Genomic DNA, 143,577 nt, shown 5'->3' on the forward strand with positions numbered 1-143,577 from the left:
ACTCTCCCATTCCCCTAGCCCACCCTCAACCGTTGCCTCCTGGGTCCCAGGAGAATGCGAATCTACAGACTTCCCAGACCTGAGGGGCTAGAGGCCGAAACATCGTCCGCAGCTGTTGGGTTAGTCATGGGAAATGACCACTAGGGGGCGCGCTGTGTCAATAAATGCTCAGCCAGGGCCGGTGTCTGCGAGCTCCGTGGCCGGGCATCCTGGCAATCAGGTTCTGGGGGTCCTGGACCTTGACAGAGAACCTGGTCTGGCCCCACAACCTGCCTGGGATCTCGCTACGCTTCCCCGTCGCACCAGGCTCTGATGGGGTAGAGAGAGCCAGGGACCTAGTCCCCCACCTTCCCGAAGGAACGGGGTACCCGCTGTCTCCAGCAGCCCAGCCAGCACCAAGAATCTCAGTTCTCCGAGAGCGGCTGACCTTGGCCGCCGGATCTTCGGATTTGTGAGGGTCACAGTGCACCACACCATCGCTCCCTGCACCGGGTGGCCCTGCCGCAGTGTCCACGCCTCGTCCTTCTGCTCGGCCCCGCCCTGCTTTCGCCAAGCCAATCCTGAAAGGTTGACTCTGGGCCAGGAACGGAGCTGCAGTCCCTGAGCGCCCTGGTTCCAGGCGCCTCCCAGGTCAACAATCCTTCGAATAAATTCTACTGTCTTCAAGGTGACTAGTAGAGTCTCTGATGTTCACAATCAAAACCTCAGACCACCCAGCAATCCCCCTTCTAGGGATTGCTAAGGACCTCCTAGGGACCACTGGGTGTATCTGCCTCAGTAAGTTCAGTGTTATTTACAAGCAAAAGATTCGAAACAATGTAAATGTCCAACAATAAGAGATTGGTTAAGTAAATTATGTCAAATCCACAAAACACTACTGGGCAACCAGTAAAAGTCATGTTGGGACGTGGTGATCTTGAGCTAAATTCAAGGTCAAGGCTAAAAAGCAAAACCCAATGAATTATTTAGTCAGATCTCAATTTTTTTCTAGTAGATATCCATCTTCAGGTTATGAAATTATGAAAAAATTTTATTTTTTTCTCTATTCTGTGTTTTCCAAATTTCCTATAAGCAGTATATATTATTTTTATAATCAGAAAAAAATGTTATCTTAATGTTGATTTCTAAGCACTTGTTTGTCACTGGAAAACAGTGAATTGATAAGCAAAATTTATCCCCAATATCATTTTTTAACACTGAAAGTTTCTGTTTTTTAAAAAAGTTGAGTTCACTATTAATGCAACAGAGACTTTTAAGAATTACCAGCCTGACCAACATAGCGAAACGCTGTCTCTACCAAAAAATACAAAAATTAGCCGGGCATGGTGGCAGCTACCTATAATCCCAGCTACTCAGGAGGCTGAGGCAGGAAAATGGCTTGAACCTCAGAGGCAGAGGTTGCAGTGAGCCAAGATCACACCACTGCTCTCCAGCCTGGGCAACAGAGTGAGACTCTGTCAAAAAGGAAAAAAATAAAAAATAAAAAAAAGAATTAACTGAATTGCTTTTGAAGTCATCACCCTTGAATCCAGAAAATCTGTTGTTAAAAGTTGATTAATTTTGTTTGTTTACTTACTTCTGAAAGCATTTCTTTGAACTTGGTTGGTGGGAGTCTAATCCTGTTAACCTTTGGAGTTCTTTAACAGTCAATTTCCAGCCACTTTCTGGATCAGAGCAGTTACAGTCTATGAGATGAGAGAAACCCGGTTTTCCAGCCAAGTGACTTCCATAGGATTCTGCAGTGCATAGAAATATCCAACATTCCTCTTCCTCAAAGATAAGAGAAACAGCTGGGGCCTATTTCGCTCAGCCCCTCCAGAGGTTATTTGGGATATTTAGGAAATCTGTGTATGCCCCAACACTTAGGGAGACTTCACAAAACTTTGCAATGTGGTCTTGTAGCCTAGGGCATAGAAAGCACAGTTATCTTATAATATTCCTGTATAACGGTTGCCAAGGGGATTTTAATATTGTTACGCAGGAAGCTGTGCTGAACAAGAGTCTTTTGTTTTCAGATCAGACTCTGGGCAGGAAGTGAATCTTCACAGGGAAGGAATCAACAAAACTCTGCCTTTGGCTTTTGCTGGCTGAGCAGGGAAAGGCCTGTAGACACAGGGCGTTGGGCAGGAGCTAGAACAGCCCTCCCTAGAGCACTACATAAAGCAGCCAATATTTTGCAAAGCATAGGGAAGAGTGAAAGTCATCCAGGGCATTTGCAGACACAGCCCTGAAGCAAAACACCAGCATGTACTGGGCAGGGCTTGGGAGATAAGACAGGACATCTGAAGCTAAACATGGTGAGTCCATTTCCTGGGCTTTCTGGAGCTATGCAGGGTGATAGGCTCATCCTAGCTTGCCCAGGACTCTCGTCGTTTTAGTATTAAAAGTCCTGTGTCCTGGAAACTCGTCAGTCCCTGGCCAGGTGGTTCAGAGTCAGCAGTCCTGGATGAGTCAGTGCTCTCCTACAAGCAGAGTTATGTTTCTTAACCTCCCTGAGTCACAATCTTCTCATTTGTAAATAAAATAGGGTAATATACTGCCTACTCTAAGTTTTTGTGAAAGTCAAAAGAAATAAATCTTGGAAAGGTAATAGAACCAAATTTGGCACATAGTAATTATTCAATGTTAACAGGAAGGAAGGAAGGGAAGGAGGAAGAAAATGTTAAAAGATCGTTTTTTAAGGTAAAAATCATAACTCTTTACTCATATAAAATGAATATGTATCAAAGATTTTATTTAACTCGTTAGTTTAGGATAGAACCTGTCCAATGTTACAACCCACTGAAAGGAGTATTCAGAGAATCCCACAATAAAGCCAATAAGGAATGCTGAAATCAACTTACATACAGAAATAAAACTGGTCTATCCACAGGGTAAAGATAGACTGCATTCCATTGGACATAATCATTTTTACTCCCATGGGCAAGAATAATTTGCATTAATCTAAGTTTTCTTCAACTTACAGAGTTGTAAAATAGCTCAAAGACGATGAAAGGCAATAACCTAGAAAAGTGTACCGGACAAAAAAACCCAGTAATATATATATATATATTTTTTGCCTATTTGAAAGTCTTTCATAATCTTTCCTAACAGAAGAAAAGAAAGAAGGAAGGGAGGGAGGGAGGGAGGGAATGAGGGAGGGAAAGAAGTGTGGGTCTGATAGGGTTTGGATATGGTTTGGCTCTGTGTCCCCACCCAAATCTCATATTGAATTGTAATTCCCAGTGTTGGGGGAGAGACCTGGTAGGAGGCAATTGGGTCATGGAGGTGGATTTCCCCCTTGCTATTCTCATGACAGTGAGGGAGTTCTCAGGAGATCTGGTTGTTTAAATGTGTGTAGCACTTCCCCCTTCACTCTTGCTCTCCCACTCTGCCATGTGAAGAAGGTGCTTGCTTCCACTTCGCCCTTCCGCCATGATTGTAAGCTTCCTGAGGCCTCCCCAGCCATGCTTCCTGCACAGCCTGAGGAACTGTGAGTCAATTAAACCTCTTTTCTTCAGAAATTACCCAGTATCAAGTAGTTATTTATAGCAGTGTGAGAACGGACTAATACAGGGTCTTTAGTGAGAAGTTTATACCAGAACTAAATGAATCGTATGTACGGTGGCTTTATGTAAGAAAGGCTAAATGGCTAAATGCAGCAGGGTGTATTCCTTATCCACTGCTATGTAACAAATTTCACAGCTTAGAAAAACATGCATTTATCACCTCATAGTTTCTGTGGGCTGGGCGTCCAGGAATGATGTTGCTGGGTTCTCTGCTTCAGGATCCCCTCTGAAAGCTACAATCAAAGTGTCATCCACAAAATCTTATCTCAAGCCTTGACTAGAGAAGGACCCACTTCCAAGATCACATAGTTGAATGAATTCAGTCCTTGCAGCCCGTTGAACTGAGGGCCTCCCCAACATGCTCACCTGCTTCATCAAAGTCTGCGAGAGAGAGAGTCCACTAGCAAGAGGACATTGCAGTCTTATCTAATGCAATCACTGAAGTGACATCCTGTCACCTTGGTCACCTTTTCTATTCTATTCATTATAAATGAGTCCCAAGTCCTGCCACACTCAAGTGGAGGGGATTACACAGGGCTGGAGTACCAGAGGTGGGGATAATTCGGTGTCATCTTAGAGTTCTTCCATCACACAGGAATTCTCAGCTCACCAAATCTGGGATTCCGCATCTGGCTATTCCTGAAGCTGAAGGCCTGGCATATTTTTGAGTGTCCATTTGGATCAGCTAATAAACCCAGGGTCTGTCTACTGGCTGGAGGAGTAAGAACTATAAGGCTAATTGAAATGAATCTACTTAAAATAGTGACCTGATTTTTCTAATAATTACTGGAAGGTAAGGGTTGATTGAGACTTTAAAATAAAACCAAAAATTATTCTAAATTTTTCATATTTTATATAATAAAGTTTTGATTTTTACTGCAACCATTTTCTAACTCTTAAAATAAAGGATAATTCAAGTGTTGATATTTTCCCAACATAAATATACAGGAACATAATATAGCTTACTTGTATTTTATCTTTGATTTACACAAAGAGAATTTTTATACAAATATTCCAGGCTCATTAGTTTTCCCAAAGGCTTCTCATAATCCTTTGATATTTAAATCATTCCCTCTTTCAAGTCATTTTTTATCTACCTTGTCAATACTCTTTTTGTTAATTTGCCCAACTCATCTGGATCTTCCTTTGTCACTGGCTCTGTAAATTTGAGTATTTCTCCAATAATGTTCCTGTCAACTTTATGAAATCCTTTGTCTTTTGCAAGATTTAAAAATTCCCTTTATAATAAGCATTCTACAGTAAGTGAAGACTCACTAGCAAATATATGAGTGATGGATCAAGAGAGACAAACTGTTAAAAATTGAGAGATGCAACTTTTAAAAATGAAATTCTTAGTTACAATCTAACAAAATAAGTACAGGACCTGTATGCTGAAAACTACAAAACACTAATGAAGGAATCAAAGAAGGTGTAAAGAAATGGAGAGGTATACCATGTTCATGAATTGGAAGTCTCAGAATTATTAAAATGTAAATTCTATCCAAATTAATCTATAGATCCAACCCAATCACAATCAAAATCCTAACTGGCTATATAAATTGACAAGCTGATTCCAACATTCATATAAAAATCCAAAGAATGTAGAAGAGCTTTGAGAAGAGGAGAAAAAAGTTAAAGGATTCACATTATCTGATTCCAAGACTTCTTATAAAGCTACAGTCATCGAGTCAGTATGGTACCGATAAAAGGAGAGACACATTCTATGTATCTATCTGTCTATATATCTATGTGGAATATAATAAAGAGTTCAGAAATAGATCCACAAATAAGATCAATTGAATTTTGACAAAGATGAAAAAATAATTCAATGGAGAAAAGACAGAATTTTCAATAAACAATGCTGAAACAATTAGACATCCATATGCAGGAAAAAAAAATGTTTGACCTGTATGTTCATTTTATACAAAAAATTAATTCAAAAAGAATCACAGACCTAAATGTAAAATATAAAAACTTTTAAACTTTTAAAATAAAATATAGGTAAAATCTTCATGACCTACAGTTAGGCAGAGTTCTTGGAGATGACATCAAGAATTTAATTCATGAAAAGAAACAATTTATAAGTCAGATTTCATTAAAACTAGAAACTTTTGCTCTAAAAAGAGCAAAATTAAAATTATAAGAATAAAAAGAAAAGCCATGGACTGTCATATACCTGACAAAAGATATACAGATTATAGCAAGTACTCTCAAACTCAACAGTAAGAAAATAAGCAACCCAAGTTAAAAATGGGCAAAATGCTTGAACAGACACTTCACTAAAGAAGATATATGGATGTCAAATAAGCATAAATAAAGAAGATATATGGATGGCAAATAAGCATAAGATTCTCAGCATCATTACTCATTAGGGAAATGCACATTGAAACCACAATGACATGCCACTACATACCTACTAGAATGGGGAAAAAACTGACAATACCAAGTGCAGAGCCACTGGAGCACTCATACATTGCTAATGGGAATGCAAAATGGTAAAACCACTTTACAAAACAGTTTGGCAGTTTCTTATAAAGTTATAACACCAAAACCAGAAACAACAAAATGTCCCTCAACTGGTGAGGGGTGCTATGGTCTGAATGTTTCTATCCTTCCAAAATTTGTATGTTGAAACCTAATCCCCAGTGCATGGGTATTTGGAAGTGGGGAGTTTGGGGTGGGATTAAATTATGAAGGCAGACTGCTCATGAATGGGGTCAGTGCCTGATATGGTTTGAATATGTGACCCTTCCAAATCTCATGTTGAAATACAGTCTCCAGTGTTGGAAGTGGGGCCTGGTGTGAGGTATTTGGATCATGGAGGTGGATCCCTCATTAATGGCTTGGCACATCCCCTTGGTGATAAGTGAGCTCTCACTCTGAGTTCATGTGAGATCTGGTTGTTTAAAAGTATGTGGCATTCCCCCACACACACTTTTGCCATGTGATGTGCCTTCTCCTGCTTTATCTTCCACCATGAGTAAAAGCTTCCTGAGGCCTTCCCAGAAGTTGAGCAGATGCCAGCACTATGCTTCCTCTACAGTCTGCAGAATTATGAGCCAATAAAACCTCTTTTCTTTATAAATCACTCAATCTCAAGTATTTCTTTATAGCAATGCAACAATGGACAAAGGCCGAGCACGGTGGCTCATGCCTGTAATCCCAGCAGTTTGGGAGGTGGGTGGATCACTTGAGGCCAGGAGTTCGAGACCAGCCTGGCCAACTTGGTGTTGGGAGGTGGGTGGATCACTTGAGGCCAGGAGTTCGAGACCAGCCTGGCCAACATGGTAAGACCCTATCTCTACTAAAAATAGAAAAATAAGCCAGGCATGGTGCTGCGCGCCTGTAACCCCAGCTACTCAGTAGGCTGAGGTAGGAGAATTGCTTGAACCCGGGAAGCAGAGGTTGCAGTGAGCCGAGATCACACCACTGCACTCTAGCCTGGGTGACAGAGTGAGACTCTGTCTCAAACAAAAAAAAAAGAATGGACTAACACAGTGTCCTGACAAAAGAGGCCCCAGAAGATCCCCATCCACCATGTCAGATATAGCTAGAAGGTGCTGTCTTTGAACCAATAAGTGGACCCTCACCAGACACTCAATCTACCAAATATGCTGATGCCTTTATCTTAGATTTGCCAGCCCCTGGAACTGAGATAAATACATTTCTGTTGTTTATAAACCACACAGTTTATGGCATTTTGTTATATAGCCCAAATGGACTAAGAAAAGTGGATAAACCAGCTCTGGCACAGCCATACAATGAAACATTATCAAGCAGTAAAAAGGAAAGAAACACTGATACATGCAACAACTTGGGTGAATCTCAAAGGCATTATGCCATTTGAAAGAAGTTAAACTCAAAAGACTACATACTGTGTGATCCCATTTATACAATATTCTGCAAAGGCAAAACTGTAGCAACAGAGAACATATCAAGGTTTCCAACAGTTGGGGAGAAGGGAGGATTGGACTAACAAAGAGAAGCTGCATTAGAGAGACTTTTAGAGTGATGGAACTGCTGAATATCTTAATTGTGGTAGTGGTTACACAAGTCCATGCATTTGTCAAAATCATAAATCTGTACTCCAAAAAAAAGAATGTTACCATATGTAAATTAAAAGTAAACTTTTGAAAGTCATCAACAAAATTTGAAAATAATAAAAAAATTTGATCAGGGTCTGTCTCATTGTATAAGGGATCAATTTATTGGTCACTTTATTGATGTACAAGGATCAAGTGCACTCTGTTACTTATTCATTTATTCTTTTTATTATCTGTTTTTTTTTTTTTTTTTTTTGAGACAGAGTCTCACTCCATCACCCAGGCTGGAGTGCAGCAGCATGATCTTGGCTCATTGCAGCCTCCACCTCCCAGGTTCAAGGGATTCTCGTGCCTCAGCCTTCTGAGTAGCTGGAATCACAGGCATGCACCACCATGCCTGGCTAATTTTTATATTTTTAGTAAAGACGGGGTTTCACCGTGTTTGGCCAGGCTAGTCTCGAACTCCTGTCCTCAAGTGATCCACCCGCCTTGGTCTCCCAAAGTGCTGGGATTACAGGCCTGAGCCACCACACCTGGTCTCATTCATTGTTTCTAAAATACCTGTTGAACAATGTACTAATGAAATTCCCTTGATTCTGTTCTTAACAGCTCTAGAAGCCCTCTCCTTCTCTACGATTCCAACCTTAGTTTGAGCATTCGCTCTACTCTGGTATTCCCACAACTTTTCAATTGGTTTTATTATTTCTAGCCTCAATCCCCCTACCCCCAGGCCTTTTCCTGAAGCTACTGAAATGATTTTTCTAAAGCATAAATAAGATCTTACTCTCCCTTGCTTAAAACTCAACAGAACTTTTCATATCTTCAGTGGCTCTCCACTGACAATCGATGGAACCCAAACTCTTTAGCCTGGTACCCAAGGCCCTACATGATATAGCTTCTCCTTGACTTCTTAATCTCTTTATTGTTGTAGCCACCCTCATGCCATACATTCTAGTCAGACTGAGTTATTAGCCTTTACTCAGACATACGGTAGAGTGTGTTATTGGTCAAAATATTTGCTGCCCTTCTCTGTGGGAGGATTTGTATCCCTGATGCACTGACGTCAAGCTTGGTCATGTGACTCATCCTGTCAAATAAAATGTAAGTGGAAGAGACTCATGCCACCCCAGAGCAGAAACTTTAAGAACCAATGTATGGTTCTACTATGTCTCTTCTCTCTGCCACCAGCAATGAGCATATAACATGAGCTAAAAATAAACCTTCATTGTCATAAGCTACCAATATTTGGGGTTTGTTTGTCACCACAACATAACTTGGCCTAAACTGACTAAAACACTCTTAGGTTGAAAGCACCCCAATTATTCACTTTGTAGTCTCTGTGCATAGTATAGACACTTAAATGCATAACTGGCATTCACTACATACTTGTTAAATAAATGAATACAATGAGTGAGTGAATAAACAAGTAACCAATGAATGAACAAGTGATCTGGGCCTTTGCACATGCTATTCTCCCTGTAAAGAGTGGCCATCCCTGCTTCTTCACTTGCCCGACTCATCCTCAAGTCAAACCTCAAAGATCTCCTCTAAGAAGACTTCCCTGCCCATCTGTCTTAGGCCTTTTGTGCTGCTATAACAAAACATAGACTGGGTAACTTATAAACAACAGAAATGTATTCCTCATAGTTCTGGAGGCTGAGAAGTCCAAGATCAAGGCACAGCATTCAGCGTCTGGTGAGGGCCTCCTTGCTGCATCCTCACATGGCAGAAAACAAAAATGCAAAAAGGGCCTAAGCTGGTTCCTTCCAGTCCTTTAATAAAGCACTAATTCATTCATGAGGGCGGAGCTCTTTTGGGTTAATCACTTTCCAAAAGACCTACCTCTTAATGCCACAACAATGGGGATTAAGTTCCAACAAATGAATTTGGGGAGACATTTAGACCATAGTACCATCCTCCCTCCTCTGCAAGGCATCCATGTATAGTTCTGCTCTTGTAATAATTGTCTGTCTCCCTGCTCTGACTTTGAGACCCTAAGGCAGAGCTAGGTTGGCCTCACCTTAATGGCTCCTATGCCCAGCACAGTGCCTGGCCCAGAGCAAGTGGATGGATGAATGAACGAAGGAGTGAGACAGTGGGGAGTTTGCAGCTCTTCCAAGTAGCCATAGGCCCTCTCCTCTCCAGGCCTTTGCAAATGCTCTTCCCTCTTCCTGGAGCACCAGTCCCGTCCCTACTTGCCTGCCTAACCCTTCTAAATCCTTTAGCACCACCTGCCCCATCCACTGCCCATCCTTGTCACAACTAAGTCACTCCTTCTCCCTGTTACCACAAACTTAACATATCCCTCCAACAGAGCCCTTGTCACGTGGTTGAGATCCTCTGTGGTCTGTCTCTCTCTGAGCACCCTGAGGGCACGGATTGCATCTGATTCATCCTATGTCCGCATACCTAACAACAACAAAATCATGATAGCAAAAACAAAAACAATAATAATAAATAACAACCAACTAGGGCTTGTTGCAGTCAAATTAATGATGAATTAATATTTGAATGAATTAATGAATTAATTTGAATTGGTTCTCACCTCTTCTTCCATTGTCCCTCAGAAAGGCCCTGGCTTATTGGAGGATGACTTTCTGAATGTGATGGAACTCAGCTGATGGACCTTTTTTACCACAGCTGACTTCTCTCCCAGTCCCTTGCACTTGTCTCTAACCTCATGGGCCACATGACCCCATAAGTGCATGCAACAGGGCTGTAAGACTCAGCAAACAGACCCCCTTCCCAAATCCACTTCCCATGTCCCCCAGCAGGCCGGCCAGAGATGTCTCAGAGCACATGACTCCAAGGAATTGTGTACACCAGGCCTAACTGGCTTGGTGCCTCCTCTAACCTCCAACCAAAGGAGATGACTGGGAGAGGGAGGAATGGAGAAAGGTAGGCAGTGAAGGAGGAGCAAGAAGGAGTCTGCAGCTATCCTGAGGTCAACATGCATGGCTAATTGCATAATCAACTGCAGATGGGAGCCAGAACTCTGACAGTGAGATGAACACCCAAGGTCAAGACACACTAACCACCTCCTCACCATGCATTCCTCTCTAACTGACTCTTGCTCTGGAAAATCCCAAGGGAAGAAAGGAGAATGAGAGGAGGAAAGAAAAAGAAGCACTCATTCCAAGCCCATCCTACAGGAAGGCCTCCAGGAACTTCAATCATCCAAAAGCCAACCAGGAGCTAGAAACAGAAAGCTTCTGCGGAACTGATCACAACTCATCAGAGGCCGTGAGAGCAAGGAAAGAATCAGGAACTGCCACAAATTGGAAGAATCTGAGGAAACACAACAGCTACGAGCAATGTGGGATCCTGAATCAGATCCTGAAACAGAAAAAGAACACTAGAGAGAAACTGGTGAAATTTGCATAAGGTACAATAATAGCATGTACTAGTGTTAATTTCCTGGTTTTGACCATTGTGCTGTGGTTCCGTAAGTTGTGAACATTAGGGGAAGCTGGGTGAAGGGTATGCATGAACTTTCTAAATTATTTTTTTTTTTTTTTTTTTTTTTGAGACGGAGTCTCGCTCTGTCGCCCAGGCTGGAGTGCAGTGGCACGATCTCGGCTCACTGCAAGCTCCGCCTCCCGGGTTCACGCCATTCTCCTGCCTCAGCCTCTCCGAGTAGCTGGGACTACAGGTGCCCGCCACCACGCCCGGCTAATTTTTTTTTGTATTTTTACTAGAGACGGGGTTTCACCGTGGTCTCGATCTCCTGACCTCGTGATCCGCCCGCCTCGGCCTCCCAAAGTGCTGGGATTACAAGCGTGAGCCACTGCGCCCGGCCACTTTCTAAATTATTTTTATAATTTTTCTGTAAGTCTAAAATTATCTTAAAAGTGTGTTTTATTTTGTCTTTTAAAGGACTTCCAGGCAGCCAGCAACATCCTGGTAAGAATGAAGTCATGCCCACCAAACCTGGTTTTGCTGAATTGGCCATGAATGTGGCTTATTTATTTAGCAATCATGGATATTGTTCTCTCTAGAAAACTTCAGTTCTTCTGTGAAGCTTGGATATCTCAAACGGAAGGAGGAGGAGAGCTGGAAGTGACAGGAGGAGAGAAAAGATTAATGCATGCAGGTTGGAGCCATTTAGCACAAGGGTAGACAGGCCTACACACCTGAAGGACCTCTAGAGGCAGCCTCCTGTTCCAGCGCAATCACTGGTATCTTTATGATCCAGCTCCATTTTTGCAGCAAATGTTTCTGGAGCCCTGAACCACACATCAAGCTAGGGACACAGTATTGAAGTCCACAGTCCTTTGGAGGGCAGGACTCAGTTTCTGCCCTCCAAAGGCTCACAAACAGGGAGGCAAGTATGCACAAACACAAAAGAAAATCATATGTGATTTCCATCATCTTGAAATGTGAGGTCTGCTATGGGACCTCAGATGAGGAAGCTACTCATTCAAACTGCAGGGAGTCAAGGTCAGAAAAGCCTCCAGAGAAGGGGTTATGGGCATTAGAGGTGCTAGAGCCCAGGAGTTGAGGTGGAAAGTGGCTAGAATAGAACCTAGAGACTGGGCAGGAACTAGATCAGAAAGGACCTTGACTATCTTGCTACAAGGCCACGTGGACTTGATTCTGCAGCAATAGAAAGTCCCTAAAGCGTTCTAGCAAGGGTGTGGCTTGATTTAAGGAAGCTCGGAGGCTGCAGTGTGGAGAGGTATCTTTTTTTCAAGAGTCCGAATTGAAGAGAGGTTATAGTGAGGCCAGTCTGTGCCCTGCTTTCGGGTGTGGAATGTACATTGTGTAACAGTGAAAATGAACACAGCAATAATCCAAGCAGAGAGGCTGAGAAAACAACTTCTTCCCCACAGAACCTAATTCATGAGACTCCACTGCCCATCACGCCACCCTGCCTTTCCCCGTGTGCAAAAGCTCAGCTGCTCCAGGCCAGGAGGGTTGCTTGTTCACGTGCTAGACCACCTTAAGGTGACACGATTAATGTTCTCCTTGGAATGACTTCCCCATAGCATTTCAGGTCCATCATGGCCAGCTCAAAATGAATAGCAGAGAGACTCAGCCTCCTGGTGCCTGCCTAAGAGAAGCAGACACAGGGGAAGTAGAGCCCCCTCCCCGCAGCCATCACATTGGGTTCAGGGATTCCCTGTTCCTCTGAGTGTTGTGGATGTGTGCAGGTGACATGGAGACATTCTTGAGTTCCCAAGAGTCACCAGGAACTCTGGGAGAGAGCACCAGGACAGAAAAGAGAGGCAGGAGCTGGGCAGGTGGCTCACGCCTGTAATCCCAGCACTTTGGGAGGCTGAGGTGGGTGGATCACTTAAGGCCAGGAATTTGAGAGCACCCTGGCCAACATAGTGAAATACTAAAAATACAAAAATTAGCCAGGTATAGTGCTGTGCTCCTGTAATCCCAACTACCCAGGAGGCTGAGGCAGGAGAATGGCTTGAATGCGGGAGGTGGAGTTGCAGTGAGCCCAGATCACGCCACTGCACTCCAGGATTCCAGCATAGCCGACAGAGCAAGACTCTGTCTGGAAAAGAGAGGGAAGGGAAGGGGAAGGAGGAGGGGAGGGAAGGGAAGGGGAAGGGAGGAGGGAGGGGAAGGAAAGGAAGAGAGGGAAGAGGGAAGAGAGGGAGGGAAGGAAGAGGGAGGAAGGGAGGGGAAGGGAAGAGAAGGAAGGAAGGAGGGAGGAGGGAGAAAGGAAGAGAGGGGGAGGAAGGCGAGGGGAGGAGGAGGGAGGAAGGAAGGGAAGAGAGGGAGGAAGGAAAGAAAGAAGAGGGAAGGAAGGAGAGGAGGAAGAGGGGAAGGAGGGGGGAGGAAGGAAGGGAAGGGAGGGGGAAGGAGAAGGGGAGGGGAGGGGAGGGGGAGGAGGAGGGGAGGGGAGGGAAGGTGAGGGGCGTATGGAGGGGAGGGGAGGGAAGGTGAGGGGGGTATGGAGGGGAGGGGAGGGAAGATGAGGGGAAGGGAGGGAGGGAGGGAGGAAGGAAGGGAAGAGGGAGGGAGGAAGAAAGGGAGGGGAGGGAAGGTGAGGGAGGGAGGGTGGGAGGCAGGCATGGTTCAAAGTCCCCAGTTACACTGCACTGGCCACTTTAGCAGCAGGGACCGCAGGCTGGAGATGCTGTCAAGAAGACCCAGGTCCCAGGAAATGCATGAGGGTGTCCTCGTCTGCTGGAATGACATTCTGGAAGGACAAATGATTTGTTCCAGAACACACAGCAAGTAAATGGCAGAAGGGGGATTTGAACTCAGGTCTTCAAATCCTCTAGACCCAGAGCCCAAGCCAGTCCAGAACATCTCCGTGCTTTCTGGAACTTAAAGGAGGCAGAGGCCTCACATGGCCCCCTGCGTTCCCTCCCTATCCCCCTGCTGCCCAGTGCTTCACAAGAGTATTGGGTATCTACTAGGGGCCAGGCCAGTCACTACCCCTCCTGAACCATGGCCTTTTCCCCTTTGTCCTCTGAAATGAACTGTGGAACTGTCTCTCACACACATAGGTTTTCTACAAATGCTTTTTGCACCATTTTTGTTTATTTATACACCATTTTCTTCCAAAAATGCATACATAGTATAATGTTTTATTTAACAAGTGAGTAAACAGAGGCAAAGGAGACATACATTCGTCTCCATTTTTTTTTTAATCAGGGAGTGATTCAAGCAATAGTTTAAAATAAACAAAAAGAATAAAAACTGTTTTTGGAAGAAATGAAACTATTTTTGTTACTAAGCCTGGAAAGAAAGTTCTCCCATAGACTGAATAAATATTAGTTCCTTTCCCTTTGCCCCTTCTGCCTGGAACCCCAAATTCCTCCTCCATCTTCAAGCTTCACTCTTGCCTCGGCTGGGCAAATGCATAAAGATAAGACACTCTTTTTAGAAAAGTATAACATACATACATTACAATGCACAGAAGTGTACTGTTCTGTCAATTTTCACAAATAAAATACACCTGCGTACCCAGCACCCAGATCAAGAAACAGCATTACCAGCAAGTCCCCCACTTCTAGTCACTACCTTGCCCCAAAGGTAAATACTGCTTGAGCTCCAATACCATGGATCTGCTTTTCCTGCTCTGGAACTTTATATAAATGGAATCATACAGCATTTGGCTTCTGTAGCTCAACCCTGTGTTTGTAAGTTATTCATATGTTTGCTTGTAGTTGTAAATGTGTTCACTTTCATTGCTGTGGAATGTTCTCATCCTGTGACTGTACCACAATTTACTCTCCAGTGGATGTTCAGGTTCATTCATTCTTGGTCAGGAAAATAAAGATGATCACAGGTTGCACGTGGGTATTTTTATCTGCATTAACTCTTGTTAATAATTCATGTAAGTGCTTGAGTTCAGGAGATGCCAACACTATTTTTCTAAACTTTTAAATTAGACTCAAATGCAACATCCAAAAACTGTCAGTCTGGCAGCTGACATTATTCTGAACACTGAAATCTATTTTTGTAACCAAAGATGTCTTAGTCCTGTGGCCAGGGGAGCAACAAACAAATAGAAAAGGCATAAGAAATGTTTTTTCTTTGCTCTTGTACAAATAGACATTCAACATGTGTGGGCAACATTTATTGAGACGTTATTGTGTGTCAGGAACTGTACTAAACACTTTGCATGTATTATTACATTCGATCCTGACAACAAGCCCCTGAAATAGCTTTACTTGAATTACTCTCATTTTTCAAGCTCTGTCTGTGTCATCCCGTCTTTCTCATCCTCAGGACTTACTGTAGGATCCAGTATAACCAGGCACTCAATAAATGCTTATTAAATAGAGCAATGAATGAATAACAGCAGCTACCATTTATTGAGCCCTTAGTATATACAAGGCACTGTGCCAAATGTTTACATCAGTTATCCTGTTTAATCTTACCTGTGAGGACATAGGGAACACCTTCAGGGTTTTTGCCAGGCTCATGAGTTCCACCTTCTCTGAGAACGATGAATGCACACGAAAACAAACTGCCATATTTGTGCTACATGATCCCACCCTTTGGTCCCAGTTGATTGGACCAGGGGTGCAGTTCCACCAATTAGATTCTTTCTTGGGAATTTGGACTTGTGGTTGAAAGATGGCCAGTTAGTCCTGCCTGTGGCTAGAATTGAGGAGCTGTAAACTCATTCTCAAGCTGCAGTGAGGGCTTTTTTACAAAATAATGGAAAAAGAAGGTCTGCAGGGAGAAAAAAAATAAGTGATTAAGCAGAGAGGCACAGAGACAAGAGGCAGAGTCTCACCTAGGTTCCTGTCTGTTTCTCTGGTTCTCACTCCAAGGCCTCAGAAAGCCCAGACGTGAGTTCTAGTAAATTCTCCAGGTTTTGTTAAAATGGCCCAAGTTGGTTCCTACTAGCTACTACCAAAAAATAAAAATCTAAGCCAGGGACAGTGGCTCACACCTATAATCCCAGCAACTTGGGAGGCTGAGGCAGGAGGATTGCTTGAGACAAGGAGTTCAAGACCAGACAAGGAGTTCAAGACATCGCAAGACCCTGTCTCTAAAAAATAAATAAATCTAAACGAAGATAGATCAATATTATTTTTCCCATTCCACAGATGAAAAAATGGAGGCTCTGAAGAAGTAAAGTGACTTGCCCAAGGTCACACATTCAGTGTGGCAGAGCAAAGACTTGAGCCCAAGCTCACCCAACTCTCTGCAGCCTGAGCAGCCTCCCCTTCCACACACCAGTGTTCCTTGGGACATCTGTCCAAGCCAACGGGACATCTGTCTTTCTCTGCCACCCCCCCAACCCCGCCGCTAGCTTTTTGAGGGCTTGGATCATATCTGACTCACTGTAGCAGCTCCACCTAATCTATACACCATCAGGTGTCACTTGCAAACCACCAGGGTGGAGATTTCACAGGGTTAGAAGAAATATTATGGCATGACTGATGGGAAATTAATGGGTTTTGGTGGCTGCAAATTGTAGAGGCAGAAAAGTGGAGCATGGAACTGAGACACTCCGTGGTGACCTTGACAGAGAAGCCAGTGAGAAATTGATTAAAGTATGTGGCAATGGACTTCAGATCCTAGATCAGAAGAGGGACAACTATAGACTAAAGCCCTTGGTGGGAGTACTGCATGTCACTGAAAATGGAGAGCCCCGGAACCTTCCTCATGCCCACAGTCTCAGCCCAGCTGTCCTGACTTCGGCCCTGGCAAAGGAAGTGGTTTTGGGTCCAGGCCAAATGTGGGGGCCTGGGCTGACCCAAGAGGCTGGACCCAGAGAATCCTAAGTCCTCACTCTGCAGAGGCTGGACCATTTGATCCCCCCTGCACCCACATACCCCAACTCATCTTCTATGCAGCAGAGAGATCTTTCTAAAACAACAATCTGACCATGCCACCCCTCTTAAAGCCCTTATATGGCTCCCAAGGCCTTCACCCTATCATTCAAGGCCTTTATGACCCACCTTTCCTGTCTTTCCTCATAACACACCATTCATTCACACTCAACTTTGTTCCCAATGTTCCGAGTTACCTGTGTCCCTGGAATCACCTTGGTCTCTCGACACCTATTCCATCATTGTACACATAAGCTATTCCCTCTCCTGGAACATCTCACTCACTGCATCCCATTCATCTGATGAAATCTTGACTGAACTTTAAGCTCAACTCAAGAAGCACACCCTCAAAGAGGCCTTTTCTGACCTCCACAGATTGGGTTAAATGTTCTTTCTTTGAGCACACATCTGGCACAGAAAATATATTGTTCTGGGATCATTTGTTTATACATCTGCTTCTTTTAACACATTGTCAGCTCCTAGAGGGCAGGGACCTTGTTTTCCATATCCTTTTTTTTTTTTTCACCAGTTCATAGCAGAGTTCTTGGCCTATAGTGAGCATCAGTAAGTATACATGGGACATATGGGTGGATAGATGCAGATGGGGTAAGTGGATGGGTGATGGGAGTTTGAATGGATAGATGAGGAGTGGATGAATGGGAGGAAGAATAAATGCATGTGTAGGAGGATGGGGAGGTGGTTAGATGAGAGGAAGGAAGGAAGGAAGGAAGGAAGGAAGGAAGGAAGGAAGGAAGGAAGGATTGAAAGATGGGAACAGGCCTAGGTGGATAAGTGAGAGGACAGAAGGATGAATGGGTGGATAAATGGATAGATCATAGGAGGATGGAGAAAGATAAGTGGACCCATAGGAGGACAGATGAGTGGATGGATACGTGGGTGGATGGATGGATCAGTCCTGCCTAGGCTTAGGGTTCAGTCCTTAGATTGTCTTTGTGACCTGGACTTCTCTCAGAGTTCTGCTGCCTGCCGATGACTCCTGAAATTGAACATGTGTATAATCAAACTCATATTCTCCTTTCTCACATTTGATTCCCTTCTAGCGTTCTGTTCCTTGGTGACTGGCAACACCACCCACCTGGCTGCACCAGGTTGGCCTAACTTGTTTGGGGCAGGTTTAGGTGGAAATCTGGGTTCTGCTTCTAATTAGCTATGTGCCCTTGAACAAGTTACTTCAGTGCCATAAACCTCACTGCTGCATGTGAAATATAAAGAAAATAGGCTGGGCGCGGTGGCTCACGCTTGTAATCCCAGCACTTTGGGAGGCCGAGGCGGGCAGATCACGAGGTCAGGAGATCGAGACCACGGTGAAACCCCATCTCTACTAAAAATATAAAAAATTAGCCGGGCGTGGTGGTGGGCGCCTGTAATCCCAGCTACTCGGAGAGGTTAAGGCAGGAGAATGGCATGAACCCGGGAGACGGAGCTTGCAGTGAGCTGAGATCGCGCCACTGTACTCCAGCACTCCAGCCTGGGTGACACAGTGAGACTCCATCTCAAAAAAAAAAAAAAGAAAAAGAAAAAGAAAAAAAAGAAATATAAAGAAAATATTACCCACCTTGTCAGGATGTTGGGAGGATGGAATTAAATGCTGCATGTAGCATAACACATTGTCAGGCCTCTCTAAGGAGATGTCAGGACTGGGCTGAGGGCAGGAGCAGAAAGTTCTATACCCAGTCCCTGCTCAGCGCTCAGCCACTTACCCTGAAATAAGCTCTAACCTGAATACAGATCTTCAAGAATCCCCAGAAATAAGTTTCCCCAGAAAGGCCCCTGGAGGTAGGAGAGGAGAGGCTGTCTTTTATACTTCAGCTCCTGGAGACCTAGCCCAGGGTCCTAAAAGAGAGGCTTCCCTCCTAAGGGAAGACAGAAGGGGCAGCCTGGCTGTGTTAAGCCATTCTTACATTGCTATAAAGGAATATATGAGACTGGGTAATATGTAAGGGGGTAAAGCAAAGACATTTCAAAGAAGGAAGGATGGTAGGGAGGTGCGAGCTGATCAGGCCCAAGAGACCCTTCCAACATCTCCATGCCATGGGCTCTGTTTGGGATGAATGACATCATGGATCCTGTTCTTTGCAAACAGAAAAGACGTTTTTTGGGATTCCCTGTGAGCGGCTGGGGTAACATGAAGCACACTCTAGGGCAAGCCCCAAAGCCCAGCACTTGGGGACTCTCTGGGCATCTCACTGTCCTGAGATCTCACTTCCTGATTTCCCTCAGACTCCTCCCTCCAGCATCCCTACCTATCCCTCGGCCAAGCAAACACTTAACACCACTGTGCCTCCCTAGTACCCAATAGATGCCCCTTCTGCAAATCTGACCCTACATGGAAGAAAGCCTCAAAACTATGACATACCTAGAGACATAAAGGATAGTTGTGGGCATGCACAAGCCTCCCCATGAAGATGCCCGTTGCAGTGTTGTTTAGAAGTATGAAAAATGGAAACAAACTAAATGCTCAGAAATAGGAGATCGGTTAAAAAAATATGTGCAATACAACCATCTGATCCCATGCTAGGTAGCCACTAAAAGTGTGACATAGGAGAGGAGATATCAGTCAGCAAGCTCACTCCAGTTAAGGACACTTGTAGAGTTACACAAGTAAAAAGAAAAGAAAACAGGAAACCTCAATATTCACAATGACTGCTTTTTCTTTTCTTCTTTCTCCTTTTGGTGTTTTCCAAGTGCGCCACACTAATATATATTTGTGGATGGATACATAGACACACAGAGATTGGTAGGCACGCCGTCATAAGCCAGCTCCCTGAAGCTACACCCAACACCACTGGAAAACAGTCCTGGTTCCAGTCTGAGGAACAAGCCAGATTTGCCAGGCCAGTGATGCACAAATAGGGGAGTGGAAGGGAATTAACTCTTTAGGGCTAGGACCTTCCACAAGGACTCACTCAAAGTGTGCCACACACACCTACGCCCGGCCCCCCACTCTTACAACACACACACACACATACACACACACACACACACACAGTCTTGCCAAAGGGGGCAGCTTACAGGCAAAATCACTCAACAACTAGAATATCCATCCTGGAAGGGTCAGCAGGTGTCCTCAGAGAGATCAAGGTTATACCGTGGGCACAGCCCTAGCTTGGGAGTTGTAGAGCCTCCAATCCTACCTCTTTGACCCTAGCCTATCCCCTCCTTTCTCTGATCCTTCATTTGTTCATTCATAAAATAAATGCATGAGGTTGGACAAAGGGTCTCTCAGGTCCCCTTCCTCGGTTCTCTGAGAATTGTTTCCCTTTATTGTAGCCTCATCCCTTACTCAGAGCTGATGTCCCCATGACAGCCCCAGTCTGCAGGAGGGCGGGGAGTTGGTGGGGGGGGGGGGGGGCGGTAAGCAGTGCAGGGAGCAGAGCCCAGAATGAACAGTTACCAGAGGAGGCTGGGAGATGTCCTTAGGCACCCAAGCCCTAGACCACGCAGCTTCCCCTGCCTGGCCCCAGGGAAGCCCAAGACGTGATGACTGGCAGGACTGGGGTGGAGTGAGGTTTGTTTTCTCTACTGGAGCCTGCTCTGCCCCATCCTCCCTGCAAGGCCAGTCCCTGGCCAACTTTCCCTTCCACACCATCCCCAAGGCTTCACTGCTTCCCCAAGGTTTAGCATCAACATGTTCAGCCCTTTGTCACCATGCTTTATTTTTGAGAACCACTTTCCGGCCAGGGACAAGCCTCTGGGTTTTGAAACAAACCCAGCTTTTGACTCCCCTTGCCTCCCAAGCCCCAGTTTCCTCATCAACAGCAGTGGTTCAGAGAGCGTTGACAACAACACATTTCATCAATTCCTGCAGCAAATTCACTGAGTGCCCACTCTGTGCAGACCCCTGCAGCCCTACCCAGACGCTGCCCTCTTGGCGCTCCCAGGCGAGTGGCGGAGGTTAAATAACTCCTCCACGCTGGCGAGCACCCCAATACAGTAGGGGTGACAATCATTGGGAGTGCAATCATTGGGAGTAGGGGTGCAATCATTGGGAGCAATATCCTAATGAGAACAGGGAGGCCTGAGAGATGGGCTGGGATTCGTCCAAGGACCCAAAGCAGGGTGGGGACAGAGCAGGTCCTGGAAGCCTGGAACCCCGGCCTGAGCCAGGCATCCCCTCGGGGCCGGCTTCCACCCGCCAGGGCTGAGCTCTAAGCCCTGAGGTTTGGGCAGCGGGGAACGGGGGCACAGGGAGGGTGACGGGGTGAAGGAAACAGGCCTGCTGGTGGCTCCAAAGGAAGGTTTGGGCCAGGCCTAGCTGGAATCACAAAACTCACCTGCCAGCAACCGCGAGCGGGAAGCCCTGCCAGGCTCGCCTGCCCCTTCCAGAGGCCCAGCCACGCTGGGTCCCCCTCTCCATCCCGCCCTTTGCTCTTTGCCCGCGACAGGGGTCCCCTGCTCAAATGCCCAGCCTAGCCTCGGTCCAACCTGTCTGGCTGTCCTTCCCTGACACCTCGTTTATCTACCCTTCTCTGCACGTGTCAGTGGTTCCTCGCTCCCGTCCGTGTGTCATTCCCTACACAAGCCTGTGTGTCCTCTTCACACGTCTGACTGGAGCGTCGGCCTCCCGCATTTCCCGGCCTCCTCGCCGCCCTGCCCCGCCTGCTGCTGTGTGGGTGTCGGGCTGGCTGTGCGCAAAGGGGCGCGGCTCGGCCCTCCCCCGCACCCGCGCCCCCCATATCGGAGTGACCCGGGCCGCGGCGCCGCGGTGCTGAGGCCCGGGAGCCGCGCCGCCGCCGAGGGGGGCCGGAGCTGGTGACGGTGGCGTGGGCGGCGGCGCGGGGACGACGGGCGGCCGGGCGGGGCTGCAGCAGGGCAGGGCCAGGGCCAGGGCCGGGGCCGGGGCCTGGGAAGCCGCCGCCGCTGCTGCTGCCTCGGCCCGGGATCGCGGACGGCGGGTCGGCCCGGCTCGCCCGGCTCGCCCGGCCCCGCCCCTGCGCGCCCAGCAGGCCGAAGCGTAGCGGCGCGCCCCCCGAGACGCCCGAGCCCGAGCCCGAGCGCAGTGGCCTCCGAGCGGGAACCGGACTGGGAGCCGGAGCCGGAGCGGGAACCCGAGCTGGAGCCGAAGCTGGAGCCGGCACTGCAGCGCACGGAGCGGAGCGCTGCAGCAAAGCCGAGTAAGGGGCGTGGGGCCGGGCGGCGCGGGGGAGGGGCGGGCGGGGGGTCCTGGCCCCCTTCCCCCGCGCTCTGCGGCGGTACCGGCGAACGACACACCCGGGGGCGCGCCGCGCGGAGCCTCGGTGCGCGGGGCGGGCGGATGCGCGGTCTGGAACGGAACCGCAGCGCACTCGGAACGGAGTGGGATCCCAGGTCTCCCCCGGACCCTCGACCCTGGGCTGGCCACCGGGATCTGCGCGAACCGAGGCTGACCCTGATCGCGCCCTCGGACCTCGGGGAAGGGGAGGTATCCAGGGTTTCTGCCTGACTCGAGTCCCCGACGAGCATCCACCCCGTTTGGGGAACCCAAGACAGCCTCCCCAGCTCCTCGCCCTCGGTTTTGGGGACCCCTGAACAACTCAACCAAGAAGGGAAAACTAGGGCTCACTCTCGGCCGGGGTGGGAGAGGAAAGGGGCTGGGGCTTCGCGAAGTTTGGAGTTTGAACCTACCCCCACCCCTTTGAGCTAGGAAGTTTGACCCTTCGACGAGCAGGTCGCCTGGGGTATGCCCCTGTCTCCGTGCCTCTGTCTCAGCACTGAGCGTGGGAGAGAGAGCGCGCCCTCCGCACCTTCTCCCCGTTTGGGGCAGACTTTCCCTTGCGCTGTCAGAGGGACACGAGGCTGAGTACGAAGCGAAGCGGCAGCTCAGGCTGGCTGCACAGCGCTGAGTGGCACCGCCACCCCCCACCCGGGGGCAGGGCCCACCCCACCCCAGCCCCGGCTGACTCTCGCTGCCCTTCCTCTCTCCCTATCGGGCTTCGCTGTCTGGAGGCTGGAGAGCGGTGAGGACCAGGGGCTGCCCTCTCCATCTCGGGCGGGTGCCGGCGTGGGTGGCCGGCGCAGGCTGGGAAAGGGAGGGCACAAGTAACTGGTGTGAGAGGCAGGGGTTCAGGGATCCTTAGTCTTGAGCCACGATTTCCGATGGGCACCTGCCGAGAGCATGCCGCTCTGGACTCACTCCTCAAACATCATAACTGCTCTGCCAGAACAAGAGACTTCACCACCCTGTGCCTCAGTTTCCTCATCTGGAAGTAAGCAGGAGTCTGTTGTGAGCGGGATGTTTAAGGGCTTTGGAACCAGAAGGTGGGCTTGGCTGACTTCCTGGCTGTACAACCTTAAGCAAGACACGAATCTCTCTGAGCCTCAGTTTCCCCATCTGGAATATGGGGAAGGTGAATTGGGAGGATTAAATGAGATGATGCTGTGGGGGTATGTAGCCTGGTGCCTGGCACGCAGCCAGTGGTCAATTGTGGTGGGCTGCAGGTGTCATGAGGTGTCCAGCACCAGTAGATGCTGAGATTGAGTGCCTCTGAATCTGAAGTGATGCTCCCAGCCCCCTCCAAGGAGGCCTTTGAATTCCCCAAGCTGTTGACATTTAATTGCAAAGCAAAACTTTCTCCTTAGGGCCCATCCTTTCTCAGACACTCCCTTCTCCAAGGCTCTCTACCGCCCTCCCCTGCTACCTCCCATCTCTCTCCATGGTGAAAAGGCTGCATCTGACTGTAAGGTGCACCCTTTTCCTCCTTGCCCTTGGCTGGTGTCTGCTGCCCCAGAGAGGGGCACCCGCCCATTGCTCGAGCTCTGTACAAGGGAACTGAACACCTCCTTCCACTCCCGGGTGTAGGATTGCTTTCCCTGAGGAGCCATCAGGCTGTCAGGTGGCTTGGACACACGGATGGTGACAGTTCAGACAGGCAACAAGAAGCACCAGGGAGACAGCCTAAAGGTCTGAGGCTTGATTCCTCGCAGACTGTGATGTATTCGTCCAGGCGACTGGGCCACGAGGCACCAGAAATGAAGGATGTCGGGGAGGAAATGGAGCCAGTGATTGACTGAGAGGTTCAAACTTCAGAGCAGGGTGTCCCCAGGAAGGGATTTGCTCCAGTCTGTGTGGCTGGGACCTCAGACCCAGAGCAGAGCAGGGCATAGGCCCCGGGGATAGGGGAGGATGCTGGGATCCTGGAGGTGGCAAGGAGCGGGTAGGCGGGCAGGAGTGATGGGAAGAAAGCAGTATCCAGTTCACACCCATGTTGGTCCCTGGCCACCTGTGGCCCAGCTGCCCAGAACAGGGATGGGGGAGGAATCTCAGATGAGGAAACATGTCCACATGGTGCCAGGGTACACCTGGTGAGACAGACAGGATGAGCTGCCACCTGGGGACTCCTACACGGAATCTCCCTCTCTCCTCTTCTTCCTCTGTATCTTCCCCCTCCCCTTCCCCATTCACCCCCTAGGGGACACATCGCTGTGTCTTCCAAAATCCTCACTCCTCATCTTCCCAAAGGAGTTAATCAGGAACTAATTAGGCTCGAGTCTCCTGCTTCACTCAGGATTTGGAACACAGCCAGCGGGGAACGTGACGGGGATGCAGGCATTACTGTCAGGCTTTAGGAATAATAAGCCGGACACCTTCAGAGGACCATTGTCTGAAGCCCTTGCCCTGGAAGTACTCAGAGGATAGGGTGAGAGGCATCTGCTGTCAGTCTCCTAAAGGGAGAAACTGAGGCCAGGAGGGCTTCTGCAGTCCATTAGCAAGCAGGCACAAACAAGAGTCACAGCTGAGAGCAGTTTTTTGGAGCTGGACCGCCTGGGTTTATAGCATGTGGTTCTGGGCAGGTGACTTATCTATCAAAGCCTCAGTTCCCTCTTGAAAATGGGAATAAACGTTACACACCTCCCAGAATAGTGTGAGGATGAAGAAATCATATACAGACAGCACACAGCCATGTCCAGTGGACCTCTACCAGTGGCCTGCGGTGTCGACATTGTGCACATGCATTGCACACACGCCATTTCCTAAACGTATGCATTTTCTCTTTGAATTCTGATAACCAGCTCTCTGATTTAGGAACTATACCTGTCCCCATTTTATTGATGAGAACACTGAGGCTTAAAAAGTTTAAGGACTATCTAATTCTGTCAGGTATAGAATAATTAAAACATCACTGTGACTCATCCTAATTGTATGAGTTTGTAAAACTGATAATTACCACATTGTAATTTAGATGACATGTAATCAGTTATTAGAATGATTCTTTCATGTACATCTTCAATCATTTTATGTCTGAGAACTGAAAAAGAATATGTTAATTGTCCACAGGCTATAGAATTTTTAGGCACCTTCGTATTTTGTTTTCCTGTTTGAACAGTAATCAAACTGATTTAAAAGAACAGTTCCCTGTTCATTACCTATCCTTCTCTCCATTTTTCTCTAGAGCACTTATTACCCCCAACATCTGTATATCTTATTCATTTGTCTACTGTATGCCCACACCAGTGTAACGTGAGCCCTGCAAGAACAAGGACTTCTGACTGTTTTCTTCACTATATTCTCAGAGCCTAGACTAGTACCCAGCACTTATTGTGCCTTCCAAAATTATAAAGTGTTTTACAAACATATGGTCTATTATCGTTATTATTTTTGCCAAGTGCATAGATTGATTGAAAATAAAATGTTAATAGCAGAAAGCATTCCCCTAAATATTTGGCAAATAGGACTTGCTCAAGTGCCAAGGATAATTTGATAAAGGTTAAAAACAATGGATATTATTTTTCTAATATTATAATAAAGCTTATCAGTGAGTTCAATGACAAGTAAATTTAAAAATTTTTTTTCAATAACAAATGACATGTTCAAAGGCAATTAGATTAGCCTTAATCTAAGGCATGGTGGCACATGCCTGTAGTCTCAGCTGCTCCAGAGGCTGAGGCAGGATCTCTTGAGCCCAGAAGTTCAAGACCAGCCTAGGCAACCCTGGCTCTTGACAACAAACAAACAAAAACCCCACAACTTCTAATGAATTAACGATCACTGACTTATTCACTTAATTGCTTTTCATTTTGTTAGCACAAAATGTTTTTCAGATTGTTATTAAAGTTATACATGTTCATTGTAAGAAATAAATTGTAAAATCATTAAAAACGTAAAAAGCATAAAAATCCTCCTTAATCCTACCATCACCCAGAGAGCACAATGACTGTGAACACATTAGTGTTCTATCTGTGTTCTGTCCTTTCTAATCTTTTGCTATGTATTAATATATTCCCTAGTTTTTTTTTTCTTTTACAAAATAAGGATCATGGTATATGCACAATTCTACAACCTGTTGTGTGTGTGTGTGTGTTTTAAAAAATAACAGGGTTTTCCCCCTCTTAACATTATACTGAAAGTCTTTTTTACCTTTTTTTTCTTTTTTTCCCCAGAAAGTCATCTTTAGACTGGACTGAAAGTCTTTATGTTATTAAATTTTTTGTTTGTTTGTTTGTTTGAGACAGAGCTTCACTCTGTCCCAGGCTGGAGTGCAGTGACATGATCTCGGCTCACTGCAACTTCCACCTCCTGGGTTTAAGTGATTCTCCTGCCTCAGTCTCCTGAGTAGCTGGGATTACAGGCTCGCACCACCATGCCCAGCTAATTTTTGAATGTTTTGTAAAGACAAATTTTCATCGTTGTCACACCACTGCACTCCAGCCTGGGCGACAGAGTGAGCCTTTTTCTGAAAAAACAAACAAACAAAGAAGGCCTCCTCAGTTTGAAGGCTGTCAAACACCTGGATCCCTTTTCTAGTATCAAGACCAAGTTACCTGTTTGCAAACCTCGGTGCCTCCTGCCCACCTCTTTGCCACTGGCTTCTCATTACTTTTCTCCCCCACTCCTAAATTCATTGATTCCTTTATTCAATCATATGACAAACATGAGTGTATCCACACTGGCCAAGGTATGTTATCTATTAGGGAAGTTACTAGCTGGGTTTCACCTCACATGAAGACCTTCCTGGGACAGGAGAAAGGTGTTGCCTGCTGCCTGAGCACCCCCAACTGCAGCTTCACAAGTGAGCCCCTGCCTTGGTGAGGCAGATGCAATCCTTTCAAGATCAGTGCAACTGACCGAAGTCCCTGGGATTTCTGACTTCCTTCTGGCTCTAGACAATCACATGCACACCCACAGATCCATGAAACCCCTGTGAGATGGCATCATGCATTCACTCAGCAGTCACGGGGGCACTTCCTATGTGCCAGGCACCTTGCTGAGTGCCAGGGACACAGTGATTGTCTCAGCTGTCAAGACCTGGAGTCACCATCTCTCCCATCTCCACCATCTGCCGGTCACCCAGGCAGACAGGGAATCACCTTACACTCCTCCTTCTTCCTCACCCTCTCTATCAGATCCATCTGTCCCTAAAACCCACCAAGGGTGTTCCCGCCCAGGGTCTTTTGCCCTCTCTGCTACCTCTACCCAGAATCCTCTCTCCCCAGGTATCTGCCCACCTAGCTTGCTTCCTACAGTCTTTGCTTACCTGCACCCTCTCATCAAGGCTTTCTGCAGCCACTGTATCTAACCATCTAACAGTGCAATTCCCACCTGCACACACTGCCTCTGTTTTTCCTGTACTGTTAGCTTGCAGACTCCACCATTACCATTGCATCTCCAGTCCTAGTCAGAAAGGGATGGTCAAAGTGTGGCTCGCCAGTCTGTCCCCAGCACCTAAAACCTGCTGCACCAGGGACTTTCTTTCTTTCTTTCTTTCTTTCTTTCTTTCTTTCTTTCTTTCTTTCTTTCTCTCTCTCTTTCTTTCCTTTTTCTTTCTTTCTTTCTTTTCTGTTGCCTAGGCTGGAGTGCAGTAGTGCAATCTCGGCTCACTGCAACCTCCACCACCCAGGTTCAAGTGATTCTCCTGCCTCAGCTTCCTGAGTAGCTGGGACTACAGGCGCACACCACCACACTCAGCTAATTTTTTTGTATTTTTAGTAGAGATAGGATTTCACCATGTTGGCCAGGCTGGTCTCAAACTCCTAACTCCAAGTAATCCGCCCTCTTTGGCCTCTCAAAGTGCTGGGATTACAGGCGTGAGCCACTGCACTCAGCCGAGACTTTCAATAAACACTTGAACCAGTGATGGCAGCCTCTGCCCCTCCTCTGCAGTCACCATTGCCTTTGTTTAGGCCCCATCACCTCTGGCCACAGCCTCCCATGCTCCCCGCCTCCTGTTTCCCTCACCTGGCACCCTCTCCACCTTCCTAAAGAGAGAATAGCTGAGCAAGCCAATATCCTGCTTCAAATCCTCCTAGGAACCCTCTTGGGGCACGGGCTCACCATCTCATCAGGCCCCTTATTCTTCTGAGTCTCAGTGTTGTCATCTGTGAATTGGGGATTTGTTTTGAGGCTCCAGTAAGCTGACAGCATGTGGCAGCAACTGAGCAGAGGCTGTGTAAACAGGTGGCCATCCTGTGGCCTCTTTCACAAGGCCAGGCCACCCCCACAGCCCATCTCTGTCTGCCGCCCATGGTGCGAGGCTGGCCGCTCCTGGGGCCTTCCCGCTCTGTAAGCCTCTGCCACGAGGATCCCCTGACACTGGCACGTCAGCAGACCCAGGCTCTCTCAACTTAGCCACACGCTCCCCTGCCCAATTCTGAGTGTCACAGCAGAGCTCAGAGTGGAGATATTCCAGGAGCAGGGATGTGAAGGGTAGTGGGAATGACGTGGACTTGCCACACACCATTCAGCCACTTCAAAGCCTGGAGTGCCACCCACCCGCCCTCGAGTTCCCAGCCAGACAATCCAGTCAGAGATGAGTCACCGGCAGGAGCGAGCCTCGCATGCTGGGCTCAAAGAGAGGCGGGCAGGGGGAGAGGTGACCACGCTTGGCCTAGCAGCTGGGGTAGGCCTGCCCCCGACTCCGACCCCGACCCCTGGGAAAGGAACCACAGTCCCAGCCCATCTGTGCCCCTCATGGCTGTCTCCTCACAGCAACTTCAGTCACATGCGTGTGGGACACCAGGATGGGCACTTGCTTACCTGGAGCCGCCACACCCAGCTCCTTTGTCTTGACCCCGAGAAAGCTCTACCCTAGCAGAGGGTCTGATGCCACCAGGGAGTGGTTTTCTTCTGGGTCCTCAGACAGAAATCCTGGAGTGGGGGAAGGGAGAAGGAAACAGGCAGCCAGGTTGAAACTCCAGCTCCTATTTTAGGACCCCCCAAAGCCCCTCCATGTGTCTTCCAAGGGTTTTGTGGGACACTGCGTAGGTGCTTGGGAAATGAATCAGTGGATGCAAGCCTGGGGTGCTAGGAGGTTGCAGCAGGAGCCTGTGTTTAAAGTGCTGATGGCATTGCAGGAGGCAGGGAGTGGCAGCCCGGGTTACTGTTGGCATCGTGGTCACCAACCGTGACAAGATGCCTGGGAAGCATCTCAACTTTTTGCATAGAGCTCCTCCTCTTCAGCAAGCCAAGCATCTTTGAAAGGCAGCCTCCACCCCTCAGTCGTGCACTTGCATCAGGCTGAGGTTGGCTTGCTCTAGTGTTTCCATGCACTTTTGAACTTCCCCTCAGTTCCCAGCCCTGAGCTAGTTTGCAGAGGCCACGCTGACCCTCCATGCCCTGGAGGAGCTACTGGTCTAGAATAATTTAGATCCAGAGTTGTCCTGGAAGGGCATCCAGGTGTGACAGAAACACAGCCAGAGTGATCATTCTGTCTCCAGCAGTTAAGGAGGACCTCACTGAAAAGGTGTCTTGATCTGGGTATTGACAGCTACATAGGAGTTTGCCAAGTGGAAGGAAAGGCATGCTAGGGAGAGGGAACAGCCCAGAAGGATGATCAGCCCAGTGTGTCTAGGAAGCAGGCCAGCTAGAGCATCAGGGCAGCCGGTCTCTGGGGGTGGCCCTGGCAGTAAGTGAGAGGCACTGGGGGTGACAGAGTCCCTCTGCACACAGCTCTTCCTCCATCTCTTCTCTGTGACCTTGGATGGGTGATTTCCCTGAGCCTGTTCTCTCATCTGCACAATGGAAATGATGTCCCCCACCTCAAAGGTCTGTTGCAATGCCATTGGTGACATTAGGCACATGCAGGTATTTGGTGAAAGTGAGCCACAGCTGGAGGCCCCAGTGCCCGGAAGCCTTCCTCGTAGGGAAATGCAGCCAAACCGCACTGGGAAATAACTGGTTTGTTTTTGTTTTTGTTTTTGTTTTTTGAGATAAAGTCTCACTCTGTCACCCAGGCTGGAGTGCAGTGGCCCCATCTCAGCTCACTGCAACCTCCACCTCCCGGATTCAAGCAATTCTCCTGCCTCGGCCTCCCAAGTAGCTGGGATTACAGGCACCCGCCACCACACCTGGCTAATTTTTTGTATTTTTAGTAGAGACGGGGTTTCACTGTGTTAGCCAGGATGGTCTCGATCTCCTGACCTCATGATCCGCCCGCCTCGGCCTCTCAAAGTGCTGGGATTACAAGCATGAGCCACCACGCCCAGCCAAAATAACTAGTTTTTCTATTTAACATGAATCAGAGAACTGTCTTTGGAGAGTCTGTTCTCAAAAGTCTAATCCTTCAGTGCTAATACCAGCTCTGCCACTTCTTGGCAGTGTTTTGCCTCTCTGAGCCTTGGTGTCCTCACATTCTTCTTAGCCCCTCCCAAGCAGGGATGACAAGCCTCAATTTGCTTTAGGGATGAGGGATATGTACCCCCTCATGACCCCTGCAGGGGCAAAGTCTTTTCCCATTGGCTTTAGGGCTGCCAGCTTTGCGCTGCAAAAGCCCACAGGGCTTGGCACTCATGATCTCTGCTCACCAATGCCCACAGATGCAGTTTCGCTTCTGCAAGGCAAGTGACCACACTCCCTAGAAATAAGAACCTTATCTCTCTCCTGTTCCTACAGCCTCATAGCCTCATGTCCCTTGGAGGACATGAACCAATTCAGATCTTCAGCAACATGGGAGAATGGGCTACTTTTTTTTTTTTTTTGAGACGGAGTCTCGCTCTGTCACCCAGGCTGGAGTGCAGTGGCACAATCTCGGCTCACTGCAATCTCCACCTTCCAAGTTGACGCCATTCTCCTGCCTCAGCCTCCTGAGTAGCTGGGACTACAGGCGCCTGCCACCATGCCCAGCTAATTTTTTGTATTTTTTTTTTTTTTTTTTAGTAGAGACGGGGTTTCACCGTGTTAGCCAGGATGGTCTCGATCGCCTGACCTCATGATCCGCCCGCCTCGGCCTCCCAAAGTGCTGGGATTACAGGCATGAGCCACTGCACCCAGCCCCTTTTTTTTTTTAAAGAGAGGGTCTCACTCTGTCACCCAAGCTGGAGTGCAGTGGTGTGAACATGGCCCACTGCAGCCTTGACCTCCTGGACACAAGCGATCCTCCCACCACAGCCTCCCAAAATGCTGGGATTACAGGTGTGAGCCGTCGCACCCAGCCATGAGTCACCTTTTTTAAATGTTTTCCCCATTGCAAATTGGAGTCAAAGTGACCTGGCCCTCCCTCACTGCTCTAGACATCCACTTGTTCAAGTTCATACTGGGGGGCAGGGAGAGAGGGAAAGAAGCATTTTCATTCTGTAGGCCTTTGTTTCTGAATCGGTAATTTAATATACAGATGCCTTCTAAAGAATTGTGCTGGCTGACAGTGTGGGCTCTGGAGGCAAACTGATCTGGACTCAAGTCTCAGCCAGTAGTTAGAAGCTGTGTGGCCTTGGGCAAGCTGCATAACCACTCTGAGCCTCAATTTCCTGGTTTATAAAATGAGGATGAAAAGAACACCCTCCTCTTATTTATGTTGGGGTAATAATAATAATAATATGGTTTGGGCTAGGTGTCAATGAACACCCTTCAAAACCCAGCTGTGAGAGCTTGAACTAGCCCCTCACCTCTCCAGGTCTCAGTGTTCCCAGCCCTGATAGCTCCAAGTGGCTCATGATGCCATGGTCTGTTGAAGTTGTCCGAGGCAGTGGGATCTCACATTTTCATCATGAGACAGAAGAACTCTGGGATCCTAATTGCCACTCAAAGATCCACCCAAGAGAGATATCTCCTCCCCACCACCCCCCACCACTGGGACCCCAACACACACTTGCCCTACCCCTGTGTCCCTCTCCCCATTCTACAGCCCAGAGGTCCCCCAGCCCCTTGCCCAGACTGGGCACGTGCTCTCAAAGAAGTCACCATCCTCTCCCGCAGAGGTTGACAGCTCAGGATATATGAGCACCCAGCCTACAGGGGCTGTGGGTGCAGCATGGGCCCCCCAACACCTGCCTGTTTGTGTCTCCGCAGGTGAGTGGAGGGGCCTTCCCTGCGAGGAGTCAGAGCTGTGCCCGTGGGCAGGCTGGCTCCGCTGTTCTGCTCCAAGGATTACATGTCCTTCAAACGTCCCTGCCCCTGTAAGTTTCCTCCCCGCATCCTTCCGCCGCTGGGGGCCAGGCAAGGGCAGAGCTTGGAGTCGAGCTGCAGAGACCTGCTTGAGGTGTTTGCCAAAGAACTGCGGGGGTCCAACCAGAGGCTAATGTGGCATGCTGGGTGGGGAGAGGGCAACACGGAAGACCCCTGACGTCTGCAAGATGCTCCCTGAGAACTGAAAATCGCACTTTGGCCCATTCTTCTGTATCAGCCCTTCCCAAAGTGTGGATCGGAGTTCCTCTGAGGGATGTTAATGGGATGACACACACCCACACACAAATAAAAGACTCCATGGCCAAGTAAGTGGGAAAAATGCTGGGGGAGTCACGTTAAGAAAATTTTGCTCCTGCAGGACTTTCCTGAGCTTTTAATATTGTGATGTGTGGCCAGCATGGTGGCTCACACCTGTAATCCCAGCCGTTTGGGAAGCCGAGGCAGATGGATCACCTGAGGTCAGGAGTTCGAGACCAGCCTGGCCAACATGGTGAAACCCCGTCTCTACTAAAAATACAAAAATTAGCTGGGCATGGTGGTGGGCGCCTGTAATCCCAGCTACTCAGTAAGCTGAGGCAGGAGAATCGCTTGAACCCAGGAGGCGGAGGTTGCAGTGCACTGAGATCACACCATTGCACTCCAGCCTTGGCGACAGAGCGAAACTCTCTCTCAGAAAAAAAATAATAATAATTTGGTGATATGTGTTGTGAGGCTCCCGTAGGTAAGAGAAAACCCACTGCTCCTCTCAAACATTAACCACAAGGAATGTTTCATGGGATTGGTGTTCCCCAGAACACACTTCTTGGGGTTTACTCTCCTAAGGAAACCCATCCCGAGCATCCCCACCATGAAGTTCCTCATTCGTGGAAGCCGGTAGATGATCTTGCCCCTCAACAGTCTTCTCAAGGCTCCCTGAGGCCCCTGAGTCCAAATGATGGACTCAGCCAGGGGTACCCCTGATGCCCCCTCGACTTCTCCCCTAGTCTCCACCCGCTGGACTCATGCCACCACCCTTGCCCCAGGGCCCCTTTCACTTCTCCCATAGCAGCCACCTGCTGTCTTCCATGATGTCCCCTGAGCCCCCCCAAACCACCACCACTTGCTATAATTTGGGGAGACATGCAGAACTGCCCCGTCCCTTCTCTTTGATAAGTCAGGACTGTGAGTCTGTGAAATCAGGGACCCTAACCTCAGACGGGGACCCTTTCCCCTCTCCCCTGCTCACTCTGGGTAATGCCTCCCCCATTCGCCATTGTATGTTCCAATCTGTGCTATTGTTTACGTGGATCATGGGGTGGGGGCCTCTCTTCCAAAAAGTCGAAGCCCTGATTGTTAAATCATTTGGATATCAAGGGACAGCTGCAGTGGGAGATAAGGGACACTGGCATGTCCCACCTGGGTGAGATCATCACCAGACATGCCAGGGGGATGAGCTGGCTATGGGGTTCACTGTTCAAAGAGTGGTGTCCAGAGGGTGGCGGAGCTCGGCCTGGCTGCTCTGGGTACCCGAGGAGGGGTAGTGATGGATAGTACAGGCTCAACAAATTGTTGTTGCTGTTGTCACTGTTGCTGTGGTATGATCAGGAAAGGAAAGCCCGAGTCCCAGGCCAGGAGAGGAGGCTGCTATTCAGGGCACCCCAGAGCCCAGGGACACCTGCCCTGCAGAGCGCTGGGAATGGTCACATTCTTGGCGCTATCTTCTGACCAGGCAGGAGCAGCCCGGCATGGAGAAGCCTGGGAAAAGTCAAGGCTGGGGACGCTGAGTGCGGAGGGCTTTCCAGAACCTTTTGGGGTGAACCCCAGGCCGTCAGAAGCTGGGTCCATCTCACTAACAGAGGCCATCCCTGCAGGGCAGCCCTCTGCATATCCACCTCCTGAGGACTCCAGGGTGTGGTCACTGACATTTGAGGCCATTTAGAAGCGGCTCCTGCACATCTCTGAATTTCCCCCTTCCCCAAAGACCCAATACCTGGCATGCAGTAAGCACTCAATGTTTGTTGAGTGAATAAACACATAATTATACACCCTGGAGGAGAAGCTAGAGGCCACAGGTCAGGGAGAAGCTGAAGGCCCTGATCCTGCCACCAGATCCCTCCATGACTTTGACCCAGACACATCTCTGAGACTAAGGGGTCCACCAAGCCCAGTGGATTCCAGGAGCTCAGGACTGCTGTGAGGCTCCATGGAGGCTCTGTCATCGTCTCTGCCAAATTCTTCTCACATTGTCCAGTCTGAACTTGTCCAAGAAGCACCTGCTGTCCCCTTCCAGCACCCGCAGTCAGCTTCAGTCTGGCTCCAGTCTGGCTTGTGCACCCGTACCCTAACATCCCATCGACTTCTGTGTAGTTAAAACCATTCTATGGTTTCCATTTCTCAGCTGCGTCTCACCCTGTTCCATTTCTCAGCTGCGTCTCACCCTGTTGGGTACTACTTTTTTTTTTTTTTTTTTTTTGAGATGGAGTTTCACTCTGCCACCCAGGCTGCAGTGCAGTGGCATGATCTCACCTCACTGCAGGCTCCGCCTCCCAGGTTCAAGCAATTCTCCTGACTCAGCCTTCCGAGTATCTGGGACTACAGGCACCCACCACCACACCTGGCTAAGTTTTTTGTGTTTTTAATAGAGATAGGGTTTCATCATTTGACCAGGCTCGTCTCGAACTCCTGACTTCAGGTGATCTGCCTGCGTTGGCCTCCCAAAGAGCTGGGATTACAGGCGTGAGCCACAGTGCCTGGCTCCTGTTGGGTGCTTCTGTTTGTGATGACTTCTCCTGCTTTGGGTTCCCTGACTCAGAGTCCTCCCTGTGTCCTCCAGCCAGCCTCTCAGACCATCTGACCTTCCATTCGTGGTCTCCTTTGGCAGTGGTGGAGGAGCAGGGATTCTCCCTGCCCCTGCCCTGGGATGCTGGGCCCCCGGGGCTCCAGTGCAGCCCCCACCCTTCTCGCTGTGCATGCCCCAGACCTTCTCACCCTCACTGCTATCAGCTGCAGCCTCTAGGCCGGTAGCTTCCAACAGTCTCTCCCACCCTAGTTTCTTCCTGGGCTTTCTATTCCTTCTTCCTCCTGCTGTCTGTCTGCCTTGGGCAGCCCCCACCCCTAACCTGAGATTCAACCTGACCCAAACTGAACTCTTTGTCTTCCCCTCTAGGCCAGCTTTGCTTGATTTTGCTGTATTGGTTTGGGGCGCTCAAGCCAAAAATCTGGAAATGAACCTCAGTTCCCCTCCCATCATACATCCATCACTGCCAGCTGCCCAAGGTGGCCCTTGGGGTTCTGAATTGGCTCAACAGATCATCATTCTGACCTGGCTCCCATCTCGGCCCCCTCTTCAGATCCACTCTAGAAATTGCTCATTCATTAAGTCTCTTCTGCTTGTTCACTTGTTCATGCCGCCGGTGGACGGTGAACATCCAGGAAGCAGGGGCCATGCCTGCTGGGTTCCCGGTTCGCCCGCAGCACCGTGCTCAGTGCCTGGCACATAGGAGGTGCTCAGTGTTTATTGAGCAACTGAACAAGCGAATGAGTCGAGATGAAGCAGATGCTTTGTGGACAGCCTCCATGGCTCACAGACCAGAGGCCCTTACCCAGGTTCTGAGAGGGATGCTGGACCCCGAGCGCTCCAGACCCCCCAAAACAGACATAGGAACACTCAGGAAAGAAACCCAGAAATCCCAGGAGGGCACTCACATGGACACACACCCCTGTTTTTAATTCCTCATTCCAGGTCTGGAGCTGTTGTGCATTTAGAAACATACAGAATTGCTTTAACTTCCTTAGCCCCCAGAATGAGCTTGCCAGGTACATATGAAGATACTGAAGCCCCCACAAAATGGGAAAGTTAGAGTAGGAGCCCCAGCCCGTTCCCATTTGGGGATTTCCACCCCTACTCCCTGCCAGCTTAGAAGAGTAGCCAGAAAAGTCTGCAGAAGGTAAAACAAGCCCAAACGTTTCCCAAACAAGACCCTGCCCCTAGGAGTCAGCGCACGTGAGGTCTGGAGAGAGTGAACAGCTATGCCCACCAAGTGCAGGGTGGCAAGGTGAGTGGCACCAGCCCACCTGTAACCCAGGTCTGCCAGCTTCCATGGCTGCAGGCCCTGGGGGAGCAGGCTTGTCCATCAGCCCCTCAGGAGTCCAGCAGGCATTAATCGGCCAGGCTGGGCTGACCCCTCCTAGGCACTGCTCACACCCCAATTTCCCCACCCCTCAATGCCATCTTACTTTCAGGCATTTCAGCTCATCCCTGCCCCTCACGGAGATAGCACCGGCGGCTCTTATTGACTCCCTCCTTTCAATTCGGCAGATGAGAAGACCAAGGCAGAGAGAGGAGGCAAAAACAAGAAAGGGGGAGGCAGTCAAACCCTGACCCAGGGCAGCCCAGAGGGATTTTGGCCAAGTGGTTGCAAGAGGGAGATCAGTTTCTCTGCCTGCAAATACCAGGCCTGTGAGCCATTTCCCAGCCTTCAGAGGACCTGCCTCAAGCATTGAGTGAGTAGGAGAACCAGCCTGGCTCTTCAGGAAGGCTGGAGGTGGAGGAGCGTTCTCTATCAGGCCCCAGCTGGGAAAGGTGGCCCAGGACTCCCCCAGGATGCAGGCTCCAAGAACAGATGCTTCACAACCTCTTTCTGCCACCAGCTGATGGCAGCTCGGTGGAGCTCCCTGAAAGATGGGGCAGCCCGCCTCCCTCTGGCCTTTGGGAACAGATCTAAGGAAGGAAGGGTTTGGGGGCCCCAGAAGAGACTGAGTCTGTAGCAAAGCAGGAAGAAGAAGGGTGGAAGGTAGCATCTGATCATCCACAGAGAAGTCAAGTGGGGCTTGTCTCTGCTGGGCTCATGGTGGCTGCCTGCAGGCTGGCAGGAATCGCAGCCAGGCAGGGCCTCTGGGTGGGCATGGGTCTCCCTCAGAGACGGTATGATATACAGTGTGTGGGTTCCAGTGCAACCTGGCCCTGCTTCTTATCAGCTGGAGCAAACAGCCTAATTTCTAAAAACCTCAATTTGCTCATCTATAAAATGGGAATAACAATAGCACCCTTTTGGTTTGGTGCTCGAAATTGACATGCTACACGGAGAGTCTAGCTTGGTGCCTGGCACTGAGAAGATGCTCAAGAAATTTGAAAGTCTTCTCCTTTTGGCTACCTTCTCCCTACACAGGTCTGTATTGAGGGAGAGGGGGAAATAGAGAGAGATGGGGACTCTTGGAGATGAATTTGGGGTTCAGACCAGATGTTGCTGTTTTTTGCTCTGTTCATTGTGACAGTTATCTCTGCAGAGACCTAGCTACCAATAGAAGAAAGGACTTGAGGGCAAGGAGAGCAAACGATGGCACACACCGCAAAATTTACCACTTCTGTGCCCAGAGCAGACATCACTAATCAATTGTAGCCCTCTTTCCCACTGAGCCAGAACACATGCAGACACTGCCCAATGATCTCTAGCCTGTGAAATGAAACCATTATCCATCCTTTGCTGAAGTGTGACTTTGGAGTGAGCAAGGGGATGGAGGGAGTGACTTCAGCCAGTGCTCTGTCTCTGAGGGTTACTGTGAGGATCAAATAAGATATCACAGGTGAAGGATTTACAAGGCCTTATGATCATTTCTTTATGTGGCCTCCTTGCTTCCTTGAAGAAGTCCTGCAAGGGAGGGGTGAGTGTGCCCATTCCACACATGAGGAAGCTGAGGCTCAAGGAGATGAAGAAATTAGTCTAGATGGCACAGCTAGAAAATGGTGGGGTCAGGGCTACACCCCAAGTGAGTTTGTCCAGGGCTCAATCTTAGCCAAACCACAGCTGGAAAAAGAACAAGGGTGGAGCCGAATCTACTCCTTCATTGCCACAACAGGGGTGAGGAATCCACTCTGCCACAGGACTTAATGGCCCCTGAACATCCTAGCTGCCCCTCCTCACAGTTCTCTGGTCTAGCACAGAGTCTGACCCTAGTGAGTACTCGGCATTTGATAGCTCATCTTAATTTTATTGCTAGCTCATCTTAATTTTTTTTTAATACAAACTGTTGCTCTGTCACCCAGGCTGGAGTGCAGTGGCACAATCTCAGCTCACTGCAACCTCTGCCTCCCCAGTTCAAGTGATTCTCCTGCCTCAGCCTCCCAAGCAGTTGGGATTACAGGTGCCCATCACCACCCCCGGCTAATTTTTTGTATTTTTAGTAGAGATGGGGTTTCACCATGTTGACCAGGCTGGTCTTGAACTCCTGGCCTCAAGTGATCCACCTGCCTCGGCCTCCCAAAGTGCTGGGATCACAGGCATGAGCCACCACACCCAGCCCGCTTAATTTTCAATGCACAATCATATCATATTCAGGTCTCTGGTAAGAGGGCATTCAACCTGGCTGGAGCACTAAATGCAGTCTTAATAGCCCCAACTGTTGCAGAGCACTCTATCTGGCAAAGTGCTGGCATTTCACTGTCCCCTGGTGGTGAGCTCACTGTCCCTGGTGGCAGCCCTGCCTGATAGCAGCTGGGTGGCTCTTCCCCTGTGTCCACCATGCCCCGAGGAAGGGCTTCCTGAGCCCTTCCCCAGAGCTCCCTTTGTTCTCTGAACTTAGATTTTCCCCAATCTGATCCTTCCCTTTCCTCATAGAGAGGTCTCAAGCCCCTCCTTCCTGACCTCCCTCCAGGACAAAGGGCAAGTGAGGGCTGCAGGCCAGAGGAACATCAGCCTCCATGGCTTGTAGAGGGGCTTTGAGGCTGCAGGTGGAGCCAGCCAATCACAGGTGGCTGGAGGCAGGTCCCCTCGGTGGTCCCTGCTGGTCACAGTGCAGGGGGAGAATGGAGGGGAGGAAGACAGAGAGAGTGGGTGGCAAAGACCTAACCCATCTGTGAAATTTGCAATTGTTGGCAGATCTTTCTGGGAACTGGGGCTTGAGGACACTGACTTGATCTGTGTCTTTCTCGCCAACAGCCCAAAAGAGGGTAACTGGAGCTGTGTTTTGGAGCACACAGACCTGAGTTTGAATCTTGCTTACATCATTTGTGTACTACCTGACCTCCCTGAGCCTCAGTTCCCCCAGGTGTAAAATGGGGGTATCCTGGTGCTGTGAGAGTTACCATGAGGATTACCTGCCATGAGCGGGAGGTGGGGGGCTTGAGCTAATATGTGCCAAATGCCCGGCACTGTGGCGGGAGCATTGCTGCCCTCCAGTTCAAGCTGGCCATGGGTTCCACAAGCCAGAAGGAAGCCTGAGGCTTGGTTATCTGCAGCACCGCTCCATCACGGTTCCTGTTGTAAACTGTGGACAGTCATCCCTGATATCAGGCATCCTCTTCCATTCATTTATTCATTCGTTCAACAAATATTTATTGAGTGCTACATGCTGAAACCTTTCTGGGTGCCAGGGTTACAGCCTTGAACAAAGCAAAGTCCCAGCTCTTATGGTGCCGACATAGCCAGAAGAGACAGACACAAACAGAAAAATGAACATCTAATATGTCAAATTGGGGGAGGAGCTACAAAGACAAAAAAAGCAGAGTGAGGTGGCCGGGCGCGGTGGCTCATGCCTGTAATCCCAGCACTTTTGGAGGCCGAGGCGGGCAGATCACAAGGTCAGGAGATCGAGACCATCCTGGCTAACATGATGAAACCCTGTCTCTACTAAAAATACAAAAAATTAGCCGGGCGCTGTGGCGGGTGCCTGTAGTCCCAGCTACTCAGGAGGCTGAGACAAGAGAATGGCGTGAACCCAGGAGGCGGAGCTTGCAATGAGCCGAGATCACGCCACTGCACTCCAGCCTGGGCAACAGAGTGAAACTCCGTCTCAAAAAAAAAAAAAAAAAAAAAGAGGTGATGGGTCAGGGCATAGGCTCGCCAAGAAGGTAACACCAGAACAGAAGTTGCTAGAAGGAAGAGAGGGAGCCACACAGGTGTCCAGAGGAAGAGGGTCCAGGCAGAGGATTCTGAATCAGGAGCAGGTTTGGCTTGATCCATCAACAGCGCGAAGGCCAGGGTGCCTGAAGAGGAGGAGAGGAAAGGTACCAGAGGCAGTAGGGACCAGATGATATAGGGCCTTCGAAGCCATGGGAGGACTTTGGCATCTAATCAAGTAGTCATTGGAGGGGTTTGAGCTGAGAAGGGACTTGATCATCCTGGTTATAGAAGAGGCTAGAGGAGGATCCAGTTGGAAGCAAGTAGACCAGTTAGGAGGTTAAGACAGTGGTCCAGGCTGGGTGGCTCATGCTTGTAATCCCAGCACTTTGGGAGGCTGAGGAGGATGGATCACCTGAGGTCAGGAGTTCAAGACCAGCCTGGCCAACATAGTGAAACCAGTTCAAGACCAGCCTGGCCAACATAGTGAAACCCTGTCTCTACTAAAAATACAAAAATTAGCCAGGTGTGGTGGGGCACGCCTGTAATCCCAGCTACTCGGGAGGCTGAGGCAGGAGAATCGCTTGAACCCGGGAGGCAGAGGCTGCAGTGAGCCAAGATCATGCCACTGATCTCTCCAGCCTGGGTGACAGAGTGAGACTCTGTCTAAAAAAAAAGAAAAAAAGGGACAGTGGTCTAGGTGATGATAATGGTACCTTGGACCAGGAGGTTCATAGTGGAAGTGTCAATATGGGATCAGATTTGAAGGGGAAACTGTTAGGATTTGCAAATTCATTGGATTTGGGGTGGATGAGAAGGAAGGGGTCAAAAAGGACAGCGTTTGGGGCTTGAAACACGAAGGACTGAGCTGCCGTTTGCTGAGATGGGGAATATTATGGGCAGGTTTGGTGGGGGACTGTGAGTCAAGATGCAGAGTTTTGACATGTTTTGTCTGAGACCCTTTGCAGGCGTTGGAGTGGAGATACAGGGCAGACAGTTGGGTACATGAATGTGGAGTTCAGAGAAGAGTCTGGAGCTGGGGATGTAAATTTGAGGACTGTCAGTGTGTGAATGCCTCTCAGTGCTGTGAAGTGGGATGAGATCACCCAGAGAGCAAGTGTGGGAATGTGGGGAAGGGAAGGGTCAAAAGACTGAGCCTTGGGCTGGTGAAGGGCAAAATGATTTCTCTATCTAGAAGTCTTGCCAAGGAAAGCATGATCCCCTGGGGTCGTCACCCATGGCACCCCAAAGCCAAGTACACTGGGGGAGGGATTTTCCTACTAACACGAATGAGTAAGGACATTTCTGTTTCTCTGCCAAGGGCTACCCTAAATTAGCCACCCTGATGCTCAGCTCTGCATCTGGACCTGTGCCCAGGTGATTGGGAAAGCCTGGTTGTCCTCTGCAGGCATCACTGCAGAAGCATGCAGCCTGTATGCTTCCAAGACAAGAGAGAGGAACCCAGCCAGGTGCGGTGGCTCACACCTGTAGTCTCAGCACTTTGGGAGGTCAAGGCAGGAGGATCACTTGAGCTCAAGAGTTTGAGATCAGCCTTGGCAGCATACCAAGACCCTATCTCTACAAAAAATTTAAAGATTAGCTGAGCATGGTGGCACATGCCTGTAGACCCAGCTACCCAGGAGGCTGAGGTAAGAGGATGACTTGAGCCCAGGAGTTCGAGGGTGCCTTCATACCTGGGTGGCACTTGTGTCCCCTAGGAATGGGCCTAAGGAAGAGGATTGGAGGTGAATGTGGCCTCATGCAGTAACAACAGCAAGAGCTAAGAGACCCAGGTTTGAAAACCGCTGGAGCAAACGTATTTCAATCTTTTGAGCCTTTGTTATTTCACCTGTAAAATGGGATCATTAGACCTAGTTTCCAATGTGACTATGAGGGTTTGGTGAACACAGGGGTGCTCAGTGAGCATGTGTTCTTTTCTTTCTTTTTCAGAGTGTTTATCCTACAGTGACTGTTGCAGAACTAACTCAGTCTTCCCTGCAAGATTCTCCCCAGACTGCCCAGGGAGAGAACACATCTTCTCTCTCCCTTCCCTACCAGCCCCAGGTTGGTGTTGAGAGGCAGCTTGGCAAGGCGGCCCACCTGCATTTGCCAGGTTCCAGCAGGGGCCAGCCAGGTGCCAGCCTTGTGCCTGACCCCATCACGAGCACCTGATGGGGTAACTCAGGCAGATAGATTCTCCCTACCTCACAGGTTGGTTGCAAGAGGTCATCTGCCAAGCCTGTGAGTCTTACCCTGGGGCTCTACCCTAACTGTCTCACCCTACAGATGTGGAAACTTAGTCCAGAAAGGAATGGGACCAGGTCACACAGTATGTTAGTGGCTGAAACTTCAACCTCCCATCCTGAGTCCACGTAAGGTGCTCTTTCTACATAAATGTGGAAAATGCCCCAGGAGGGAGCCTGCTGTTCTGTTCTCAGTGAAGATGCAGAGGAGAAGCCCTCTTTGGAAAGTAAAAGTGTGACCCAAGGCACATCTTTAAAAAGACAAATGTCACAACCCAGTTCCCACCTGCCACTTAGGAGGCAGTGGACAGTCAGACCAGCAAAACTTTCCCCTCCTGCCTGTTGCAATCCCTCCCCTGTAGGCCCCAAGACACCAGGAGAATCTCTGAACATCTACAGCAAGAACTGAGAATTGCTTTCCTAGAGAGATGCTCTAGGGTTTTTTTGTTTGTTTGTTCGTTTTTTGTTGTTGTTGTTGTTAGTAGAAATACCAGCTCACAAGAGCCAATAGCTAAATAAACAGGAGTTTCATGAGCCAGTTGCTAAACCACTGGTAACTGGAAATTCACCACAGTGAGTGTTTACACTGTGGAAAATGACAAATGGTACAAATCAGGGATTTTTTTTTTCTTTCTTCCTTTCTTTTTCTTTTTTTCCTGAAAGCTGGTTTGCCAGCATACCACTAAATATAGCATACATACAGAAAGGTGCACCAACCATCAGTGCAAGCTCAAGGAATGTTCACAAACTGAACACACTCATATCAAAAAACACGGCTGGGCGCGGTGGCTCATGCCTGTAATCCCAGCACTTTGGGAGGCCGAGGCAGGCAGATCACCTGAGGTCAGGAGTTCGAGACCAGCCTGGCCAACATGGCAAAACCCCTCTCTACTAAAAAATACAAAAATTAGCGGGGTGTGGTGGCAGGTGCCTGTAGTCCCAGCTACTTGGGAGGCTGAGGCAGGAGAATCTCTTGAACCCAGGAGGCGGAGGTTGCAGTGAGCCGATATCACACCACTGCACTTGGGCAACAGAATGAGACTCTGTCTCAAAAAAAAAAAAAAAGAAAAAAGAAAAAGAAAGAAAAGAAACACATCCTTGGCCACGCACAGTGGCTCACTGCCTGTAATCCCAACACTTTGGGAGGCTAAGGCAGGAGGATTGCCAGTGTCCAGGAGTTCAAGGCTTCAGTGAGCTACAGTCTTGCCACTGTACTCCAGCCTGAGTAACAGAGTGAGACCCTGTCTCAAAAAAGAAGACGATAAATACATCCTTACTTGCATCTTAGAACTCCCCTGAAGTGTCCTCCCAGTCACTACCCCATGTCAAGGGTAACCATTAGCTTGACTTTTGTCACCGTAAATTAGTTTTGCTTATTTTTGAATTTTATATATATGGAGTTGTATGTTTTCTTTCAGGTCTGGCTACTTTTGCTCAATATTATGTGTTGTGAGATTCACCCATGTAAGTGCACCACCGCACTCCAGCCTGGGCAACAGAGCAAGACCTTGTCTCAAAAAAAAAAAATTTCAGATTTTAAGTTAACTAAAATTTAAACGATCACTCATGGGCCGGGTGCAGTGGCTCACGCCTGTAATCCCAGCACTTTGGGAGACCAATGCGGGCAGATCACCTGAGATCGGGAGTTCGAGATCAGCCTGGCTAACATGGAGGAAACCCTGTCTCTACTAAATATACAAAATTAGGTGGGCGTGGTGGTGCATGCCTGTAATCCCAGCTACTCGGGAGGCTGAGGCAGGAGAATTGCTTGAACCCAGGAGGCAGATGTTGCAGTGAGCCGGTATCGCACCACTGCACTCCAGTCTGGGTGACAGAGTGAGACTCCGTCTCAAAAAAAAAAAAAAATCACTAATGAAACAATTTAAAGTTTTTCAAAAAGATTATATTTTTTCAAGATAAAAAGGTACCTCCAATGCTTTAAAATATCAGCAGTGATCCCAATAGTTCAAGGACTATTATGAGTACATGTGGCTATTATACAGACACCATATGTCACCAACACACTCTAAACAGTGAGAATAGAGCACTGTGGCATTGCTCCCGTATTATTCTTGTGAGGGAGTAGGATGATCAATTACACCTGCAATACTAGTGTGCTGGCGTGTCTACCAAGTGTAAGATCCAATTATCTAAAATAATATGATGATCAAATTCCCAGACGTTATGTAATTTATAACTGAATTTGTATATTCAGAAACCTGGGGAGTGCTCTTTAAATTCCTTCAAACTAGAAATTATCCTAAGCACTAAATAAAAACACTGAACTAAATAGTGTAACCACAAGAGTGGCCGAAGTTCAGTATCTGACTTAACAAATGTTTACGTATCATTTCAATATCAATTTTAACTCAATCTTAGCACATCCAGGGTTTCTCCTGCAGTGGGGCTTATTTTTCAGTGCACAAGAATGAAAACCCCAGCCCTACACAATTATCTTATTATGAGAGCCGTGGGGATGGCGAGCTGATGAAACACATGCAGGAGAACATAGATGCTCACAGCACTTTCCCTTTGTCTGACATTGGCTTTGATTGGCTTTGATTCAGAATAGAATGAAAAAACATACAAAAGCTGAATGAGGGTCTGTTTCTAAGTGTACTGCAATAACCAAGACCTATACTTCAACTGCAAAAATCTTTGCTGGATGGGGTGGCTCATACCTGTAATCCCAGCACTTTGGGAGGCCGAAACGGGAGGATTGCTTGAGGCCAGGAGTTTGAGACCAGCCTGGGCAACATAGCAAGACCCTGTGTATACAAACAAAATTTTAAGATTAGCCAGGTGTGGTGGTACACACCTGTAGTCCCAGCTACTTGGAAGGCAAAGGCAGGAGGATCGCTTGAGCATAGGAGTTCGAGGCGGCAGTGAGCTATGATTGTGCCACTGCACTCCAGCCTCCAGCCTAGGTTACAGAGCAAGAAGACCCTGTCTCAAAAAAAAAAAAAAAAAAGAAAGAAAGAAAGAAAGAAAAGAAAAAGAAAATATCTTTGCAGGATGAGAAGTATTCAAGGGACACCTACACTGAAGCATAGGTGAGCAGAGGTATCAAAAGCACTGATAATATGAGTCATCATTAAAAGACAATCTAGGTAAATACCACACATTCCCATTCAGCAGCTGCTGCGGCTTGCATATTTTGAACTGAAAAGGAATCCTGTGGGGGCTTTTCACTTATCACTTATTTGAAGAAAGGCTGTTTGAGCCCCCTCATTGAACACAAGGCCTAGGTTTCAAAATTAGTTTTCCAGTATCATCACCAGACATATTATACTCTGTTAATACTGTTTGACACTGAATTGCTGTAATTGATGGTGCAACTACTCTCTTGTGCATCCAGCAAAGAACAAACCTATTAGAGTGAAAAGCTAATCATGAAAAAATGGATGATTCCATAAAGACGTGAAGAAGGAACTCTTTGTGTCTTGGGATCTATTAACCACTTCCAGGCACCGGTACAGACAGATCCCTCCACGAGAAACATTCTCCAGTGTCCTGGGGCAGGTTGCAAATGATGAATATATTTAGAGAATCTTCTTTCAAAATCTTTCACTTGTTCCAGCCATGACCTTGACCTTGACCCTGGATGCCTCAGTCCCTTTGCAGGCCCTCAGTCCTCCACCACTTTGCAACCCAAACTCCAGCCAAAGTTTTTTGTTTTAATATAGTCCAATGTATCCATTTTTAAATGGTTAGTATCTTCTGTGTCCTGTTTAAGAAATGCAAGGTCATGAAGATGTTCTCTGATGTTTTCCACTTCAAGCTTTACTCTTTTGTCTTCCACATTTAGTTCTGTGTCTAGGGAATGTCTTTAAATTTTGAATATTTGATTGTCATGTATTGGGCACCTATTATGAGCCAGGCATCCTGCTAGGCAGTTTGCTTTGATTAGCTCATAGCCGAAATTGCTGCTCCCATTTTACAGATGAGGCAATAGAGGCTTAGAGATCTGACTTGCTCAGTGGGCACTGCCTGCAAGAGGCAGTGCCAGGACTTGAACCCAGGATTGTCTGTGTCTTAATTAACCAGAGTGCTGTCCTAGTCCAAGAAGCAGGTCAGCTCCAGCAAAGGAACTCGGGGCTTTGGCTGCCCAAGGAAGGTGGCTGATATGTGATCCTTTTCCAGAGACCCTAGAGCTGCTCACCTTCTCAGGATACTGAATGTTGGTGAACACAAGGCCTGGGACTGGGACTGGTTTGATTCTCAAAATAGCTCAGGCCTGCAAAGCAATCTGATGGGGAGTGGGGGATAAAGAACTTCTCCCCAAATGCCCCATAGTGTTTTTTGGAATCCACATTCCATGAACCTCATGCTGGGAAACTACTCCAAAGCTCCATGGTTTAGTGTGATGTTGGCAGTCAGTTGAGATCATCAGGATCTATCATGGCAAAGAGGTAACTGTCTTTTCCTATTCTACTGGTTTCTCTCGTCCTGCCTACTGAAGTAACATACTATGCTAATAGATTTCCTGATCTTAAATCATCCTTGCATTTCTGGAATAAGCCCTAGTATACTAATTTTAATACGCTGCTACCCTGATGCTGGTTTTCCAGATGCCCTTGTAAATTCTGGGAAACGAAGGAACCTCTGAGGATCAGAGGACAAAATCCTGTCACCTTGAATGTGCTCCAGAATCGAAAACCACAGGGCCATGCCTTTTGTAGGCCTCTGGCTTTGGGCCTGGGCAGCGTGGTGAACAGTGAAGGAGCCATAATTGCTGTCCCACCAGAAAGGCCTAAAGGAGTTGGCAAAAGCGTGCCCATCCGATGTGACATTTACAGAGGTCAGGTGGCACCAGAATCCCCCATGGGTGTTTAGCGAAGGGGTCTGTGGGGAGACCAGGAATCTGAGTGGGTTGTCAGGTGAGTGTTTATTGGGGAAATTTCTAGACGCTTTTTGCAGGACAGACATTCCAGAGTGTAGAGAAAAGGAGGATGGGGTTTAGAGATGGTTGGCTTCATAGCTTGGTTTCCCAATCCTCATGGCACCTCACATTGCAGACTCACTTACCCCAATGCCCAACTGTACAGCCCCAGAGTAAGGAAGGGACACACAGCTCCCCAGGATGGAGAGAGGATATCATATTATTCCCTGGGCTATGGAGTCAGTTAGAACCAGGTTCAAATCCTGTCTCCCTCCCCCCAACTAAAAATTGTCTTTGCGATCTTGGGCAAGTCACTTCACCTTCCTGAGCCTCAGTACCCTCATCTATTAAATCAGATTACTAGCACCTACTTCATAAGCCTGCTAAGATTTGTAAATTTTATCTTTTCAAAAAAACAACTTTTGGTTTCATTGATATTCTCTGTTGCTTTTCTGTTTTCTAGTTCATTGATTTCTGCTCTCATCTTTATTATTTCATTCCTCTACTTGCTTTGGGTTTTGTTTACTGTTTTTCTAGTTTCTTAACATGAAAGCTTAGGTTTTCAAGTTGAGGCCTTTCTTCTTTTCCTTTCTTCTTTTCTAATATAAGTATTTAAAGCTATGAATTTCCCACTAAGCATTGCTTTAGCTGAATTCCATAAATTTTGATACTATGTTGTGTTTTTTTATTCTGTTCTCTCTCTCTCTACACACACACACACACACACACACACACATTGTTTTGTTTTTTGAAGACAAAGGCTTCAAAAGGCTGGAGTGCAGTGGTGCAATCATAGCTCACTGTAACCTTGAACTCCTGGGCTCAAGCAGTCCTCCCACTTCAGCCTCCCAAGTAGCTGGGACTATAGGCATGCACCACCATACCTAGCTAATTTTTATTATTTTTGTAGATATAGGGTCTCATTATGTTGCCCAGGCTGATCTCAAACTCCTGGGCTCAAGCGATCTTCCCACTTAACCCTCCCAAGTAGCTGCAACTATAGGCACACACAACCATGCCCAGCTAACTTTTTATTGTTTTTTTGTATATACAGGATCTCACTATGTTGCCCAAGCTGGTGTCAAACTCCTGGGCTAAGGCAATCCTCCCACCTTGGCCTCCCAAAGTGTTGGGATTACAGGCGTGAGCCACAGTGCCTGGCCTAAAATATATTTTTATTTTTATTGTGATTTCTTCTTTGACCTATAGATTATTTAGAAGCATGTAGTTTAATTTCTTTTTTGTGTGTGTCGGGGGGACAGAGTCTTGCTCTGTTGCCCAGGCTGGAGTGCAGTGGCACGATCTCAGCTCACTGCAACCTCCGTCTCCCAAGTTCAAATGATTCTCCTGCCTCAGCCTCCCAAGTAGCTGGGATTACAGGCACATGCCACCACACCTGGCTAATTTTTGTATTTTTAGTAGAGACGGGATTTTGCCATGTTGGCCAGGGTGGTCTCAAACTCCTGACCTCAAATGATCCTCCTGCCTCAGCCTCCCAAAGCGCTGGGATTCCAGGCGTGAGCCCACCACGCCCGGCCTAATCTCTAAGTAGTTGGGGTTTTCCCAGATAGTTTTCTATTTTGGATCTCTAATTCCACTGTGGTCAGAGAACATATTTTGTATGATTTAAATCTTTTTAAATCTATTGAGACTTGTTTTATGGCCCATATATGGTCTATCCTGGAGAATGTCTCATGTGCACTTGAAAAGAATGCATAATCTTCAGTTGGTGAAGGCTTCTATGAATGTCACACTGGTTGATAGCGTCATTCAAGTCTTCTGTATCCTGGCTGAGTTTCTAATTGCTTTGTCATTTATTGAGATTGGGACATTAAAGTCTCCACTATTATTGTTGAATTATCTATATCTTCTTTCAATTCGCAGTTTTTACTTCATGTTTTTGGGGGCTTGTTAAGTGCATATATACTACATATATAGTTTTTATATCTTCCTAATATGTTGACTTTTTTGTCATTATGAAATGTCTTTGTCTCTAGAAATATATATCTTGCCTTAAAGTGTATTTTGTCTGATATCAGCATAACCACTCAAGCTGTTTGAAAATAAAAGGATGGAAGGAGATATAGCATATAAGCTATTTGTGTCTTTGAATCAGGTGTGTTTCTTGCAGTCAGCATACAGGTAGGTCTTGTCTTTTTATTTACTCTGACAATCTCTGCCCTTTAAGTGGAGTTATTAATCCATTCATATATCTTCCTTTTCTTTCTTTTTTTTTTTTTTTTGGTGAGGTGAGATCTCACTCTGTCACCCAGGCTGGAGTTCAATGGCTCTATATAGACTTCCCAGGCTCAAGCAATCCTCATAGGCACACACCACCAAGCCCAGCTAATTTTTTCTACTTTTTATAGAGATAGGAGTCTTGCTGTGTTGCCTAGGCTGCATTCATATCTTTGTGTTTTGGGGGGTTTTTTTTGGTTTTTTTATTTTGAGATGGAGTCTTACTCTGTCACCCAGGCTGAAGTGCAAGTGGGGCGATCTTGGCTCACTGCAACCTCTGCCTCCCGGATTTAAGCGATTCTCCTGCCTCAGCCTCCCGAGTAGCTGGGATTACAGACATTTGTCACCACACCCAGCTAATTTTTGTATTTTTAGTACAGATAGGGTTTCACCATGTTGGCCAGGCTTGTCTTGAACTCCTTACCTCAAGTGATCTGCCCACCTCAGCCTCCCAAAGTGCTGGGATTACAGGCATGAGCAACCATTCCCAGCCACCATTCATATCTTTTTTAAAACACAAGTTAATTTAATAAAATATAAATGTTGATATGGTTAGATGTTACATCAGCCATTTTGCTATTTGTTTTCTTTTTGTTTCATGTCTTTTTTATTTGCTCTTCCTTTACTTCCTTCTTTTGTGTTAAACATGTTTAATGTACTATTTTGATTCTTTTGGGGGTTTTTCCCTGTTTAATTATTATTATTATCATTTTTTTTTTTGAAATAGAGTCTCGCTCTGTTGCCCAGGCTGGAGTGCAGTGGCGCGAACTCGGCTCACTGCAAGCTCCACCTCCCGGGTTCACGCTGTTCTCCTGCCTCAGCCTCCCGAGTAGCTGGGACTACAGCCGCATGCCATCACGCCTGGCTAATATTTTTATTATTATTATTTTTTAGTAGAGACGGGGTTACAGGCATGAGCCACCGTGCCCAGCCTTTCCTGTTTAATTATTTAATTAATGGTTATATAGGGATTACATATGCATCTTACTTTATCACAATCTACTTTGGTGTCATATTAACTCAAATCCAATAAGATATAGAAAGCTTGCCAATATATTTCATTTTTCTCTCCCCAATTTTGTGCTTTTATTGTAATATGTATTATACCTATATATATAAAAATCCAACAAAATGGTATTATAATTATTGTTTATATAATCTTCTGTCTTTTAAAGAAGTTATGAGAATAAATGAGAAACAGATGTAGAGAGAACCTTTGATATTTACCTATATATTTACCATATCCAGAACTTTTCATTTCTTCCTGCAGATTTAAGTTAGCATCTAGCATCAATCATTTCCTTTCAGCCTGAAAGACTACCTTTAGTAATTATCATAAGGCATATCCGCTAGCAACAAAATCTCTCGTTTTTTTTTTTTTCTGGAAATGTCTTTGTTTTACCTTCAATTTTGAAGGATAGTTTCACTAATATAGAACTCTTCTTTGAGCTGAGCATAGTGTTTCACACCTGTAATCCCAGCACTTTGGGAGGCCGAGGTGGGCAAATCACTTGAGCTCAGGAGTTCAAGACCAGCCTAAGCAACATGACGAAACCCATGTCTACCAAAAATACATAAAATTAGCCAGGCTTGGTGGGGTGCACCTGTGGTCCCAGGAGGGGACCTACTCAGGAGGCTGAGGCAGGAGGATCACTTGAGCCTGGGAGGCAGAGGTTGCAGTGAGTCGAGATTGCACCACTGGGCGATGCGGTAAGACCCCGTTTCAAAAAAAAGAGAGAGAGAAAAGAAAGAAAAGAAAAAAGAAAGAACTCTTCTTTGTTTAGTTTTGGTTTTTGTTCTTGTTTCTTTTTTTTTTTTCCCTAGCACTTTGGGATTATTTTGTTTTATGGAGTGGTGTGATCTCAGCTCACTGTAAAACCTCCACTTCCTGGGTTCAAGCGATTCTTGTGCCTCAGCCTCCTGAATAGCTGAGATTATAGGTGTGTGCCACTATGCCCAGCTAATCTTTTGTATTTTTTAGTAAAGATGGGGTTTCACCATGTTGGCCAGGCTGCTTTTGAACTCCTGGCCTCAAGTGACCCACCCGCCTCGGCCTCCCAAAGTGCTGGGATTACAGGCGTGAGCCACCATGCCCAGCCTTTCCTAGCACTTTGAACATGTCATTCCACTGCCTTCTGCCTTCCACTGTTTCTGATTAGACATTAACCATTTATCATATTGTTGTTCCTCCTGTTTGTGATGAGCTGTTTTTCTCTTGGTGCTTTCATGATTTCTCTTTGTCTTTTGTCTTTGGCTTTCAGCAGTTTGACTGAGATGTGTGTAGGTGTGGATCTCTTTGTGTTTATTCTACATGGGATTTGTTAAATTTCATGGATATGTAGTTTTTTTTTGTCAAACTTGGGGAATTGTCACCATTATTTCTTCAAATATTTTTTCAGCACCTTTCTCTCCTTTCCTTCTGGGACTCCCATTACACATATTTTGCTATGCTTGATGTTGTTCCAGAAGTTTTTGAGTCTCTGTTCATTTTTTTCTTCAATCCATTTTTCTCCCTCTTCTTCAGGTTGGATTACTTTTTAATCGATTCATTTTCAAGTTCATCTGTTCTTTCTTCTGCCATCTCAAATCTGCCAATGAATGCCTCCAATGATTTTTTATTTGAGTTATATTTTTCAAATCAGAATTTCCATGTGGTTATTTATTGTAATTTCTGTCTCTTTATTAAGATTCTCTATTCATTGAGATATTGTCATCCTACTCTCCTTTAATTATTTAGACATGACTTCGCTTAGTTATTGAAAAATATTTATAATAGCTGCTTTAAACTCTTTGCTAAATCCAACACCTAAGGACACTCATCCACAGCTTCTTTTGATGGGATTTTTGCTTTGGTTTTGGTTTATTTTGTTATTTTTATTTTTCCTGAATATGGATCATACTTTATAAGACAAAGAAACAAGAAAGTGGGATCCATTTGGATGGGCTCTTTCCAACAGTTGCAGGGAAGCTGCTGGTTTTCACAGACTGGGGAGCAGAGCTGGTGGGGAGGGGTATGGAGGCAGTCATAGGCAAGAACATTACAGGTTCTATGCTTACCTGACATTCAGTCTTTTTCATACTAAGTGCTTCTCAGTTCGTTGTATGCCTTTGATCAATTTCCAGAGAATTGCAATGGTACTTTGACAGTTTTGTCCAGCTTTATAGTTGCATGTATGGACTGCTAAATTATCTCCCTTAATCCTCACAGAAACACTCTGAGTGATCATTACTCTTTTAGAGATGAGGAAGCTAAGGTACATAGGTATTAAATACCCTGGTCGGTGTCACTAAGCCAGGCTCTTAAACACTGCATTTACCACTTCCAGGTACATCCTCTCCCAATAGCTTTTAGAGCAATGCAAGAAACACCCCCAAATCAGGATGATTATTCACAGCTACAACAGCAAGTAATGTAATGGTGACCTGCACATAAGTTGGCTCATTCTCCCAAATCTGAATCACAGAGGGAATTTGTAAACTGGCTGTGTCGAATGATGCTAACTAGCACCAGAGAGCCAAAGAAGGACTAGTTTCCTTTCCTTTTGAAGTTGAGCTACAGAGTGTCTCTGAGCTTCCTGGAGACCAAAGCAAAACAGCAAAGAGGATCAGTTACATGATTCTCATGGTCTATGAGGAGAAAGTAGCTCTTTTGGAGAAAGAAAAGCTTTCCCTTGCCCTCATATCTTGGAGAAATTTCTTACATGGAGCCTTACCTAGGGATACTGAGAGGTATAGTGGACAATACCCGCAGCAACATGCTTATAATAAAGCTACTTTTTTTTTTTTTTTTTGCAACAGAGTCTCATTCTGTTGCCCAAGCTGAAGTGCAGTAGTGCAATCACAGCTCACCACAGCCTCGACCTCCCAAGTTCAAGTGATCCTCTCACTTCAGCCTCCCAAGTAGCTGGGACTACAGGCACACACCACTATGCCCAACTAATTTTGGTATTTTTTTAAGAGTCAGGATTTCACCATATTGCCAGGGTGGTCTTGAGCTCCTGCGCACAAGCAATCCGCCCACCTCAGGCTCCCGATGTGCTGGGATTACAGGTGTGAGCCACAGCTCCTGGCTATGATAAAGCTACTTCTTACTAGTCCCCTCAATATAGGCTCTGAGCATAAGGCAAAGCCCAACTCCAGGAAGCTCATTCTTGGGAAGGAGGCTCAGTCACTGTGGCCTAGGAACACAGCTCTAGGCTGGATGAACTTGTTCCAAGGACTAAAATCTTTACTGTACAGAGCAGTAAAGATGTCATGTGGATGACATGGCCTTCACACAATCCTTTGTAAATATTCTCTCTCCCCTGGGTAGGATAGCTGATGAAAATTCGCAGCATTCATGAATTTAACATTTTACATGTCAATTATTCACTAGCTTCCTGGAAAGTCCATATTATAGTCAAAGGTCATTTTTCTGAGCCACAATTTTGAGTAGCAAAATGCAGCTGGGGTGTGGGAGCAAATATCCCCTAGCTGGTAGGTGGACCCAGCCAGCCCCCCAGAATCTGCTTCTTAACCCAATTCCACTGTCTCCTACTTATCAGGCATGCACAGTAACTCCACTGGCATTACATATATATATATATATATATATATATATATATATATATATATATATATATATATATATAAAAAGCCTCTGGGCTCTTTGTGGGAAGTGGCCCAAGAGCCAACTCTAGGTGATGATGGGAGAGAAGAGAATATGAGCAGGTTGAGTCCAGTCATTATTCTAGCAAGAAAATGAGAGCTTGGTGTGGGTTCAAGTGGAATGTTTAATTCTACTGTGGCTTGGTTCTGTGATGTCAACCAGTTTGCCATTTCCTCTGCAGAAACAGGGAAAAGTAATTTGTGAAATTATTTCGGTGAGTTTTTCAGCCAGTAAATAAGTTCTTCTTTAAGCTGGAGTTAAAACCTTGGTGAATGATGACAAGGTGGTAAACTTAAGGAAGTTAGATACGCAGAGGAATATGTGCGTTAATCTTAGTGAGTTTATTTAAATAAACTTAAGTGGCAGAATGTATCTTAATAGTGGAATGAATTGCTTTCATCTTACATTTATAGAACCATTAAGGGTTTGTGGGTGGTCACTTGCATTTTTCCAGTTATGTTTTAACACAATGGTTGAAAAGCTTCTATTTGGCAGTGAAGTGCTCTCCTGTTCACTCTGACACATTAAACAGATGGAAGCAGAGGTGGGAGCAGGGAACAGTGCCAGGGCAGCTGTATGCTTTCCCCAGTCTGAGAGGTCCATTTTAGTCTGATTCATATTTGTGTTCCCAGTGTCTAGCATATATCCAGGCATGGATTGAGCATTTGGTGAGTATTGGTGAGGAGATGGGTGGATGGATGGATGAATGATGGATGATTAATGGATGGATGGATGGATGGATGGATAAGTGGATGATTGAGTGGATGGTGAGTAGATGCATAGATAGGTAAATGCCTGAGAGGATGGATAATTTGCTGGCTGGGTGAATTGATGGAGGATCGTTGAATAGGGACTGATGAATAGGTATATGACTTCGCCTTCCATGTCTCCTGTCCACTGTAATCTGCCCCGCTCCCAATGCCACAAATGTCAGGTGGCATGGACCATGACAAGACATTAGTCGACTTCTTGTAGAGATGCATCCCCATTGTAAGAAGTAGTCTGAACACCAAGTATCCTTTTCCTCACCCCATGATCCAAATGTTCAGCTGCCATCAAGGTGACATCCTACAGGCTCACCCCTCTGTGTTCCTGCCCATGCTCTTCTCTCCCTTTACTCATCCTGATATGCTTAGTTCATCTTTCGAGACCCAGCCCTTCTGTTTCCTCCTCTCTGAGATGTCCCTGGCCTGTCCCCAGGCCTCCAACATCCCTCTATCAATCTCCTGGTGACCAGAGGACAGATATCAGCAAGTGAGCTAAAAAGTTGTGCAAAAAAAAAACAGCAGCAGAGGAGACTCAGAAGTATCCAAACCAATGACCCTGCCCTGCCATGTCCCCTCCCCCAGCCCTTCTTGAAGTCCCTGCTTGGAGGATGGGACCAGCCAATGGTGAACAGAGGGAAAATGGTGCCTGAGTCATGTTCCCTACACTCCCTCCAATGACTCCACGCCTCACCCTGTCCATTTCAGCAGTGGAGGAAGAGTGTACTGACGAGGCCAGACTTGCCAGGGAAGTTGACCTGTGACAAATGTCTTTGGAATTTTTGTGACAGGAGCCATCCATTAGTTCTGAGTCCTTGGTCCCCCTTCTCCCTCTAACCAGCATCTCTGAGAGAGTGGGCAGGATTGGCAGCCTGAAGGTGCTGAGTCAGCACTTTTGCGTCTCCGTTCCTTCCCTTTGTCACTGCAGCTCAGGTAGCTTCAGGCTGCAAAGAGCATTTCCCTGAACCCAGACAGAATGACTGTGGAGCTGCCTCCATTCTACACTCAGCAAGGACTTGGGAGTGATGGTCTGCCTCAGTTTCCCTGCCCTTAATGTTCCCCAGGTTCCCCACACTGGAGCCAGCCCTGACCTAAGCCACCTGATACAGGCCTGGATCTCTTGCCTCCCCTCATAGTTTTTGGCACCCTCCCCTCCCACCCTGGAGGGAGTTGAATAATCAGTGCCTCTTCAAACAGCCAGCAGGTTCAGAGAGGGCAAGGGGCATGCCAAAGGTCACACAGTGAATGAGTGACAGATCCAGGAACAAAGCCCAGTTCTCCGGCCCCCACCCCAAACCCCTCAGCCCCACAAAATCCTACTCTCTTCTTCTGCTCTGTGCTACTATTTGATAAATTATCAGATAAACCTGAATTCAAACCCCAGATCTGCCACAAAACTAGGTGGGCAATCTTGAACACATAACTTTAGCTCACCAAGACAAAATGTCCTCATCTGTAAATGAGAGTGACAATGGCATCCACACAGAGATGAAGCAAGCCCCAGACTCACTCCCACATCCAGGTCTGCAAAAGGACCTTTTTGCATTTAGGACCTTCTGATTCCATGGAGTTCCCAGTCCCAGCCCTGGACTAGAAACTGGAGGAGCCACAGCTGGCTTCTGCCTTGCACAGCAGAGGCCCATGGACCGAGGCACCACTCCTGCCTCGTCAGGGGACTTGGGATCCCATCTGTGGAATGCGAATAATACCAGGGCTGTCTCTGAAGCCTGCTCAGAGGACAACTAATTGGAGACGCTAAGGAACTCCCTGCAGTGTCATTCTGTGGCATCAAGTGTGCTCATCCAAGCCGTGCTCAGCTCTGTGCTCACCTCTGTGCAGGGCAGGGGCCGTGGGCTCAGCTTCCTCTAGCCCGAGTTCCAAGCTCATGGGGACCCTTGCAGCAGCCTCCTCCCTGATCTCCTGCCCTGAATCCTGCCTCTGCCCATTCTGTCCTCCATCTGCAACCAGAGGCTCTCCTAAAACACTCTGACTATGCCCTTGGGGAAAAGAACAATCTCTCTTTTTCTTTTTCTCTTTTGAGGTGGTGTTTCACTCTGTCACCCAGGCTGGAGTGCAGTGGCACAATCTCAGCTCACTGCAACCTCTGCCTCCTGGGTTCAAGTGATTCTCCTGCCTCAGCTTCCCGAGTAGCTGGGATTACAAGCACCTGCCACCACGCAAGGCTAATTTTTTGTATTTTTAGTAGAGACAGGTTTTCACCATGTTGACCAGGCTGACCTCAAACTCCTGACCTCAGGTGGTCCACCCACCTCGGCCTCCCAAAGTGCTGAGATTACAGGTGTGAGCCACTGCACCTGTCCCAAAGGACAGTCTCTTGGTGTGACCTTCAAGACCCCTCACGGTATGGCCCCTGCAACCCCCTCCAAACTTAGCCCCCAGCAGGCTTCTCTCCAGCCTCTTCCTCTCTTATGATTCCTCAAATGCATCAAGTCCTCAGCAGGGCCCCAAGGTTCTCCTATAATGGAATTTGCCAGACCGATTTATCATTGATGAGTAGCCCATTCCAGATGAGGAATCTTTAAGTCCTGACTTGCTCTTCTGACTGAAAGCACCTACTCTGTTATGACACTCTGCCACTGCTTGTAAATGTCTGTGGATCCCACGATTGGGCTCTGGGGGTTGGGTGGGTGATGGATGGAAGGATGGCCCAATGGGTGACTGGGAGCAGCTCCCCTGGGATGCACTCAGGCACACCGTGCACACCAACTAACCAGTCACAGACTGCCCCTGGTCCAATTCAAATGGCTCCTGAGCTTCATCTCTGCACTGGCCCTGCCCAGTATCCTAGGCAGATGGGGTGACGAGAGAGAGAGACAGGCCCCACCCTCCTGGCATTCTCAGTCCCTGTGGAACCAGAGCGCTGGAGAGTGCCAGTTCAGGAATTGCAAAGAGCATTCCAGGCTCACCACTTTAACCAGCTCTGTGCTCAGCTTCCCTATCTGTAAGATGGAGGAAAGACACTCTCCACCTTGCTCAGGGCTGCTGTGAAGATTAAATGAGAGAAGCATGCATGAAAAGAGTTTAGAGCCTGATGGATGTACAGTAAGTGCTGTCAGTGAGAGCTATCTTATCGTTATCATTGTTCTTCCTCAGTAAAATCACCCATGGGTCCCTACCTGCAATCTAGAACATCTCTAGGACATACCCAGAGATAGAACAGATACAGAACAGGAGGTCCTTGCACATCCCTGGATGATTTGCTTCTCCCCAAGCACCTGCCTGCTGTGGCCCATCTCTTCCTGAGACACACAGGCTCCCATCTCTGGAATCCTGGTATCTTATCGCAATGTTCAGCTGCTGATACACCTTCATCCTGAATAGCCCCAGGTCATGGCTGGCTCTGGCTATATATCAAGTGGCTCAGAAGAAGCAAAACATCATTTTGGGGAGAAGAGCATTTTCCCTTCACAAGATTTAAGAAACTAGAACTCCCAGTGCACAGTGCCTGGTAGCCACAGAATAGCATATTGGCTAAGAGCACAGGGCTTCAGTTTCCCACTGACCCAGGTCTCTATCTGTGGGGCTGTGTGACCTTGGGAAAGTTACTTAACCTCTCTGAGGCTGTTTCCTTACCTGTAAACTGGGGAATCCCATTATAGACCATCATGAGGATTAAATGAGATAATATGGTGAGTGACAAGTACCACGTATGGTGTAAGGCATACAATAGAGTAGGTGCTCAGGAGATGGTAATTACTCATGCTGGCATGGTGGGGAGGTGGTATCTCAGAGAAGAGCCTATCTTTTTGAGGTTTCCACTGGATCATGAGCACCTTTGTAGAAACTGCTTGGGAAGAAAGTCCAGGAAGGAGGCAAAGCTTGTTTCATCTTCTATCCTTGCCGCAGCTGGTACAGGGGGACAGGGAGGCCGGGGGTGGGAAGGGGGATTGTCATCATGTTATTTCTCTGCAGTCATATTTATCTTTTTGGTAAAATAGGCTCTTGGTATGGAAATTGGAAGAATTTCCCTCATAATTTAAAGCAGCGCCTACCTCTGCCAGTTGTGGTGACTGGGAGATTAATTTCCTAGCCGTCCAGGCAGGCGGATGCCTGCACCAACTGGCTCCATCTTGCAGGCATGGGTGATGCCATCTCCCGCCCAGCTGGTAATGAGCCTGGTGCTGCTAGACAAGGGCAAGGCTCTCATCTGCTGCTGAGGCAGGTGAAGGGAGGGGCATCTTCAAGGTGACCCCATGGGGCTGGTCCCAGAGGCAGGTTCTGAATGCTGTGCAGGGCAGGCAGGCAGGCACGTGCACACACACAGACACACACACACACACACACACACACACAAACACACGCACATCCAACTCTAGGTTTGCAATCTAAGCACCTGCAGCCCTGCCATGGCCAGGGGTCATGGGGAATCATGGGGTGACCAGTGTGTCCCAACCTGCATCTGGGGTCAGAAGACATTCCAGAGCCCCATCGGGGACAAGATTCTTGGAGCCAGCCCACTATTCTACAGCAGTGTGAACCCCTCACACTATCCTCCCTAAGGAGGGCTGGTGTCCCTAACACTCCCAAGTCCTGCCCTGGGCTCTGAAGGTGAGAGGATGCATGACAGAGAGCAATCAGAGTGGCCATTGGCTCAGGAGTGGTAGCAGGGAGGACGGGGATCATGCTAGATGAGTGGTAGCTAAAAGCTCCACTTCATAACCAGCTCTAGCCAGTTGTAGTCACAGCATGGAGTGCTGTGTTGAGAAGGATGCCGCGTCTGCCTTCTGAACTAAACTGGAAAGAAAACGATGATCAATTAGTAATGTCTGATGCTGGCATAGACTTAGAAAGTGGTGGCAGGTATGCTATAGATTCACCAGACAAGGACTAGATTTCTCCTAAGTTGAGGTCAAACAAGCCAAATTAAACTGACTCCATTTGGCTGCAAGAAAAAGATGGAGGAGAGCCTCACCTTGCCACCTTTTCTCTGTGAGTCTTGAAGAAAAATTACAAGCTTTAGTTTACAGTAGCCAAGGGAATAAAAATTAGAGGTTGGCACTTCATCCAAAACTCAAGCTGTCACAATCAGTCAAAAAATAGAGAAGAAACTGAATTCTAGACTAATGAAGAGACAGACACAGAGCCAACTAAGTTCTCTGCAGTTCACTCAGTCACCCAACAAATATTTAATGAGCACCTATTATGTGCCCAGCACCTGGCTGGGCACTGCAGATTCATGCAATAAAAGAGTCAGGACAAGGCCAGGGGCAGTGGCTCACACCTGTAATCCCAGCACTTTGGGAGGCTGAGGCGGGCGGATCACCTGAGGTCAGGAGTTCGAGACCAGCCTGGCCAGCATGGTGAAGCCCTGTCTCTGCTAAAAATACAAAATTAGCCAGGCATGGTGGCACATGCCTATAATCCCAGCTTACTTGGGAGGCTGAGGCAGGAGAATTGCTTGAACCTGGGAGGCAGAGGTTGCGCCATTGCACTCCAGCCTAGGCAACAAGAGCAAAACTGTCTCAAAAAAAAAAAAAAAAAAAAAAGTCAGGACAGATGGGATATCTGCCTTCAAAGATCTAACAATCAAATGAGGTGGACAGGGAATCCAAAGACATCACAATTTAATAAACAAGTAAACAAATAAGCAGGATGTTTAGGGATTTTGATGACTGCTGTTCAAAGAAAACACATGGCGTGATATATAGTGGGGTGGAGGTCAATCAGGAGCAACCTGTCTGAGGAGCTGACTTCTAAGGAAAGATCTAAACGATGAGAAAGAGGCAGCTCTGCACCATGTACTTTGCGTGACTACCATGAATAATACTCATGAATATTCATGTACAAATTTTTGTGTGGATTTATGTTTTCATTTTTCTTGGGTATATGCCTAGGAGTGCAAGTGCTGGATCATGTGATAATTATGTTTAACCATTTGAGAACTGCCAGTCTGTGTTCACAAAGCAGCTGTACCATTCTACATTCCCACCAGCAGTTTATAAGGGTTTCCATTTCTCCACATCCTCACCAACACTTGGCATTACCTGTCTTTTTGATTATAGCCATCCTACTGGGTGTGAAATGGTATCTCATTGTGGCTTTGATTTGCATCTCTCTGATGGCTAATGATGTTGGGCAACTTTTCAGTGCTTACTGGCCAATTGTATCTTCTTTGGAGAAATGTCTATTCAGATCTTTTGACAATTTTTAATTGGGTTGTCTTTTTATTATTGAGTTGTAATAGCTCTTTCCATATCCTAGGTACAAGTCCCTTATGAGATAAGTGATACACAAATATCTTCTCCCATTCTACAGACTGTCTTTTCACTTTCTTGAAGATGTCCTTTGATGCACTAGTTTTTAATTTTGATGTTTATCTATTTTTCTTTTGCTTCTTGTGCTTTCGGTGTCATATCTAAGAATCATTTGCCAAATCCAAAATCACGACAACTTACCCCATGTTTTTATCTAAGAGTTTTATAGTTTTAGGTCATACATTTAGGTCTTTAATCCATTTTCAGTTAATTTTTGTATATTATGTAGGGAATCCAACTTCATTCTTTTGAATGTAAGCATTCAGTTGTCCTAACACCATTTGTTGAAAAGACTATTCTTTATTCCATTTAATTGTCTTGGCACCCTTGCTGAAAATCCACTGACCATAAATGTGAGGATCTGTTTCTCAACTCTCAATTCTAGTCCATTTATTTATATGTCTATCTTCGTGCTAGTACCACACTATCTTGATCATAGTAGCTCCGTAATAAGTTTTGAAATCAGGAAATATGTCCCCTCCAACTTTGTTCTTTTGAGGTTATTTCAGCTATGTTTTGTCCCTTGAATTTTCATGTGAATTTTAAGATCAGCTTAAGATCATTTCAGTTTCTGCAAGGAAGGCTGGGACTTTGATCAGCGTTGTGTTGAATCTTCAGATGAATTTGGGGAGTATTGTCATCTTAACAATATTTAGTCTTCTGAAACATGAACATGGGATGTCTTTCTATTTATTTGGGTCTTTAATTTCTTTTGAAAATGTTTTAGAGTTTTCAGAATATAAGTTTTGTACTTTTTTTTTTCTTGAGACAGAGTCTTCCTCTGTCACCCAGGCTGGAGTGCAGTGGTGCGATCTCGGCTCACTGCAAACTCCATCTCCTGGGATCAAATGATTCTCCTGCCGCAGCCTCCTGAGTAGCTGGAATTACAGGCTCCTGGCACCACGCCTGGCTAATTTTATTTGTATTTTTAGTAGAGACGGATTTCACCATGTTGGCTAGGCTGGTTTCAAACTCCTGACCTCAGGTGATCCACCCGCCTCAGCCTCCCAAAGTGCTAGGATTACAGGTGTGAGCCACCGCACCCAGCCTAAGTTTTGTACTTCTTTTGTTAAATTTACTCCTATTTCATTCTTAATTTCATTTTAGATTTGGTCATTGCTACCATATAAATATACTATCGATTTTTATATATCAGTCTCGTATCTCGCAACCTTGCTGAATTTATTAGTTCCAATAGTTTTTTAATGAATTCCTTAGGATTTTTTATATACAAGATTATGTCATCTGGAACCACAGGTGTGTGCTACCACACCTGGCTAACTTTTTGTATTTTTAGTAGAGATGGAGTTTCACCACATTGGCCAGGCTGGACTTGAACTCCTGGCCTCAAGTGATCCACCCACCTCAGCCTCCCAGAGTGCTGGGATTACAGGTGTGAGCCACCGAGCCCAGACAAATTTGTTAATCTTTTTAAAAAACCAACTTCTGGGCCAGGCGTGATGACTCACACTTATGGTCCCAATTACTCAGGAGGCTGAGGCAGGAGAATCACTTGAACCTGGGAGGAAGAGGTTGCAGCTGCACTCCAGCCTTGGAGACAATTTAAGACTCTGTCTCAAAAAAAAAAAAAAAAAAAAAAAAAAAAAAAAAAAAAAAAAAAAAAACTTCTGGTTTTATTGGCTTTCTCTATTGTTTTTCTATTCTTTATTTCACTAATTTCCACTCTAATCTTTATTATTTCCTTCTCTCTGCCCACTTCAGATTTAGTTTGCTCTTCTCTTCCCAGTATCTTAAGGTAGAAGTTTAGGTTGTTGATTTGAGATCTTTTTTCATTTTTAATGTAGATATTTACATACATAAATTTCCCTCTAAACACTGCATTAACTGCATCCTGCAAGGCTTTTGTTTTGTTTTTGTTTTGAGATGGAGTTTCGCTCTTGTTGCCCAGGCTGGAGTGCAGTGGCACGATCTTTGCTCACTGCAACCTCTACCTCCCGGGTTCAAGTGATTCTCCTGCCTCAGCCTCCCAAGTAGCTGGGATTACAAGCACCCACCATGCCCGGGTAAATTTTTTTGTATTTTTAGTAGAGACGGAGTTTCACCATCTTGGTCAGGCGGGTCTCAAATTCCTGACCTCAAGTGATCCACCCACCTCACCCTCCCAAAGTGCTGGGATTACAGGCATGAGCCACTGCGCCCAGCTTGCATCTCACAAGTTTTCGTGTGATGTCATTTTAACTTATCTCAAAGTATTTTCTAATTTCCTTTATGCTTTTCTCTTTACTTGACTATTTATTAGTGTGCTGTTTAATTTCCATGTATTTGTGAATTTCACAAATTTCTTTTTGTTATTAATTTCAGATTTTATTTTATTGTAACCAGAAACATACTTTGTACAATTTCCATCATTTTAAAATGTATTGAGGCTTGTATTATGGCCTATGCTTAAAAATGTTCCACATGTGCTTGAGAAGAATGCATATTCTGCTGTTGTTGGGTGAAGCATTCTATAGATGTCTGTTAGGTCTAGTTTGTGTATAATGCTGTTCTAATCTTATATTTGCTGATTGGTCTCTGCCTAGTTTCTCTATACCTTATTAAAAATGGAATATTGGAGTCCCCAACTATTATTGTTTTATTGTATTTTCCCTCAATTTATTAAACTTTGCTTCATGAATTTGGGGACTCTATTGTTAGGTGCATATATAATTGTTATAACTTCCTGATGGATTAACTCTTTATCACTATAAAACGACCCTTTTATCTCTAGTGACATTTTTTGTCTTAAAGTCTGTTTTTTCTGATATTATGGCCACTGCAGCTTTCTTATTATTGCAATTTGCATGGCATTTCTCTTTCCATCCTTTTACTTTCAGCCTATTTGTGTCTTTGGTTCACAAATGAGACTCTTATAGACAGTATATAGTTGGATTCTGTTTTTTACCCATTCTGACAATCTCTTCCTTTGGATGGGATTATTTAATCAATCATATTTAATGCTTTTCATTCAGTTGGATTTACATGTGCCATTTTGCTTTTTGTCTTGTATATGTCTCATGTCTTTTTTGTTTCTTTTTCTCCTTTTTGCTTCAAGTGAATATTTTATAATGTAATATTTTAATTTCTTTAAATGATTTTTTCACTATATTTGAGTTATGTCCTTAGTGGTTGCTCTAGGGCTTGCCATATACATCTGAACTCATCAGAATCTACTTAATATTTATACTAACTTCATTCCAATGAGAATTAAGTTACTCCAGTTACTCCTATATAACTGTATTCCCTCATCCCCCTTTTTGTGCTATTTTTCTTATATATCAGAGAACTTCTTATCTAGCTCCTTATGATTTACTGGGGAGACCAAGGCCCAGAGAGAGTCTGGCTTGGCTATGTACTGGCTGTCTGACCACAGATGAGTCACTTAAAATTCTTTGAGCTTCAGTGTCCTCACCTGTAAAATGGGGAGAATTGGATGAAATAGCTCCAAGAATGAAATGAACTCTTATCACTTATCCTACACATAGTAGGAGCTCTGAAAACAGTGGCCTGGGTTTGACCCTCAAAGAATTCCAGGAATTTTTATACCCCCTTGTTCTTTAAAAGGCCATATATGCAAAGCCACCCCCAAATGCAGAAGTAGCCAAGAAGCCACAAAGTGAGGCAGACAAATCCAATTTGTCAGTACAGAGTGATTTATGTGGGGAACTGAAGGATGGAAGTGTAGTCTTGGAGAGCAGCAAAACAGGTAGATCTCCACACTGTTGCTCCCCAGACCCAGGGCTTATATATCACAGGGAAAGGGTATACATGCTCTGTGCAAGACAATTAAAGGCAGCCCTCCAGGACAGGCAAGAATGCTACATGCGTCATAACCTATAATTTGTGCAATAACATCAAGGCTGACATGTTCTTATGCTAAAGACAGTAAATAAAGTGAGAATCAAGAGGTTTTCACAGGACCAGGGCTAATCAGAAGTCAACATGGCGGATTAGCAACTGTATTAGTCCATTCTCACATTGCTGTGAAGAAATACCTGAGGCTGGATAATTTATAAAGAAAAGAGGTGTAATTGACTCACAGTTCCGCATGGTTGGAGAGGCCTCAAGAAACACACAATCATGGCGGAAGGCACCTCTTCACAGGGCAGTAGGAGAGAGAATGAGTGCAAGCAGGGGAAATGCCAGACACTTATAAAACCATCAGATCTCATGAGACTCACTCATTATCACGAGAACAGCATGGGAGAAACTGCCCCCAAAATTCAATTACCTCCACCTGGTCCTGCCCTTAACACGTGGGGATTATAGGGATTACAATTAAAGGTGAGATTTGGATGGGGACACAGAGCCAAACTATATCAGCATCCAAGATGGAGTCCCTCCTGTCTCCACACCCCGAATTCTCACATCGGAGAGTCAGGAAGCATGCATGTCCAACCAAACCCTTAGGGCGCTCCCTCACTCCAGTGCATGCCTCTCTAGGGGAGTGTCTTACAGTGAACTTCAGCAAAGCTTGGCTCTCAAGAGTGAGATGACATACTGGCCCAGACACTAGGGCCTCCATCTCACTCCCTCCTGATAAAGGCCAGTAGGCTGCAAGAGCCACTAGCATGGGCCACACCTGCCCCAAGGGCATATTTCTAGCCCCAGCTAAGGTCCCGAGTTTGTGCCTTACCACCTGTTCCTGTCCTAGGTTGAGTGTGGTTGAGGCTTTTGGGGTCAGTGCTAGAAAGGTATGGGAAGGAGAAACAATCACAGCTGAGTGTCAAGCCTCTGATTGGTAAATGGCCAGGCCTTCACCTGGGAAAAAAGCCCTCCTACAGCTACTCAGGCAGGTGGCCACCCACGCTCTCCTTGATTACCACCCAAGACAGAGGCCTCACTCTCATGAGGCATCGCAAGGCCTCCCTGCCATTTCCCCATCTGGTCTCAAGACTGGAGCTACTCACTCAACACATGCATTAGGAAACTTTGGAGTGCCCAGCCCCACTGTTGAGTTTGAGGACACAGACAGTGATCAAACACAAGCCCTGGAAACCAGACATGATCATATGTAACAAATGCAAAGCTGGGGCTTGAACATGGGCTCCGGGAGAACGTGCAAGGTGACCCCTCTCAGAACAGAGCCTAGGAAAGATCTGACCTTCATGGTGCTTGCCCGTGACCCTGTGGTTCATTGAATGTCTGAAGCTGGTTCCCTACTTCTGTTCAGAGATCTGGCTGGCAGCCTCAGGAAGGGTTTGCACTGAGAGCAGGAGAGGCACTGAGGGCAAGAGAGCAAGCACTGGACTTTGAAGCCAGATCTGGGTTCTAGCTTAGCTCTGCTGTGGAGTAACTGAGCGACCATGGGCCAGTCACTTACCAGCGCTGAGTCTCAGTCCACCCATCTGTGAAAGGAGAAAGTTGCATCCTGAGTTGCAGGGCTGAGTTGGAGGGAATTCAGTGACACTCTAAGACACTCACTAATGAGGAGCTGACTGTCCAAGTGAGGCAGTGGGTGCCCATGGCTGCCCCTAGCTGACTCTGACCCCTCCCCAGGACCCCAGCTCCCAAGGCCCCAGCATCTTTTTCCGGTGGGAGGACTAAGTCACCCGTCCCCAGGAGCTTCTTTCCGTAGGACTCTCAAGGATCCAGCTGTTAGTCCTGGAGGAGGTTCCTGCACTCTCTCCTTGCTCCCACCACACCACATCCTCCCTGGAAGTCCCCTCCACCCCTCTGTGCCTTTGTCCCTCCTAGAATGCCTCTCCCTGCCTTCCCTGAGCTAACTCATCCTCACCCTCCAAGATCACCTTGGCCTTACCTCTTCTGGGAAACCTTCTCTCATCTGATCTAACCCCCTGACGCATCTGGGTCAATTTCAGCCCACAGCCCCAGGCCTGCCTGAAGCCGGCAGAATTGTTCCTCATACTCTGTCCCCCTGTGCATCCCCCACCGCTTCCTAAGACATTGGTAAAATCATGTTGACCTTTCAACTTGTCTAGCTCTAAGAGTCTTGGATTCAAGCCTCAGCTCTACCACTAATTTGCTGGGTGACCTTGAGCAAGTCCACTGCCCTCTCTGAGCTTCCCGTTTCCTATCTGTGAGGTAGTTCAGCTTGTGCGCAGAGGCTTCAGCGGAGAGGAGGGACAGTCAGCCCTCACTACCAGAGGCTCCTGCAGGCAGTGGAGTGAGGTGCTGCTCTCCTTCTCCCTCCCAGAAGCAGCCAGGATAGAGTCCATGGGCCTGAGCCCAGACCCTCCTCCATTTATTCAGGGAGCAACAGCTTACCGGGCAGCAGGGGCAGAGAAGGAAGGGGTGTGGCAGGCCTGGGCTCCAGCTCAGTGTCCTCTCTCTCTGTCCACAGTAGCACGATACAACCGCACCAGCTACTTCTACCCCACATTCTCAGAGAGCTCGGAGCACAGCCATCTGCTCGTGTCCCCCGTGCTGGTGGCGAGTGCCGTCATAGGTGTGGTCATCATCCTCTCCTGCATCACCATCATTGTGGGCAGCATCCGCAGGGACAGGCAGGCCCGGCTTCAGCGGCACCGCCACCGCCACCACCGCCACCACCACCACCACCATCACCGCCACCGGCGTCGACACCGAGAGTACGAGCACGGCTACGGTGAGCTGCTGCCCACCCTGGGGCCCTGGGACCTCATCTGATTGTGATTGCAACACAGGAGGCATCAAGGAGTTGGCAACTCTGCCCTGGGTGAAGCAGGGTGGTCGGGAAAACATCTCAGAAGTCAGGCGGTCAGGAAGAGCTCACAGGTGCCCACCATAATGTTCTCGGTGACATGAGAGGCCCGGGTGACTGCTAAGAGAGAAACTCAGAGTGAGGCTGAAGGTCAGAGGGAGAGTGTGTCACACCTCCCCTGCCACTGTTGGTCCAGGCTGCACCAAGGGCTGGTCCAGCTGGCATCTGGATGGATGGATGGATGGATGGATGGATGGATGGAGAGATGAGTAGATGAATGAAGAGAGGAATGGATGGGTGAGAAGGGAGAAGGACTCATAGGAAAATGGCTGGGTGAGGGGTGAGGTGATGGATAGATGGAGGTTGAGTGGAAGAGTCAGTGGATAGGTGGAGAGATGGATGGGTGGACAGTATGAATGGATAAATGGGTAGATGAAAGGATGGATGAATGAGAAAATGGAGGAATGGATAGATGGGTGGATTGAGTGTTATGCCTGAGTGGAGGGATGGAAGGGAGGGTTGAGTGGACAAATGGAAAGATAAATAGGTGGGCAGCAGGATAGGTTGATGGGGGTGAATATATGAATAAGTGAATGGGTGAATTTACAGAATGAATGATGAGTGAATAAAACTATCCCTGGTGAGAGTCAGCAGAGTGCAAACAGAACTGATCTGAGGGCTTCCCAGTTGTTGGGATCACCCTTAAACAGAGTTGGTGGCTAATTCTTGGGTGACCAGTCCCAAATCTGTGCATGTGGCCAGAATGCCTGAACTTTTTACAGAAAGCAGCCACCTGACTGTGTCACTCCTGGAAGGGGCCAGCTGTCTAAGGCAGTAGGAAAAAATTCAATTGCATTCCATTCTCAGACGATTTTCAATGGCAGGAAAAAGCCAGACTCTTCCTTCCCAAATCACCATCCACAGGCCTTCAGGGGCCTCTGCCTAGGTCCAAGGCTACCACCAGATAGAGAAAAGAAAAGCAGGACCTTGGAGGTGCTTAACAGCAGTAGGCACCCTTCACACTGCAGGGTGAAGTGATGCCAACCTCCTAGGAGCCAGAGCCATGGCCAGACCTGAGGCGTTTCCCCCTCCAAGGCAGGAAAAGCTTGGGGAAAAGAAAGATAGGAAATATTTTTAAAATAGATTGAATTGGATCGATCAGCCCTGGCCTTTGGGGCCCCTCTTCCCCCTCCCAGACACACCCTGATTAGCCAGGTTTGGGGTATTTCCTGTCCTTTTTCAGAGTTAACTGGTTAAGGAGGGGACTGATGGGTAGCTGGAGTTGGTGAACAGGAGCCTGGTAGTAATGGACAGTGAGTAAGGAGTGCTTGCTGGGTGCCTGGCGCTGTTTGTGCACATAATCTCACTGCAAAATCCTCACCATAGTCCTAATGAGATGATAAAAGTCCTATCTTTTATCATCATTCCAATTGACAGATCGAAAAGTTGAGGCTGAAGTGATTAAGTAACTGGGCAGGATCACCCAGCCAGCAAGTGGTGGATGCCAGACTTGAGCCCAGGCAGCCTGACCTGGCACCCACAGGCTGCCCGCTGCACAGCACTGCCCGGGAAGGGAGCTGGAGGTGTCGGGGAGACGCCCCCGGGAGCCACCCCGTGGGCTCAAGGCAGTGTCCGGCAGACACGTACATGGCCACAGTGGGTGTCACTCAGACCTGGATGTCGCTCCCCTGGGAAAGCTGTTAGGAGAACCAGAAGAGCAGGAGGCTGGACCTTATGTAAGACACAGAGGGACATCCCAGGATAAGTCGGGACAAGTGGCCACAGTTGAGGTAAGACACAGCAGGCTAGTGGACTGTTCTCACTGTCCAACAATGAGGATCAAAGAGAAAGTTCAGCATGAATAAAACAGATGTGGAAAGCTCAGCCCATCCAGTCTCCGCAAGTCTCCCCAGAAGCCAGGGATTCCCCAAGGAGACAAGCTAGGAGCACTCCCAGGCCAGGACAGGCCTGTCCCACCCCTGCATCACCAACCTGAGCCTGGAGAGTCCAGGGCTCCTGCCCAGAGCATGCCTGTCCCCTGCAAGAGAAACCCAGGACCCCAAGCCCTGGAGGGTGCCGAGCAGACCCAGGATGGTCAGTCTGCCGCCTGCCCCTCGCACAGCCTGGCCCTTGCCCAGCTCCTCCCACTCCTCTCCAATCCCCTGTCCATGCTCCTTCCAGCCTCTGCCCTTTGCCTGGGCTCTTCCCTCTGCCCTGACTGCCATTCCCTGGGCTTCTCCAACCGAAAAAAGCCTTCCAGGTCCCGCTCAAAGGCTGCCTCCTTATGGGAGCTTATCTGGCCTCTCCTCGCACCTACCAGGCAGAGCTGGATGGGTGTCCCCCTCCTCTGTACCTCCTCGGCATTGCACCCATGCCTCCCTCAGTGTCTCAGTCATGGGGTGATTGTGCTGCAGCCATGAGAGCAGGGCCCACACGTGACTCGCCCCCACACAGGCTGGGGCCTGGAGGAAGCGCTCCATGGGCAAGGTAGGAGCCACCATATTTTATCCTCAAGGCAAAAGATGTAGTTGCCCCCTTTAAAGACTAGGAAACTAGTCAGGTGCGGTGGCTCATGCCTGTAATCCTAGCACTTTGGGAGGCTGAGGCGGACAGATCATCTGAGGTCAGGAGTTCAAGACCAGCCTGGCCAACATGGCAAAACCTTGTCTCTACTAAAAATACAAAAATTAGCCGGGCATGGTGGCACGTGCCTCTAATCCCAGCTACTCGGGAGGCTGAGGCACAAGAATCGCTTGAACCTGGGAGGCAGAGGTTACAGTGAGCTGAGATCATGCCACTGCACTCCAGCCTGGGTGACAGAGCGAGCCTCTGTCTCAAAAAAATAAAAAATAAATAAAGAATAGGAAACTGGGCTGGGTGCTATGGCTCACACCTGTAATTTCAACACTTTGGGAGGCCAAGGTGGGAGGATCACTTCAGACCAGGAGTTTGAGACCAGCCTGGGCAACACAGCAAGACCCTATCTCTACAAAAAAAATGTAAAAATTATCCAGGTGTGGTGGCACATGCCTGTAGTCCCAGCTACTCAGGAGGCTGAGTCGGGAGGGTCCCTTGAGCCCAGGTCAAGGCTTCAGTGAGCTATGATCCCACCACTGCATGCCAGCCTGGGTGACAGCAGAGAGAGACCCTGTCTCTAAAAAAATAAGAAAAAAATTAAGACTGGGAAACTGAGGCACAAAGAAGCAACTTGTTCAGTTACTTATCTTGGAGCGCACACTAGGGGCCCACAGTAGTTCCCAAGCTGAGAGGGCTGAGGGGTCGGCCTTGGCGCAGAGGAAAGAGATGGGCGTGGGGGCAGGCCAGCCCCTCTGTAGCCTGTGGTGGCCTCGGGACTGGTGCCAATGAACGAGGCCTCGGCTCTCTCCCTGGGGTGGGTGGGATGACTGAGGTCACAGCTCTGCCAAGCGGGGTCAGGCCTTGGCTTCCCCACTGCAGCCTGTGGTGGTGGTGACCCCTGTGGGGTTCCCGCCTCGCTGCCCCACTTCTGCTCTCGGCTCCAGCTTTGGCACCTCCTAGGGCCTCAGCAGGGAGCCCAGAGCTGCTGTTGCCCCATACCTTCCCCTGCCTTCTGGAGGGTGCGCAGGGGCTGCTGGGAGCCTTGGGAGGGTGTCAGGTAAGAGGGAAACGCACTGTGAGCAGCTGTGGGTGAACATGAAAGCAGCACCGCCAGGCGCGGTGCCTCACACCTGTAATCCCAGCACTTTGGGAGGCCAAGGTGGGAGGATAGCTTGAGCTCAGGAGTTTGAGGCTGCAGTGAGCTATGATCACACCACTGCACTCCAGCCTGAGCAACAGAGCAAGACCCTGTCTCTAAAAAAATAAAAAATAAATAAAAAATAAATAAAAAAAAGAGGGAGGGGCAGTGCACCAGCCAGCCCCAACCTTTGGCACTGGGCCCTTTCCACCTGTCAGACACACCCACAGCCCCCCAGCTCTGGTGACTGAAGCCCTCCTGGCCTCTCTCCCACCCCTCTGGCTGCAGATTCCTCTCCTCTGTCCCTTTATAGGTCAAGGTCCCTCAGATCCCATGCCTTGGTCCTGGTCCTCTCTCTACACCCACTCCCTGCTCCATCTCATACACCATCCATCATCCTCCCTTGCCTGGCTCCAGCCCTCAGGTCAGCTCCAGAACTGCGTGCCTGGAAGTCCCCTGGACATCACCCCGTGAAGCCCCACAGGCATCTCAGGCTCCAGGTGTCCACGGAGGCCTGATTTCCTACTTCCTATGCGCATCCTCAGGAAAGTTGCCAAAACTCTCTTTGCCTCAAGCGAGTTGTCTATAAAACTGGTACAGGAGGATCTACCTCAAACAGTTATTGCGAGGACTAAATTATCACAGCACCTGGCTAATGGGTAAATACATGCTCAGTAAATGTGAGCTATTTTCATCATCTCTTTCTCCAAGAAAACCTGCTCCCAGGCCACTGCACTAATGTCAGCTGTCCCTGCCTGCCAGCAACCAGCCTGGCACCTCCCAGGCATTCTCCACAAGGCAACCAAAGTGACAGGACTGTGACCACTTCCCAATGGCTCCCCATCGCCCTCAGGACAGAGTTGGCCCTCTGCCTGCCCACAGAGCCTTTCTGTAGTCTAGCCAGACACAGAGAGGAACCACAAATGTTTGAGAATGAGATGGAGGTGGGGGAGGAAGAAGAAAGAGGGAGGGAGGGAGGGAGGGAGGGAGGGAGGGAGGAAGGAAGGAAGGAAGGAAGGAAGGAAGGAAGGAAGGAAGGAAGGAAGGGGAAATAAGAAAGAGAGAAAGAAATAAAGAAGAAAAGAGAAGAAAGAAGAGAGAGAGAAAAAAAGAGAAAAAGGAAAGAAAGAGAAAGAAAGAAAAGAGAGAAGAAAAGAAAGAAAAAGAAAATTCTGTAATTCTGTTCTGTCTCAAGCTTTAAGAGAGATCTGGTGGCTGACTCTGTCTCCTGTCACTTCTGCAGGTTTAGAGCAAGTGACTTCAATCTCAGTCTCTTCATCTGGTGGAAGGGGTAACCTCTGCTCTCCTCTCACAGTGGGGTGTGAGGTAGATGAGATCACAGAGATTGAGCACAGCAGGTGCTCATGAGTGCCAGTTCCTCTTCCTCCCTCTCCCAGAGCCTGTCAAGGGGCAGTGAACTTGGAGTGATGTTAAATAATGAACCAAGGTATTGGGGTAAAGAGGAGGTTTCACCTTATGTGAAGTGAGAAGCAGGGCTTCCGGAGTCCTGGACTATTTGGGTCTGTGCTGACAGGGAAGTCAAGAGAGAAGGGAAAAGAAGGGATTTGAGAAGTTCAAATGGGGTGGAGGGTGCTGTCTCTCAGGAGCTCTGCCCAGCTGGATGTCTCAGGTTTGGGGTCTTAGCACCTTAGGGCAGCCTCAGTTTTCCCAAGACGCTCCACTCTGGGAAGTCCAAGAAAAAGCAGCCCAAGAAGAAACAGTAGATAGCAGTTTGCTTCAGCCCTAACAGCTCTCAGTGCTGCCCACCCAGTCACTCCTCTCAGGTCCAGGAAGCAGCCCTGACTTTCCCCAGGGATCCCTGTGTGACAGGCACACCTGCTGCCCTGCAGGTGGAACCCTCCCTGAACCCAAAAACCCTTCCCTGGCAATGCTGGCTGGTGGGGGGAAGGGGTACCTGGCACCCGAGCCCGGCAGCCCTGGTTCAACTTCCAGCCTCACCTTGTTGCTGTGTGCTGTTGTCTTTTCTTAGTTTCTTCCCTAAGTTCTCCCAAAAATTCTGTCTCTCAGCTGGTGCCCTGAACAGGAGAAACAAATCGCATGTCAGCTCCTTTTTTACAGCATATGTTATTGACTTCATTTCTCCTAGTAGAAAAGTAATGTGTGTTCATTATAGAAAACCTTAAAAATATAGACCATATAAGAAAAGAAATATAAAGAAAGAAATAGGCCAGGCGCAGTGGCTCACGCCTGTAATCCCAGCACTTTGAGAGGCTGAGGTGGGCGAATCACGAGGTCAGGAGATCGAGACCATCCTGGCTAACACGGTGAAACCCCATCTCTACTAAAAATACAAAAAATAAGCCATACAGGCGTGGTGGGGGGCGCCTGTAGTCCCAGCTACTCGGGAGGCTGAGGCAGGAGAATGGCGTGGACCCAGGAGGCGGAGCTTGCAGTGAGCTGACATCACACCACTGCACTCCAGCCTGGGCGACAGTGAAAGACTTCATCTCAAAAAAAAAAAAAAAAGAAAGAAAGAAAAGAAAAAGAAATAAGAGTATGATCCTCTGTCATCTGGACAGGGCCACCATCAACGTGTTTGGAATATTTTCTTCTGAGAGCTTTCTCGGTGTCGGTATATAACCCTGGAATTGGAATTGTACCTGCAGATAGACTTTCATATCCAGATTTTTCCACTCACTATTATATGAAGAGTGGGAAAAAGAGTTTAGGGGAGTGGGAAGAGCAGTCTTTGGGGTTATACAGACTGCATAAATTCCAACTCCATGCTTCACCACGTACGTGACCCTGAGCATCAGCTTCCTTGTCTATAGAATGGGGATGGCAACTGCGCCACTCACAGCAGAGAAAGGTTATAGCTCCGCCCCTGATGCCAAGCCCCGCCCCCAGAGGGGAGGAGGCACCTGGGAGCCCTGGACCCGGGAGACCTCGTGTCTCAGCCACCCTTGCAGCTCCCACTGCTCCCATCCAGGACTAGACCTGTCAGAAACTGGGCTGTAGAGAGCTTAGCAAGGAGGAGCCAAGACACCCAGCTGCCCTCCGGCCCAATCACTCACTGTGTGTTGTCCTCCAGCAAGTCACCGGGCCTCCCAGAACCGCAGCTGTGGAATGAGAGGGTTGTGCTCCAGCGGCATTTCCTAAGGAGTGTTACTAGGTCTAAGAAAGGAAGATTCTGAGGTCGAATGCTGGACAGGCACAGTTAAATGTGTTTCTTAGCTGCAGGACTTTTCAGAGCCTTTGATGTACTGGTGCACGGTAAAAAACGCAGAGGAGAATGCAGTGTGGGGAGTTGCCAGACTCATCATAGATGCTCCTTTTTTTCCCCAAGATACCTAAAGGGAATTGAATGTGGTTGGGGTGGGGGAGGGCTGATCCCAGAGTTCTCTGCAGCCCTTGTTCCTTGCTACTCTCCTCCCCATTTTCCATGCCCAGCCCAACTCCACAGCTCAAAGCTCCCTGTTCACACTACACTCTTCTTCCTTATCTCCCTCCTTGGAAAGCTGTTCAGTTCCCTTCTCCCAGCCTTCCTCTCTCCCCCTGGTTAAATCCTAGACAACACTCAGCTGTAGCAGCCTCTCCTCCAGGAAGCCCTCCCTGACTTCCAGACTGGTCAGGCCTGCCTTTACTCCCACAGTCCCAGTAGGACCCAAAGCTCATGATACACTGCCTAGTGCCCGGTTATCCCCAAGGCAGGCTGCCACCACCTTGGGAGCTGGCCAGGACAAGGCCAGCTCTGCTTCCTCTCTGTATCCCCATGCCCAACACGACAATGGCACCCACATTCTGGAGCTGTCACTGATGGCTGAAGGCAGCTGCGCTTGGTGAGGAGAGGAGTGGTCAGGTGGGGAATCAGAGCCTCCATGGCCCCAGGTAGACCTATAGACCCATGAGGACCGTCCCTGGATCCTGGTCTGAGGGCCAGGCCGGTGGTCTGTTCCCTGCAGTGTCGGAGGGGCACACATACAGCCGCTCAAGCCACAGGATGCGCTATGCCTGCAGCTCCTCAGAGGACTGGCCCCCACCCTTGGACATCAGCTCTGACGGGGACATGGATGCCACGGTGCTCAGGGAGCTGTACCCAGATTCTCCACCAGGGTAAGGAGGCCTCGTGGGGAAGGGGGCATCAGAGGATGGGGCTCTGGACACAAAGACCCCCCAACTCCATCATGGGAAAGAGTGGCACCTCTCCACGTAGTATAAATGCAGAAAACATCTGCTCAGTGGGCATGGCCACCTCCTCCCCACTCCTGACCAAGTAGGTCCCACTGAGGCAGTGTGACTTAGCAGATGTCACCTGGAAGTGCTAGGAAAGGAAGAGACAAGCCTAGCTCCTCAGGTTGCTGAGCAGGCATGCCAGGAATGCGCTTGCAGTTTCAGAGGAGGTTCCGTGGCAGCTGTTCTGAATTCCCTGGGGATCTGCTCCTCCAGGTGTCTCCCTGGAGGTGGGAGGGAAGGCCAGAGAAATATTTGGCTATTTCAGTGGCCTCGGGATCAACTTCCCCCTAGGGAAAAAAAAATGCATTGTGTTTCTATAAATAACACCAGGGACTGGGAGGTAAAGAGGGGACAAGCCCATATGCTGACATCTGATGGCCCCAGGTGCACTCGCTCTGGAAATTCTTTCTTGTATGATCATGAGCAATTTACTTAATCCCGCTGTGCCTGCTTCTCCATTGTTGAAATGTCCATGTAATAATACCTGCCCCGGCCGGGCGCGGGGGCTCACGCCTGTAATCCCAGCACTTTGGGAGGCTGAGGTGGGTGGATCATGAGGTTAGGAGATCGAGACCGTCCTGGCTAACACCGTGAAACCCCATCTCTACTAAAAATACAAAAAATTCGCCGGGCGTGGTGGTGGGCACCTGTAGTCCCAGCTACTTGGGAGGCTGAGGCAGGAGAATCGCTTGAACCCGGGAGGCGGAGGTTGCAGTGAGCTGAGATCGCACCACTGCACTCCAGACTTGGCGACAGAGCGAGATTTCGTCTCAAAAAAATAATAATAAAATAATAATATCTGCCCCACAGGATACTCATGAAAATGACACAGAAGTGCCAGTAAAATGCTCAGCAAGGCACTGGCTCTTCCCACCAGTGGTGTCGTTACTATTTCGAGGCCACAGGTGATAAACTATCCATGTTGAGGAGGACGAGGGGAGGGGATCAGGGAGGATGGGCTGACACGGGGAAATCGGCCTTTGTCAAGGGTGTGTGGTGCTTGGGTTGGGAGGAACTGGGACCTTCAGAGATACAGAGGAGGGTGTGACCAGCAGAGGGCACAGATGAGCAAAGGCCCAGAGGCAGGCGAGCACACCTGTGCCACACTACAGAGGGCACAGTGGGGTTTGACCTCCTCTCCCCTTCCCCTGCCCTGGCTTTCCAGTCAGACCCACCTGGGTTTGAGCCCATCCTGGACGCTGCCCAGGTTGATGCTCTCAGGTTGATGCTCTCAGGCATGTCACTGTGGCTCTCAGGGGCTCCATTTCTTTGTTTATGAATAACCCTGCTTCCTGGTTTTCCTGGGAAGGAAGATACTGTGAGTATCTGAGGATGTCGCTCAGAGTTAGACCTGAGCCCTTGGCTCCTGAGGCCATAGCCTGAGGACACAGGCACCTCCCCCACCCCCAGGAGTCAGTGGTTCTAGCCTGTGTGGGGAAGGGCCAGCTGGGCCCCAGAGACCAGGATCTGGGCCCCAAGGAGGCCGCCTCTGCCCAGTGCAGCTCATCTAAAGGACAGGAACAGGTGGGGCTGCTTCTGATGGAGGTAGAGGTGCACAGATGCCCTGGGGGTGCCTGGGAGCCGACTTCTCCCTGAGGCAGAGCAGAGGGTTGGGTTGGCCTCAGGCATGAGGGGGCGCCCCAGCTGCAGGCCTCCATTGTGGTCAGGCATCCCCAAGGCTGGCTGGGTCCAGTGCCTGGACAGGGTTGGGCAGGCATAAGGCAGGGGTGGGGAGGGGTGGGGAAGGTGGGGGCACGACTAGGAAGACGGGTGATTCCCCCTCCAAACACACACAGACACATACACACAGGCACACACGAACACACACACGCACACACCTGCCGAGACCTCCCAGGCAACAAGGGTCTGGCTGAGCCTGGGGTCTCTGTGGCCTCACCTGCAGCCACTGAGGCAGAGGCTCAGTGCCTTAGGGATCAAGACGGGTTCCTCTCAGAGAAGTGGGGGGTCATGGAGCCGGAAGGAGGGAGTTATGCCCTCAGCTCCTGGGGACCCCAGAGACAGTGGCAGTGGGAAGAGAAAGGACAGGTGGAGCTTGTGGCCAGGAGGGCCCTGTGCCTGTGATCATGCCCACAGGAGTGGCTGTGTCCAAACTGCCCTCAGGGCCCTCAAGCAGCCCCCTCCCGGTGGGGAGCTCTTCTCTGGAGGGCCTTGGTTCCTCTCCTGCCAGCCCCTCTCAGGCAGATCACCCATCAGTACTCGAAGAGGGAAAAGGGTCAGGGCCTCCACCATTCCCTGCTAGGAGACCCCTCCAGCCCTGGATGAATGGCCCGTGTCTTCCTCCTTGCCATTCCACCTTCACCCCTGCCCCAGGGGCTCGGGCAGGGGTGGTGCTGCCAGTTCTTTCCGGGGCAATGGGTGCTCTTTTGCTCTGCATCTGTGGGTTCAGAGGGGCCCAGGGGACCCTTTCCTAAACTGAGAAGGGGAACTTTGGAGTGGCTGGAGACCAAGGTGTCTGGTAGCCTGAGGTTGGTCCTACCCAGCCTCTGCACACCCAGTGTGCTGCGGGGAAATGCTCCCTAGACAGTGGCCACTGCCGTTGCGAGGCTTGTGAGGCACCGCAGACCCAGGCAGCTCAGTGTTCATGCGTTGAGCTCACACTGCACATGAGGGCTGAGTCAGGTCCGGAATCCAGGTCCCAGGGGTTCTGAGGTCCCCCTCTGGAGCTGGAGGGAAGTAATAGGGTTTCACTGGAGCCAGCATGGACAAGGCCCACCTTGGTCCACAGCCAGGACAGCTTGTCACTACAGATAGACCCCCAGGCCTTTGGGAGAGACCCAGCCCTAAGGCCTAGGTGGGGCACTGAGGGAGCCTCTTCTCTCGTAGCTACGAGGAGTGTGTGGGGCCAGGAGCCACTCAGCTGTATGTCCCCACGGACGCACCACCACCCTACTCGCTGACTGATTCCTGCCCCATGCTGGACGGTACCTCCGACTCAGGCAGCGGCCACAGCCCTGGCCAACACCAGCAGGAGCAGAGGACGCCGGTCCAAGGTGGCCTCCACACGGTCTCCATGGACACCCTTCCGCCCTATGAGGCTGTGTGCGGGGCCGGCCCCCCATCAGGCCTGCTGCCACTGCCGGGCCCAGGCCCAGGGCCAAGGGGCTCCCAGGGCTCACCCACCCCAACCCGGGCCTCAGCCTCTGGCCCAGAGAGGATTGTGTGAGGGAACCAGGCGGCCAGGTCCTACTGGTCCCTACGGGCTGAACCGCATTCTTTAGGCACACAAAGGCATGCACACACACACACACACACACACACACACACAGAGATGCACACGTGACTCATACACACAGACCAAACTTGTATACACACAGACATCTACACTGACACACCCCATGTACACACACAGATCTAGACGTGCTCCGCATGTGTGTGAACATGTGCACATACAGGCCTACCACAAACACAAAACCCACCTGCAAAGGTTTCACGGAACGTGGAGCTCTCCTGGCCTCCCGTCCCTCCTCCTGGCCTGTTGGTTGTGCCTCTATAGAGAGCGCTGCGGGGAAAGAGGCGAAGTAGGAAGTGGGACTTTCTCTTCCCTCTCCCCGACCCGTTTGCCCCTACCCTCGCCCAGCAAGCTGCGCCCAAATTCTATTCTGCCTCTGGAAACTGCTGGACCATCCAAGGTCAGCTGCCTGCCCTGACCCCTACCCCAGGGCCAGTTTGTCCTCCTGGGAGGCGGGACAGGCCCCAGTGAGGTTCTGTTGTGCGCTGTGCCTATCTCTCGATTCCAGGGCAGATGAGCCACAACATCACCACCCTGCCACTTACAAGGTGGGGGACCCGGGTCTGGGGTCTCAGGCGCAACCTGGAGGCCCTCACAGCCCACTAGGCCCCCTCCCGACCCCAGTACCCTCAGTCAGGTGGTGCTAGTAGAGCTATCTCTGACGCTGCAGGCCCCAGGTAGATGGGCAGGGCCCTCCGTGGGTGTGCAGCGGCGGTTCCCTCATCAGTCCAGCCACTGCCCAGGACTAAGGGTCTTCAAGGAAGATGAGGCCATTGCCCTTCTCCAGGTGGCTTCACCGCAGTGCTGCCTGGGCACCTCTCTGAGGCAGAGAAGTGGCCCCTCCCTCAGTCCCTGCCTGGCCGACCACTGTGGCCTGCACACGAATGGGTCAGAGCCAGACCCCGGAGCTGGTGCTGTCCTCCTAGGTGGCCGCTCATAGCTGGGGATGGTGAGTGGCTGTGTTCTGGCCTTGCCCACATGGGTGTTTGCAGAGACAAAATGAAGGGGATATGCTCCCCATAAACACCACCTTGCCACCACAAGAAGACCAGAAGGCTACTTGGCCTTGCTGCCACAGAAGGGGATTTGCAGGGTCAGCCTGGCTGCAGAAAGGCTGGCTCAGATCTTGACCGGGAAACCCCAGCGATTTCCATCAAAGACCACGCAGGTAACGGAGGTGATTCCTGAAGACCCAGCCCACCGAGGGTGGCAGCCAAGCGTCTTTGAGGAGTGTCCCTGCTAGCATCGCCAGCGGCCATCACTCTGCCTCCCTCCCACCTCTTGTCCCCCATCGTTGAAAAACAGCACCCTATCCTGCCTCCCCACATTTCCGTTCCTCCAATGAAGGGCTAAGACGATTTAGTAATCTCTTTCTTAAGCAGAGGAGTGGCAAGGATGGCGATCTTGAATTTTATTTTCTGTAGAGATAGCATTTCTTCTGGTGCGGAGCTGAAAGGAATCCACCCAGAAGTTCTGTAGCATCCTGCGTGCAGCCTCCTGGAGCCCCAGACTCCATCTGGTGGAGGGACTTGTTTACAAGCAGTTTTGACCACCTTAGTGGTGTACTGTTTTCTAGGCAAAAAATATCTGTCTGTTGTACTGTATAGCCTTTAAAATGCACTCCAGGAATAAGACTCTTTTAAGAAACACATCCTGCTTCTGCAACTCCAGAGAATGCTGGGGGAAAAAAAGGGATAAAAATTCCTACCTACTCATCAGTGTTTGAAAGATGGAGCTGAATAGCTTTTCTTGTTCCTGGACTAGGCAATGAATAAGCAACAATGTATCTTTTCTGTGTTCAAAATAAATACATCATATCAATAAAATGTAGCAAGAAGTAACACTTTGAGAGAGTGCATAAGGGTTCTTTTTTTTTTTTCTTTTTTTCTTCAGACAGGGTCTCACTCAGTCGCCTAGGCTGGAGTGCAATGGTATGAACATAGCTTACTGTAGCCTTGAACTCCTGGGCTCAAGTGATCCTCCCACCTCAGCCTCCCAAGCAGCTGGGACTACAGGCATGCACCACTACACCCGGCTAATTTTTTATTTTTAACTTTTGTAAAGACAGGGTCTCACTATGTTGCCCAGGCTAGTTTCAAACTACTGGTCTCAAGTGATCCTCTCGCCTCAGCCTCCCGAGTAGGGTTTATACCTTCTGAAACTTGTAAGGAAAGGAAACACTAAATAGCAACAAAATGAAAATACACCTCCGGCTAGCAATCCCTACCCATTCATTACCTCTCAAGATTAAGCACCATTGAAGCCTTGTCATTTTCCTGTTGATGTGGATATTTGGATAGTCAGTGCCTTACAGGAGTTGCTTTTTTTAAAAAAAACCTCACCGAAACTTGGCATCATTTCTCTGAGACATAGCTGGTGTAACGTCACGAGGATGGGCCATCAACTTCAGGACCTGACTCTAGGAACTTCAGAGACTACACGTTTTACTCTAACAGGAGTTGGCTTGTAGCACCCTGATGGTTTGTACTACCAGGAAAGAGAGGAAAATGGCAATGAAACTGAAATGAGCTGTTGTCTCGCCCTCTGCAGGAATTCCCCTCTTCCTTTCCATGCCCTCCACAACACCATGGCTTGGGCTATTGATCTCTTAGCGGACAGAGCCTGGGCCCCTTCCTCTGTCACATTTCCCTCCCACCAGAACTCCAATAGAGCCCGCTAACATAGTCCTAGATGCCCCCAAGTGCCTTGAAACTGGGGTGCAATCCAAAATTCAAATAGTCCATTAATATAGTCCTAGACCCCCAAGTGCCTTGAAAGTGGAGTGCAATCCTGAAGGAGGGTGCAGCGGGGGGAAAGACCGCGAGATAGGCTCATCCTTCTGGTTCTCCAGCCCACGTCCCTGCTGGACAGGCCAAAGCTGGCTCTGCCGCGCCCATCACCCCCACCCTGAGCCCACACTGCCACCTGCCGGCTCGCTGCTGCCACTGCTCAAAGTGAACAAGTCAGGCCCTGAAGAATGAGGAAGCCCCTCCTCTCACCTTGAAACACACCACCCACTGACACTCATAATTGCAGACAAAACCCGTTATTTTAATCCTGGGCTTTTCTTCCACCCTTGAGATGTTCTATGAGGTTTAACCCATTCAAGTATTCCATTTTGGGGGCTCACCCCCGCCCCGCCAGCATCTCTCTCTGGACAGAGCCTGACATTTATGTCCCCTTCTCTGTATGCAAAATAATCACCCCTCTGTTCTGAACACCACTAGCATGGCTCTGGTGCCACCGCAGTGCTCTGGGACTCCACCTCCTGGGAATGAATGCAGAAACTTCCACAGTGATGGTGTCCAGCCACGTGCTGACCCCCAACCTAAACCACCCCACACCGACACCCAGCTTCTACCGCAAAGACTTAGGATCCCACAGGCCTTTGGGACTGTCATGCTCTTGGCTTTTCCTGCTCCTCCATCCACGACATGCCCTATGCTGCGGTGTGTCACATATAGCACCACATTCGAGGTCCTTTGCACATTCCTAAGGAGATGCCTCCTGTCTGTGCCAGGGGCCAAGGAGAACACCCCAGGTACCTGGGCTCATCAGAGGCCCAAGGAGATGGAAGGTGAAGCTGCATCACAGGATGGTGGAGACAGGGGCCCCAGGGCCAGACCCTGGGATGAGGATGTGGGTGCGAGGGTTTGGTTAGGGAGGTGATCCCAGGAATACCAGATGGAGTGAGGCAGGAAATAAGGAAGGCAAGGAAGCCAGTGAGGGGGCCGCCAAACAGGTCACCACTGCAGGCCACTGAGCGCAGTCCCACTGGTGACTCTGAGAGACAGAGTAGAATGCACCTTGAAGTGACGCCCGCCTTCAGGTGGGGGAGATGGGTTGTTTGTACCCTGATGCTCAGCAGACATTTTTGGAGGCTGCCCTTTGGAGAATGTTCATTCCTGCCCCTTGTGGAGGCCAAACGGGCTCCTCTGGCCAGAAAAAGTCTTCAGGCAGGGAGGTCACCATGCTGGCGATGATGCCATCGTGATAGTCCACAAGAGCCATCATTGGGTCCCCATGTATGTGCGTGGCGAGGTCCCAGGTCTCTGCAAAGGGCTCCAGCAGCTGCTGCCACACACAAGCAACAGGCATCGCCCAGAAGAGGGCGGAAGGAGGGTTGATACAGAGTAAGGCTGTTCACAGCCACCACGAGGAACATCCATTGTCACACTGGCCAAGCCCACATGCACATACACACACTGGGGCCCCTCCCACCAAGTTCCTAGAGACACCCTTGGCACACACTCACATGTAGCATCCCTCGGCTCCACCTCCTGTGGTTTCGTGGACATTTGCTCAGACAGCTTTGGTGCACACACACTAGTGCCCTTCTCACTTAGAGCTTGTGCACATACACACTTGGCGCTGCATACTCCAGTGCCACTGACACTCCCACTCAGCTGTTCCTATCCATGCCCACCTGCATGTCCAAACAGGCTCTCGGCATGAGCAGTGGAGAGACAGTAAGCTTCATCGTCTGAGGAAGTGAATTTCTGTCCTGGTCTCTGCTTTGCTTCACCCCACATTGCACCTCCTCGGGGCCAGAGGAACTCTCTGGAGCCCAGGACTGGTTGCCTAGATCAGGCCGGGTATCTCTGGGCTTGGAGGCTGGGCAGATCTTTACCCCCAGGGTGGCAGCCCAGTTGTGCCAGCCCAACATGTCTCCAAGAAATCCAAGGTTGCAGGTCCTCAGGCCCTGCCGTTCCCACCTCAGCCATGCCACCACTGACCATCTCACCAGCATGACTCCTGGGGGCCTGGGGCTGCCTGTCTCTCTTCCACTGCCAGTGGCTGCCTGGTCCACAGCCCACCACAAGGCTGGCACCACCTGAACTGTGTGGTGGAGTAGAAGGGCATCCCTTGAAAAGGACCCTCCACACCCTGCCACTCTGAGCCTCATTATCCAACTGCAAGAGTCAGAAACCCAACTTGAATCTTCATAAGCAAGGAAGAATACTTACTGAATTGTCCAAGTCAGGCATGGCTGGATCCAGAAAGTCCGGGAATATAGGCAGGTATGTCATCTCTCTCTGGACTCTGCTGTCCACCACAGTGCCTGCATTCTCCCATCAGAACAAAAGTATGGAAGCCCCAAGTCTACTTTGGTTGGTTCATAATCCAAAACAAAGAGATCCTCTCTCTCCCAGAGAGCAAATACTAAGTCTCAGAGAAAACTGGCCCAGACATGTTCTCATCCCTGACTCTCTGAATGGCTGTGGCTGGGATTAGGGTCTCTGTTGTTTGTTTGTTTGTTTGTTTGTTTGTTTGTTTTTGAGTCAAAGTCTCACCCTGGAGTGCAGTGGTACGATCTCGGCTCACTGCAACCTCCATCTCCCAGGTTCAAGTGATTATCCTGCCTCAGCCTCCTGAGTAGCTGGGATTACAGGCACATGTCACATGCCCAGCTAAACTTTTGTATTTTTAGTAGAGAAGGGGTCTCACCATGTTGGCCAGGCTGGTCTTGAACTCCTGACCTCAGGTGATCTGCCAGCCTTGGCCACCCAAAGTGCTGGGATTACAGGTGTGAGCCACCACACCCAGCCGGGATTAGGGTCTCTGGCTGACTGAGCCTGGGTCATGCCAAAGCAGCCCCTGCACATCTCCCATGCCTCCATCTCCCCTCCCTGCCTGCCACTCTGTGGAGGGTGAGGAGGAGGAGCCACATTCATCTCTCCTGGAAGGGGTTTTGCAAAGAAAAGAGGGGAGGAAGCTGGGAGGACTGGAGACACACAGATGAACAGCCTCTGCCATGTTCCCTTGACAGGGCCAGGCCCTACCCCTCAGATCTCAGTCTGAGGGATGACCCCACGCCACAGATAGACAATAAGCTGGGCAGTGAGTCAGGGCAGGTGCTGGGTCAGGGTCAGGCAGAGAGTGGTTGCTAAGCAGGGCCCATGGCAAAGAAAGGAGGAAAGAGCAACAGCCTCCAGCCAGGCCTAAGGGCTCCAGGCTCACTGCACACCATCTTGAATCTGTGCCAGCTCTTTCCCATGGTTGCCGTAGCAGGGAGGAGACTTGGACCAGAGAGGCCCAGCTCCACTGCCCACTGGGAGGGGCCCCAGCCAGCTGCAGGGAGCCAGCTGAGCTCCACACTGAGGGCAGTCTGTGACTTGTGGACTTACAAGACTCTCCCAAGGAATACACTCACCCACAGTGTATGGTTACACAGTTTTGTTCCTGAAGAGGAACATAAATTCAGGCAAAAGGCCAAGCTATGAATCTATGCAACTGGGCCTGAGACTCCACTCCAGGCACTGACTTCACCCTAGAACAATCTCACCATGGGCTCCTGCCTCTTCTCCTCCTCCTTACAGCCCTTCCCTTCCTGGGCTGTCCCCAAGGGCCTGAGTCATGCCTCCCAGACTAGGGGCCTGGAATTGTGGCCCAAGCTGACTCCTGTCCAGGTGGCAGGCCCAGCACAGAGCCCAGGAGGGTTTATGGGGTAGATAATCAGCAGGAACTCCCAGCTCAATTATGAGAGAAACGGTGCTTCCTGCCAGTCACACACAGACTTGATGACAGTTAAGTGCTGAGTTCCAGACCTGAGACCCTCTGCCCAGCCAGCATCCCCATCCAGCTCCTCCTCCTCACCCTCTGCAGAGTGGGCACATGACTCAGGCTCAGCCAGCCAGAGACCCTGTGGCCTCTGAGCTCCTAAGCTCTGCAAGGAACCTGAGAGCTGCTGTGAGTGAAGGCTGAGTATGGAGACCCAGAGGTCTGGCTTCTCTGCTTCTGTCATCAGCTCACCATGTGAACTTGAACCAGGCCTCAGGACCCCCATGCCCCATCAGCCCACCTAGGCCAAAGCAGCCCCTGCAGATCTCCCATGCCTCCACCTCCCCTCCCTGCCTGCACTGTTCCCAAAGCCAGTCACACTGACGGGCAGAGAGAGCAGGTTCTCACGAAGTCAGTCACTCCCCCAAGGACCCAGAAAATGTGAACAATGCAATTAACACCAAATCCAACTGTTGGAGGCTGCGGCGAGCCAATGGGGAGAAGCAAGGCTGACTCCAGCATGAGAGGGCAGGGAAGGGGTGATTTTCCCAGCGTTCTCACCCTCACTGTCTCAGCCACCCTGGGAAAGATGAGGGTGGCTGGCAGTTCACAGGCACGACAGGTTCCCCATGAGGGGAACGGGGGATTAAGATGTCCAGAATGAATGTAGTTAGTAAGCAACCAAAAGCAATAGAAGAATCATAGTGGTGGGACGGGGGGGGGGGGGGGGGGAGGCGGGCCTTGGAATGTACCAATTTGTGGAGTTTTAGCTATTAGCAAGAAAAAAACAAAGGCCATTCTAGGCCTCTCCCTAGGGAACAAAACTGCCTGGGGTCAAAGAATGAGAGAAAAAGAGAGAACCCTGGCCTGGTGACTATACTCTTCAACACAACTCAGGGAGGCCAGGTGTAGTGGCTCACACCTATAACCCCAGCACTTTGAGAGGCAGAGGTGGGAGGACAGCTTGAGCCCAGGAGTTGGAAACCAGCCTGGGCAACATAGTGAGACCTTATCACTACAAAAAAAAATTGTTTTAATTAGCCAGATGCTATGGGGTGTGCCTGTAGTCCCAGCTACTGGGGAGGCTGGGGCAGGAGGATCGTTTGAGCCCAGGAGGTCAAGGCTGCAGTGAGCTATGATTGTGCCACTGCACTCTAGCCTGGGCAACAGAGTGAGATCATATCTCAAAAAACAAAAAACAAAAGCAAACAAACAGAAAACTACACTGCTGGCTTTTAAGATGGAGGAAGGGGCCCTGAGCCAAGGAATGTAGGCGGCCTCTAGGAACCGGAAAAAGCAAGGAAATGAATTCTCCCCAAAGGAACAAGCCCAGTGAGACTGATTTTGGACCTCGGTCTGACCTTTAAAAGTATAAAATAGGCCAGGCAAGCTGGCTCACACCTGTAATCCCAGCACTTTGGGAGGCCGAGGCAGGCGGATTGCCTGAGGTCAGGAGTTCGAGACCAGCCTGGGCAATATGGTGAAACCCCATCTCTACTAAAAATACAAAAACTAGCTGGGCGTGGTGGCAGGCACCTATAATCCCAGCTACTTGGGAGGCTGAGACAGAAGAATCACTTGAACCCAGGAGGTGGAGGTAGCAGTGAGCCGAGACCGCGCTGTTGTACTTCAGCCTGGGCAAGAAGAGCAAAACTCCATCTCAAAAAAAAACAAAAAAAAGTATAAGTTAATAAACGCTTCTTCTTTTAAACCACTAAACTCTAGAAATTCACTGCAGCATCAATAGGAAACGAATACACTTGGGTTCCAATCCCAGCTCTTGCTCTCCCTGCCTCAATCTCTTGGTTCATAAGATGAGAGGAAGGCAGATTTGGACAAGTGATGGGCAAAGGCCTCTCCAACCCTCTTTGACCCCAGGCTGTGATCATGCCAACTCTTAGCATTCTCTCACATGAACCTGCCCTGGGCCTTACCTGTGTCTTCATTTCAGAGGGAGGTAGACAGGGAAGCCAAGGGGTGGCCAGGTGTGACCCTGGACCTAACATTTCTCATGTTCAGGATCAGATGAGCTCATGTGTGTGAATGAGTAGCATCCGCAGTGTTGTGGGTAGTGACTATCTGCAGCCAGTGGTGTGGGTGGTAAAGGAATTTACCAAGACAGTTGTGGATACAGAAAGGCAGATTTATTAGAGAAGGTAGGAAAGAAAGAAAATACATTGCAAGATTACAACGGGCAGCACAGCAGAGACAGGGCCGTCTGCACAGAGGCAGGGGTTGGAGGGAAGTTTTATAGGATCATGCTGGAGGGGGCTACATACAGAAAGGGGTTGTGCTGCTGAACTATCACAGTGCTACTCTAGGGGGATCTATTTTCGAGTAGAACTCCAACTGGGATGCAGTTTCCCAATCAAAGGGATATGAACTGCCCTGGTCACTGAATTCAGAGAACATTATAGGGGGCAGGGGAGTTGGGAGCAGGAAGCAGAGATCCCAGCTGTGGTGAGCCCAGGTCAGAGGCAGCTCCAAGACCAAGCACCCAGGTGGCTGTCCTTCCTGGTGACTGGAGAGGCAGGAGCCCAGCAGAGTCTCATAGAAAGCAAATGACGATCAAGAACCAGGTCCTCAGCCAGACGCGGTGGCTCATGCCTGTAATCCCAGCACTTTGGGAGGACAAGGTGGGCAGATCACCTCAGGTCAGGAGTTTGAGATTAGCCTGGCCAATGTGGTGAAATCCCATCTCTACTAAAAGAGTAAAAAATAAAATAAAATAAAAATACAAAATTAGCCAGCCATAGTGGCACATGCATGTAGTCCCAACTACTTGGGAGGCTGAGGCAGGAGAATTGCTTGAACTCAGAAGGTGGAGGTTGCAGTGGGCCAAGATCACATCACTGCACTCCAGCTGGGCAACAAAGCGAGAGACTCTGTTTCAATAAAATAAAATAAAATAAACCTCTAAATTGATTGAGATCTGCCTCTGACACTTTTCAGTTTACAAAAACATACCTAAGAATTGGCCACCCAGGGGCAGGAAGCTGGGGTTTCTATCCAGTAACTCTCACCCCGCTGGCCCTTGGTTGGTTGAGGGTGGCCACCTTCCTGGCGCTTCCAGCCTGTCCCGCACACTAGCAGAGTATGCCTCTGCAGCCAGGAGCACTCAGGCATGAGGCATTACTGGGAATATCTGGATGGGATGGTACTGTGGAAAGATGCAGATGCTGATGTGCCTGGTCTTCATTTTTTGTGGGGCAGGGGGACAAAGAAAGGACAAATCCTGACCTAGGCCCTGCTCCACTGGGAGGGGCCTGGTCACCTTCCCATCTCAGCCTTTCAGAGAGACAAGCAGTGGCAGGGCCTGGCTGCACATAGCTTTATCTCTTGCTAGCATAACTTCCTCCTTTGCTTCCGGATTGGGCTTTGGAGCAGGAGAGGCAGGACCCATCCATTCCTCCAAGTGCCCAGCCTGAGCCTGGCCTGGGACAGGACTCTCTCCTCCATATCCAGCCCCGCTGGAGCCACCATGAGCAGGTCCCAATCCCCAGGCCCAGGGGAAGCTGCTCTGGGTGAGACCCTCCTGGGCAACATCATCAGCTACTACCAGGAGAGGGCAGGGGAGGGCCAGCTCGATGTCTGCAGGCAAGCAGCCCTCACCCCCCTCACCCACAGGGCCAGGTGGCTCCTGGGCAGGAGGGCCCCTCCATGGCTCTGTCTGCCAGAGGAAGTGGCCCTTGCTCTGGGTGGCTGCTGTTCTGGGGATCCCAGCCCTGTCCCAAAAGTCAGCCCTGAGCTGGTGCATGCACTAGAGTTCCTGGAGCTGATCTCTGTCAACCTGCTTCTGTTTCCCTGGAGGAAGGAAATCAGGTCCCTAAAGGTAGGCACTGCCACATGTCTAAGCAAGGGGGTTCAGCCAGGGGTTGAGGCTCTGCCTTTGGGAGAAACAGCATGCTCATCATACCCATTGACTTCAGTCCCATTTCAGTTTAAGAAATTGAGGGCTAAAGAGACAGACGCAACTTATCTATGGTCAACAGCTAGCAAGTGGTACAACTGCTTCTAACCATGAGACCAGCGGTCCCCAACCTTTTTGGCACCAGGGTCCAGTTTCACAGAAGACAACTTTTCCACAGACAGGGTGGAGGGATGGGGGCAGGGGTTGGTTTCGGGATGAAACTCTTCCACCTCAGACTATCAGGCATTAGATTTTCATAAGGATCATGCAACCTAGATCCCTCTCATGCACAGTCCACAATAGGGTTCCACTCCTATGAGAATCTAATGCCACTGCTGATGGTGACAGGAGGCAGAGCTCAAGTAGTAATGCTTGCTTGCCCGCCACTCACCTCCTGCTGTGCAGCCAGGTTCCTAACAGACCATAGACCAGTACTGGTCCAAGGCCTGGGAGTTGGGGACTCCTGCACTGGACTGTACTGCCTCTCCGAGGAAAGATGAACCAAGGAGCTCATAATAAACAAGGGGAGGAGTTGGGCTTTGGAGATCTACCGAGAGGTTTTGTTTTTTTGTTTTTCATTTTTTGTTTTTGAGACAGAGTCTTGCTCTGTCGCCCAGGCTGGAGTACAGTGGCGCGATCTTGGCTCACTGCAACTTCTGCCTCTCAGGATCAAGCGATTCTCCTGCCTCAGCCCCCCGAGTAGCTGGGATTACAGGTGTCCACCACCACACCTGGCTAATTTTTTATTTTCAGTAGAGATGGGGTTTCACCATGTGGGCCAGGCTGGTCTCAAACTCCTGACCTGAAGTGATCTGCCTGCCTCGCCCTCCCAAAGTGCTGGGTTTACAGATGTGAGCAATCACACTCGGCCCCTACCAGAGAGTTTTAATTTCTTCCTGCTCCAGGCCCTGACTGCTAGGCTGGGAGCTGGGATACCTAGAGCCTTACCCCAGCTCAGTCACTCTCTTTTTGCATTTTTTTTTTTTTTTTTTTTTTTTGAGATGGAGTCTCACTCTGTGGCCCAGGCTAGAGAGCAGTGGTGCAATCTGTGCTCACTGCGACCTCCACCTCCTGGGTTCAAGCAATTCTCCTGCCTCAGCCTCCCAAGTAGCTGGGATTACAGGCGCCTGCCACCATGCCTGGCTAATTTTTTTGTATTTTTAGTAGAGAGGGGTTTCACCATGTTGGCCAGGCTGGTCTCGAACTCCTGACCTCAGGTGATCCGCCCTCCTTGGCCTCCCAAAGTGCTGGGATTACAGGCGTGAGCCACCACACCCAGCCACTTTCTGTGTGTCTTTGGACAGATGCTGCTTTGTCTTTGAGCCTCAGTGTACCCCTGATCATGGGCCAGGCTTTCCTTTGGCCAAATGCCCTCATCCACATGCTTCTCAGGAGCCCTTGGTGTCCCTTGGTACCAGCCCTTAGTCCTGCCTGGCCTGGACCCTCTCAGCCACTCTGCTGAGGCCTTTCCCACTCCTAACAAGCTCCCTGTCTGTTCTAGATGTACACTGGGAGCTTTACCTACTGGATGCAATCTGTGCTTTCCAGACACAAACTGGACACCATCCTGGGCAGGCTGGGCTACACAGCCACCTTGGAGTCCGAGTTCTCACTGGTCCAGGCCATCAGCAAAGAGGATGTCAAGCAGATGGTGTTCGAGATCTTCCTGGCAAGGGTCTCATGTGAAGCCGTTCTCAGAACCGCGGGCACATGGATGCTTGAGCCGGGCACAGAGAAACTCGCTAGGACCCACAGCAGGCACAGCTCAGAGAAAAGGCTGGTGAAGCCCGGCAGCTGCCTCGAGGGGGTCCAGCCAGGCCCAGGTTCCGGGGGACCACAGCAAGGTCCCTCAGAAGGGGTGGGGTCCGAGAGGGCCCTGGCAGAGGGCACTGCTGACCAGAGATCTCTGCCCATGGCTGAGCCCATCTGAGGTCTCAACAGCCCCCAACAGCCTCCCCAGTGGCTCCCCAGTCCTCTAGGGCCCCCAGTGCCATGGCAGCACATGCCTGGACAGTGAGGAGGTCCTGCCTTGCTTCAGTGATCCTGTCTTACACTGGATGCCCTGGTTTCCCAAGGACATTTTCCTGAGAAGCCTAAAGGGAAACCAACTCCCAGGCCCCGCCCTGGCCCCTGGCCCTTCATCGGGTGAGGTGGTCACTGCCTCAGGGTGCAGCAGGGGGCAGCCCCTGGTCTCGGATGCAGTTCCTGAGAGCAGAGAAGTCACCATTCTCAGCCAGCTCTGCCCAACACCAGGTCCCCAATCTCCAGGGCAGTCCTTAGACCGGAAGCCAGAAGCATAGCTGGAGCTGGCCAGCCCCAGAATAGACGCCGCACCTCCCAGCACCTCTTCCGAGAGGAATGAGCTCTGTGAGTGCTCCCTCACCTTCTTGGCCCCTCAACTCCTGCAGGCCATCCTGGAGGCATCCCGCGCCCTGAGGTGGAGGAAGATGGACAACTAGGGCCTCTTGTGGGGCCAGAGCCAACTGGTGGTGATGGCAGCCCAGAAAGTGGAGTCATTCCATTCTGGAGGTCTACCCAGGCTCCCCTGAATGGATGAGAGCCCCCAGCACCCACTAGACCCCCCAGTGGGGGCTGGTGGCACCAGTCCCCACCCAAAGACACCATCCCAGCAACAGCTGAGGGAGTAATCTCTCGCTGGTACAGGGCAGGCACCCTGAATAAGCAAATCGCTCTCAAATCATCACATCACTGTGATGTCCACCACGAGGTGACTGCTGGGAGAGGTGCTAGACCTGGGATCAGGGCACAGGAGGAGAAGCAGGGCACGGGGGAAGAGTGGCCAAACCTATGGCTTGCTTGTGAGGCACAGGAGCCCATCTGCTAACCCCAAAAGGTCTCAAATTCCAGCCCTGCCATCGATGGCTTATGTGACCTTGGGCAACTCACCCCACCTCTCTGAGCCTCATTTTCCTCATCTGTAAAGTGACTATGGTCAGACCTCCTTCCCAGGAGGTTGGGAAGAGTTAGCAAGGTGAGGTGTGCTCAGTGCCCATCAGAGACCGACCCAGAGAAGGGCCCCTCCCTTTAGGCTTTCTGTCCCCTTCATGTCCCAGCTCAGTTGTGTGACCCTGGATAAGTCATCCTGCAGCTCTGAGTAGCCGCTTCCCTCAGCAACCTTCAGACCCATTTCACCTGTCACAGTGCAAATAAAGAGGGCAGAGATGTGTAGACAACTGGATGTGTAGCATACCCTTAATCCATCTAGGATCCACTATTGCCCTCCCTTTTTTTTCCGGCTAATTTGTTGGGAGCTCAGGGTCAAGTCTCATGCCTGCTCCCCATCCAGGAGTGGGGGCACCCCCTCCACCTGCCATCTCCTGCCCCTTTATGTACACATATACATGCACATGTGCACGCAAGTAGGTACATTCAGGCATGGCACATGCCCATACACACGCCCTTAGTCATTCCTCTTTGGGATCCCAACGGAGGGCATCCTCCTCCAATCAGGGGCTTCTCTATGGGTGGCAGGTGTCACTAACCCAGGGACGGCCTCTCGGGCTTCCCATCTCTGAAATGGGAAAAATTAAATAGGTGAAGGTCCCTTCAGGGTGCAAAGCAGGTGCTTAATAATTGTTGGTACCTGCCTTTGCTCTCCCTGAAACTGAGCATATAACCACACCACTTTCAGTCCTTAAGACCGGGGGGTGGTGCTCAGGCTGGAAGGATTTTAAAAGCTTTGGCTCCACCTCCATCCAAGTTAGAGACAGCAGTCCACTAAGACAGCCCCTACACAGGGTTTTTGAGACACAAATCAGGAAGCAGTATGCACTGGGCAGCACAGGGCACACTGGTTATCATCCATTCATCCATCCCACCATCCATCCATCCCTGCCTCCCACCCTCCCCCCTGCCCTTGATCCTTCCTTCCTTCCTTCTTTCCTTCCTTCCCTCCAGCCAACCATCCATCCATCCATCCATCTATTCTTCCATCCATCCATCCATCCCCACCTCCCACCTACCTACCTACCTTCCTTCCTTCCATCCATCCTTCTATCCATCCAGCCATTCAGCCAGCCAGCCAGCCAGCCAGCCAGCCAGCCATCCATCCATCCATCCATCCATCCATCCATCCATCCATCCACCCATCCCAATCACTTAGCACAGCATCTGGCAGCCCACAGCCAAGCTGGAGAGCTATCAGGGTGTGGAGCATTATTGGGAAAGTGAGGGAGACACACCCCAGCCACAAGCCTCCAGCAGGAAAATCAAAAACAAGTGGGTCCAGGTGCAGTGGCTCATACCTATAATCCCAGCACTTTGGGAGGCCATGATGGGAGGATCACTTGAGCCCAGGAGTTTGAGACCAGCCTGGACAACATAGCAAGACCTTGTCTCTATAAAAAAAAAATTAGGGGGTGGAGCCAAGATGGCCGAATAGGAACAGTTCCAGTCTACAGCTCCCAGCATGAGCGACACAGAAGACGGGTGATTTCTGCATTTCCAACTGAGGTACCGGGTTCATCTCACTGGGGAGTGTCGGAAAGCGGGTGCAGGACAGTGGGTGCAGCGCACTGAGCATGAGCCAAAGCAGGGCGAGGCATCACCTCACCCGGGCAGCGCAAGGGGTCAGGGAATTCCCTTTCCTAGTCAAAGAAAGGGGTGACAGATGGCACCTGGAAAATCAGGTCACTCCCACTCTAATATTGCACTTTTCCAACGGTCTTAGCAAACGGCACACCAGGAGATTATATCCCGCACCTGACTCGGAGGGTCCTACGCCCACAGAGCCTCGCTCATTGCTAGCACAGCAGTCTGAGGTCAAACTGCAAGGTGGCAGCGAGGCTGGAGAGGGGCGCCGGCCATTGCCAAGGCTTGAGTAGGTAAACAAAGCAGCTGGGAAGCTCAAACTGGGTAGAGCCCACCGCAGCTCAAGGAGGTCTGCCTAGCTCTGGAGACTCCACCTCTGGGGGAAGGGCACAGCCAAGCAAAAGGCAGCAGAATCCTCTGCAGACTTAAATGTCCCTGTCTGACAGCTTTGAAGAGAGTAGTGGCTCTCCCAGCATGCAGCTGGAGATCTGAGAACGGACAGACTGCCTCCTCAAGTGGGTCCCTGACCCCCGAGTAGCCTAACTGGGAGGTACCCCCTAGCAGGGGCAGACTGACACCTCACACAGCCGGGTACTCCTCTGAGACAAAACTTCCAGAGGAACGATCAGGCAGCAACATTTGCTGTTCACCAATATCTGCTGTTCTGCAGCCTCCGCTGCTGATACCCAGGCAAACAGGGTCTGGAGTGGACCTCCGGCAAACTCCAACAGACCTGCATCTGAGGGTCCTGACTGTTAGAAGGAAAACTAACAAACAGAAAGGACATCCACACCAAAACCGCATCTGTATGTCACCATCATCAAAGACCAAAGGTAGATAAAACCACAAAGATGGGGAAAAAACAGAGCAGAAAAACTGGAAACTCTAAAAATCAGAGCACCTCTCCTCTTCCAAAGGAACGCAGCTCCTCACCAGCAACAGAACAAAGATGGACGGAGAATGACTTTGATGAGTTGAGAGAGGAAGGCTTCAGACGATCAAACTACTCCGAGCTAAAGGAGGAAGTCCGAACCCATGGCAAAGAAGTTAAAACCGGCCGGGCGCGGTGGCTCACGCCTGTAATCCCAGCACTTTGGGAGGCCGAGGCGGGCGGATCACAAGGTCAGGAGATCGAGACCATCCAGGCTAACGCGGTGAAACCCCGTCTCTACTAAAAAATACAAAAAAAAATTAGCCGGGCGTGGTGGCGGGCGCCTGTAGTCCCAGCTGCTGGGGAGGCTGAGGCAGGAGAATGGTGTGAACCCAGGAGATGGAGGTTGCAGTGAGCAGAGATGGTGCCACTGCACTCCAGCCTGGGAGACAAAGCAAGACTCCGCCTCAAAAAAAAAAAAAAAAAAAAGAAGTTAAAACCTTGAAAAAAAAAATTAGACGAATGGATAACCAGAATAACCAATGCAGAGAAGTCCTTAAAGGACCTGATGGAGCTGAAAACCAAGGCACGAGAACTACGTAATGAATGCACAAGCCTCAATAGCCGATTCGATCAACTGGAAGAAAGGGTATCAGTGATGTAAGATCAAATGAATGAAATGAAGCGAGAAGGGAAGTTTAGAGAAAAAAGAATAAAAAGAAACAAACAAAGCCTCCAAGAAATATGAGACTATGTGAAAAGACCAAATCTACATTTGATTGGTGTACCTGAAAGTGACGGGGAGAATGGAACCAAGTTGGAAAACACTCTGCAGGATATTATCCAGGAGAACTTCCCCAACCTAGCAAGGCAGGCCAACATTCAAATTCAGGAAATACAGAGAATGCCACAAAGACACTCCTCAAGAAGAGCAACTCCAAGACACATAATTATCAGATTCACCAAAGTTGAAATGAAGGAAAAAATGTTAAGGGCAGCCAGAGAGAAAGGTTGGGTCACCCACAAAGGGAAGCCCATCAGACTAACAGCTGATCTCTCGACAGAAACTCTACAAGCCAGAAGAGAGTGGGGGCTGATATTCAACATTCCTAAAGAAAAGAATTTTCAACCCAGAATTTCATATCCAGCCAAACTAAGCTTCATAAGTGAAGGAGAAATAAAATACTTTACATGCAAGCAAATGCTGAGAGATTTTGTCACCACCAGGTCTGCCCTAAAAGAGCTCCTGAAGGAAGCACTAAACATGGAAAGGAACAACCGGTACCAGCCACCGCAAAAACATGCCAAATTGTAAAGACCATCGAGGCTAAGAAAAAACTGCATCAGCTAACGAGCAAAATAACCAGCTAACATCATAATGACAGGATCAAATTCACATATAACAATATTAACCTTAAATGTAATTGGGCTAAATGCTCCAATTAAAAGACACAGACTGGCAAATTAGATAAAGAGTCAAGACCCATCAGTGTGCTGTATTCAGGAAACCCATCTCATGTGCAGAGACACACATAGGCTCAAAATAAAGGGATGGAGGAAGATCTACCAAGCAAATGGAAAACAAAAAAAGGCAGGGGTTGCAATCCTAGTCTCTGATAAAAAACTTTAAACCAACAAAGATCAAAAAAGACAAAGAAGGCCATTACATAATGGTAAAGGGATCAATTCAACAAGAAGAGCTAACTATCCTAAATATATATGCACCCAATACAGGAGCACCCAGATTCATAAAGCAAGTCCTTAGAGACTTACAAAGAGACTTAGATTCCCACACAATAATAATGGGAGACTTTAACAGCCCACCGTCAACATTAGACAGATCAACGAGACAGAAAGTTAACAAGGATACCCAGGAATTGAACTCAGCTCTGCACCAAGTGGACCTAATAGACATCTACAGAACTCTCCACCCCAAATGAACAGAATATACATTCTTTTCAGCACCACACCACACCTATTCCAAAACTGACCACATAGTCGGAAGTAAAGCACTCCTCAGCAAATGTAAAAGAACAGAAATTATAACAAACTGTCTCCCAGACCACAGTGCAATCAAACTAGAACTCAGCATCAAGAAACTCACTCAAAACCGCTCAACTACATAGAAACTGAACAACCTGCTCCTGAATGACTACTGGGTACATAACGAAATGAAGGCAGAAATAAAGATGTTCTTTGAAACCAACGAGAACAAAGACACAACATACCAGAATCTCTGGGACACATTCAAAGCAGTATGTAGAGGGAAATTTATAGCACTAAATGCCCACAAGAGAAAGCAGGAAAGATCTAAAATTGACACCCTAACATCACAATTAAAAGAACTAGAGAAGCAAGAGCAAACACATTCAAAAGCTAGAAGAAGGCAAGAAATAACTAAGATCAGAACAGAACTGAAGGAAATAGAGACACAAAAAACCCTTCAAAAAAATCAGTGAATCCAGGAGCTGGTTTTTTGAAAAGATCAACAAAATTGATAGACTGCTAGCAAGACTAGTAAAGAAGAAAAGAGAGAAGAATCAAATAGATGCAATAAAAAATGATAAAGGAGATATCACCACTGATCCCACAGAAATACAAACTACCATCAGAGAATACTATAAACACCTCTACGCAAATAAACTAGAAAATCTAGAAGAAATGGATAAATTCCTCGACACACACACCCTCCCAAGATTAAATCAGGAAGAAGTTGAATCTCTGAATAGACCAATAACAGGCTCTGAAATTAAGGCAATAATTAATAGTTTACCAACCAAAAAAAGTCCAGGACCAGATGGATTCACAGCCGAATTCTACCAGAGGTACAAGGAGGAGTTGGTACCATTCCTTCTGAAACTATTCCAATCAATAGAAAAAGAGGGAATCCTCCCTAACTCATTTTATGAGGCCGGCATCATCCCGATACCAAAGTCGGGCAGAGACACAACAAAAAAAAAGAGAATTTTAGGCCAATATCCCTGATGAACATCAAGGCAAAAATCCTCAATAAAATACTGGCAAACCGAATCCAGCAGCACATCAAAAAGCTTATCCACCATGATCAAGTGGGCTTCATCCCTGGGATGCAAGGCTGGTTCAACATACACAAATCAATAAACGTAATCCAGCATATAAACAGAACCAATGACAAAAACCATATGATTATCTCAATAGATGCAGAAAAGGCCTTTGACAAAATTCAACAACCTTTATGCTAAAAACTCTCAATAAATTAGGTACTGATGGGATGTATCTCAAAATAATAACAGCTGTCTATGACAAACCCACAGCCAATATCATACTGAATGGGTAAAAACTGGAAGCATTCCCTTTGAAAACTGGCACAAGACAGGGATGCCTTCTCTCACCACTCCTATTCAACATAGTGTTGGAAGTTCTGGCCAGGGCAATCAGGCAGGAGAAGGAAATAAAGGGTATTCAATTAGGAAAAGAGGAAGTCAAATTGTCCCTGTTTGCAGATGACATGATTGTATATCTAGAAAACCCCATTGTCTCAGCCCAAAATCTCCTTAAGCTGATTAGCAACTTCAGCAAAGTCTCAGGATACAAAATCATTGTGCAAAAATCACAAGCATTCTTATACACCAATAACAGACAAACAGAGAGCCAAATCATGAGTGAACTCCCATTCACAATTGCTTCAAAGAGAATAAAATATCTAGGAATCCAACTTACAAGGGATGTGAAGGACCTCTTCCAAGGAGAACTACAAACCACTGCTCAATGAAATAAAAGAGGATACAAACAAATGGAAGAACATTCCATGCTCATGGGTAGGAAGAATCAATATCGTGAAAATGGCCATACTGCCCAAGGTAATTTATAGATTCAATGCCATCCCCATCAAGCTACCAATGACTTTCTTCACAGAATTGGAAAAAACTACTTTAAAGTTCATATGGAACCAAAAAAGAGCCCGCATCGCCAAGTCAATCCTAAGCCAAAAGAACAAAGCTGGAGGCATCATGCTACCTGACTTCAAACTATACTACAAGGCTACAGTAACCAAAACAGCATGGTACTGGTACCAAAACAGAGATATAGACCAATGGAACAGAACAGAGCCCTCAGAAATATTGCCGCATATCTACAACCATCTGATCTTTGACAAACCTGACAAAAACAAGTAATGGGGAAAGGATTCCCTATTTAATAAATGGTGCTGGGAAAACTGGCTAGCCATATGTAGAAAGCTGAAACTGGATCCCTTCCTTACACCTTATACAAAAATTAATTCAAGATGGATTAAAGACTTAAATGTTAGACCTAAAACCATAAAAACACTAGAAGAAAACCTAGGCAATACCATTCAGGACATAGGCAAGGGCAAGGACTTCATGTCTAAAACACCAAAAGCAATGGCAACAAAAGCCAAAATTGACAAATGGGATCTAATTAAACTAAAGAGCTTCTGCACAGCAAAAGAAACTACCATCAGAGTGAACAGGCAACCTACAGAATGGGAGAAAATTTCTGCAATCTACTCATCTGACAAAGGGCTAATATCCAGAATCTACAATGAACTCAAACAAATTTACAAGAAAAAAACAAACAACACCATCAAAAAGTGGGCGAAGGACATGAACAGACACTTCTCGAAAGAAGACATTTATGCAGCCAAAAGATACATGAAAAAATGCTCATCATAACTGGCCATCAGAGAAATGCAAATCAAAACCACAATGAGATACCATCTCACACCAGTTAGAATGGTGATCATTAAAAAGTCAGGAAACAACAGGTGCTGGAGAGGATGTGGAGAAATAGGAACACTTTTACACTGTTAGTGGGACTGTAAACTAGTTCAGCCATTGTGGAAGTCAGTGTGGCGATTCCTCAGGGATCTAGAACTAAAAATACCATTTGACCCAGCAATCCCATTACTGGGTATATACCCAAAGGATTATAAATCATGCTGCTATAAAGACATATGCACACGTATGTTTATTGCGGCATTATTCACAATAGCAAAGACTTGGAACCAAGCCAAATGTACAACAACGATAGACTGGATTAAGAAAATGTGGCACATATACACCATGGAATACTATGCAGCCATAAAAAATGATGAGTTCATGTCCTTTGTAGGGACATGGATGAAGCTGGAAACCATCATTCTCAGCAAACTATCGCAAGGACAAAAAACAAACACCGCATGTTCTCACTCATAGGTGGGAATTGAACAATGAGAACACATGGACACAGGAAGGGGAACATCACATACCAGGGCCTGTTGTGGGGTGGGGGGAGGGGGGAGGGATAGCATTAGGAGATATACCTAATGTTAAATGACGAGTTAATGGGTGCAGGACACCAACATGGCACATGTATACATATGTAACTAATCTGCATATTGTGCACATGTACCCTAAAACTTAAAGTATAATTAAAAATTAAAATTAGCCAGCCATGTAGTCCCAGCTACTCAGGAGGCTGAGATGGGAGGACTGATTAAGCCCAGGAGCTCAAGGCTGCACTGAGCTGTGATTACACCACTGCACTCCAGCCTGGCTGACAGAGTGAGACCCTGTCTCTTAAAATAAATAAATGGAAAAAAAAGAACAGGCTGATCTGGAGGCAGAATAGGTCAGCAATCTCAGGAGAAGGATGAGGCAAGAGGCTGCATCAGCTTGGAACCACGACAGCCACTCCAAGGCATATCCCCCAGGGCACCTGACCTGCAGCAAAGGAACCTGGGAGAGCAACTTAAGCCAAGGATTCCAGGGGCAGGAAAGGCGAGCTAATTATTATTTTTTTATTCATTCTTTTCTGACCATTAACATAATAAGCATGCTTATTCCAAACCAAAACATAACTTTTGCTCTCTCCGCTAAGCCTACCCCTCCCGCATTCCCCATCTGGGTAAATGAGTCCACCATCCACTCACTCACTCCAATCCAATGCAGACATCACCCTTGACCAACATATATCTCTCTCCTCTCTCTCTCCTCCTCCTCCGGCTCTCTCTCTCTCTCTGACATCCTTTATCCAATTCCTAGCTCCTCTCTTTCACAACAGAGTCTGAATCCAACCCCTTCCCACCTCCTTCCACAGTAACCAAATTCACCATCGTGTCTCACTCACATCCCTGGAGGCTGCCAGCCTTCTGCAGCCTGGCTCCACCCGAATGCCAGAGGATTCTGTTAAACCTACATTAGGGCTGTGCATGGTGGCTCATGCCTGTAATTCCAGCACTTTGGAAAGCTGAGGTGGGAGGACTGCTTCAGTCCAGGGGTTTGGGACCAGCCTGGGCAACATAGAACGACCTCGTCTCTATATATTAAAAAATAATAATAAAATAAAAAATGTTAAAAAAAAAAAAAACACCTACATTTGATCATGATTCTCATGTGTTCAGTTCCCTCCAGGGGTGCCCGAGGCCATATCAAGTCCCAGGCTCAGCCCCTCACTTTCCCTCTGAACTCATCTCAGATCCCTTTCCCATTGTCCACTGTAGCCAAAGCCACCCTGGCTTCTTCAAGGTTCTGGAACATGCTGAGCCAGGCCCTATTCTCAGCCTCTGCACAGACTGTTCCCTCCGCTCTGTCTCCCTACCCCACCCTGCCATGTTCTCTTCCTTGTTATTCACATCTCCCCTTAAATGTCACCTTCTCAGAGAGGCCCCCTCTGACCAACCACCTATCACATCAGCTTAATTTTCTGCACAAAAATTTTAAGTCATGTATTCATTTTCCATTTCCCCCCATTAGAAGATAAGCTCCATGAGAGATAAACTTCATCTTGTCTCATTCACCATTATTTCCAAGGATCCATCATATTAAACCATCAAATGAGTAGAAAACTTAGAAAATACAGATGAATATGAAAATGTAAGCAAACCTTACCATAATTTCCATCATTCAGAGATACCCAACGTCACCACATTCCTGCAATTCCTCCCAGTCTTTTTTCTATATAGGCATATATTAAACATTTGGGATTGTAATATTTACAGTGTAGTACTCTGCCTTTATTTCCCATGAAGGGCATTATTCTAACTAATTTTAGACCGAGAGAAAAGTTGCAAAATACTACAAAGAACTCCTTTCCACTCCTGGCCCTGCTTCTCCTGAAGTTGACATCTTATGTAACCATAGTATAATGATCAAGAACAGGAAATTAATATTGATACAATGTTATTAACTATACTACAAACCTTAAGTTTCCTCAGTGTTCCTTTAATATCCTTTCTCTATTCCAGGAGCATATACAGGATCCCACATTGCACTGAAGTTGACATCTTATGTAACCATAATATAATGATCAAGAACAGGAAATTAATATTGATACAATGTTATTAACTATACTACAAACATTATTTAAGTTTCCTAGTGTTCTATTAATATCCTTTCTCTATTCCAGGAGCCTATCCAGGATCCCACATTGCATTTGTATGTTTTCCTTTGTCTCCTCCAGTCTGTAATAGTTCTTCAGTTTTTTCCTTGTCTAACACGACCTTGATGCTTTTAAAGAGTTTTTTACAATCACTTATTTTGTTGAATGTCCCTCCATTTGGGTTTGTCTGGTGCTTTCTTATTACTGGAGTCAAGTATGCATTTCTGGCAAGGATACCACACCAAAAAAAAATGATGCTGCCAGGCACGATGGCTCACACTGTAATCCCAGCACTTTCAGAGGCCAAGGCAGGCAGATCGCTTGAGCTCAGGAGTTCAAGTCCAGCCTGGGCAACATGACAAAAGCCCTACTCTACAAAAAATACAAAAAATTAGCCAGCCTGGTGGCACGCACCTGTAGTCCCAGCTCCCTAGGAAGCTGAGGAGGATCACCTGAGCCCAGGAGGTCGAGGCTGCAGTGAGCTGTGACTGCGCCATTGCATTCCAGCCTGGGTGACAGAGTGAGACCCCGTCTCAAAAAAACAAACAAACAACAAAAAAAAGATGCTGTCCCCAGTACATCTTCATAAAGGCTTCATGATGTCACTACGTCTTATTGCTTTGATCACTTAAGCTGGTGTCTATGGGGTTTCCATCTCCACTGTCAAATTAGTTACTTTCCCTTTTTATTTGATAAGTATATTGGGGGAAATAGAAACTATGCAAATCTTGTTTCTCCTCAAACTTCTGTCCACTAATTTTAGATTTGACTTTATATATATATATATATATATATATATTTTATGTGTGTGTATATAATATATTATATATATATATTTTTTTTTTAGACTCGTCAGTGGCATGATCTCGGCTGACTGCAAGCTCCACCTCCTGGGTTCATGCCATTCTCCTGCCTCAGCCTCCAGAGTAGCTGGGACTACAGGCACCTGCCACCACGCCCAGCTAATTTTTTGTATTTTTAGTAGAGACAGGGTTTCACCGTGTTAGCCAGGATGGTTTCGCTCTCCTGACTTTGTAATCGCCTGCCTCGGCCTCCCAAAGTGCTGGGATTACAGGTGTGAGCCACCGCGCCTGGTCCGTCTATGATTTTTTAACTGTGGTGTTTGTTAATGGCAAGTCTCTGTTTCCCTCTTGCCTTTTATGTGTATTAACCAGAAATCTATCATAAGGAAGCACTCCCTTTCTTCCCTATTTACTTACTTCTTCAACTGTTTATATCAGCATGGATTCATGGATATTTTAGTCTATGTGTTAGAATCCAATACTATCATAATTTATTTTGTTCCTCAAACTGTTCCAGCTTTGGACATCAGGAACTTCAGGCAAGCTCCTCAATTCCCTTGACATGGCTCCATCATCCCCCAACACCCCTGCACTTTCTTTCCAGCACAAGATATTCCAGGCTCATCTTGTCATTCCCGTGGCATCCCTTGAATCAACCACATCTCCTAGGAGCCCTGGTTCCTTTTACAGGAGAATGATGTTTAGAAACCATATTTAGGCTCTGTTGGCTCACTCTTGTAATCCCAGCACTTCGGGAGGCCAAGTGCTCACTGTTACTGGGTGCCATTGCTTCTAGACCCACTCAGGACAGAGCTAGGAAACATAGGTATGTATACTAAGCACACATAAATACACACACACACACACACACACACACACACACACATCTATATTTCTGTATCCATCTATATATAATTTTATTTATTATTTATTTAGAGACAGGGTCTTCCTTTGTTACCCAGGCTGGAGTGCAGTGGTACAATCACAGCTCTCTTCAGCCTTGAACCCCTGGACTCAATCTAGTCTCACACCTCAGCCTCCCAAGTAGTTGGGACTACAGGCGCACACCATCACACCTGGCTAATTTTTGTATTTTTTGTAGAGATGGGGTTTTGCCACATTGCCCAGGCTGATCTCTAACTCCTGGGCTCAAGCTATTCACCTGCCTTGGCCTCCCGAAGTGCTGGGATTACAAGAGTGAGCCAACAGTGCCTAAAATTTTAAAATCATGACTTTAGACTGACACCTCCTATTCTAACCCAGCACCACAGGGTTTTTCTAGACTCCTATTATTTATAACCTCTTTCACTAACAGTAAGAAATCCAGCCCTCATAGTCTATAATCTATTTACTTGTTTGTTCAACTTTAGTATACATAGTTTCAGAATCACTAACCTATACTCCTGTGAGAAACACTTCTTTTTGCCCATTGCAACCTCTGCCTCCTGGGTTCAAGCAATTCTCAGCCTTCTGACACAGCTGGGATTAAAGGCATGCACCACCACACCTGGCTAATTTTTGTATTTTTAGTAGAGACAGTGTTTCACCATGTTGGCCAGGCTGGTCTCTAACTCCTGACCTCAGGTGATCCACCCACCCTGGCCTCCCAAAGTGCTGGGATTACAGGTGTGAGCCACCACGCATGGTCGAGAAACATTTTTAATAACTACACTACAACTTTTATGTACAGAAATTTTTGCCTTTACTCTTACCATATCCAGTAAAGATACTGTTTTCCACAGTTATTTGTTAGTTCTGTTCTTTCCTGCCCCCTTCAGTATGGTTATGTTACTCACCTGTGGTATGGTGGAGTTCATCTGTAATTATGTTTTCTGTTTTACCTACATTCTGGTTGCTCTTATTTATTTTGGCAATATATGAAGGGTATGTGAAACATTGCTACATCACAGTATGTAACAGTCACAGTTATAGAAAAAGACATTTCAGGCTGGGCGCAGCGGTTCACTAATCCCAGTACTTTGGGAGACCAAGGTGGGCATATCACTTGAGAACAGCCAGGCCAACCTGGGGAAACCCCATCTCTACTAAAAGTACAAAAATTAGCTAGGCATAGTGGCGCACACCTGTAATCCCAGCTACTCAGGAGGCTGAGGCACAAGAATAACTTGAGCCCAGGAGGTGGAGGTTGCAGTGAGCAAGATCACACCACTGCACTCCAGCCTAGGCGGCAGGGCAAGATCCTGTCTCAAAAATAAATAAATAAATAAATAAATAAATAAATAAATAAAATAAAAAGATATTTCAGAGAAGTGTCATTCCTTTCTCATCCCTGTAGCCCAGTCTCATCCTTCCCTTCTTTCTAGCCTTTTCCCACCAACCTATTTTGTCTCTGGGTGTCCTTCCTATATTTCCTTTGCATCTGTGTATTTTCTTCTATCGCTTTTCTTTTTATTTTTCGAGATGGAGTTTCATTCTTGCTGCCCAGACTGGAGTGCAATGGCGCACTCTTGGCTCACTGCAGCCTCCAACTCCTGGGTTCAAGTGATTCTCTTGCCTCAGCCTCTCAAGTAGTTGGGATTACAGGTGCCCACCACCACGCCTGGCTAACTTTTTTGTATTTTTGGTAGAGACGGAGTTCCACCATGTTGCAGGCTGGTCTCGAACTCCTGACCTCAGGTGATCCACCCACCTCCCAAAGTGCTAGGATTACAGGCGTGAGCTACTGCACCTGGCCTCTCTTCTTTCTAATATAAAGGGTAGCATACTATAGACACTCGTTTGGGCATTGCTTTTTTCACATAACTTTATGTCCTAGACATTACTTCATATCTATTCAGAGAGATCTTCCTCATTCTTCTATACAGCTGCATAGTACTCCACCATGTGAATGGAAAATGGTTTATTTGACTACTCTCTTATGTATGCATCTTTAGATTGTTTCCAACATTTTGTAATGATTAACCATCTCCCAGGACACCTGTGTTCCACAGAGCCCAGTCTGGTAAACAACAGTCTTAAAGAAAAAAAAGAAGAGACACAGAAAGAAATTCAAGACAGCTTCTGTGGACAGCAGTAAATGGCAATACCCATTCTGGATTCCATGACATAGGCTTTCTCTTAGCTTCTGTTTAATGATAGCTTTTGCCAAGTTTACCATCTTATGTAAACTACAGGAACACAAAATTCACTCTAGCCTTAGGAAAGCTGAAGGGATGGGATTATTAGGAAAAGAAAGTGTGTGCCAGTAACCCTGAGGCCTTCAGTGAGTAATCCTGGCCAAGCCCAGAGCAGCCAGGCATGTATTATTGCTATTCCATTCTGAACAATGGATGACTGACATTTGCAAGAGCTTGTCAATTATTTTAATAACTAACTCTTCAGGGTGGAGAGGGCCAAGGAGATGGGTGTTCCTCATTCCACACATATGTGAACACTTGAGGGAGCTCCCCACCCCAGGGCTCTAGGAAAAAAGAAGTGATTCAGATTCCATAGCACCCTGTGGGTAGACAGGTTTCAGGACCACCTTTTACCTGCTCTGAGATTTAAATGGCACCACCGTCCCTCAGGTCTAATGGTGCAAGTCTGCAGGAAGATTGTTCTGACTGATATATTCCCCAGGCAGGGGGACACTTCTCATGTAGGTGAAGGGCTCCTATGGAAATGAAAGGGGCAGAAAGAGAAAGTGAAAAGTAAAAACAAGCTGGGTAATGTTTCCAGAAGTCCACATTCACTCGTTTGTAAATTCGGTCACTCATGTCATCGGAACAAGGATGAGGTGGTTTCATTCCTCACAGAGTTAGGCCTCACAAGGGACATTACGGTACGGGATGGGAATGGTGAGGGTGAGGATGAGGGTGGGATGACGTGGGGGCAGAGGGGAGAGGGAGGTGAAGCCCAAAGGACCCCACAGAGCTGATGCCAGGTCATGTGACCCAGTCTACGGGTGGGCACTGCCCTCTTGCCTTTCCCCCACCTCCCAGGGCCTCTAGCAAAGCCTTGTAGGAACCTTCCAGCTTATCTTAGTTATGCCTTGGAAAGGGACATTATCAGCATCTGGATTAAAGAGTGGATGGGGAGCAGTGGGCTCTGATGCCAACCGTGGCCAGAGCAGGAGCTCCAGCTGCCATCCTAGACAGTCAGGCCCCGGAGGAAGGAAGCCAGGAGCCAAGAGGTGGACCCAAAAGAGAAAGGTGGGAAGAGCCTGGGACCCCGATGGCCACTAAGCCACCGCAAAGCCCTGGACCACCCCGCTACACACTTCTTTTATGTAAAAGATAAATATATTTCTATCTAGTTTCCAAAAAAAAAACAGGTACATATGATATTTTTAAATGGTTATAATCATATATTTTACATGTACTGTCAAAAAGCTTAAATAAAAGCTGAAATAAATGCTAATTGAAAGAAAACGTATATGATGTGCAACAAAAAAGTCAGCAAGAGGTAGAGCAGCTGAGCAGCTCTGGGGTGTACTGACTTCATGTCCCCATGGAACTCCAGTCTCCCAGCAAGGATGAGGTGAGCCCAACACATCTGGAATGTCACTTCCCTGGGTGGCCCCTCTGGCTCTACAGGGATGCCAGCCCCTGCCATGCCTCTCCCAGCCATGACCCCCCCAGTGCTCTAAGGACGAGGCCCTGTTGTGCCCATGTGCCATCTGCCCTTCTCCTGCCCTGGTCCACAGTGTCTATGACTGCTCTGTGACCCCTGTCCCCACCAGCTCTGCCTGCCGCAGGGGGACAGCAGCCCTTGTGCAAGCTGGCTTCAGCCATTTCAGGTGTGGTCTCTAGGCTGGGAGGTTTTTGTGACCTGCCCTGGCCACTGCTGATGCGCCCAGCCTCCTCTCCAAGGTAGAAGGCAGGGAGGACAGCAGGCTCTTCTTAGACCCATACACTCCACGTTAGGAAACACGGAGTTTGAAAAATAAAAACACGTTACTCTACTGGCAAAAGGAGCTGGTAGAAGCTAAAATCATTGGCCTAGGAAGCACTTCAAAATCAACAACAGGGCTTAGGTGAAGGAGTTATTGGGCATCACAGAGCAAGAGAAAAATCATGGGTACATGTTTTCGGGACCTCTTGAGATTGTGCCTTAGGCAAAAAAAAAAAAAGAGAGAGAGAGAGAGAGACAGAAGTCACATTTCCCCCAAAATGGATGCGCAAAATGAGCCGAGAGGAAATATTGGACTGTTCATTTACAAATTCTCAAAGACAGACCCCACATGTCAAGATTCCTGGTAGCAAAGTTTCTGCCTTCCCCAGTTTTCCAGCTAATTAGCAGCACGTGGGCTACAGGTGCTGCTAGACACAGCTCCCGCCTGGCTGCTGCCTCTCATCCTGCCAATGGCACAAGAACTGGTCCAAACAGGAAGACCCAGGAGTTGGAGGCCTTGACTTCCTAACTCTCTGGGACTGGCCCAGCAGGGGCACTTGGCACCTCTGCAGAGTCGGAGCATCGCATGTACAGGTGCCTACACTCACAGGGGCCTGCGAGCGGCCTTGCTACCTCTATTTACAGCCAACGGCTGCTCTGAGAGGCTGTGGCCTGTTTCTCCAGAGTTGAGCCTTAATCCTTTCCAGGGTTTGCGTCTAGTCTCCTTGAAGCTCTCTCTGCCCACCTCCAAAGCTTCAGGATCAGCAATGCTTCCAGAGCCTTTATTTGCAAATCCCAACTTTCCAGACTATCTCCAAAGGGAATGTTCTTTCTCTTGTTTTCTGCTTGATCCAAGGGACAGCCTCGCCTTCAATGCAGTTCCAGCTGAGTGAAGCTAAGGAATTTTCTGAACCAACAAAGATGATTTCAGGCTCTATGGCTCGAGGCATTTCCCTGGATGAAATAATATTTCAAAAAGACTTAAGGCCACTTGTGTCTCTCTCTTGGGCCACACTTTCAGTAATTCCAAAAGCAAAGCTCCTTATACAAGGACACAGACAGTACGGGAGCCTTGGAAGCCAGGGCTGGCTGCCTCTTGCCCCAGCTTGGCTCTGGGCAAACCAGCCAGGCACCAAAAGCGACTTCCCTGACATGGAGTTGGCAGCAGTTCAAGCAGGACCTTCATCACCAAGGAGACTGAGCACTCTTCAGGAGCCAGCGTGTGAATCTCAACGTCCACATGAAGACGTGGTAGATGGGGCTGCAGCAGCCTCGGGCAGGGAAACCACTGAACACCGGGCTGCAGCCAAATGCAGCATAATTTTGTGGAAGTCTAGAAATGCTGACTGTCCTTGGGAACTGCTCAATATTGGGAAAATGTTATCGGCTCTGCACACTGCCAGCTCTCCCCAAAGAGACATGAGAGCCTACAACCAGAATAGGCAGGGCGGTGGGGAACAGCTCTCAGGAGGCAGCCCAGGGCAAGGGAAAGTTGTGGAGTTGGCTGAAAGTCTGAATGGTGCCAGCTCCACTGCATACGGGCTGTGTGACCTCTGGGGAGCCCCTCAACCTTTCTGAGTTTCAAATTCCTCACCTGGAATATAAGACTTCTACCTCGGCCTCCTAATTAAGGCTGAGATGATTGGTACACAGCTCCAGCATGTTGTCAGGCACACAACAGGTGCCCTCCCTAAGGGCTTCATGAGAGCGACTCGGCAGCACAAAGCCACTGGGAGAGGCACCGGGGGAATGTGAGGCTGTGAACAGCAAAGGGCTTGGCAAACCCATTGGTCCCGTTTGTCATTTACCCACGAGGGCCAGAGACGCATGACAAAGACACTAGCAAAGGAGATGAGACCATTAGGAAAATCAAGCTGGCCAGACACAAAGCCCTCCTGGGAGCAAGTTTTTCCAGATTGCTCCCAATAGCTAACTTGGCAGCAGCAGGCATTTTTCAGACATGAGCCATAGACCTTTTGCCTCCTATGGGCAATGCTTCCGATTCTCTGGAGTTAATATTCGATCCCGATTTTGTTCAAAGAGTTCTAACATCCTCTCCATGTGGTGGTCAGCCTCAATCACCTGGAAATTAGATACATGAGTCACAGGGCTGCACTGACCTCAGCAGCATCCTCCTTTCACAGCTGGAGACAGACAGATGGAAGCAGGCAGCAGGGGGCAGGGAGGGGCACAGAAGGTTGCAGGCAGACAAAAAGGAAGGTTAGAGCCAAATCGCTGTCAGCTCTAGGGCAATCTACATTTCCAATGAGGTTTTCACTTAAGAATGTACCACAAGAGCTAGGTATGGTGGCTCATGTCTATTATCCAAGCACTTTGGGAGGCTGAGACCTGAAGATTACATGAGCCCAGGAGTTTGAGACCAGCCTGGGCAACACAGTGAGACCCTGTAAGCTCATGAATGATTTGTTTTTTTCCCTCATCACTTTCTACCCTCCTTTTTTTTTTTCATAATGAGGGAGAAAAATAAGCTGTACTTATTTAAAAATCGACTACAGTAGGCCGGGTGCAGTGGCTCACGCCTGTAATCCCAGAATTTTGGGAGGCCGAGGCAGGCAGATCACTTGAGGCCAGGAGTTTGAGACCAGCCTGGCCAACATGGCAAAATCCCATCTCTATGAAAAATATAAAAAATTAGCCAGGCATGATGGCATGCGCCTGTAGTCCCAGCTACTCAGGAGGCTGAGGCAAGAGAATCATTTGAACCCAGGAGGCAGAGGTTGCAGTGAGCCGAGATTGCGTCACTGCATTCCAGCCTGGGCAACAGAGCAAGGCTCTGTCTCAAAAACAAACAAAAAACTACTACAGTAATATCTCATTTTCCAGCAACCTCACTGCCTGCAAGAGCCATAAGCAGAAGTGTTTGAGCCCAAACAGATGTTCCTATGGCCACGCACAAAAGCTCATGCACAGCCCTGCCTCACATCCCATCAAACAATGTTCCTATAGCCATGCACAAAAGCTTGCACACAACCCTGCCTCACAGCCAGTCTCTTGCTGTATATGTAACCATCTTAGGTTCCCTCCAATCAAGACTCAGAGGGACCCCAGACTCCGCATTTCTTGGGAGCATCTGGGCCACTGCACGTTTGTCTGAGTAAAGAAATCTGGAAACAGCAAACTGGAAAACAAGGAGATGGGGAAGTGAGGAAATGCTGATGGGGGCAGACACATCAATATCAGTCAGAAATGACACATGGCAGCAAGAGAAAGGAGGGTTACTGTAAAAAGTAAACACAGGAACGCAGAGACATTAGTGCGCAGGACAGACAGTTCCACACACCTCAGCACTTCCTAAGGGCATCAGTGTGTGACAGCCCAGACCAGACACTGACATTCCTTCTGATGACCTGAGTCACCAAACAAAGGTGAAATGAGGCTCTGTGTCATCCACGGAAGAAGGAAGGTCACATCAGAGGAACTACCATCCCAAATGGTGAAAACTGAAACCCAGGTCTAGAGTCTTCGCTGAAGATGCTGGATCAGTGACAACTGCCAGGTGTGATGGCACTGGCACAGACTGCCTTCCCTAGGGTCTGGCCAACTCACTCTGAGACTCAGCCCAGAAACAGGGACTGGGAGAGAGAGGACCAGCCTTCCCACCTTCCTCCTTCCAAGTTGTCAAACTCTAGAGGACTGTGCCCTCCCCTGTCTGCAAAGTGGCTGACATTCCCCCGGTCACTCCTCTTTCTAGAAGTCTCGTACCCTGTAGGGGAGTCTTACTTACCAGAACAGGGGCTGCCACGGGGAAAAGGCTGCCTTTGATGAGCCACTCCTCATGGAGATGGTGAATTGCTTCCAGGTATTCCTGCCAGGGAAACACAAGCAGTCTGTCGGGAGTGGGCAGAGCAGACCCCGCCCACCAAGGGTCTCAAGCAGAGGGGGGCAAAGTAGTCAATGACCATGGGCAGTGACTCAGACAAAGGAACCCTGCAAGAGCAAACCTGGCTCAGGTGGACAGCGGCAGACACAGCCACACACTCGGGGGCCAGGCTGAGCAAAACAGCAGAAGTGTTACCAGCCACTTGCCAGCCATGCGCAAGCTTTTGTGCATGGCTATAGGAACATTGTTTGATGGGATGTGAGGCAGGGCTGTGCATGAGCTTTTGTGCGTGGCCATAGGAACATCTGTTTGGGCTCAAACGCTTCTGCTCTGCTCCACTGGGGGTTCGTGGGCACAAACACTGGCCCTTCCCCTGGCGCCTGAATCAAAGCCAAGGCAAAAGGCAGGACCCATACCTGGCTTCTCCCATTTACTGCCACTTCTGCAGCAGCAGGGCCTCAGTTCCTTCAGGCAGGGGCCCAGCCCTGGGCAGCCTCTAAACCCTCCCCTCTGTCTTGCCACCAAGAAGACTGTGACCCTCACCCGTTGCCCTTCTACCCCCTCAACAACTGGTAACCTATAGACCCTCCAGACTATAAAGACCACCAACTGCAGAAAGCCTGATGTGGCGGAGCCCAAGGGAAAAGAGGCACAGGCCCTCCCGAGCCATGGGGCCTGCATGCCGGGCAGAGCAGATACTCGCGCTCTCCCAGGCACAGAGTGGGATGGCTCCTCACACGGATTCCACTCGCCATCCCAGAGGCTCGCGTGTCAACTCTGCAGCTGCGTTTTCATCTCCTGCCAGCTCTCCTTTGGCAACAGGAGCCAGATGTGTCCCATGGACCTGATCAAACCCTTAAGACAATGGCTTGGATCACGGCTTGGAGGGACCCCAGGCTTGGGGAGCATCTGGGTCACTGCACAGAGCTGCTGAGCCCATCACAGCATGGTCCAGCCTGGCCCCATTCCACCACATTCCATCTTCCTAGCATTCTTGTCTCCAAGATTTCAAAGGAGCTGCCCAGAGTGAGGCCTGGGCCTTCGTGGCAGGAATGCATCGTGCTGGCACCAGGGAAAAACAAGGTTGAGCAGGGCTTCAGGAGTCAGATAGGCTTCCCAAGGACCCCAGTCCAGCCTATCCTGAGCTCAGAGCCCCTGATACCCCACTGAATGCTTGCCCAGCCTCTGTCTCCCTCCAGTGGCAGCTTCTCACATGGGACATTCAGTTCAATACTAACTGAGCAACTACTAGGCACCAGGCCCCAAGGCACATGCAGAGGACACAGAGAGAATAAGACCCAATCTTAAAAAGCTCACATTAGTGAGGGATGGGGAACAAAGGTATAAACAAATAGTGTCAGTATGCTGTCCTAAGGCCCATGATCACAGAAAGCCAGGGGGTGGGTTTGGGGGGGTTACAATGGAAGGAAGGTCAGGGGTGGCTTCCTGGAGGAGGTGACATCTGAGTAACACTTTAAAGACAAAGGAAACGACTGTGCAAAGGCACATTTGCATACCTCCACTGTGTGTGTGGATGTTTGTGTGTGGCCACAACTAGTTCCTTATAGCCAGAGCATAGAAAGTAGGGAATGGAGGACGATAACGCCAGAGAGGCCGTTGGGGCCGGGTCATAAGCCGTATTACAAAGTGGGGACTGCATTCTAGCCAGCAGCAAGGCACTGAAGTGTTCTGGGCTGGGAAACTGCACGAGTGGTGATGAGTATTGGAAATATCAGCCGTGCAGCAGCCTGGAGGCCAGATTTTGAAGGGAGATGCGAGGAGGGAAGGGCCAGGGCGAGATGCACAGCCCGGGCCTATACTGGCAGAGTCCCCATGAGAGTCAGTGTGGCCTGAGCAGAACTCAGAAGGGCATGGCATCTCTCCAGTGGGCAAACACCACTAAGCATGAGCACCACCTCCGTGCCGGGCACTGTGCTAAGCACTAGGGATGCAGCAGTGCACAAGAGGGCTGGGTCCTGCCCTCCTAGAACTCGCATTCTAGGGAGGACCCAGAGAGCACAAGGCCAGGCAATCTTCAGGAGGCAGAACAGACAAGCCCTGGTGCTGCCAGGATGGGGAGGGGTAGGTGGGGAGGGGAGGGGTAGGTGGGGAGGGGAGGGGAACGCCTTCAAGCAGGAGGGTTGCCAAACCGTGAGTCAGCGACCACAGGAAGCCAAGCAGATCTGGACATCCACGTGGGTCTCTGGCCAAACAGGAAGTCAGAATTCACCCTCTGATACACTTGGTTCCTGTTTCTCTCTCTGCAGACAAGGGCACAATGATCTCATGGGGGTGGGGCTGGGAGAGGAAGCCGGGCTTGGACAGAGGTGGTTTCCCAGTTTGTCTTTAACCAAGTCAAAGAGGCCTCTTACCAGCGGAATGACCTTCTCCTCTTCCCTGCATCTCCTCTTTAACCTCCGGTAACAGGTCTCAGGATTGGTCCGAAGGTAAACTGAAGTTAAAAGAATACATGGCTCTCAGGACTCTGCTCATGGCTTGGAAGCAAAGCAGGCACACAGGCAAAGGCGGGAGGAAGGTCTGCACAGCTCGAGCAGGAGGCAGGGAGGGCCAGCTCTCGGCTTGACCACTGACCCTCAGCCTCGACTTTCATTCTCTTTCCATGTCAGCGGCCCCATGGGGTCGTTTTGAGGCTGAATGGGATTCTGTTCATAGACAGAGCTCAAAACAGGCCTCACACCCAGCAGGTCTCAGTGAATGTTCAGGCTCTGTCCTTCCTGTTCCTTTGCAAACTAGAAAAACCCATCAGATCACAGTGGATTTCGGTCTGAAAGTAGCTGAGCCAGGGAGGGAAGTTTAAAGAACAAAGGCCAGGGTTCTTCTCCATGGAAGACCAGAAGTCCCGACTTCTGTCTGCCCTCAGGGAGAAAAGTGAATTCCCGTGGGGAAGGAATTGCCGAGGGCAAGTGCCTCACCCACTGCCCCCAAGGGTTGGGGCCCAGCCAAGCACATCCTCAAGGGACCTAGGAGAGAGACCAGAGAGGGAGGTGGGAGGGGTGCATCTCACCTATCAAATCAACAGACACGTCCATGTTCCTCAAGATCCAGTCAAACCATTCCGACAGAACTACATAGTCCACTTCTGGCATCTTCCCACTGCAATAAGAGTTGTAAGGGCTTATTCACCTAAGAGAAAACTTCTAGGCTATGCAATTCCCCCAAAAGGATCTGGAGATGGCTCTCACTGAAAGGGAGCCACCAAGGGTACCGGGGCACAGTGTGATCCGTGCAATACTGGACATGCAGTAACAAGGATCCTAAGCATTCCCGACCTCCTGCTGCCTGGGAGCAGCTTATGGCACAATGCTGCAAGGGCCATGGCACGGAGTGATGGGAGAATTCACTTGGGATTGGAACTCTAAGCAGAGAAAGGAACATTAAAGCTTGTACCCTGAGAACAGAGACAGTGCTCAGGTTGGGCAGTGAATCAGCAAACCAATTTCACTTCTAGAAATTTATTTTGTGGACCAGGGTGGTGGCTCATGCCTGTAATCCCAGCACTTTGGGAGGGTGAGGTGGGAGGATTGCTTGAGGCCGGAAGTTCAAGACCTGCCTGGGCAATATGGAAAGACCCCATCTCTACAAAAACTACAAAAAAATTAGCTAGGGGTGGTAGCGCATGCCTATGGTCCCAGCTACTCGGGAAACTAAGGCAGGAGGATCACTTGAGCCCAGGGGTTTAAGGCTGTAGTGGGTCATGATCATGACACTGCACTCCAGCCTGGGCAACAGAGTGAGACCCCTGAATCAAACAAAACAAAAAATGTATTTTGTGAAAATAATCATGATGCTCACTGTGGCACTGTTTAAACCAATAAAAAACTAAATCTTGGTAAATCTATATAACAGAAAATGCATGCAGTAACTGAAGGATGATATTGTAAAATAATATTTAATGGCATGGAAAAATTTCAAATCTAATGTTCAGTGAAAGCAACAGGATCTAAAACTGTGTATACCCCAACCACATTTCCAAAAGTATTCACCAATGCATCTTGGAAAGGAGAGAAAGAAAAATATCAAAATGTAAAAAGTGCTTTTCTCAAGCTGCAGGACTACATGAGACTTTTCTTTTTTTCTTTATACCTTTTTGTACTTTCCAAATTTTAACAACACATTACTTCTCAAATCAGCAGTGGGGGTTGGGGAGCATTACTACATATTTTATTTTTTATTTTTTTAATTTATTTTTATTTTTTATTTTTTGATACGGAGTCTCGCTCTGTGTCGCCCAGGCTGGAGTGCAGTAGTGTGATCTTGACTCACTGCAAGCTCTGCCTCCCAGGTTCACACCATTCTCCTGCCTCAGCCTCCTGAGTAGCTGGGACTACAGGTACCTGCCACCATGCCTGGCTAATTTTTTGTATTTTTAGTAGAGACGGGGTTTCATTGTGTTAGCCAGGATGGTCTATTTTTTATTTTTTTTAAGACAGAGTCTCACTCTGTTGCCTAGGCTGGAGTGCAGTGGCGTGATCTCAGCTCACTGCAACCTCCGCCTCCTAGGTTCAAGCGATTCTCCTGCCTCAGCCTTCTGAGTAGCTGGGACTACAGGCGTGCGCCACCATGCCTGGCTAATTTTTGTATTTTTAGTAGACATGGGGTTTCACTATGTTGGCCAGGCTGGTCTCGAATTCGTGACCTCAAATGATCCACCCACCTCAGCCTCCCAAAGTGCTCGGATTACAGGCATGAGCCACTGCACCCGGCCTACTACACATTTTAAATGTTAACTTTAAAAGAAAGAGAAGAAGGCAAGAAAGTGGGAAGGAAGAACGAGCCAGGGTGAAGGAGAAATCTGGCATCTATTCCTGATATTCCTGTGGGTTTCCTGTGCCCTGGGAGGAAATTAACAGGAAAGAGAGAGCAGGAACGGCCACAGCTGGAGGGCACAAGCCCATCAGCAGGCAGAGGACCCTCACAGGCCTAGCAGAGGAATTCTCCCTTTAACATCCTCCATTCCACTAGTGGCTCCATGTGGGTCTGGCTCAGAGCTGGGTTGGGCAAGACTGGCCATGGGGGAGTGGCCGTATCTGAGCCATGTGTAATGGGAGGCTCCCAGTGGGGAGGGGTTGGGGAGGGGCTGACTCCAGTCCCACGAGGGGATGAGGATGGAAGGAAGTAAGAGGCTGGAAAAGTGAGGCAGGCACTCCGAGAGGCCAAGGGCACAAGTAGCCCTGTCTTGGGGCCCTAACAGCAAGGCATGGCACCAACTGGACAGGGACATTCTCCCCTAGTCTCTGAAACCACCCCCATGTCCTCAGCGAGAAGAGTATTTGACAGAGGAGCGGGAGAGTGGACAGAGAACAGCAGCGGGGCCTGAGCAGACTGCAGCACAGAGGCCAGGGCAGACCAACCTGTGGGACTGCCAGCACTCCCAGAAAACCTGGGGAAGCTGCGTGGGGGAGGGGAGGCGGGAGGAATGGGAAGGAAATCCCACAGCATTGCAGAGGGGACTCCCAGCCAACAAAACTCAGGCACTACAAGTTCAGGTGACAACTTTGTGCCCACAGGCTGCCTCCCTGCCTCCTCTCCACTTACCTCCTTACAAGTAACCCATTCTTTATTCAGGGTCCATCCACAGACCCAAGGGCTTCAGGGAAACCTCACCCCACCCCAAGCTTCCAAGCTTTAGGGTAGGCACAATCGGTCTAAGGGAAGTCGTCTCCCCTAGTTCCAGCAATGGGTTCAGGAAGCCAAGCTAAGTCAATCAGTGCAGGGCCTCCCCCGGCCAGGGGCCTGATTTGGATTAGGCAGGTGTGAGGGAAGTTTGCAGGGGCTTACAGAAAAGATACTTCGGCACGCTTAGGGAAGAGCCACTAGCAAGACACCTGCCCTTACTCCAACCAGCGAGTAAGAAGCCCAATGCTGCCACGACTACATTGTCACCCTGATAGAACTGCACTGAGGACACGAACAGGATGCAGAGTAGCAAAATGTGGAGAAACCAGGCCACAGGCACCAAATTAAGCCATCTGTTGGGAGTTGATGACAACTCACTGTTCAGGCTACCCTGAGTTGGGTTTCAGTTAGTTCAGCTCTGAATATTTGATGTTCAAGAAAACAAACCACTCTCTCTTATTTTCCTTTTCTGGAAAAAGAAGACTGAGAACAAAACTGACGCTAAGAAAATGAGGATGTGCAATGAGGAAGCTGCTGATTAGCTTCTCCCCTACTCCAGCAAACTCACGGCTTGAGGGCACAGAAGAGGTGGCACCGAAGGGGTGGGGCCAGTTAGCAGCAACTGGGGAGAAGCTGAGCTGTCCATAGGACAGTCTCCCAAGTGTCCAAGGCTGGACTAGCCACCGGAGTACCTCATGCGTCTGCACAGCTCGAGAGAGACTCTGTCCAATCCCAGAGCTGGGAGGGTGCCCACAGATATGACCATGGAACTGAACCACAGCTCAGAACACATGAAGCAGTGTCAACTAAAACCAAACCGACCACCACTGCAAAACAGTTACAGTGCACGGAGGTCTGCACGTGGAGACATGGGGAGGGGGGTCACACCTGTGGGGGACTCTGGGACTGAGAGACTCTGGTGGCTCTGCCCCTGCCACAGCTCCCCTGGGAATCAGCTCCAGGTAGTCACAGGGGCCTGCCACTCCCACCCCCACCACAGCCAAACAAAAGGCTTCCCCCACAGGGTTGGTGCAGACTGAGGGGCAGCCTCTCCCTTCCCAATGCTCTTGGAAGGGGTCCTTGGTCGGGTGGCCAACCGTGGGCAGGGTCAGTAGGCCAGACCTATTGAAAACCCTTCCATGACTGGAACCGTGTGCCAGAAGAGGCTGGGGGATCCAGGAGGACTGAACGACCAGTTGCTGAGCAGAGTGAGGAAACAGAAGCCTGATCTCCATGACTCCGAGGGACATGGGGCACAGCAGGTGCTGTTCTAACCGTATTTCCTCCTAGGAACTCTGTCCAGCTCCTCCTGTGTCCGTCTCAAGCATGGGGCTCCCCACACCACCGACAAGACAAGCCACTGCCTTTATTTCTACAGAATGCACAGAGAGCAATACCAAGTAAATCCAAGCTTGGCAAATCCAAGCACATGACTCAACAGTGGGCACGGGGGTCTCACCCCTCCCCTGACCCCAAGGGGGCAAAACCAAGGTCTTGGTCCACAGGAATCCTGCTGTTACATCAGTACAATTTCTTGCATCCTTCCCTGAGGCCAAGAGAGCCCCCCAGTCTGTGCAGAATGGATTAGAAGAGCTCTCTTGTATACGTTATTTCCTTTTGTTTTCACAAGACTTTGTGAGGCTGGCTTCAGTCCCAGTTTATAGAAGAAACCTGAGGATCAGAAAAGTGAAGGCCAACTCTGTCTGAGCAGGGGTCCAAGCCTGGCTCTCCCTACCCCCAAACCCAAATGCTCTCCATTGCACCACCCACCCGCCCCAGTCTGTCAGCTGACCCGGATCAAGTCCAGTGTCTCTCTAGCCTGAGCTCCAGGAAGGCCACAGCTCTTAGGCGCATGACCCGGACCAGGAGGTTTCAGTCTAGACAGGAGCTGGGAAGAACCTAAGCCCCTGGGTCAATCAGCGAGGGAGGAGGCCCAGCCTGTGTTTCTAAACACCAGGTCTTACTCAGTGTCCCCAACCACCAGCCGCAGGTGAGTCAGCATGCCATTTCCCCAGCTGGGACCCACTCCACGCCCTCACTTCTGTTCTTAGAAAAGGACGACTAGGCAATCTTGTAAAACCTTTGCTTCCCATTACTCGGCCTACACAGTCACCTGTGTGGCCTCTTTAGCTACATGAATCTTGCTCACCACCTTCAGCTTTTCATGCCAGCCAGGTGTCTGCCCCTTACAAGTTCCCGTCTTTGGCCAGACGCAATGGCTCACACCTGTAATCCCAGTACTTTGGCAAGCTGAGGCAGGCAGATCACCTGAGGTCGGGAGTTCGAGACTAGCCTGACCAACATGCAGAAACCCCATCTAACTAAAAATACAAAATTAGCTGGGCGTTGTGACACATGATTAATCCCAGCTACTCGGGAGGCTGAGGCAGGAGAATCGCTTGAACCCAGGAGGTGGAGGCTGCAGTGAGCCGAGATTGCACCATTGCACTCCAGCCTGGGCAATAAGAGCAAAACTCTGTCTCAAAAAAAAAAAAAAAAGAAGTTCCCATCTTTAAGAACACTGTGTAACTGGAATCTTCCTCTCCAGCAATTAACACAGCCCTCTCAAATCCCTGGTGGCATAACTGCACTTACATTCTGCACACCCCAACCTTGCCGGGGTAGACAGTGCCAGAAGAGGCGGGTCTCTCCCCTGGCGAGCTCTTCATTTGTTCACAGCCCAAAGAGCAAGAACGCCCTTCAAGAAATTTTACTTCGAGGAGATGCAGGATTCCAATATGTGGGCTTTTCTGGGGACCTGAGCCTGCCATACACCCTTCTGTCCAGGCCCCCACAGATCCCAAAACAAGGTTGCAAGAGCTTCTGAGAGGGAGAAAAAGATCAACCCGAGCACAGAAGGGGCAGTGGTAATGTGCCCTCCCACCTTGTGAAAGGCTCCCCATCATGGCATTTTGGGAAGCCTTTTCCTAGAGCATCCCAGGAAATGAGAAAACACGAGCTCCCAGGCAGGAGCTGACGCCCCATATGCCACCGTGTGGTTCTCAGTACCTGGCTGAACTCCCTGCAGGTGGGAACCAATACACTTTATTCTAGGTATGGGCAAAGGACCCAGCCAAACTCAGTTCTATGCTATATTTTGCATAGGTAGTGACAATGACAGTAATCTGCATTTTGGAGGAGCAGAAACCTCTAAAAACATCTACTTTGGCCAGGCATGGTGGCTCACGCCTGTAATCCCAACACTTTGGGAGGCTGAGGCGGGCAGATCACTTGAGGTCAGGAGTTAGAGACCAGCCTGGCCAACATGGTAAAACCCCGTCTCTACTAAAAATACAAAAATGAGCAGGGCATGGTCGTGGGTGCCTGTAATCCCAGCTACTCGGGAGGCTGAGGCAGGAGAATTGCTTGAATCTGGGAAGCAGAGGTTGCAGTGAGCTGAGATCGCACCACTGCACTCCAGCCTGAGCAACAGAGCAAGATTCTGTCTCAAAATCAAAAAAACAGAAAACAAAAAACAAAAAAACCCCACATCTACTTTCTCAGTAATACTTCGTTGTGGATGACCGCTGCATTGAGGGCAGCTGGAGTAGTCCGGAGATTGGCCAAGCTCTACTTTTCCTTCCCTTCATCCCTTCTGTGGCTCTGGCTAAAAATACTTTTTACTTTGCCCTATGACTGCCTGATTCTTGGCCTAGGAATAAGTCCAGAAACCTTAAAAACAAAGATAACACAGCACAGCCCCCAGCAACCCAAATATGAAGCAACAAATGTGAAATTAAGAAACCACAGGCCAGGTGCAGGAAACAGGAAATCCTGCACCACGCAGAACTTTTCACCATGGCCCTGAAGACAACCCTCAGGCTGAGGCTCTTGCTCTTATGACCCCCAAAGGTCCAGTGAAGCCCCAAGGAAGCCCACCTCACCGTCAGAACTCCAGGGGAAAAGGGTCGCGGCATTGGGATGGAGGGCGCCCTGTGGACCACCTGACTACCAGCTTTTTTTATTTTTATTTTTTGAGACAAAGTCCCACTGTGTCACTTGGGCTGGAGTGCAGTGGCATGCTCATGGCTCACTGCAGCCCTGACCTCCTAGGCTCAAACAATCCTCCTGCCTCAGCCTCCTAAGTAGCTGGGACTACAGATGTGCACCACCAGGCCCAGCTAATTTTTTAATTTTTTTTGTAGAGATAGGGGTCTTATTTTGTTGCCCAGGCTGGTCTTGAACACCTGGCTTCAAGTGATCCTTCCCCTTCTGCCTCCCAAAGTGCTGGAATTACAAGCATAAGCCACTACACCCGGCCCTGCCACCTTCTTCTGAGGCCCGTATTCCTCAAAGTGTGATCCCTGACCAGTAGGAGTATGGTCCCACCTGGGCACCTGCTAGAAATGTGGCCTCTCAGGCCCCACCTCAGTGCTACTGAAGCGGAATCTGCCCGTAAACAAGATGCACAGGTGGTTGTGGGAGAAGCTTAGAGTAAGCCCTGTCTGGAAAGAGGCAGAGTCTCCCTCTGGGGCTAGTACCTCAGGATTCTCAGCTTTGGGGGCCCCAGTGGGCCCTGAAGCCTTTGGCCTTGATAAGAGAAATCTAGGTGCCTCCTGCCACTTCCTCATTTGCTGCTTGCCCCCACACAGCAGGGTTCAGAACACCTTCCCCTCCTGTGGTTAGTTCCTGCCCGATCAGGAAGGAGCACTGGCTTTGTAATCCTTTCTCAGTTCCTGATCTGCCCAATAGGGTCAACAACCAGACAATAAATGCAGCTCCTGTCCATGGGTCCCTGCCCTGTTCCTTAACCATGAGAGCAGATGCCCCAGTTTCCAGGGAACACATAAGCAGGTGCAGTTCACAAGTGAATCACTTGCCCTGGGAAGGTGTTTTGAATGCCCCTACCCCTTGGTTCTCTGCCTTCTGGACTTAGGCACTCTGGAGTATGTGGCTGAGGGAGTGGGAATTCCAAGCCATATGCAAAGCATGGTGTTTAATACAGGAGCATCCATTGTCCTCAATGATAAGTATGTAAATTATTATTTTTAGATACAAACTTAGGAACATATTATGGAGGAAAATGCAAAATCCCAATGAATTCTAGGTTAAAACAGGAGACTCCAAGAAACTTCCGGGTTGTTGGCAGGTGGCTGCTTTGGACCACAGGCGCTGGGAGGATGAGGAAGCAGTGCTGTGGGGAGCTTTCCTCTGCCTTCAGAGGATTCTGATGAAAGGATCCGAGGAACACCACCTTTTCTCATCTCCCTGGAGACCATGGTGGATACCCTGGCCCTCCAGGCAGCCACAGTGCTCCCAGCAGCCTCTGGAGTGCCCGAGGCCACATGCCCACTGACAGCCTATGGCTTCAAGAGATCCCAGTGATGGGTCTCAAGGCCCCAACAAGGTCTTCAGGGGAATCTGAGCCCCCCGAAAGCCATATGAACTAAAAACAATTAGATCCCAAGAACAGAAAGAAGGACACTGTAAGTTTCTTCTGTGGTTCATTGTCCCATAGAAATCCTAACCACAGAGGCCACGCATTCTGGGAGGGCCAGGGAGAGACATAAATATAAAGTCATCAGGACAGGAAAAGAGCTAAAAAAATTAAAAGCTACATTCTCTTCCTAAACTACCCACAAAACAGCTCCAGGCGAGGCCCACGTCATCTGGACCAATGCCATAACCATAGAGATTGGGAGATACAGAACAGACGCATCAGAAATGTGGTGACTCAGGACCATGGGCGTGAGTTACCAAAGCCCATGGCCATCAGCAGGAACTGTGACCTGGGCCAAACAAAGAAAAATGGCTCCTGGGGAAATTTACCTGGCGCTGGGTGGCCTACAGGTTTGGGGGCAGGATTAGGGAACTCACAAATTTAATAAAGACCAAGGTGGGCAAGGACCCACAAAAGGGTACTAAGACACGAAGGAGGTGGCAGGTCCAAAGGCTCTTCAGAGATAGACAAGAGGAATCAGTGATGAGAGACGGGCTCAGAGAAATTTAGAAACTTGGTCTTGCTCACAAACAGAGCAAACTTCAGAGCCAGGATAGAACCCAGGCCCACCAAATGCCACACTCTATCCTCTCCCCTTAACCTCTGGTCATTCCATTCCAGATTACTTGCTTCAAAAAGAGCCATGAGGCCGAGCACAGCTGTAATCAGGCTCATGCCTGTAATCCCAGTACTTTGGGAAGCTGAGGCAGGAGGATCGCTTGAGCCCAGGAGTTTGAGACCAGCCTGGGCAACACAGGGAGACACTGTCTCTATAAAAAATAAGAAATAAATTAGCCAGAAGTGGTGACATGTGCTGTAGGCCCAGCTATTCAGGAGGCTGAGGTAGGAGGATCTTTTGAGCCCAGGACATCGAGGCCACAGTGAGTCATGATCATGGCACTACACTACAGTCTGGGTGACAGAGCACAAGCCCATCTCAAAAATAAAAAAAGCAACAAGAGCCACTGACCCCACACAGAACAAGCCAAGCTGAATGTGATTAAAACACAGATACAGCCCCACTCTGTGAGGTTCATAGGTAATCCCACCCCACTACCAAGATCTGTTCCTCAGGCTACAGTTTTTTTGAGACAGAGTCTCGCTCTGTTGCCCAGGCCGGAGTGCAGTGGCACAATCTCGGCTCATTGCAACCTCCGCCTTGGGCTACAGTTCTAATCAGAGCAGTACACAAACATAACAGGGGCTCCCGTCTGCTCTCGCTCTTCTCTGTCCTGCCTGTCCTCCCTCTGGCTGAGGTGCTAAGGAGCAGGAGCTGAGGAGGGCAGAGGGCTGGATAAACCTAGCAGTGGACACCTGGAAACCCAGGTTGTCAGGTGAAAATGGGGCTCTAAGGTCAGAAATACCACCTTCTGAGAGGGCAAGCTGCAGCCCACAAGAAAAGTCTGAGGCCAGGGGGCAAAGCCACAGCCAGGACTCACCTTGGCTGCCAGCCCCTGAGCCCACAGCATTGCTCTGATGCTCTGGGTGGATTTGGGGCAGAGGCTCTCATTTTGGGGGGTGACACAGGCTCAAAGGCATGATCCATGGCAGCTCAGGGCTCCTAGGAGAAGCCTTTTTAGTGGCCCCTCAAATGAAAGGTGCAAAACAGTGGGGGACCAGAGCCTGGGGAACAAGTTGGGCTGGAGACCAAAGCGCAGCCACAGGTCCCCTCATCCAACAATAGCTAACAAGTATCAACGAGAAGCCTGCTTTGTGCTGGGTCCACACTAGGCAAGGACACCAAACTTGGTGCCTGCCCTTAGGAGCTTATGGTCTGGGGGGGCGGGGGGCAATAAACAATTAGACACATACTAAGTTGAACCATACAAAACTGCCATTTTTGTAGGTCATAATTGGTTAAATGATTTCATATGATTGCCTTAAATACTACAAAGAAAACTAACAGAAAGTAGTCCTTAAGAATAACAAGGGGACCAGGCACAGTGGCTCACACTTGTAATCCTAGCACTTTGGGAGGCTAAGGCAGGAGGATCACTTGAGCCCAGGAGTTCAAGACCAACCTGGGCAACATGATGAAATCTTGTCTCTACTAAAAATACAAAAAAAAAATAGCCAGGTGTGGTGGTGTGTGCCTGTAGTCCCAGCTACTCGGGAGGCTGAGGCGGGAGGATGGCTCAAGCCTGGGGGACGGAGGTTGCAGTGAGCTGAGATCGTGCCACCATACTCCAACTTGGGTGATAGAGCCAGACCCTGCCTCAAAAAACAAAAACCAAAACCAAAAATGAAACAAAGACTAACAAGGAGCTTGCCCTATCTAGACAGGGTGGTCGGGGAGGGCTGGGAGACAGGGCAGCATTTAGGAAGACAGCTGCAGATGAGAGTGGGAGGAAGGGCCTCCAGGGCTGACATCCGAACAGCTCTGCAAGGGAAGGACAGCGGTATCCCAAGCTCATGGCAGGGACAGGTGGGGTCTGCAACCCATTTTCCCAAGACCCCTAGAAATCAGCAGTCTTTGAGCACAGGGATGGAGGGCTCCATGCCTGAGCCCTTGGCACTGATGGGCCACCAGAAGCCCCTAACTAGGTCTGCTCTCATGAGGGAAGCTTTTCGCGAAAAACACAACAAATGCGACGCACACCGTGCATCTGACTCGCCCAACTCTCCACCCTTCCCTTTAGCCTTGCACCATGCTGTGTAACTCACTGTACCCTCCCACCTTTCCACCCTGGGCTCATGTGACCATGTGACTCGCTTTGGCCAATGGAATGTTAGCAAACTTGGAGCAGAGGCCTGAAAATATGTCCTTGCATCTCTGCTGTTGCTTCTACCCTCTGTCACTGTGAGAAGTGGACACCTGGGCTGGTTTGCTGGTCCCAGAAGGAGGGTGACAGGCAAGAGGAAAAGAGATGAGCCACCTCCAGTCACCCCTGCTTAGGCTATCCTACATCGGCTGATCCCCAGACATCTCATTGGGCCCAGCCAAGGTAAGCAGAACTGCCTGGTGACCACCCTGGCTGACTGGGCAACGAATGCAGATAGCTGTCTGCCATGAGGATTCGTGGCTGTTTGTTACACCTACACCGCGTTGCTATGGCAATGGATAACTGATACAACAGCGGGTACTCCATATCTGTCAATCGAATAAACAAGTTTCTATTTCATTTTGAAAAATTAGTGGTTTAATAAATTATCAATTATGCAAACTACAGTACCTTCTATACAGGTTTTCTACAAAAACGTATCTTGCGCTGTGAATCGACCTCTCCATCAACCGTACAGATGACACCTAAAGGAAAACAAAAAGAGACTTACTAACTCAGGGGAAGAGGAGACAGCCAGGAGGCCTTGAGAAATGTCTGTTACTCCCCCTGCCTGGGGACTTTGCTGAATATGAGAATCAAGGTGGCAGAGAGAGTGAAGCAGGAGGACCTCCTCACTCCCCTGCCGGGAGGAGAAGCCACATCTGCCACCAGGCTCAGGCTGTGTCCCCCTTCCACCCTGACCTGCCCCACACCCCAAAGCTGCATGCATGGCCCAGCAATGCCGAGGCTGAAGGCTCATCAGCAGCCGCCTCTTTGATGGGAGGTGAGTCTCAACTGGAACACAGCCAAGCCCTGGAGAAACCATCCAAAGCTGTCCACTTCAGGCAACATGCGGTGACTATCACGGACCTAAATAGGGTGACTTTGCTTAAGCAGAGGGACCACATGCATGAGGTACAGCCCCACAAGTGTCGGGAAGGGGGTGACGTTCTGGGGGCTCTGCCCATGGAAACTGGGAAGGACCATGCCCAAGAGGGAGGAAGACAGCCTGACAGTGCCCCTCTTTGCCAGGATGCTCAAACCCTCTGCAGACGATCTTGCCCTTTGTCCAGTGTTCCTCTGGGAAGCAAGAGGTGCCCTGAGCCTTGATGCCAGGCAGACAAACACTACTCTCACTTGGCCATGGCCCACAGCACCCATGGGACCTAGGCCAACAAATCCAAGGCAGATTCAAAGCCATGACCCAGGCACTTCCTCCCTCTCCCTGCTGTCCCTCTGTCCATCCATCCTCTACCCATCCATCTTCCTTTCCATTCTTCCATCCTCTCTTTCCTTACTTCCTAGCTCCCCATTCATCCCTCTGGTCTCCTTCTGCTCATCCTTCCTGGTCTGTCCATCTCTCTCTGCCTCCTGAGGTAGATTTCCTTAAATAGAGGAGCGCATTTACATCCCTTCCTATTCAAATATCATTAGCTACAACTTAGGTTTGCAACTGAGTGCCTGCTCAGGAAAAGCAGATTAGCAAAGGCAAAATGTACTAACCTCAGATCTTTCGATTTGTGGATTTGTGTCATTTAGACAGATATTTGAGGAGATGGAAATTCTTATTCACCAAAAAGGTCCCGTTCACATCGTTCAATTTTAAAAGACAGACTTACAGAAGAATGTAGCTATTGTTGCAGGTACCCAGACTGGGACTGAACTGTCCAGCCCAGCAGCTGTGCCAGTGTTAACTGGCTGTAGGGATAGTCTGTCTCCTTCATGCAGAGCCTTAAAGCTGGCATCATAGGTTGTGCTTACAGCTTTGAAACATAGGTGCTGATCAGGACCTCCACAGCCCCCTTTCTTCTAAGAGACTCTGTCTCTAGATGCATCCTCACTGATGGAATAGGCCTAAGCAGCCATGTTTGTGCCTTGGGGTCCTGTCCCCAACACCTGATTGAACCAGGGCTGGACACCTGACCAAAGCTGAACCAATCAGATTCTTTTTCTCAAGAATTTGAACTAAGAGCCAGATCCCATGAAGGTTAAATTAGTGGTTCTCAAATGTGAAAACAAACAAAGCATGCATTCAAGTCACCTGGAGGGCTTGATAAAACACAGATTGCTGGGCCTCATCCCTAGAATTTCTAACTCAGCAGGTCTGGGATGTGACTAGAAAATTTGCATTCCTTTCTTTTTTTTTTTTTTTTGAGATGGAGTCTCACTCTGTCACCCAGGCTGGAGTGCAGTGGTATGATCTCAGCTCACTGCAACCTCCGCCTCCTGGGTTCAAGCCATTCTCCTGCCTCAGCCTCCCAAGTGGCTGGGATTATAGGCACGCACAACCACGCCAGACTAATTTTTGTATTTTTTAGTAGAGATGGGGTTTCACCATGTTGGCCAGGCTGGTCTTGAACTCCTGACCTCAGGTGATCCACATGCCTCGGCCTCCCAAAGTGCTGGGATTACAGGTGAGATCCACCGCATTCAGCTGAAAATGTGCATTTCTAACAAGTTTCCAGGTGATGCTTCTGCTGCTGGTCCAGGGACCACACTTTGAGAAGAACTGAGTTAAACGGCATTGAGCCCAGCAGTGGTCAGGTCATAAAGATGTGAGCTCAGAATGGTGGCGGAGGCACCATCTGGCTGGCTGAGGTTTGTGGGTGGGGGCACTAGAAGCTGGTCAGAAGAGAACCGCAGAAGCCAGAGACCTTGGCCCCACACAGAGAGGCCTGCACAGCACCGAAGGCCTAGCCTGGCTTCCTTGTGAAGTTTCCCTTCCTGGCAATCACATACCCCAAGTCTGAAGAAAACGTTTAAGAAGGTTGAAACTGAGCATCTGAAACATACCTGAGGACGAGTATGCCTGTCCAGCATGGTGAGCTGCACATAAGTCTGTAGCGTAAGTCCCCAGCGAGAGGCATCGTGGTACATTAGGCCCTGCAGAAGGGAAAACACAGCACTTTCCATCAAAGTGGCATCTGCAGGAGGACCCTGGTCTCACAAGGCACTGAAGGACAGCTCAAGAAACCTACACAGGCAGGGCTGGGGCTGGAGATGAACCCAGCATGATCACAGGGCTCTGACAGCAGGGTGGACAAAGGCAGACACTGAAACAATTATAGGACAGTATGGTAACAGCTATAATAGGAGCCTATGGAAAGTCTCCAAGGGACCAGAGCAATTAGGCCAGACAAAGAAATGAAGGGCATCCAAATTAGAAAGGAAGAAGTCATCTTAACCTTGTTCACAGACAATACGATCTTACACTTAGAAAAGCTTAAAGACTCAGGCCATTATCCTAAGCTAATTAATGCAGGAACAGAAAACCAAATACTGCATGTTCTCACTTTAAGTGGGTATTTATAAGTGGGTACAACGGGTACTCATGGACACAAAGATGGCAACAATAGACAGTGGGGACTCCTAGAGTGGGGAGGAAGGGAGGGGGCAAAGGTTGAAAAAGTACCTATTGGGTACTATGCTCAGTACCTAGGTGATGGGATCCATCATACCCTAAACCTCAGCATTATGAAATATACCCAGGTAACAAACCTGCACATGTACCCCCCTAAAAGTAAAATAAAAGTTGAAATGACCAAAAAAAAAAAAAAACTTAAAGACTCCACCAAACAACTGTTAGAACTAATGAACGAACTCAGTAATACTGCAGGATACAAATCAACATACAAAAATCAGTAGCACATATATACACCAACAGTGAACAATCTGAGAAAGAAATCAAGAAAGGAATCCCATTTGCGATAGCTACAAAGAATATAAAATACCGGCCAGGCACAGTGGCTCTTGCCTGTAATCCCAGCACTTTGGGAGGTTGAGGCAGGCAGATCACTCGAGGCCAAGAGTTCAAGACCAGCCCGGCCAACATGACGAAATCCTGTCTCTATTAAAAACACAAAAAATTAGCTGGGTGTGGTGGCATGCACCTGTGATCTCAGCTACTCTAGAGGCTGAGACATGAGAATCGCTTGAACCCAGGAGGCAGAGGCTGCAGTGGGCCGAGATCGCACCACTGTACTCCAGGTTGGACGATAGAGTGAGACCCTGTCTCAAAAATAAATAAATAAAAGTAAAATACCTAGGAATCTATTTAACCAAAGAAGTGAAAGATCTATACAAGGAAAACTATAAAACACTGATGACAGAAATTGAAGAGAACACACACAAAAAAAGAGATATTCAACACTCATGGATCAGAAGAACTAATACTGTTAAAATGACAATACTACCCAAAGCAATTTACAGATTCAGTGTAATCTCTATCAAAATACCTATGACAGTCTTTGCAAAAATAGGAAAAAAAATCCTAAAATTGATATGAAACCACAAAAGACCCCAAATAGCCAAAGCAATCCTGAGCAAAAAAAACAAAGTTGGAGGCATCACACTGCCTGACTTCATACTGTTCTCTATAGTAGCTGTACTAATTTACATTCCCACCAACTATGTATGAGGGTTCCCCTTTCTCCACACCTGTCGCCTGTCTTTTTGATAAAAGTCATTTTTTTTTTAAACAGAGTCTTGCTCTGTCACCCAGACTGAAGTGCAGTGGCATGATCTCAGCTCACCGCAACCTCCACCTCCTGGGTTCAAGCGATTCTCCTGCCTCAGCCTCCCACATAGCTAGGATTACAGGTGTGCACCACCACACTCAGCTAAATTTTTTTGTATTTTTAGTAGAGACAGGGTTTCACCATGCTGGCCGGGCAGATCATGCCACTGTACTCTAGCCTGGGTGACAGAGCGAGACTCCATCTCAAAAAAAAAAAAAAAGCTATAAGAGAATAATTTGAATGTTTCTAGCATAAAGAAAAGAGAGCTAGGTGCAGTGGCTCATGCCTATAATCCCAGCACTTTGGGAGCCCAAGGCAGGAGGATCACTTGAGCCCAGGAGTTAAAAGTTACAGTGAGCTATAATTGTGCCACTGCACTCCAGCCTGGGTGATATAGCAAAACCCTATCTCCAAAATAAATAAATAAATAAATAAGTTTTAAATTTTAAAAAAAGTTATGCTCTTTAAGATCATCTTTAACAAATAACACTTTGGTTTGAATGAATTCCCCAAATTTCATGTGTTGGAAACTTAATCCCCCATGTGGCAGTATGTAGCAGGTGGTGCCTTTAAGAAATGACTGGATCGGCTGGGCGCGGTGGCTCACGCCTGTAATCCCAGCACTTTGGGAGGCCGAGGTTGGCGGATCACGAGGTCAGGAGATCGAGACCAACCTGGCTAACAGGGTGAAATCCTGTCTCTACTAAAAAATACAAAAAATTAGCCAGGCGTGGTGGTGGGCACCTGTAGTCCCAGCTACTCGGGAGACTGAGGCAGGAGAATGGCGTGAACCCGGGAGGCGGAGCTTGCAGTGAGCCGAGAGCGTGCCACTCAGCCTGGGCGACAGAGTAAGACTCTGTCTCAAAAAAAAAAAAAAAAAAAAAGGAAATTATTGGATCATGAGTACAGAGACCTCTTGAATGGATTAATCTATTCACGGATTAATAGATTAATGGGTTATCTTACACTGGTGGCTTTATGAGAAAAGAGAGAGAGACCTGACCTAGCATGCTCAACTCCCTCACCATGTGACACCCTGCACCACCTGGGGACTCTGAAGAGTCCCCACTAGCAAGAAAGCCCTCACCAGATGCACCCCTTCAACCTTGGACTTCTCAGCTGCCCTAACTGTAAAAAGTAAATCACTTTTCTTTGGAAATTCAAAAAATAAAATAATATCACCAAGGAACATGCGTTCAAGTCGTTCAGTGAATGGTCTTTGAGCCCTCTGTAGTCTGTTCTCTATCCAGCCACAAGAGTGAGTCTGTTAAACCTAAATCAGTTCTTGCCACTCCCCTGGTCAGAACCTTCCAGTGGCTTCCCATTGCATGCGGAATGAAATCCAAACCCTTATCATGGCCCACAAGGCCTTCTCTCATCTCCTACCACTCTCCCTCTGGCCTGGTTGGCTTCCAACCACGTGAGCTTACTTAGCATTCCTCAAACACACCAAGCATCGTCCCATCTCAGGGCCTTTGCCTCTGCAGCGCCTTCTGCCTAAATACTCTTCATCCAGATATCTGCAGTGCTCACACCCTCATGTTTAAGCACCTTATCACAGACACATTCCCTGGTTATCTCATGTAAAACAGAAGCCAACCCACCTACTCAATCACTCTCCATCCCTTCTAGATGCAAAACACTTCATGCTCCAGCGTACTTGTTAAGAAACCTGTTCTGCTATTTTCCTCATTTTTAAATTAATTTTATTTACTTTTATTTCTTTTAGAGATGGGGGTCTCATTATGTTGACCAGGGTGGTCTCAAACTCCTGGCTTCAAGCGATCCTCTGATCTTGGCCTCCCAAAGTGCTGTGATTATAGGCATGAGCCACCACACCCAGCCTTTTCCTCATTTTTGCTTTTCATTTTTCTCTTGGTGCAAACTAATGAAACTCCAGTGCTCTTCATTGAGAACTGCAGACTCCTCTGACTGCAGTTGAGAGCAAATCTCATAAAGGTTAGGAGAAACACTCCCTCTTGCCTGATGGCCACAGAAACAGTCACCTTTCTGCATCAGAAAACCAATTCAGATAAAGTGATGAATTGAGATTTTTCACAAAAGTATCGATCTCTCTTTTGGTCTAGAATGGAAACTTATATAAAAATAGCTACTTCTATTGTATTTTTTATTAGGAAACTCTCATTGAAAAGGCTATCTGTACCAAGGACACTAAGACTTCTGAGGCTGTGATTCTGTCCTGTGAAATGTCACTTATGATCCCTAACACCTGCAACTCTAGCTGTCTTACTTAATAACTGAGCCTGGGTTCCTCCTTGGCTTCTAGAGAATATGAATGTTACAGAGGTTTCTTTGTTTTATCCAAAGAAGATGACTGGTATTCCATCTTCTCCTGAATGCACAGAAAAGAAATTCTTCTCATGTCTCTTTAAGATTCTTCATTGAAAGACTGAGAGGTTTTGCCTTATTTAAGAAACATCCTTTTACCTGCTTTAGTTTTCTTCCTAGGCCCTATCACCACCCACCAGATTACATGTTTGTCTTCCGCCTCCCCACACTGGAATATTAGGGGCAGGAGAGCAAGGGCTTTAAATTTATCACTGCCATATCATCTAGAACAGTGTCTGCCACATGGCTGACATGCACTAAATACTGGTTGAATTAATGGATGAATGCACAAGCCCCTACTAAGTGCTAGGCAGTGCGCCTTGGTTTTAGCAAATAACAGTGAACAAAGTAGACACAGTCCCTGCTCCTAGTAGAACTCAGAGTCTAATGAACCACACAGGAGATGCCAATTGTATTGCTAAAAATCAGGGGGCATGGCCGGGCACAGTGGCTCACGCCCGTAATCCCAGCATTTTGGGAGGCTGAGGTGGGTGGCTCACGAGATCGAGACCATCCTGGCCAACATGGTGAAACCCTGTCTCTACTAAAAACACAAAAGAGCCAGGAGAATTGAACCTGGAGATAGAGGCGTCAGACCACCCACTGCACCCACCTAAAAGAGACCTCAAATCAGGGGGCAGTACAGGCTTCCAAGTCCATTTACTAGCTGTGTGACCTCAGGCAACTTATTTAAGTGCAATTTCCTAAGCTGAAAAATGAGACTAATCGTCCCTACCTCATGGGATGGGAGCTCAGAACCAACATCCCCTTCTAAAGCTCTCTCTTACAGGACCCAGATTCTATCCATCTCTTTCAAGCAGCCAGAGCAGAATCTCGAATTGGGGAAGGTGAAGGAAGGGACACAGCACACTACAGCCCCTGTTGCTAGGTTCGCCCTTGGGAAAGCAGGCTGGCGGCTTCCAGGTAAGCCAGAGGTGGCCCCTGTTACCAGACAGGGCCAAGTTGTAAACCCAAGTCAGGGATCCACCAAGGATCCTGGTTACTTAAGAGATAGGTCCTGGGGGGGTTAGGCCTGAGAAGTCCCGGGTTCTGATAGGTTTCTTCTAGGGGAGGGGAGGCTGGAATGAGCAGCAAGAAATGGACACCCCTAGTGGCTAAGGTCGGCCACTGGGAATAATATGGGATAGCTGACAGGAAGTCCCTAGGCTCTGTGCACAGCCACTCAGGCCTCAGAGATCCTTGACCTCAGAACACCAACATGCCACCATTTTCTGCTTGTCCCTCCCTGGTCTTCTCCAACTCAGTTAAGAGCGCAGAGGATGCCTGGGCAGGCTCGGCCTCAGGCAGAGGCACCACCATTCTCAGGTGCTTAAGGGGAAGCCGGGGGTTCATGCAACCAACAACCCACTCACCAGAGGATTGTGGCCACGGACATTTCTCCACTTGGACACAGGCTCCGTTAACACCTGGAAGGAAAGAAAACATCAGAGCTACTGTTTCTCTGTGCTGAACCCTGTAAAAGTGTGTAAGTGTTGAGGGGAAAGCGAGGAGAGAAGGGAAAAAAAGAGAAAAAGACTATCCAAATTTGAGTGCCCAAGGTAGGCCAAAATAGCTGACAACCCCAGTGAAGTCACAACTCTATCTAGACACGGCTTTCTCACATTACTTCCAGAAATGTCCTGAGAATAACTCTATCCATCCCTGTTCCCAATGTGCCAAGCATAGGTACATCCTACCTCTCTATTGCCCTGGTAGCCTCCCCAAGGTCAGAGCTGGCTCTGTCCATCCCTCTTCTGTGTATTCTATCCCAGCCCTGCCTGCCTACCACATCAAGCTGGCAGGTGGGTGGGAGAAGCCAGGAGGGACACTGGACAGGGCTAGGCCTTGGCAGGCCACCTGCGTCCGTTTCCTGCCTCTGATCACTGCACTGGGTGCGCTGGCTGCTGAGAGTCCCTGTTTCTTTAGTACGCTTCCTGTCTCACTGGTTTGGAGGCATTCTTTCCCTCTGGTCCTGTTTATACCTTTTAGGATGACTGCCAACTTCTCCAATTTCCTGTGTGTTTTCGAACACATATCAGGATCTCTGCTGGGCATTTCTAGAGACTCCATCTGTGGTCTAGACACACAAATCTGGGACAACCCCAGACTCTGCTAGAGCCTTTCTGGGTATGCAGGTGTGTGCTAGAAAAGATTTAAATGGTGTTCTTGGGGCCAAGATCTTCAGAGTGCCAGGATCCATCTGGGAACTTTCAGAGTACATGTGAGAAGGAGTCATAGGTGACAAAAGACCAATGGCAGGCAATGCATGGAACTCTTGAAAAGTAGCCACCCTGGCTGGGCGCAGTGGCTCACACCTGTAATTCCAGCACTTTGGGAGGCCGAGGCAGGCAGATCACTTGAGGTCAGGACTTCAAGTCAAGCCTGGCCAACATGGTGAAACCCCATCTCTACTAAAAATACAAAGATTAGCCGGATGTAGTGGCGCATGCCTGTAATCCCAGATACTCGGGAGGCTGAGGCAGGAGAATCACTTGAACCCAGGAGGCAAAGGTTGCAGTGAGCCAAGATCACGCCACTGCACTCCAGCCTGGGTGACAGAGCAAGACTCCGTCTCTAAAAAGAAAAGAAAAGTAATCACCCCCCACTCTTCACTCCTGACCTCAAGTGATCCACCCTCAAGCAAGACATTCTGTGTCTTTGCTTACATTGTTTCTTCTGACCAGCATTCCCACCCCATTCCACTTCACATCAACTTTCATCACATGGAAAACTCCTATACACCCTTCAAAATCCAGTTCAAATATGACCTTCCCGGCCCCTCTCAAACCCCCTCTCCTTCTTATAGGTCTTCTTCCTAGCCCCTAAGTAGCATACACAGCACCACACAGGCCCACCAGAGTCTGGGTCATAGGCAGCCTTGCTCTCCAACCCAGCTCAGGGGTGCTCCATCCGTAGCACTGTCACCCAACAAACATTTATTGAGTGCCCACTGTATGCCAGATATCCATGCTAGGCACTGAGGATACAACAATAGCAAAACCAGCCCAGCCTCTGCCTTCACAGAACCTTAAGCCTACCAAGGGAAGCAGACATTACTCAGGTAATCACAGAAGCCAACATTTTTTAAACCCCAAGAAGCGGTATAAAAGAGAGGTACAGAGCGGTCAGGGGATCCTCCGTCAGGAAGCATAACCTCGCTGGGAAGGTCAGGGGACACGGAGCTCAGATCTGAAAGGAGAGTGGTCTTCCTAAAGCCAACAAAGCTCTTCGTACCACAGAAGAACCAAACAAGGGTGTGGCCCCTGGAACCAGACAGCCTGGGCTGGGATCTGGCTGTATCCAGGCTGGGATCTGGCTGTATCACACACTGGCCAAGTGACCCTGGACAAGCCACTTAACCTCACTGAGCCATGGTTTCCTCATCTAAAACTGTGGTAAAAATGGCACCTACTTCAGAGGGACTATTCTTGTGAGGATGAGATCATTTATTATTTATGATGAACCTTTAACACAGTGTTGGGCAAATAGCAGTATACTCATTGGATGTTAATTATCATTGTTGTTAATCGGCTCCAAGGTCTTCAGTGAGACTATAAGCACTTCTAAAGTGCCATTAAGAGTCATATCACTCAGGACAGGGGTCAAGAGTCCCCAGGACCCCCCTCCTCCCAGGTTTGATGATTCATGAGAACTCACAGGACACAGCACGCAGTCATACTCACAGCTAAGATGGATTACACCGAAAGGACAAAAAACAAGATCAGAAAGGGGACCGGGTGTGGTGGCTCACTCCTGTAATCCCAGCACTTTGGGAGGCTGAGGCGGGTGGATCACTTCAGGTCAGGAGTTCGAAACCAGCCTGGCCAATATGGTGAAACCCCATCTCTACTAAAAATACAAGAAAATTAGCCGGGCATGGTGGTGGGTGCCCATAATCCCAGCTACTTGGGAGGCTGAGGCAGGAGAATTGCTTGAACCCGGGAGGCGGAGGTTGCAGTGAGGCGAGCTCATGCCACTGCATTCCAGCTTGGGTGACACAGCGAGACTCCATCTCAGAAAAAAAAAAAAAAGAAAGAAAGAAAAAAGGATCAGCAAAGGGAAAAAGGGCAGGGCGCAAAGTCTGGAGGAAACCAGGCACAAGCTTCCAAGGGTCCTCTCCCAGGGGAGCTGCACAGTACACACTGAATTCCCCAGGCAACAAGATGTGACGATACATGTGAAATGTTGTCTAGCAGGCAAGCTGGCCTGAACCTGGGAGTTCAGGGTTTTCATCAGTGCTCAGCCATGCAGGCAACCACTTCCTGACACGTACCAAAATTCTGGACTCCCAGGAAGAAAGCAGGTGTCAGCATAAACCATACTGTTTGCAGAAACAATTTAGGCAGACAGCCACTGTTATCAGTTAGGAATGGTGGGGGCCCTCCCAAGATCTAAGTTCCCAGATGCCAGCCAAAGACCACACTTGCAAGCAGGTATTTCTAAAGGGCAGCAGTCTTAGGTCTGCTATGTTAACTCTTTCCTGCACAGAAGCACATGAACACAGCAGGACAAGGGCTATATAATGTTTATTATTATTTTTATCAAACTATATATATTTTTCTTTCTTTTTTTTTTTTTTGAGACAAGGCCTCACTCTGTCATCCAGGCTGGAGTTCAATGGCACAATCCTGGCTCACCACAGCCTCAACCTCCTGGGCTCAAATAATCCTCCCACCTCAGCCTCCTGAGCAGCTGGGACTACAGGCATGTGCCACCACATCCAGCTAAGTTTTGTATTTTTTGTAGACATGTGGTTTCATCATGTTGGCCAGGCTACTCTCAAACTACTGGGCTCAGGTGATCCTCCCCCTTCAGCCTCCTAAAGTGCTGGGATCACAGGCATGAGCCACCACACCTGGCCATACATATATTTCTAGCAGAAGTAAAAACAGGAAAGGAAGGGAAGAAGGAAAGAAAATGACTATAAAAGTATAGAAATTGTAGCTTCTGTAGTAACAAAAGAGAGCCATCAATAGAGATTATACCACTAAAATCTAGAACAAGGAAGACAGGTCAATGTCTTAGTGTAGAGATGATTCTTAAACATCTCTGAGGTTAGTTTTAGTGACTAGGCTTTAAATGAACTAGAAATTAAATTAATTGCCTATGCATAGTAATACCCACTGCTCAGACATTGCTATCTCAGATGTCACACTTCTAGCCCTGCTCAATAGCCTGTCCTTTCTTCTTACCTATGTAGACTCTTTTCCTAACCAGACTTTGGGGCAGTCAACACTTGCACTGTCCAATACAGTGGCCATGAGCCACAGGCAACTATTAAGACCTTGAAATATGACTAGTCCAAATTAAGATATGCTATAAGTTACACTTATTTTACAAATACAGTTTGTGCATCCCTAATTGAAAAATCCAAAATCCTAAATGCTCCAAAACTTTCTGAAAACCGATATGACACTTCAAATGAAAAATTCCACACATAAATACTTAACACAAACTTGTTTCATTCACAAAATTATTTAAAATATTGTATAAAATTACCTTCAGGCTATGTATATATGAAACATAAATGAATTTCGTGTTTTGGCTTGGGTCCCATTCCCAAGATATCTCATTACATTTATGCAAATATTCCAAAATCTGAAAAATTCTGAAATCTAAAACACTTCTGGTCTCAAGCATTTCAGATAAGGGATGCTCAACCAGTGTCATATTCCAAAGACTTAGTATAACAAGGTAGAATGCAAAATAGCTCATTGATGATTTTTATATTAAATGTTGACATGACCACATTTGGCATATGTTATGTGAAATAAAATGTCCTTTTTATTTTTTGTGGGTTTTTTTCTTTTTTTGAGACAGGGTTTCACTCTTGCTGCTCAGGATGCAGTGCAATGGCATGATCTCAGCTCACTGCAACCTCCGTCTCCTGGGCTTAAGCAATCCTCCCACTTCAGCCTCCCAAGTAGCTGAGGCTACAGGCACATACCACCATGTCTGGCATATTTTTGTAGAGATGAGGTCTCGCCATGTGGCCCAGGCTGGTCTGGAACTCCTGGGCTCAAGCAATCCACCTGCTTCCGCCTCCCAAAGTGCTAGGATTACAGGCTTGAGCCACTGCACCGGCCCTTTTTGTTTTTTTAATGAGGATATTAGAAATGTTAAATTACACCGTGGCTTGCACCTGTGGCTCAAATTATAGTCCTATAGGACAAGGTTAGTCCACACCCTCTATAAATTATCCCATCAAGCTTTCTCGGCTTCCTTCAAACCTAGCATGGAGGCTGTACCTCAACGTCTGTCGCGTTGGAGAAGAATTCCAGGCATGTCGTCTTCCCACTTGCAATATTGCCCTCGACACAGATCTGGCAAAAGACAAATACACATTAGAGCCAGAACTCAAGCACCCAGGGGAACTTGAGGCATCAGGGAATGATGGCTAGGGAAAGGGCTCACGTGAACAGCATCATTGGTTCAGTCCAAGACTTTCACATGTAAACCAAAATCCCTCCTTGGGAAACTGGCAAGGTCCCATCGTTAGTAATAACAGATAAGCCGATCCTCCCCGAGTGGCAGGCTCATATGGTTCCCCCAGACCAGACCCTCCTTTACGTCAACTCCTAAACCATACACAGCTTGTCTGCCCAGCCCAGCTCTGCCCTTCCTTAGTTCAACCCCACAGACTATTAGATTTTAGGCCTAAGTGTCCTGCCTCCTTAACGAGAGCTTAATCAATGGCTTTGAGGCTAGGAAACACATATATGTTATCTAGAATCAAACTCACTGCTTTACAGAAAAAAAAGCACTTGGTCACTGACTGGAAACTATTAGGAAAGGGGAGAAGAAAAAAAGAGCAAGGACTTTGTTAAGCACCTTGTCACAGGCCAAGCCCTGAGACAGGTAACACACCATTATCACATGTAACCTCACTGACACCTGAGAAGGGTAAGTCCTAAAATTTTTCACAGAAAAGAAAAATGAGGCTTGTAGAAGACAATAAAGCAAGGACAGCTTGAACCTAGACTCTGCTCACACTGACTGCACCCGGGAGGGAAAGGGGGTCATGGCACTAGTGGGGGGAGGCAAGAAACAGCCTTCTGGGGTCTACCTATACCAAAGATCAAGGAGCATCCTAGAAGTAACTCATCTTAGGGAGAGAAGGTATTCCAGGCAGCGGTTCTCAGCTCTGGCTATATACTAGGACCACCTGGGACCTTTTAAAAATCTCTACAGGGATGCCACAGCCCAGACCAATTACACCACAATCTCTGAGAGTGAGACGCAAGCTTCAGTAACTTTTTTTTCTTTGAGACAAAGTTTCACTCTTGTTGCCCAGGCTGGAGCACAGCGGAGTGATCTCAGCTCATTGCAACCTCCGCCTCTTGGGTTCAAGCCATTCTCCTGCCTCAGCCTCCTGAGTAGCTGGGATTACAGGTGCCCACCACTACACCTGGCTAATTTTTTGTATTTTTAGTAGAGACATGGTTTCACTATGTTGGCCAGGCTGGTCTCAAACTCCCGACCTCAGGTGATCCACCCGCCTCAGCCTCCCAAAGTGCTGGGATTACAGGTGTGAGCCACCGCGCCCGGCCAAGCCTCAGTAACTTTTAAAGCTCTCCAGGAAATTTCAATGTGCAGGCAAGGTTGGGCACCACGAGGCTGGAGCAGAGCTTCTCCATGTCTAGTCCACAGATGCCTGCTTCAGATGCACCAGAGGAGCTGGTTAAACATGAGGTGGCACCAGGTAGCATCCAGACCCTCTAAATCAGACTCTAGGCTGGAGCCCTTGAACCTGTGGCCCAGTGATTCTGACCAAGCTCTCCTCAGCCAAGCACTGCTGATGACATAGGCCTAGTGGCTCTGGCTCCAGCAGATGGCCACAGGCAACGGGCAGCTCCAATACATAAGAAGACAAACTGTCCCCTGAGAACACGTTAGACATCCTCCAGGGGCACACACAGAGAGGGGCCCAACCTGCTGCACAGAGGTCTGTTCCTTTGCACTCATGCTGGAAGCACCCAGAGAAACCTGGGCAACACAGGTAACTTGCCCAAGTGCCAGACTTGGCTAGGGAAGAATCAGAATTAGAATTCACATCCAGGCCCCTTCTCACGACTCCTGATGGAGCCTCAGTCACACCTCACATAAACACCAGGTCACAGTGGGCCGTCTCACCCCACCCCACTAAAGTCTCCCCAGCAACTAGAACTCTGTCAGCTGGCGGAGAAGGTTCCTCCTGCCTTGATCCTAACGGGTATCCAGGAGACACAAGGCCACTCTCCCATCCTGGGTCCCTCCCAGCCCACTCCTTTAGAGCCCCAAACTACAAAATGAACCCAAAGGAATGAACAAAAGGGCATGAAAAGACCCCATTAGGGCACTAATGGATTTAATTTTTTTATTGTTCTTTAAAGAAAACTTTTCCTCTTCCTAGATATATAGAAAGAGCTCAACCTAGACATCATTCTACAGAGCCTTTTTTCTTTCCTGTTCATTGCAAGCATTTTAACAGGTTGTTCAGATAAGCTCTTCTCCCAGAAACTTGTTCCTATTCCCAGCATGAAATCCTGAAGAGTTGGTGAATGTTAGGCCCTGAATGAGCTCAGCCAATCTGCCCTCCGGTTTAGAGCAGGCAACGCAGGAAGAATCTCACGAAGTTCCCCTGAAATTGAAGGGGGAACAGGAAGCAAGCAAAAGGAGTCTTTACATTTCTTTTTAAAGTGATGTCTAAAAATATTGTAAGGGAAGTGCATGCCCATTGAAGAAAATACAGAAAATCAAAAAGGAGAAACTATCACCCATAATCCCAATACTAAGAGATAAACCCCATGACATGTGAGCATATTTCATGCCAAATATTATTTTCTATACAGTCCTCATCTTTGAGCACGTTTCAACTGCTTATTGAAGGCCTATGCTGTGCCAGGCACTGTGTACTCAGGACCTCGTTGCAACGGCCAAAGAGCTCATGAGTGTGTGGAGGAAAGCAACAGGAAACTGTGAAAAGGAGATGGTCCCCATGCTGTGGGAGCACATGGCCAGCCTGGCCCAACGCTCTGTGACTACGCTACAATTTATCTCCATTTTCCTCTGCTATGAGCCCTTGAGTCCAATTTTCCATGATTATAACTGAAACTGTGATGAGCCATCTATCCCTATTATAAGTAACAATATTTAATCTTTCCTAAAAATGGAAATTAAGCATTCTTGTGCTAAGAAATATATTCTCAGTGGCCAGACGCAGTGGCTCACGCCTGTAATCCCAGCACTTTGGGAGGCCGAGGCAGGGGATCATTTGAGGTCAGGAGATCAAGACCAGCCTGGCCAACATGGTGAAACCCCGTCTCTACTAAAAATACAAAAACTAGCCAGGCTTGGTGGCAGATGCCTGTAATCCCAGCTACTGGGGAGGCTGAAGCAGGAGAATCGCTTGAGCCTGGGAGCTGGGAGGCAGAGGTTGTGGTGAGCCGATATCACACCACTGCACTCCAGTCTGGGTGACAGAGTGAGACCCTGTCTCCAAAAAAAAAAAGAAAGAAATACATTCTCACACACAAGAATGTATGTATGCATGAATATATGTATACGTTTATGAATATGCATATATGTATTTATCAGTTGGATTTCTCTGATCAAACCTTGAATATTACACAATCTCTAAAAGAAGAAAATAAAAATCACTCGTAAATCCCAGCAATCATTGTCATTTGGATGTTTAATTAGAACCCAGGGTTCCAGAGGCAAACTGGCTTGGGTGCCAAAGCCTCTACAGGAAGAAACCAAGTATCTTGTCTTATCAAAGACCCTGAGAAATCTGCAATCAAAAGAAACTTGCCCAAACCTCTAACAACTGGCAAGTGGATAAACAAAGAGCACTACAGCCACGCCATGAATACTACTCAGCTATAGGAAAAAATGACATACTAATACCTGCTACAAGGCAGATGCACGTCAAAACATTATGCTAAGCAACCAGGAGCAGTGGCTCACGCCTCTAATCCCAACACTTTGGGAGGCCTAGACAGGCGGATGACCTGAGGTTAGGAGTTCGAGATCAGCCGGGCCAACGTGGTGAAACCCTGTCTCTACTAAAAATACAAAAATTAGCTGCACGTGGTGGCACATGACTGTAATCCCAGCTACTTGGGAGGCTGAGGCAGGAAAATGGCTTGAACCTTGGTGGCGGAGGTTGCAGTGAGCCAAGATCATGCCATTGCACTCCAGCCTGGGCAACAGAGCGAGACTCCATCTCAAAAAAGAAAAAAAAATGTGCTAAGTGAAAGAAGCCAGATACAAAAGATCCCATGCTATATGTTCCATTTTATATGAAACGTCCAGAAAACGCAAATCCCTAGAGAGACAGGAAGTAGACTAGTGGTCACCTGGGGCCAGAAGAGACTGCAAATGGGCACGAGGTTTCTTTTTGGAGTAATGGAAATGTTATAAAATAAGATTGCACAGCCTGGGCAACATGTAGAAATCCCATCTCTACAACAAATACAAAAATTAGCCAGCCATGGTGGTATGTGCCTGTAGTCCCAGCTACTTGGGAGGCTGATATGGGAGGATCACCCGAGCCCAGGAAGTCGAGGCTGCGGTAAGTCGTGATTGTGCCACTGCCCTCCAGCCTGGACAACAGAGCCAGACCTTGTCTCAAAAAATAAAAAATAAAAATAAAATAAAATAAAATTAGATTGTAGCGGTGTTTACTCTGTAGTGCTGTTTACTCTGTAAATTTACTAAAAAATCATTGAATTTTACATTTAAAATGGGTGAATTTTGTGGTATGCAAATTACAATAAAGCTGTTTTAAAAAGGAACCCAGCTGAATTTAACATTCAAATAACTAAGGGAAAACACTTTTACCCCATCACACCACAAACTCTCTCTTATGTGCTCCTTGTTAACCCCACAACTATCTCTTAACTAGACTGAGAATTTCGGCATTAATGTTTATAATATTTCTTTCCTGTTTGTTTCCTAAGGACAGTTTTTTTTTTTCATTTGGGATCGTACTTCATATCTTTTGTTGGTTTTGTTATTTTTTTTTCATCTTTTACATAACAAGTGCCTTCCCAGGTCACGAAATATTTTTCAAAAACATGGTTTTTAATGGCTTTACATATTCCATTAGATAAGATCTGTCACAATTTATTGAACTCCCTACTATTTGATTTTTTTTTTTTTTTTGAGATAGGGTCTCGTTCTGTTGCCCAGGATGGAGTGCAGCGATGCAGTAACAGCTCACTGCAGCCTTGACCTCCCAGGCTCAAGCAACCCTCCCACCTCAGCCTCCCAAGTAGCTAGGACTACTGGTGCATACCACTATGCCCAGCTAATTTTTTGTATTTTTTGTAGAAACAGCATTTTGCTATGTTGCCCAGGCTGGTCTCA

At 48.5% G+C, this 143,577-nt stretch overlaps 2 protein-coding genes and 1 long non-coding RNA gene across 7 annotated transcripts in view; 1 reads left to right on the plus strand and 2 right to left on the minus strand.

Moving 5' to 3' along the window:
* The first annotated feature begins 21,854 nt into the window (after positions 1 to 21,854).
* BEAN1 (brain expressed associated with NEDD4 1) lies at positions 21,855 to 80,698 on the plus strand. The gene is made up of 5 exons (XM_032157540.2): positions 21,855 to 21,986; positions 32,069 to 32,175; positions 67,354 to 67,617; positions 75,331 to 75,481; positions 78,446 to 80,698. The coding sequence occupies exons 2-5, from the start codon at positions 32,151 to 32,153 to the stop codon at positions 78,783 to 78,785; spliced, it is 780 nt and encodes a 259-aa protein (XP_032013431.1). The 5' UTR covers positions 21,855 to 21,986; positions 32,069 to 32,150; the 3' UTR covers positions 78,786 to 80,698.
* On the minus strand, positions 67,616 to 75,827 carry LOC116471344 (uncharacterized). Its single transcript, XR_004248779.2, has 4 exons — positions 75,681 to 75,827; positions 74,443 to 74,718; positions 73,367 to 73,443; positions 67,616 to 67,812 (listed from the first exon to the last, which is right to left on the minus strand). It is a non-coding gene; the product is annotated as an uncharacterized LOC116471344 (long non-coding RNA).
* Positions 80,699 to 107,129: 26,431 nt separating the features above from the next.
* TK2 (thymidine kinase 2) overlaps positions 107,130 to 143,577 on the minus strand; it is a 55,220-nt gene continuing 18,772 nt past the window's right edge. For 4 of the 5 annotated variants that reach the window (XM_032157544.2, XM_058441066.1, XM_032157543.2 and 1 more), the window contains 8 exons: positions 138,474 to 138,548; positions 133,599 to 133,652; positions 128,153 to 128,242; positions 125,771 to 125,844; positions 114,546 to 114,634; positions 113,893 to 113,972; positions 111,425 to 111,505; positions 107,130 to 109,761 (listed from right to left, as the gene is read on the minus strand). In XM_032157544.2, coding sequence (XP_032013435.1) covers positions 109,663 to 109,761; positions 111,425 to 111,505; positions 113,893 to 113,972; positions 114,546 to 114,634; positions 125,771 to 125,844; positions 128,153 to 128,242; positions 133,599 to 133,652; positions 138,474 to 138,548 — 642 coding nt within the window. In that variant the 3' untranslated portion in view covers positions 107,130 to 109,662. The remainder of the gene's footprint in view (positions 109,762 to 111,424; positions 111,506 to 113,892; positions 113,973 to 114,545; positions 114,635 to 125,770; positions 125,845 to 128,152; positions 128,243 to 133,598; positions 133,653 to 138,473; positions 138,549 to 143,577) is intronic. The other variant, XM_058441064.1, reaches the window with a different exon arrangement.

The sequence above is a fragment of the Hylobates moloch genome, unplaced genomic scaffold (genome assembly GCF_009828535.3).
Source record: "Hylobates moloch isolate HMO894 unplaced genomic scaffold, HMol_V3 SCAFFOLD_6, whole genome shotgun sequence".
Taxonomy (NCBI): domain Eukaryota; kingdom Metazoa; phylum Chordata; class Mammalia; order Primates; family Hylobatidae; genus Hylobates; species Hylobates moloch.

Excerpts from the sequence above, each read along its gene's own strand:
- BEAN1 (XM_032157540.2), top strand. The coding sequence starts at position 32,151 with ATGTCCTTCAAACGTCCCTGCCCCT. Across the intron at positions 32,176-67,353 it reads CTTCAAACGTCCCTGCCCCT|TAGCACGATACAACCGCACC; the intron begins GTAAGTTTCCTC and ends CTCTGTCCACAG. Across the intron at positions 67,618-75,330 it reads AGAGTACGAGCACGGCTACG|TGTCGGAGGGGCACACATAC; the intron begins GTGAGCTGCTGC and ends TGTTCCCTGCAG.